At 39.3% G+C, this 144,179-nt stretch overlaps 1 protein-coding gene, 1 non-coding gene and 2 pseudogenes across 6 annotated transcripts; 2 read left to right on the top strand and 2 right to left on the bottom strand.

Moving 5' to 3' along the window:
• Window positions 1-28,399: 28,399 nt before the first annotated feature.
• Window positions 28,400-65,563, bottom strand: LOC114515380 (annotated as a pseudogene).
• Window positions 65,564-65,843: 280 nt separating this feature from the next.
• Window positions 65,844-68,159, top strand: LOC114515379 (annotated as a pseudogene).
• A 1,605-nt stretch (window positions 68,160-69,764) lies between these two features.
• ZNF624 (zinc finger protein 624) lies at window positions 69,765-124,255 on the bottom strand. 5 transcript variants are annotated; one of them, XM_036032917.1, is made up of 7 exons: window positions 124,172-124,255; window positions 121,058-121,059; window positions 112,137-112,223; window positions 107,218-107,283; window positions 83,678-83,804; window positions 82,861-82,956; window positions 69,765-74,432 (listed from the first exon to the last, which is right to left on the bottom strand). In XM_036032917.1, exons 3-7 carry the CDS (start codon window positions 112,167-112,169, stop codon window positions 72,235-72,237), a joined length of 2,520 nt encoding a protein of 839 aa, XP_035888810.1. In that variant the 5' UTR covers window positions 112,170-112,223; window positions 121,058-121,059; window positions 124,172-124,255; the 3' UTR covers window positions 69,765-72,234. The 5 variants fall into 5 exon arrangements, with proteins under 5 accessions (XP_035888810.1, XP_035888811.1, XP_035888812.1 ...); XM_036032918.1 differs by lacking the exon at window positions 107,218-107,283; XM_036032919.1 differs by lacking the exons at window positions 107,218-107,283; window positions 121,058-121,059 and adding an exon at window positions 114,835-114,836.
• LOC114515429 lies at window positions 92,743-92,868 on the top strand. Its single transcript, XR_003686180.1, has one exon. It is a non-coding gene; the product is annotated as a small nucleolar RNA SNORD22 (small nucleolar RNA).
• Window positions 124,256-144,179: the final 19,924 nt, after the last annotated feature.

Raw genomic sequence — 144,179 nt, 5'->3', positions numbered from 1 at the left:
CCTACAGAGTTTCAGGGGCTGCCACAGTAGTAAAATTTTAGGGGTCCAGTGGTATGATGCATGTCTGGAATTCCCTCCAGTGAAAAGGATGAGTTATTGTATCTTACATTCCTATTTCTTAAAAAAAGAAGGATGATACCTGGTAGGGCTCCACGGGTTCTGAAAGTGGAATATTTCAACTTGGCAAGCTGATTCAACTCATCTACTACATGCAAGCTGTCAGCTCTGAGTGGAGCAGGAAAAGGTTTGGTAGCCAGTCCAGGCTGCAGTACAAGCAGCCCTGTCTCTTGGACTATATGACCCAGTATCTGGTCTGGAAAAGAGACCATGTGGCCATGATGACAAACCTCACTGTGAGAATCACAGCACAGCTCCCTGGCTCCCTGATGCTGTGGAGCGAGGCCTTGGCATCTTTAGTAGAGAATGATACGTCATTCAAAAACCATCTACCGGCATGACAGTGGGTCTGATCATAGGATATCATATGAAAAGGATATCATGTTCATTATGAGCTATGATCTATCAGACCCTCCAAGTCATAAGTTTTGGTGGGCTTAGGAGTAATCCATAAAAAGGGTGGAAGTGGTATATCTGAATTTGGCAATGCTTTAACATAGGTAATACTCATAGATCCAAAGAAAATGGGGGTCAGGTCATGGCACTGGGGCTGCATAAATAAGTACCAGTGTTGGTCAGGAGATAGAAAGAGAGGGGGAAACTGCAAGAGCCTTGATTGTGGTTTCTATGGGAAGGAACAGGAGAGGCAGGGCAAGTGGGTTTAGGAATGGGTACTTTGAATAATTTAGGCACACTGTCTTGAATAGAAGCTGTACCTAGTTGTCTGGTGCCTGGCCCAGGGTGGTTAAGACAGGTGGATAATGGCGTGGAGAGATAAAGAAGGAGGTTGGGGGCATGGGCTCTGGACTGGTTGGTTTTCTTTTGAAAAGCATATTGTTTACTATTTCTAGAAATTGTTTACTATCTCTAGGAATTAGCTAATTTTGAGAATGACAGTCTCTCTAGAGTCAGAAAGGTCCCAGAAGTCAAAGCAACAGAATACAGAAAATGAAAGATATGGTTGATACAGGGCATGAATACTACCAAAGGATACAAGTAAGCTGGGCAGACAGGTGACCCAGACCTTCATGTTGTCCAACAATGATGCACCAACACCCTCTCTCAGTGCATGTCTATGATCCATACTGTGGTGGTGCATTTATTACCAGGTAGTGAAGGAAGAAAAAGCCCAACTGGGCTCATGGAAGAGTTGGCTTGAGATGTGGGTGCTGACTGAACATAGACTGTTCCTGCATTATGCTGTGAATAGGGGTGGCCTTGAAGGACACTGATGAAAAGACACTGCTCCAGTGGGCAGAGCTTCTGGTGGCACACCTTGTCCTCCATTTTATGTGGAGAGAGAAGGGGACAGAGGTAAGGATATACTTGGACTCATGGGCAATAATGACTGGCTTGGATGGTTACTCAAGAGCTAGAAGATTGGAAGATTGGAGATGAGGAGGTGTGGGGATGGGGAGAGGCAAGCAGATCAAACCATAAAAAGGGTTATGTAATGTGATAACCTTTGTACCACATGTTAATGTTCACCAGAAAGAATCCACTATAGAAGAAGCACTAAGTCACCAAGTAGACAGAAAGACTTGTCCAGTTGTGATCAGCAAATCTTTTTTGTTAGCCACCCCAGTGCTGTCACAATGCACTCATGAACAGAGTACCCATGGAAAGAGGAATGGAGGCTATGCATGAGTATATCTCCATAAGCTCCCATTCACCAAGGATGATTACATTAATGCTGCTTCAAACATTCAGCCTACCAGCAAGAGATAACAGTGTTGAACACCTGCCATAGCACCATCCTATGAGGAGCCCACCAAACCACTTGGTTGCAAGCTAATTACATAGGGTGCTTTCCAATCTGGAAGGGTCAGAGATGGATCCTGACTGGAATCTCTATACTAGAAAATATCAGTATAATAAATCACAAAGAGAAATCATGAAAACATTCCAGATTGAAGGAAGGTAAAGATGCTTTGTAATTAAATGGCTAACTGACTGTAGACTACATCCCATAATTGAAGGGCAGAAAGGACACTTGAGTCATTTGAAAAGTTACACAAGGGACGGTAGACTAGATTAAAGTATTATATTAACTTTAAAGTTGCAGAAGTTGATACCAGTACTGTGGTTGTGTGAGAGAGTATCTTCATTCTTAAGAAAAATCTTTGGAAGTATTTAAGAGTAAATGGTCATAACACATGTAACCTAACCTCACACAATTCAGAAAAAAATATTATCTGTTTATAAATGTGTGTTTGTGTGCATCTGCATTTGGAGAAAGAAGTTAAGCAGGCACAGATAATAAAGAAAATGGAGAAAAATGTAAAAAATAGGTGAATCTGGGTAAAGATTATATGAGTATTCTTTGTACTATCCTTATTTTTGCAAACTTTTCATTGCATAATATCTTGTTAATGCATTTCTGGATGCTTCAATATTCTTTTGTTTCTTTACCTTTTCCTGGGAATGAAATTTCAATCTGAAAAAAATGTTATAGAATGAAAACAAAAATAGGAATCTAGAAGCACATGAATAAGGTACTGTATAGGGAACTGATCAGCATGGCAGTGGTGAATGTAGCCCAGCACCAAACTGGAAAACTGATCTGGTGTGAGGTAGCACACAGGACCCATGCATGCAGACTGGCTTTCCCATGGGGAACCAGGCTGGCATGGTACTTAGGCTGCTTTAAGGTTTGCTTTTGCTAAAACTCCCTCATGCTGAGTTAAGACTGCAGATATGTAATGTATATCTCTGAAGCACTCCCTAAAGTTTGTGCTAAGCCATGCCAAGGACAGAATGTGACCAGATCAATCATTGTTATCATTCCCTTGCATTTGCAACATTTTTTCTTTGTTATCTGTAAGAAGTAATCACTTAAAGTAAACCTAAGTATAATGAACGAGAACCTTCTTTGATGTAATGCTGCTGGAAAGCAATAAAAGCCTGTCCAGGCAAGGGTCAAGGTGCTCTCTTTCTCAGAGAGTGGCCATGCTGTCCCTTTTTCTCCACAGGACTTCTGCAGTCCATGTGAATTTGTTCATTGCATCCCCAACACTGTGGATCCCACTGGCCGGAGTCTGCATCAATGCTGTATATGCAAACACTTTATGGAGAAAGTGAGAAAACATTTTTGAGAAATATTAAGGATTGTAGGAGACTGTTGTGTGTGGCGTGGGCCTAGCTCCCACTCGGAGATGCACAGGACCCACGCCCACGGCTAAGTATCCTGTGGGGAATCAGGCCTGCAATGGGCCTAGGCCTCTTTGAATCTTGCTCTTCCTAAAAAACTCCCTCACCCTGAATTGAGGACATTTATTGCAAAGTAACTTCCTAAAATCCATGCTAAACCTTGCAAGGATGAGTGTAAGCGGTTCAACCACTTTTGCTTTTTCATTTGCAAATATCCCTCTTCTGTGATGTGATTAGCAGCATTGGCTCCTTTGTTTTCTGTAAAAGGGAACCACCTAAAGTGAACCTGTGCATAATAAATGAGGACTATCATATAATGTGCCAAGAAATCCAATAAAGGCTGATCACAGCAAGGGCCAAGGCTTTTGCTCTCCTTGAAAGAAAAGCCATGCTGTCCCTTTTCTTCCTCCAGGCTCAGTAGTCTGTGTGAATGTCTCATTTCATCCATAATGATGTGGACACTGGGGTCCAGTGTCTGAACCAAAGAATAATCTAAATAATGGAGAGTAAACGTATAGGGTAAAAATTTCCCCCTAAATATACCCATTTTACTTTTAAGTATATTTTATTGATTATACTATTATGGTTTTCCCAGTTTTTCCCCCTTTGCCTCCTTCTACACAGTACCCCATTACCACCAGCAATTCCCCCCTCTTAGTTCATGTCCATGGGTCATGCATAGATTCTTTGGCTTCTCCATTTCCTATACTATTCTTAACATCCTCCTGTCTATTTTGTACCTACCAATTTATTCTTGTTAATCCCAGCACCTTTTCCCACATTCTCCCTCTTCTCCCTCCCAGCTGATGACCCTCCAAATGATCTCCCTATCTATGATTCTGTTCCTATTCTGGTTGTTTGCTTAGTTTGCTTTTTAGATTCAGCTTTTGAATCTGTGAATTTATTGCCATTTTAATGTCCATAGTTTTGATCTTCTTTTTCTTAAATAATTCCCTTTAACATTTTGTGTAATAATGACTTGGTGATGATGAGCTCCTTTAACTTTACCTTGTCTGGTAAGTGCTTTATCTGCCCTTAGATTATAAATGATAGCTTTTCTGGATAGAGTAATTTAGGTTGTAGGTCCTTGCTTTTCATCACTTTGAATACTTCTTGCCAGTCTCTTCTAGCCTGCAAGGTTTATTTTGAGAAATCAGCTGACAATCTTATGAGAACTCCTTTGTAGGTAATTCTCCACTTTTCTCTGGCTGCTTTTAAGATTCTCTCTTTATCTTTAATGTTTGGCATTTTAATTATGGCACTTTAATTATGATGTGTCTTGTGTGGTCCTCTTTGGGTCCAACTTGTTTGGGACCCTTTTTGCTTCCTGGACTTGTATATCTATTTCCTTCTCCAAATTAGAAAAGTTTTCTTTCATTATTTTTTCAAATAAGTTCAATTCCTAGCTCTTCCTCTTCTCCTTCTGGCATCCCTATGATTCTGATGTTAATATGTTTGGAGATGTCCCAGAGGCTTCTTATACTATCCTCGCTTTTAAAACATTTTTTCTTCTTACTGTTCTGGTTCAATGTTTATTTCTTCCTTATGTTCCAAATTGTTTATTTGAATCTAAGCTTCATCCCCTCCACTGTTGGTTCTCTGTAGATTTTTCTTGATTTCACTTAATGTAACCTTCATTTCTGTCTGTGTCTTTTTTCTTATGCTGTTGTTATACTCAGTGAGTTCTTTGAACATCCTGATAACCAGTATTTTGAACTCTGCATCTGATAGGTTGGTTATCTCCATTTTGTTTAGTTCTGCTTCCGGAGTTTTGTTGTGTTATTTCATTTTGGCCTTATTTCTTTGGCTACTCAATTTGACAGCCTCCTTGTGTCTGTTTCTGTGTATTAGGTAGAGCTGCTTTGACACCCTGTCATAATAGTGTGCCTATTGTAGAAAATGTACCTGTAAATTGTATGGGGCAGAGCCTTAGGTAATTGCCAGGGCTGGGCAACCTGCACCATTGCTTTGTGGCTGTGTGTGTGGGAGGGCTTGGAGAGGCGACAATGCTGCTTCCTGGCTTCTGGAGGTTTGCATGGCACTTGTCCTGTTTCTAGTCACTTCACTTTCTCTCCATACACAACTGGTGCCCTTCCACCTATTGTTCTGGTAGTGAATCTCAGAGGGAGTGGGTCTGCATAAGTTCTAAGTCTGTGTGGGCCCTTTAAGAGGAGTCTCCTGAAAGTCTGGCAGTTTCTTCTACTTTCCTACCCCCCACTGGTTTTTACAGAAGAAGTTGTAGGTATTTATCTTCCTGGTGCTGGAACTCTGGGCTGTGTGGTCTGGCCTGAGTCTGGGATCCCTCGCTCCTGAGGTATCTCTCCCAATTTTTATCCACCACACATGACTGTGGGACCACCCGTTCCACTACCTTTCTTTGCCACACTGCATCTTCTCACCTTCCTACCCATCTCTATGTCTCTGCCCCTCCTACTCTTCTGGATGAATGTGGCTTCTTTAAATCCTTGGTTGTTGGACTTCCAAACAGCTTGATTTTCTGACAGGTGGGTGTTATTTATTTTGAGGTCTAGTAACTTTTTCTATAGTTGTGGGAGGAGGAGAAGCGTGTTTACCTATGCCTTCATCTTGAATGGAAGTCCCAATTTTTTTCTTTATTTTTATTGTTGAAGCTATTACAGATGTTCCAATTCCCCAACCCTTTGTCTGGCCTCCACCCAGTCCCCTTCCTCTGGCCATCACCACATTGTTGTCTGTGTCTATGGGTTATGCATATATGTTCTTTGGCTGATACCTTAACCTTCTTTCATCCGGTTTCTTGCTCCCCCACCCCCCTGACAGTTGTCAGTCTGTTCTAGGTGTCCATACCTCTGTTTCTATTTGGTGTGTACATTTATTTTGTTCATTAGATTCCATATATAAGTGAGATCATATGGCATTAGTCTTTCTCTGACTGGCTTCTTTCACTTAGCATAATACTCTCCAGGTCCATCCATGTTGTTGCAAATGGTAATATTTCCTCCTTTTTTTTTTACTGCTGTGTAGTATTCCATTGTGTAAATGTACCACAGCTTTTTTATTATTCACCTACTGATGGGTACTTGGGCTGTTTCCAGATATTGGCTATTGTAAACAATGCTGCAGTGAACCTGAGGGCTTATATATTATTTTGAATTGGTGTTTTGATACTCTTAGGATATAGTCCCAGAAGTGAGATGGCAGGGTCAAAAGGCATTTCAATTTTTTGTTTTTTGAGGTGACTCCATACTATTTTCCACTGTGGCTGCACCAGTCTGCATTCCCATCAATTGCACTAGGATTGCCTTTTCTTCACATACTCACTAGCACCGGTTGTTTGTGGTTTATTGATGGTAGCCATTTTGATAGGTGTGAGTTGGTCTCATTGTGGTTTTAATTTGCATCTCCTTGATTATTAGTGATGTTGAGCATTTTTTTCATATGTTTATCTGTCATCTGTATAACCTCTTTGGAGAAGTGTCCTTCGTCCAATTTTTCATTGGATTTTTATTTTGGTGTTGAGTTTGAAAAGTTCTTTATAAGTTTTGGATATTAAACTCTTATGAGATGTATCAGCAAATATGTTCTCCCATTCAGTGGGTTGTGTTTTCAATATGTTGTAGGTTCCTTTGCTGTGCAAAAATTTTTAGTTTGATGTATTCCCATTTGTTTATTATTTCTTTCATTTCCCTTGTCCAAGGAGATATATCAGAAAAAACGTTGCTATGAGAAATGTCCAAGATTTTACTGCATATGTTTTCTTCTACAATTTTTATGGTTTCTTTGTTTAATTTTTAATGTATTTTCTTGATTATGCTATTACAACTGTCCCATTTTTTTCCACTTTATTCCCCTCTGCCCTACACCCTCTGCCACCAGCATTCCCCAACCTCAGTTCATGTCCATGGGTCATACATATAAGTTCTTTGGCTTCTCCATTTCCCACGCTATATTTCACATCCCCCTGTCTATTTTGTACCTATGTATTATGCTTCTTATTCCCTGTACCTTTTCCCCCACTTGCCCGCCCCACTCCACTCCACTGATAACCCTCCATGTAATCTTCATTTCTGTGGTTCTGTTCCTGTTCTAGTTGTTTGCTTAGTTTTTTTTTTTGTTTGTTTTAGGTGTGGTTGCTAATAACTGTGGGTATGTTTGTTGTAATTTTACTGTTTATAGTTTTGATCATCTTTTTCTTAGATAAGCTGCTTTAACATTTCATATAATAAGGGCTTGGTGATGATGAACTCCTTTAACTTGACCTTAGCTGGGAAGCACTTTTTCTGCCCTTCCATTCTAAATGATAGCTGTGCTGGATAGGGTAATCTTGGATGTAGGTCCTTGCCTTTCATGACTTTGAATACTTCTTTCCAGCCTCTCCTTGCCTGCAAGATCTCTTTTGAGAAATCAGCTGACAGTCTGATGGGAACTCCTTTGTAGATAACTCTCTCCTTTCCTCTTGCTGCTCTCAAGATTCTCTCCTTACCTTTAATCTTGGCTAATGCAATTATGATGTACCTTGGTGTGTTCCTCTTTGGGTCCAATTTCTTTGGGACTCTCTGAGCTTCCTGGACTTCCTGGAAGTCTATTTCCTTTGCCAGATCGGGCAAGTTCTCCTTCATTATTTGTTCAAATAAGGTTTCAATTTCTTTCTCTTCCTCCTCTCCTTCTGGCGCCCCAATGATTAGGATGTTGGAATGTTTGAAGATGTCCTGGAGGTTCCTAAGCCTTTCCTCACTTTTTTGAATTTTTGTTTCTTCATTCTGTTCTGGTTGAATGTTTCTTTCTTCCTTCTGCCCCAAACCATTGATTTGAGTCCCGGTTTTCCTGCCCTTCACTGTTGGTTCCCTGTACATTTTCCTTTATTTCACTTTTGATAGCCATCACTTTTTCTTCTATTTTGTAGCCACATTCAACCAATTCTGTGAGCATCCAGATTACCAGTGTTTTGAACTGTGCATCTGATATGTTGGCTATCTCTTCATCACTTAGTTGTATTTTTTTCTGGAACTTTGATCTGTTCTTTCATTTGGACCATTTCTTTTCTTTTTTTTTTCCTCAGTGTACCTGTTACATAGTAAAGGGAGGAGACTTAGGTGTTCACTAGGGCAGGGCAACCCACAATGCTGTGTTGGAACCCTGTATATGGGGGAGGGGTAAGAGAGAGAACAATGCCTCTTGCTCTGCTCTCTGCGGGTTTTCAGTCACTTCCCTGGCTACCCACAATCAAATTGGGTGCTTCTGGTGCTGGTTCCCAAGTGGGTGGGTTTGTATATGTTCTAGGGCCCCGTGGTCTCTCCAACAAACTCTTCTGTGAGTCTGGGAGCTTCTCCTGCTGCCACCTCGAGCCCCACTGGTGTTTTCAGTCAGAGGCTTTGAAGCTTTATTTGCCTGCACTGTAACCCTGGTTTGCTCAGTCTATCTCACTCCCCAGTTGTTTCTCCTGGTTAATCCGCACACGAATGTGGGACCACCTGCTCTGCCAGCCATCACCTCACCCACCCTGGTTCATCAGCTGCTGCCTTGCCATGAGTCCTCTCTGTCCAGCTGCCCATCTCTGCACCTCCTACTGGTCAGGATGAATGTGTCTTCTTTTTTTTTTTTTTTTTTAAAGATTTTATTTATTTATTTTTTAGGGAGGGGAGGGAGGGAGATAGAGATAGAGACAGAGAGAGAGATAGAGAGAAACATCAATGTGCGGTTGCTGGGGGTTATGGCCTGCAACCCAGGAATGCATTCTGGCTGGGAATCGAACCTGGGACACTTTGGTTCCCAGTCCGCGCTCAATCCACTGAGCTACGCCAGCCAGGGCGAATGTGTCTTCTTTAACTCCTTAGTTGTCATACTTTCATACAGTTTGATTTTCTGTCAGTTCTGGTTGTTTTTTGTTTTTAAATTTGTTGTTGTCCTTCTTTTGGGTGTGTGAGGAGGCACAGTGTGTCTACCTATGCCTCCTTGTTGGCCAGAAGTCCTCCTGAATTTCTTGGAATGGCTTAGGAAGGAGAGGTGTTAGGTCTCTGAATGCTTACTAAATTCACCTGTGAAGACATCTGATCCAGGGCTTTTGCTTGTTGTTGGTAGGTTTTCTTTTTGTTACTGCTTCAATTTCACTAGTTCTAATCTGTCTATTCAGATTCTCTGATTCTTCTTGACTGAGTTCTGGAAGATTGTATGTTTCTACAGATTTATCCATCCCCACCCCCCCAGACTGTCCAGTTTGTTGGCATGTAGTTCATAATATTTTCTTATAATCCTTTGTATTTCTTTGGTGTCAGTTGTTACTTCTCCCTTTTCATTTCTGATTTTATTTATTTGGGTTCTCTTTTCTTGATGAGTTTAATTACAGGTTATCATTATTGTTTATTGTTCAATGAACCAGCTCTTGGATTCACTGATCTTTTGTATTGTTTTTTTCAAGAATCTATTTCATTTATATATACTCTGATCTTTATTATTTCCTTCCTTCTACTCACTTTGGGTTTTGTTTGTTTTTCTTTTTCAAGTTCCTTTAAGTGTAAGTTAGATTGTGTATATTAGCTTTTTCTTGCTTCCTGAGATAGGCCTCTAATGCTATGAATTTCTTGTTTAGGACTGCATTCCCAGTGTCCCACAGATTTTGGGTTGTATTCTCACTTTCATTTGTTTCAAAGCATCTTTTAATGTCTTCCTTGATCTCAGTGTTAACCCATTCACTATTTAGAAACATGTTATTTAACTTGTGTTTTTCAGTTTTCTTTTTGTGATTGATTTCTAATTTCATAGTATTATGGTTAGAGATGATGCTTGATAGGATTTCATCTTAAATTTATTGAGACTTGTTTTGTGTCCTAACATGTGGCCTACTCTAGAAAACGTTCCATGTGCACTTGATAAGAATGTATATTTTTGCTGCTTTGGGGTGAAATGCTCTGCTTTCGGTTAGATTCCAATACTGAAATGATTATTGAATCACATTTAACCTCTTCTGTCATCCTGTTGTAAGACAGGTATGGGGGTGAAATAGGGATTTGTGCCATGAGAAGCCCCCAGAACTGAGATTATTTATGGGGGACTGTTTTATTAACTTCTGACCTTCACCTGGATGGTCAAAAATTTGTTTGCAGCAGACATTTTTGCTTTCAAAATGAACAGTTTTCTTCTTGTGAACAATAAATAGGATTATGAAAAGTTTCATTAAGAAAAAATACTGTGAATATATCTAGATGAAATGGAAAATTCTTTTCCAGTGATTCAACAGGTAGCCAGCAGGGGGCATAAGGCCACCAGAGTGAGCACAAAACTCTCTGCACTGCTCCAGTGGGTTACAAAAGGAAGCTTGAATCACTCTTTCTGATTTGGGTAGAGCACGTTAGAAGACCAGCAGATTTGGGTTGGGCAGGTTCCCTGGGGGAAAAAACACTCGTATCTGAGGCCCATGGGCTGAGCGAGATTTGTCCCCGGCTTCTTTAGAGATGTTTTTCTTAAACAGCTAACACTGCAGCAACAGCTGCTTCCATTTTCTGAAATGTTCGTGTGTTTATTTTTTACCTTCTCATGTAATATTTTATCAAGACTTATTTTACAATAGCTATTCATTGAGGCATTTGAACATAGTGTTCATAATGTGAGGAACTATTTTGCAAAATTCAGAGAAAGAAGAAACACAGGCAGTGGTGAGACGAATGGGCAAAATACGGGTTCCTTCCCATCTGTTATGAGCCTGAAGTGAAAGGGGAAAGGAGTGCTCCCAGAGTATGCTTTCATTAAATATTTTAAGGTTTCGTTTTCCCTGTAACTTCAAAGTACTTGAAAACAGACTGAAAAATTGCAAAGTAGGAGTGTTAAAAATTCTTTCTTTTTAGAACTGGGCTATTATTATTACTATTTTAGAGAGAGGGAGGGAAACAGATTTGTTGTTCCACCCATTACGCATTCATTGGTTGATTCTCGTATGTGACCTGACTGGGGACCAAACCCACAACCTTGTAGTATCCAAAGGATGCTCTAACCAACTGAGCTATCCAGCAGGGCCTAAAAAATCTTTTTTTTTTTTTTAAATTTAATGTATAACAAAAAATGTATTATATTGTACATTTACTCTCTTGGCTTTAATGGTAGCAAACTTATCAATAATATTTTTAAAATATAATTATTTCATTTCGCTTGAACCAAGTGACATGTTATATAATTTCTCATGGCCCAGTGACAGTCTTAAATAATTGTTCATTAATTCAGCTTTCTCTCTTGCAGGTCTCCATTTGTAACTGGTGGTGTGAAAAATTATATACCAAGTCTGCTTCCTTATGTGGAAAAGAGCTCAGCAAAATTTGTAATCAGTGTTTGGAGACTGAAACATTATCTTTTACATTGCAATACCAACAATTGTACTATCTAAGGAACTGAGGTTTAAACTGAGACTGAACATTGAAACTATGGGGTGGGAGTATTTTGTGGGTGTTGGTGTGGAAATTAATGGTTTATAATAGAAATAACAGCAATGCTTGACTGTATTTGTGTAGTTTGAGAGGTTGGTTAAAGATTAATTACTGGATATCTAGTAGAGCTATTGTTTAAGACTGGAGACAAGAAGAAAAGTAATTTTTATTTGAGGAGGAAGTTCTGGGCTTCAATTTGAGATATATAAATTTTGGCAGAGGTTACACCTGCTTGAGTGTGGTTGCTAGGGTAATATGGATGTAATAATTTATGGTTTTAATTTGAACATTTCACTTAAATGTCATATGGTGTGCTTGAGTGTGATATTGTTATGTTACAGAATGACATGCTTATGATTTTGTTACAAAATATTTTGTAATAAAAAAGTGGTATTATTTGTGCCAGACCCTGTATTTTGTTTTAACTTCCTGTAGCACTTGCAAATAGAATGAGTTTTAATTTCTATTTATTAAAAAAATTATAGTTGAGATTCAACATTAGTTTCAGGTGTACAACATAGTGATTCAACCTTTATATTTCTTATGAAGTGGTCACCACAATAAGTAGACATGAGTCTTCAGGCATTTTCACCACAGAGATAGCAATGAAAAAAAACTGAAGCAATTGAAGAAATGCATCAGATTTCCAAGATAGTGTATAGTCAAAGGAGAGCACAGGGGCTAGAACTGAGCCATGGGATATTTCATCTAGTGCTTTTGAGGAGAACCTTGCAAAGGACACTGGCAAAAAGTATGTATAGTAGTTTGAAGACAGTCAGGAGCCTGAGATGTCAGAAGACCCTTGGAAAAATAGTCTCAAAAGGAGGTCATGGTCCAATTAGCCTTTGTCCCCAAGTAAATGAAGACCAATGAGACCCAAGACAATGAGTATGTGGAAGCTGTGTTAACCTTCTCGTGGGACCAAAGTGGGATTACAATTAAATTATAGAAAAATCATCTTAAATAGCCAACTGAACAGACAGAAGAAACCAGATCACCACAACGTGACTGGTAGGGAGTGCAGAGGAGGCATGAGGGCTGACTGGGCTCCCACGGGTGGCCACTGAAGTTCCAGAGGGATATTTCAGTTGCTGCTGGTGGTGGAGGTGTTCCTCCTGAGAAGTGTGGGTTCTAAACCCCAAGCTGGACTCCCCAGCCTACAGCACCAGAACTGGGAAAGGAACCCAAGTAACATTGCTGTGAAAAGTAGCAGAGTTTCTGCCCACCAGGGAGAGAGAGAGACTCTTAAAGGGCCAATGTGCAAGTAAATGAAGACAAGCACTCACAGGATATATTCATGGAATGATCGAGGTTATCACGGAAAGATTTGCATATAAGGAGATGGTCAGTGATACTAGAAAGTCAGAGGCTGGAAATGTGAGGAAATGGAACTGAACATTCAGTTTCTTTATGAAGGGGAAGAAAGAGGGAGCTGTAGAAAGACCTGCAGAGGAATTTTTTTTTTTCAAGATCAAAGATACTTAGTGAGTTTAAGACGGGAAAGCAAGTGGGGCAGTGATGGAGAGGTTGCTGATAACAGATTTATTTTATAACCAATGACATGAAGTTTTTAGGAATTTAGGCATAAATTTGAAAAATTGAACTGAGCTAGGAGCAGACATAACTTCAGTTTTAATGAGAAAATGAACAAACAGCTATGTTGTAGGAAAATCTGTAGATTTTATGGCAATAACTGAGATATTTTGTCAAATTATTTCATCTGTGTAGTGAAAAAGTTGAGTGGGGGAGAGATGAGAATACATGAAACTGAAAATGCTCAGAGCATGTTGGAGATATTTGTGGAGCCCATTGGTGGAGCTCAGTGGAGCTCACCTGGTGTGCTTGAAAGACACAGAGATTTGTGACTCACTGTGTAGAGCAGGGTGATGAGCCCAGCTGTGAGTATGTCAGAGGCAACAACGAAATAGGCAGGCAGTTGGGATCACTGGGATTGGGTTGTGATCAGCAGATGGGGTGAAAAGTAGGAGGGACATGAGAATTGTTGGTCTTGGTGTGCACAGTAGTCTCCCCACCTAAGGTTTCACTTTCCACAGTTTCAGTTACCTACAATCAATGGCAGTCTGAAACTATATAATGGAAAATTCCAGGAATAAACAATTCATAAAATTTAAATTGTCCACTGCTCTGGGTAATGTGACGAATGTCTCACTGTCCCATGGGGATGTGAATCACCCATCCCTTTGTCCAGCCCACCCATGCTATCTGTATATGATACCTGCCCATGGTCGCTTAGTAACCATCTCTGTTATCAGATGACAGTCATGGTATCACAGTGCTTGTGTTTGGATCACCCTTATTTTACTTAATAATCACCCCAAAGAACAAGAATAGTGATACTGGCAATTCAAATCTGCCAAAGAGAAGCTGTAAAGTGCTTTTTTTAAAAAAAGAAAAGGTGACTAAAGTACAGCAAGATATTTTGAGAGAGACCACATTCACATAAATTTAATTACAGTACATTATTATAACTCATCTATTTTATTATAAGATGTTAATTTCTTACTGTACTTAATATATAAGTTAAACTTTATCATAGTTATGATGCATAGGAAAAATATGGTATAAATAGGGTTTGATACTATCCTAGGTTTCAGGCATCCCTTGGTGGTGTTGGTATGTATTCCCTGCAGAAAAAGGGGAATGACTGTGTATTAAAACTAGGAACTGGGAATTCACCTGAGGTCTCATACAAGAGAAGTGGATTTAGTACTCTGAGTTCCCATGTGCTAAGAGAACCAGACATGGAGAGTGATTGTGTGAATACGCTGGAAGGAGGTTATAATAAGAGGGTGGGATCCAAGATAATTGATTTGAGAGGCAATAATCCAGGTACTATAATTTAGTTTGTTGTGTATCCCCAAAGACAAATATGTTTAGGAATTTGAACTTCAAAAGAAAACAGAGTGAGGTTCTAATTCTAGCCATGTTCTAGTTCAGCCATAGAATTCTATTATATTGTGAATCCTTTCTGAATCATAGTTTTCATTTGTAAGTGGGTGGGTGGCTAATCCCTATGCAGCAGGTTTACTTTGAGGACTAGATGAGCAAATGTATATACAACCTTCATGAATATAGTCTGAATAAATAAAATATTTTTAAGAGTTTTTCTCCTGTTTTGTATTTGAGGTTCAAAGGGTTGACTGAGTTAATCCTGCTTCTTATTATGGAACTTAACCACACTGGCCAAACAAAATTGCTGTTAAAACTTTGCTAATTGATTTTTCTTTTTTAAAAATATATTTTATTGATTATGCTATTACAGTTGTCCCATTTTTTTCTCCCCTTTATTTCCCTCTGCCCTGCACACCCCCTCCTACCAGCATACGCTCCTCCTTCTTAGTTCATGTCCATGGGTCATACATATAAGTTCCTTGGCTTCTCCATTTCCTATACTATTCTTAACCTCCCCCCTGTCTATTTTTTGTACCTAGCATTTATGCTTCTTATTCCCTGTATCTTTTCCTCTATTCTCCCTTGTGCCCCTCCACACTGATAACCCTCTATGTTATTCCATTTCTGTGGTTCTGTTCCTGTTCTAGTTGTTTGCTTTTTTTTTTTTTAGGTTCAGTTGTCAGTAGTTGTGAGTTTGTTGTCATTTTACTATTTATAGTTTTGGTCATCTTCTTTTTCTTAGATAAGCTGCTTTAACATTTCATATAATAAGGGCTTGGTGATGATGAACTCCTTTAACTTGACCTTATCTGGGAAACACTTTTTCTGCCCTTCCATTCTAAAGCTTTGAATGATAGCTGTGCTGGATAGGGTAATCTTGGATGTAGGTCCTTGCCTTTCATGACTTTGAATACTTCTTTCCAGCCTCTCCTTGCCTGCAAGGTCTCTTTTGAGAAGTCTGCTGACAGTCTGATGGGAACTCCTTTGTAGATAACTCTCTCCTTTTATCTTGCTGCTCTTGAGATTCTCTCCTTACCTTTAATCTTGGCTAATGCAATTATGATGTGCCTTGGTGTGTTCCTCCTTGGGTCCAACTTCTCTGGGACTTTCTGAGCTTCCTGGACTTCCTGGAAGTCTATTTCCTTCACCAGATTGGACAAGTTCTCCTTCATTATTTGTTCAAATAAGGTTTCAATTTCTTGCTCTTCCTCCTCTCCTTCTGGTACCCCAATCATTAGGATGTTGGAATGTTTAAAGTTGTCCCAGAGGTTCCTAAACCTCTCCTCATTTTTCTGAACTTTTGTTTCATCATTCTGTTCTGTTTGAATGTTTATTTCTTCCTTCTGTTCCAAATTGTTGATTTCAGTCCCAGTTTCCTTCCCTTCCCTGTTGGTTCCCTGTACATTTTCCTTTATTTCACTTTGCATAGCCTTCACTTCTTCCTCTATTTTGCAACCATACTCAACCATTTCTGTGAACATCCTGATTACCAGTGTTTTGAACTCTGCATCTGACTGGTTGGTTTTCTCTTTATCACTTCGTTTTATTTTTGGAACTTTGATCTGTTCTTTCATTTGGGCCATATTTTTTTGTCTTGTTGTGCCTGTTACATTGTAAAGGATGGAGCCTTAGGTATTCCCAGAGCAGGGCAACCCACTTTGCTGTTGTGGTCCTGCATGTGGGGAGGGGTCTGAGAGGGAACAATGCTGTTTGCTTGGCTCTTGGTGGCTCTCAGTCACTTCCCCTGCTACTCATAAGCAAATTGGCCCCTTCTGGTGCCGATTCCCATGTGGGTGGCTTTGTGTATGTTCTAGGACCCTATGGGTCTCCAACCAACTCTCTTATGAGGCTGGGAATTTCTCTTGCTGCTGCAACCTCCACAGATTTTTACAGCCAGAGGTTTTGAGGCTTTATTTCCCCACAGTGTAATCCTGGGTTGCGTGGTATGTCTCAGTCCCCAGTTGCTCCTCCAGGTTTACCCACATTTAAATATGGGACTGCCTGGTGTGCCAGCTGCCCCCGTGCTACTAAGCGATTTTTCAATTGTACCATAATTGTTGCAGAATTACCTCCCAAAACTCAGGTTCATGTACCTGATGTGCTAGTAGGTCAAAACATTAAGACACCAATGCTTGGAGGTAGAGAAATATTTATTGGATTGAGCTAAAACAAGAGGACAGGAAAGCAAAATCTCTCAACCCCCCCTTCCAAACAAAAGTAGGAAATTTTTATGCAGCTAGGGAGTAAGGGGAGGGGAGCTCCTAGGAACTGAGAGAGAAGGCTGTGTTTTTTTAGTCACAGATAATGCTTTTTCCAATCAGACCCCTGGGTGTCAGCAGCTGGTCATTATTACCTTGAAGACATTTTTTTCTTGCAAAATAAAATTATAAATTGTTCTTGTGATCCTGGAGTTATCGCTTCCTATTTGATGAAGAAACAGTCCATTAGCAGCATAAATTCTACTGTGAGAACAAGGGGTGCTGGGTTGAAAAAACTAAATTCTGAAAATAATTGTGTGTCTGCAACACAGCCTAATTGTGTGTTATGAATTATTTTTAAAGCAGAAACTAGACATCTGATGATACACCTATTGTTTGAACTACCATTGTTTTGTGCTTAAGTAGCTATATTTTTTGTTTCTTTTTTTTTCTATTTTTCTTTTTGAGCAGAGTACTTTTAGACATTTCTCCTGGAACTTGCTTTACAAGTAAGCCTTTAAAACATGACTAACATACTTTCTTAATCTTTGACTATAAGCTATGTGACAACCAAAGCAATTGAAACCTATTTAATTAACACCTATAACTATATCTTAATTAAGAATTAAATTATTTCATTCTAGCTGGCAAAAAAACTCGGAGAATTAAAATCCCAAGGGTTTGACTACACAATGAAGCTGGTGGTGGGGGTGGGTGGGTGGGGGACAAAAAAAATAGATAAAAACCTTTGTTAAATGTATCGTTAATGTAGTCTGTGTTAAGATGTCACAAAATAATGTTTCAAATTAACCATCTGTCAATAGATGAATATCAAGGTGTTTTTCCACAAGGGACTTGTCCCTTTGGCTGGCCCCGCGTGTCCTGCACATGATCCGCACAGATGAAGGCGATGACTGAACCGGCCTCTCCGGGCTGTATCAGCCTCTCCTGTGTAGGCTTCCTGAAGCCCCTTCTCCCCACACTAGCTGGTCTCCTGGGAAAAGAGGGTGCTGGCTGCGAGGGGCAGAATCAGGCAGCGCGCCACAGGGTCGCAGGCTCTGCTAGGACGCCCTCTCAAACCCTGTTTTCTCCACCAGGACCTCGTCTGCCTTCCGGCCGATCCCCCCAAGGTTTAAGGAGGCCTGAGGCCCCAAGGCTGCTGCCAGTGCGGCCCAGGGCAGCCGGGGGAGGGAGCCGTCAGAGGTTTGCTCGCAGCCACCCGCGCGCTTCCCATATCCTTTCCAGCGCAGGCCGCTGCTCCCTGAGCTGTGCCCGCCCCCCAGCACCACTGCCACCCAGCTTCTGTGCCAACTTCCAGGGCAGCTTTGTCATCACCGTCCTCAAGGACCAGAGTCCTGACCCCGGTTGTCCTGCCCTTCAGCGGGACCCTGGGTGCGTCCCCGTGACAAGATGGGGGTGGGGGAGGTGCGGGGTGGGTAAAGAGCGCGCATTGTCTCTGCAGGCGGGAGTCGCTCGGGCTGGGAGGGGTTATCATGTGTGAGGACTTTGAGGACTTTCTTAAGGCCGAAGGGAAGCGTGTAGCCCCTGGAAGGGGGAGGGGCTGCCTCGGGCCGAGCCCCACCACCGGACACAAGGGGCAAGTCAGCCGCAGGGAAGGCATCCGTTGGCTTAGGGTCCACCCCGCCCGGGACAGGGCCCAAGGGGTGGGGTAGGTCCCTCTCCCACCCTGCGGGCCTCGCAGGACTCGTCTGGGAAGGTCCGATCCCCTGAGAAGATTCTGGTTCAAAAACCCGATGCGTGGAAGTGCGAGGCAGCTGCCCAGGGTCCCTGAGGCCCGTAAGTCTGTGGCCGGGTCTGCAGGGGCCTGGCTGGGCCAGTCCGGCTGACGCAGAGGCGACTGCGCAGAGGCTGTGCCCTCGGGCAAAGGCCGAGGGAACCTCGATGCTCACGCGCAGAGGTCTGGACCGCGCCCTCCGTGTGGGCGGGAGGCACCCCACAAGCTTGTGTCCTCCGAAGGGCGGGAGCTCCAGGCTGGGAGGCGAAGGGAGGGGTCGCTGGGCTGTGTCCTCTGCCGGAGCTCTGCCGGGGAGTGCTGATTCGACAGAGGGCAAAGCGGGCGACGGAAGACGATGGACGAGGCACGACCCTGGCAGAGCCAACTAGGAGGGCCTGTCAGGCGTGCACCTTTGGGGAATCCACTCCTGGCACGTCCGCTGCAGCCCTTCCCTTCTTTCGCTGAAGTGCAGCACGGTGTTTAAGTGGAAGTTTCTCCTAAGACTCTAAGACAACGGGCATCAAATACCTAAACTGAGTTGTGAGGCAGGCCACCATACAGAATTGGCCAAGGGAAAAAACTGGAGCGGCTGAGAAACTATTAGTGAATGTTAAGCCTTTCACCCATATTGAAAGTATCATAGAGATTGAAGAGGATTCTAAACCTTTGGAAAGAGCTCCAAGACGAAAGGCGGGTGAGGTGGTTGTTTGCCCCATAGTTCAAACCCAGTAAGAGAGGCTTCAACAGGCCATCTGGGGAGCTTGATATGTGTCCCCTGGAGTTTAAGGACTCAGTTGCCTGATGTATAGTTTTGCTGAATAAACCTAAGGGGCAAGAGGTGGCCTGACAGCTGTCCCTGGTTAAGTTGAAAGAAGGTGTATGCATACCTTTGGAGCACAAATTTGGGGGCAAAAGATGCATGAATTCTTCCCATGGTCAAGACATGATCTGTATGCTTGGGGTACTCTTAGATGCTATCCACAGGGCTGCCTGAAGGGCTAATCAGATGTCCTAGAAGATAATCCTAAATGTTGACTAAGTGAAAACCAGCTGAAATAAACTATCTACCAGGGCTAAGCCAAATTTAGGAGAGGATCCCCAGCACTCAGTGAGTCTTTCAAAATTCCACCCAGTTCCTAGAGAGCAGGGTCCTTGCTGGCAGCACTCCTGAGACGTAGGCCCTCCCCTGCCTTTGGTTTACCTGCTCTCCCTTGCTCTGCCTCAGAAGGGGTCAGAGGCACAGTTAGCAAGCTGTGAGGGGAAAGGTAGAAGTGGAAGACCAGAGGAGAAGGAGCCCCAATTTTATTTTCAGAGACTTGACTATGACACAGGAGAAATGTAATCATAGCCTGAGGAGCATTTCTTACCACAAAGTGACCAAGAAAGTCTTGTCATTGACCCTTACACTCTTTACCTCTCTTACCTCCTTCATCCATTAGAAGGCAAATTAGCAAACTGAATATATTTTTAAGGGATGATAGGAAGCAAAGTCACTTTATGATCCCACCCCACAGTTGTTTAATTATAGAAAAATCAACCTGAATAATCAACTGAAGTTTAGCTGAACTGAAATGTAATAACAAAGGATTTACATAAAAAGTCACATAAGCAACTAATAAGAAGGGTGGAGGGGTGGAAAGGGTTGGCCCCTGCACCTACATGTGGCAGCTGAGAAGCTGAAGGGATATCTCACCTGCAAAACACCCTCCCCCCAGTAGTGTGGGGTCTCAACCCCATGCAGGTATCTCAAACCCAGAGCAACAGAGATGGGAAGAGGAGCCTGCATAACATCTGGTGGTGAAAGTCAGTGGGGATTCAGTCCACCTGGGAAAGAGGAATGTCTGTTAGAGATCCAGATACCACCTTCCCAGGTGAGACCTTCCCCTCCTATTGTTACAGCACCAGCCAGGGGAGTGCACTGCTTGACCATCACCTACTGGTGCCACTGCTCTGCTGTGCTTGGGTCCTGCAGAGGGGTCTGCTGGTGGCACCCTTTGGGGATATTTGGGGTGCTCTTTTTCTGGAGAAGTTCTTGGTGGAGACTCAGACAGTGATTGAACTGTGTAACTTTGGAAAGGGGACCATTCTTCACCACTCTGAGCACATAGTACCCGCCCTGCCCCTCCCTTCCCATATCTGTTGAATCACTTGGCCTATGGTTCTACTACCTGTGACCCTACCCTGCTGAACTCAGTCCTGTGGTAGGATCAGAGTGCCATGCAGAGACAGGACTTTCAGAGTGCTGTCTCTCAGTGAGGCTTTTGCCCAGGAGTCAGATGGGTGGGTGTTGGGTGGCATCATAGAGGGGGGCACTCCTGTCTCCCCTGCAAACTCAGTCTGTGCTCTTCCCCCAATGGAGCACTCATTTGACCTGCTTTTTTGACAGCCGGGGCCCCACCCTGCTGGGCTTAGTCCCATGGGGGGATCAGAGAAGTGCTTTAAGCTGGGAACTTTGGTGCTTGTCTCCCTCAGAGGATTTTGCCTGGGAATGTTGGCCACAACCTGCTGAGTTCAGCTCCGTGGGAGGAAGGGAGCACTTCTTGGAGCTGAGACCTTCAGAGTGTCTCCCTTGGAGGCTATTGTTCGAGACCACGACAAAGTGCTTGGCCCTCTCCAACAAACTTGGCCTCCACTACTCCCAGTGGGAGACTATTTTGATCTGTTTCCCAAGCTCCTAGTGGCTCTTCCCTGCTGAACTTGCTCCTGCAGAGGGGCTGGCTGGCTGCACCCAACCTGAACCTGCTTCGGGGAGCTAGAGTTGGAGACTGTCATAGAAACTGAGTGGTATGGCTCTGGAGTAGGGGCCACTTGCCCCTTAGTGATTACCTGAATACATGGCACCCAAATAGGGGACACACTATCCCCATCCTTATGACCTTGGTTGTGCTGCCCTACCGAGCTTGCAACCTATGGATGGGTCTGTGAGTCTTGGCCAGCCTGGGCCCACTTTAGATTCCTTTTTTGAGAAGGCTCTGGAGGAAGACCAGGCAATCTTAGAGGGAGGCAGAGTGGCTGACAGGTGGAGGTAGACCTCAGGGAGCCTTGGACATTTTATGGCTCTGTCCCCAGCTCTAAGTTGGAGAAAGCTGACCCTTGTGCACAGATTGACCTCTCCCACACACATCCCACATAGATGCAGCCACAAACAGTAAATAGCATGGTAGCTCCAGATGAGCCACCCAAGGCCAGGTACGCACAACGTCTGACATAGACCTGTATCTGAGGCCCAGCCAAGAGGACCCAGAACCAATACAACCAGTGGTGGATTTTAGAACACACCAGGACTCCACCCAACTAGCCATACAAGTGGCACACCAAAAGGGGGATTCCAGCAAGCACAAAAACCTACTGGGTACAAATCTAACTCGAACTGCACCCCTGAACAGTGACTCATAAATGGTGATCAAGGTTTATCCTTAAAATCAACCATCCTGAAGAGTTAACTTCACCCATGAAAAGGCCAAGAGTATTCAAGGCTCAACGACAAAAGGAAGGTGCATATGACCCACAAAAACAATTCCAAAGCACTGAGCTCAAATGATCAGGAAGACTGTGTTACTGAGCCCAACAAGATACCTGCATCATAAAGCCCTCATAACAAGTTTGGGAGTCATAGAAGATCAACCTAGTACACAGAAATAAAATGGGGAGACAAACAAATATGCCCCGAATGAAAGAACAAGAAAAAGCACCAGAAAAAGTTTGAAATAAAATGGAAGCACCTAAGATGCTAGATGCAGAGTTTAAAACACTGCTTATAAGGATGCTCAAAAAAGTTTTGGGGAAGAATGGATGACGTCAGTGAAAACTTAAACAAAGAGGTGGTAAGCATTAAAAAGGTCATAGAAACCATAAGAAAGAACTAGTCAAAAATGAAGAATACAATATCTGAAATGAAGAATACACAAAAAGAATCAACAGCAGATTAGATGAAGTACAGGATCAAATCAGTGAATTAGAGGACAAGAACAGTAAGCACCCAAGCATAGCATCAAAAAGAGAGAATTTTAAAAAATGAGGAAAGTCTAAGGAACCTCTGGGACAGCATCAAGCATAACAACATCTTCATTACAGGGGTACCAGAAGGAGAGGAGAATGAGCCAGAAAAAGAAGAGAAGAGACTTCCAAAGGAATCGAAAACCTGTTTGAAGAAATAATGACTGAAAATTTCCCAACCCTGGTGATGGAAAAAGTCACACAAGTTCAGGAAGTGCAGGGAGTCGCAATCAAGATAAACCCAAAGAAGCTCACAAGAAAACACATCATAATTAACAAGGCAAAGGTTAAAGACAGAGAGACTCTTAAAAGCAGCAAGAGAGACAGTTAGTTACCTACAAGGAAGGTCCCATAAGGCCATCAGCTGATTTCTGAACAGAAACACTTCGAGTTACAAGGGAGTGGCACAGGGTTTTCAAAGTGATGAAAAAGCAAAGACTTACAACTGAGTCTACTCTATTCAGCAAAGCTATCATTTAAAATTGAAGACAAAATAAAGAGCTTCCCAGACAAAAAGATGCTACAGGAGTTTATTATCATGAACCAGTAATGCAAGAAATGTTTCTGGGCCTGTTTTAAGAAGGAGGAGGAGAAGAAGAAATATATAGAGAGAAGAACACAGGCATAAAGAATCAAATGGCAATAAGTAAGTACCTGTAAATAATAACCATAAATGTAAATGCATTAAATTCGCCAATAAAAAGACATAGGGTAGCTTAATGGATAAGAAAACAAGACCCATATTATAGGAGACCATTCTGCTTGGCGTGGGCCCAGCTCCCACTCAGAAAGGCCTGTGGAAAATGAAGTCCAGCATACAGGAACCACGCCTACGGATGGGTTTTCGCACGGGGAATCAGGCCTGCATTGTACCTGGGCCACTTTGAGACTTGCTTTTTGCTAAAACTCCCTCACCCTGAATTGAGGCAGCAAACTTTTACTGCATATCTTTAAAGTGACTTCCTAATATCTATGCTAAGCCTTCTAAGGACGAGTGTAACCAGTTCAACCACTTTTCCCTTTCATTTGCAAATATCCTTCTTCTGTGATGTGATTAGCGGCATCTTCTCCTTTGTTTTCTGTAAAAGGTAACCACCTAAAGCGAAACTGTGCATAGTAAAAGAGGACCATCCTCAATGTGATGTGCCCAGAAAAACAATAAAAGCTTGTCAAGGCAAGGGTCAGCATGCTCTCCCCTTGAAAGAGTGGCCATGCCATCCCTTTTCCTTCACAGGACTTGGTAGCCGATGTGCATTTGTCTCATCTCATCCATAATGCTGTGGACCCCATGAGCTGGGGTCCACATCACCATATGACCCATACATATGCTGTCTACAAGAGAAGCACTTCAGAACAAAAGATACAAACAAAAAGTGAAGGAATGGAAAAAATATTCCATTCAAATGGAAACAACAAAAAAAGCTGGGGTAGAAATACTTATATCGGACAAAATAGACTTCAAAACAAAAGCCACAACAGGAGACAGAAAAGGTCACTACATAATACTAAGGGAAGCAATCCAACAAGAGATATAATCTTTGTTAACACATATGCACTCAACATAGGAGCACCTAAATATATAAAGAAAATCTTGGTGAACATTAAGGGAGAGATCAACATCAATACACTCATAGTAGGGAATTTTTAACACCTCGTTCTCATTAATGGGCAGATCTTCCAGACAAAAAAAATCAACATAGGAACAGTGTCCTTAAACACCACACTGGGTTGGATGGATTTAATTGATGTTTACAGATCACTTCATCCCAAAGCATCAGGAAATACATTCTTCTCAAGTGCACATGAAACATTCTCAAAGACCACATGTTAGAACACAAAATAAGTTATATTAAGTTCAAAAAGATTAAAATGATACCAAGCATTTTCTCTGACCACAATTGTATAAAACTAAATATCAATTACAATAAAAAACTGGAAAACATTTGAACATGTAGAAGCTAAATAAAATGTTATTAAATAATGAATGGGTTAACAATGAGATCAGGGAAGAAGTCAAAAGTTACCTAAAGATCAGAAAAAATGAATAGAGAAGAACACAAAATCCATGAGACACAGTGAAGCAGGTCTGAAACAGAGCTCATAACATTACAGACCTACCTCAAGGAGCAAGCAAAATCTCAAATAATCTAACTTTACACCTAAAACTACTAGAAAAAGAAAAACAAAAAAAAGCCCAGAATAAGTAGAAGGAAGGAAATAATAAATATTACAGCCAAAATAAATAACAGAGAATAAAAAAGTAATACAAAAGATCAATGAAGCCATGAGCTGTTTCTTACAAAAGATAAACAAGATTGATAAACCTTTAATTAGACTCATCAAGAAAAAAAGAGAGGACCCAAATAAATAACATTGGAAATAAAAGAGAAGTAGTAACTGACACCACTAAAATATAAAACATTATAAGAGAATACTATGAACAACTATATGCCAAGAAATTGGACAACCTGGATGAAATGAATAAGTTCCTAGAAACATAATCTTCCAAAAATGAATCAGGAAGTACCAGAAAATCTGAATAGACCAATTACAATGAGTGAACTTGAAGCAGTAATAAAAAAACTCTCAGAAAACAAAAATTCTGGACCAGGGATGTCTTTGCAGGTGAATTTTACCAAGCATTCAAAGAAGAAATACCTCTCCTTCTCAAACTATTCCAAAAAATTCAAGAGGAGGAAAAACTCCCAATCTCATTTTATGCATTATTCTATTATTCTACTCAGCATTATTCTATTTCCAAAACCAGATAAAGACCCTTCAATAAAAAAAGAAATTAGAGGTCAATATCCCTGATGAACATACATGCTAAAATACTCAACAAAATAATACCAAACCAGATCCAGTAATACATTAAAAAGATCATACACCATGATCAAGTGGGATTTATCTGGAGATGCAGGCATGGTACAGTATACACAAATCAATAAATGTGATACACCACATAAATGAAATGAAGGATAAAAACCACATATCATATCAATAGATGCAGAAAAGGCATTTGATAAAATCCAGCACCCATTTATGATAAAAAATTCTCAGCAAGGTGGGAATAGAGAGATAATACCTCAACATAATAAAGTCCATATATGTCAAACCCACAGCCAACATCATATCCAATGGGCAAAAACTACAAGCATTTCCTTTAAGATCAGGAACAAGACAGGAATGTCTACTTTCACCACTATTATTCAAAATAGTACTGGAAATCCTAGCCACAGCTATCAGAGAAGAAGAAATAAAAGGCATCCAAATTGTAAAGAAGGAAATAAAACTTATTATTCACAGATGACAAGATATTGTATATAGAAAACCCTAAAGAGTCCATCAAAAAACTACTAGATGTAATAATGAACATGGCAAAGTAGCAATATACAGAATTAATATTTAGAAATAATTTACATTTTTATATACCAAAAATAAACTTTCAGAAAGGGAAACTAAGAAAACAATCCCATTTACTATTGCAACAACAACAACAACAACAACAATGACAATAACAAAATAATGTACCTAGGAATAAATTTAACTAAGGATGTGAAAGGTCTGCATTTGAAAAACTTTAAGATACTGGAGAAAGAAACTGAGGAAGATACAGTTAAGTGGAAGCAGATACTGTATTCATGGATAGGAAACATTAACATAATTAAAATGTCCATATGACCTAAAGCAATCTACAGATTCCAAGCAATTCTTATTAAACAAATAACCCATGGTATATCTAACAGATCTAGAACAACTATTCCAAAAATTTATGCAGAACCAACCATAAAAGATCCCAGATAGCCTCAGCAGTCTTGAGAAAAAAATAACACGGTTGGAATGATCACAATACCTGATATCAAACTATACTACAAGGCCATAATAATAAAAACAACATGGCATTGGCACAAGGACAGGAATGTAGATCAAAGGAACAGAACAGAGCCCAGAAATCAACCCATGCTTTTATGGTCAAGTTATATTTGACAAAGGAGATAAGAACATGCAGTGGAATAAAGACAGTCTCTTCAATAAGTGGTGTTGGGAAAATTGAACAGATACATGCAAAAAAATAAAAGTAGACCACCAACTTACACTATACATAAGAATAAAGTTGAAATGGATTAGATACTTAAATATAAGTTGTGAAACTACAGAAATCCTAGAAGAAAACACAGGTAATAATATTTCAGACATTTCTCATAGCAATATTTTTTGCCAATATATCTCCTTCAGCAAGGGAAAGAAAGGAAAAAATAAACAGATGGACCTACATGAAACTAAAAAGCTTTTACACAGCAAAAGAAACCATTCACAAAATGATAAAGGAACCCATTGTATGGAAGAACATATTTGCCAATAATACATCTGATATGAGGCAATTTCCAAGATATATAAAGAACATATACTACTCCATACCAAGATGACAAACAACCCAATGAAAAAATGGGCAAAGGACCAGATTAAACAATTCTCCAAAGAGGACACACGGATGGCTAACAGACACATGAAAAAAATGTTCAATGCCCCTAATCATCAGAGAGGTGCCAATTAAACTTAATTTTTTTTCTAATCCTCACTTGAGGACAGAGGAAGGGGGTGGGGGGAGAGGGAAATACTGATGTGAGAGAGAAACAAGGATTGCTTGACTCCCATACATGCCCTGACCAGGGATTGAACCATGACCTAGGTATGTGCCCTGACTGGAAATCAATCTTTTCCAATGGAGCCACCTCGCTAGGGCAGAGAGATGCAAATTAAATGCAAAATGAGATACCACAACACATATGTCGGAATGGCTATCATCAATATATCAACCAACAATAAGTGCTGGTGAGGATGCATGGAAAAGGAAACCCTAGCGCACTGTTGATGGGACTGCAGGTTGGAGCAGCTACTGTGGAAAACAATATGGAGTTACCTCAAAAACTTAAAAAATGGACCTGTCTTTTGACCCAGCAAAGCCACTTCTGGGAATATATCTCAAGAATCTTGAAAAGCTGATGAAAGCAATATATGCACCCCAATATTCACTGCAGCATTATTTACAATAGCTAAGATCTGGAAACAACCCAAGTGCCCATTATCAAATGAGTGGACAAAAAAGCTATGGTACTTTTACATAACGGAGTACTACTCAGTGGTAAAAAAGAGAAGGAAATCTTACCTTTGTGACAGCCTGGATGGAGCTGGAGATTAGTATGCTAAGTTAAATAAGCCTGTTAGAAAAAGGCAAATACCATATGAACTGACAAATATGTGGAATCTAATGAACAAAACAAACTGATGAACACAATAGAAACAGAGGTCTAAATACAAGGAACAGACTGACAACTGTCAGAGGGGAAGGGGAAATATATATATATTTCACATGGACACAAACAACAGGGTGGTGATAGCTAGAGAGAAAGGAGGGTGGGAGTAAGTGACAGTTAGGAAAGGGGTGACAAAGGAAGACAATAAGAGATTTTGCTTGGGGTGATGGGTGCATGATGCAGTGTGCAGATGATGTTTTAGTGAGTTGTACACTTGAAACCTGTATGGTTTTGTGAACCAAGGTCACCCCAATAAATTCAATAAAAATGTCTTAGTAAAACCAACCAAAAACAATTGGTGCATTAACTAAAGAGAAAGTACATACACATCTATATTTGACTATGTGCAAAAACTGAATAAAATATAGAGGAAATGAAGGTTACTATTTTTCAAACTTTCTGCAATGTAATATTAGTAATCAAGTAAAAATCCTTACCTGGAAAATAAAAACAACTTGAGCAATTTTTGATACTGAAGCACATTTCTGAATATTAAATACCACACAAATGAAAACAGTATCCTCTGAACATTTAAATCTGGTTTACAGTTGAGGCAGAAGACAAAGGTCTGCGAAGAAGTTTGCCCATCTTACCTGTATTCTTTCATACCTTCTGAAGTGTAAGCTTCAGGAGAAATGATCAATCCCCCCAGAAGAGTTTTTCCTTCCATCCATGAAATAGTGCTTAGGAGCATCCATTTTTGTCCGCAAAAGAATGTACAGAATAGTTTTATGTGATATTCAAATAGTATTGTCCAGTTGGTAATGCTGGATGTAAATCACGTTTCTTCTCTGTAAGACATACCTTACAAAAAGTAGGTAAAGCTGCAATATGCACCCAGGCAATAAAATCCCCATTTATGAACTCATTATTATATCTTGGTCAGAATCCAAAGTGTATCCTGGCTAAAGCCAGTTTACTGGCTTGTTGTACCTTTGAATCTTTCTTTTAGGTGGGCTTCTCCATTTCTGAATGTCATATTTTTATCTGTCTACTAAGCAATATTTTTCTTTTTCAGAGAAATAGACGTCAAATAAAATTCATTGTCAACCAGAAACAACTCTCATGTCTCGTTAAATATACTGTTGGCAATCATTCCATAAGAAACAATTGATTTGTCCTCATGTCTGTGATAAGGCTCTTATTCCTTACTGGGATCGAGTAAAGCATTAGAATCTCCATTTAGTTGACTATCATCTCGAGATTTCACATAACAATGATGGTTTTGATAGAATTTCAGAATCACATTGCCCTCAAATGACTGTTCAGTGAGGTTAACAATGAAAATATATTCTCTTTTTTTAAGATTTTATTTATTTATTTTGAGAGAGAGAGAGAGAGAGAGGGAGAGGGAGAGAGAAAGGGAGAGAGAGAGAGAGAAACATCAATGTGCGGTTGCTGGGGGTTATGGCCTGCAACCCAGGAATGTACCCTGGCTGGGAATCGAACCTGGGACACTTTAGTTCCCAGCCCACGCTCAATCCACTGAGCTACGCCAGCCAGGACAAAAATATATTCTTTTATTTTAATTACTTCTGTTCCTGGACTTACATCCCAGCCTGTTCTTCACAGCTTTAAGGCTGTGAATAATGCAGTTTAATATAATATTTATGATTAAAGGTTAATCAGTCTCACAGGGTAAAAATTGCTCATTGAAGTTTACTTTTAATTTGCGTTTCTCTTATTATGAAGGTTCCTTCCTCCCTCCCTCCGCTTTGGTAGTGAAATAGTGAATGGGAGGGTCGCAGTGTAAGCTCATCCCTCTGACTTCTTGTAAGGACAGTGAATCCTGAACGCTATTGCAAGGACGAAATTAGAACAGAGGATCAACCTAGTTTTTTGGTTTACTGGTACCAGAAAAATGGACACCCGTGACCCCGACGTGACTTGAACACGCAACCTTCTGATCTGAAGTCAGATGTGCTACCATTACGCTACGAGGTCATAGAAATGAGAAGACTAGGATCTCATAACTCTCTCTTCTCCAGCACATCTACACCGCTTCCCCACGTAGCTCGCTGGCTTTCTGTTTGACCTTCAGGTCCAACAGAATAAGTGAAGTGGAGGCGCGGAGAAAAGGACTCGACTGCAGAGACTGAGGAGCGCCCTGCTCGGAGCCCGAGGCTCGGGCGCCCTCCACCGACAGCCGTGGCGATCGCCGACCCCGGGGAGGGAATCGGGCTCCGAGCCGGGAGGCGCAGCGTCGGAGGTTCAGGGAGGGCGGGTCTCTGCGGTCCGGAACGCCCAGACAGCTGTCTCCAAGGGCCACCAGAGTTGGGCTCAAGTAGAGGCCACACCGCTGACGAGGACGTGGCTGCGAAAATCCGCACCCCGTATCTGCGCGCAGAGGGGAGGACGCCCCCGCCCCCCCCCCCCCCCGGAGTGTCTGTCCCACGGAAATAATTACAGGGGAAAAAACACCACTGCGGTCACGCGAAGTGACTTGAAAAAAGCATAAGAATGGCATGATCGTGAGTTGTTGTCCCCCTGCCCCTTTCAGTTGTAAATCTAAAACTCATTTTTGGAAATGTGGACATTGTACAGCCATGTAATATCGATACAAATTAAAGTGAAGCATTTTGATGGATTTCTTTCCAGACTGTCTTCCCCCTAATTATACCCAAGTGCTCACTACGTCTGTTGTAGCCTTTTTTTTTTTTTTTTATTGTGAAGCACAGCACGGAAACTAACAGATTTTATTTTTTTTTCCATTTTAAAGATATTTGTCTTCCACCTGCCTTAGTTTTTAGTCAATAAGATAATGTGCCTTTCTGATTTTTATTTTTAGCAGTTTGCCCATGATATGCTAATGATACTGATCTTTGTATTTAGTTTTTCAGGGATAGCTGAACTTGCTGAATTTGTGGATTGAAAGTTTTCAACAAATTTGGAAGTTCTCAATATTAGTTTTGCAAATATTGCACCTGCCCATCCTGTCTCTTCCTGTTTTTCTTGGATAGCAATTAACAATAAATTAGATTTTTTGACCGTGCCCCATAGTCGTCCATTTCCTCCTCCTCCTCCTTCTTCTCCTTCTCCTTCTTTTGTTCTTGCCATTCTTATTTCTCTCTGCTATTTAGCTTGGATCTTTTTTTTCTTTTCTTAATGCCTGCACTGTCTTTCATCCACCTGCACCCTACCCCGTTCCTTGTTTTTATGCCTCTGTTTCTATTTTGTTCGTCAGTTTATTTTGCTCATAAGATTCTGCATGCAAGTGATCATATGGTATTTGTCTTTCTATGACTGGCTTATTTCCCTTAGCATAAAAATCTCCAGATCTATCCATGCTGTCACAAAAGGTAAGATTTCCTTCTTCTTCTTCTTTTTTTTTTACAACAGAGTAGTATTCTATTATGTAAATGTACTACAGCTTCCTTGTCCACTCATCTACTGATGGGCACTTTGACTGTTTCAAGATCTTGTTATTGTAAATTACACTGCAATGCACACAAGGGTGCATATATTCTTTGGAATTAGTGTTTCAGGTTTCTTTGGACATATTCTCAGAAGTGGAATCACTGGGTCACAGGGAAGTTTCATTTTTAATGAAGATTTTATTTATTTATTTTTAGAGAAAGGGGAAGGTAGGGAGAAAGAGAAGGAGAGAAACATCCATAGGTTACCTCTCTTATGCCCACTGACCTGGGACTGAACCCACAACCCAGGCAGTTGCCCTGACTGGGAATCAAACTGGTGATCTTTTCTTTTGTGGAATGATGCTCTATCAACTGAGCAACACCAGTTAGGGTCATTTTTAATTTTTTGAGGACACTCCATATTGTTTTCCAAAGTAGGCTGTATCAGTCTGCATTCCCATCAATAGTGCACAAGGATTCTGTTTTCTCCACGTCCTTGCCAGTACTTCTTGTTTGTTGATTAATTGATGATAGCCATTCTGACAGGTGTGAGGTGATAATTCATTGTGGTTTTAATTTGCATCTTTCTAGAGAGACTTCCGGCCAAGATGGAGGCATAGGTAGACACACTGTGCCTCCTCGCACAACCAAGATAGGGACAATGATAATTTAGAAACAGATTAACAACCAGAACTGACAGAAAATTGAACAGTATGGAAGTCAGACAACCAAGAAGTTAAAATAGACCCGTTCATCCAGATTGGTAGGAGGGGCGGAGTTGGGCAGCTGGGCATGGTGCAGGTGGTGGGGCATAGAGCAGAGAGCTTTGGGACTGGGCGTGTAAGGCATCTGGGGTGCACAAGAGTGCAGCAGGTGGACCCTGAGCACACAAGCGGCAGCTGGCAGAACCCAGCCAAGGGGTGGCAAACGACAGACCCATCGAGGTGGCAATTGTGAAGCAAGGCACTGGGAAATAGAGCCTTGGGACACTGATTGAAAACACCTGTGGGGGTTGAGGCACAGGGAGAGGCTCCCAGCCATACAGAAGAGGTCATTGGAAAGTCCCATGGCATGCACAAGCCCACCCACACTGGAATTGGCACCAGAGGGGCTCAGTTTGCTTGGGGGAACCAGCAGAAGGGACTGAGGTCCAACGGAGAGTGGAGGAAGCGCCATTGCTGCCTCTCGGACTCCATCCCCACATACAGCATCACAACCCAGCGACTGGGGTGTTCCGCCCTGGTGAACACCTAAGGCTCCGCCCCTCATATGTAACAGGTGTGACCAGACCAAAGGAAAAAAAAAGATGGCTCAAACAAAAGAAGATATGAAAGCCTCACAATCAGTACTTTTAAGCAACTAAGAGATAGCCAACCTATCAGATGCATAGTTCAAAGCACTGGTGATCAGGATGCTCACAGAATTGGTTGATTTTTGTCCCAAATTAGATGAAAAATGAAGGCTACAATAAGTGAAATGAAGAAAAATGCACGGGGAACCAACAGTGATGGAATGAAAGCTGGGTCTCACATTAATGGAGTGTACCAGAAGGAAGAAAACATCATACAATCAGAAAAGAATGAAGAAATAAGAATTCAAAAAAAATGAGGAGAAGCTTAGGAACCTCCAGGACATCTTTAAATGTTCCAACATCTGAATCATAGGGGTGCCAGAAGGAAAAGAGGAAGAGCAACAAGTGGAAAAGTTATTTGAATAAATAATAAAGGAGAACTTCCCCAATCTGGCAAAGGAAATAGACTTCCAGGAAGTCCAGGAAGCTCAGAGAGTCCCAAAGAAGTGGGACCCAAGGAGGAACACACCAAGGCACATCATAATTACATTAGCCAAGATTAAAATGAGGAGAGAATCCTAGAAGCAGCAAGAGAAAAGAAGACAGTTACCTACAAAGGAGTTCCCATAAGACAATCAGCTGATTTCTCAGAAGAGATCTTACAGGCAAGAAGGGTCTAGAAAGTATTCCAAGTCATGAAAGGCAAGGACCTACATCCAAGATTGCTCTATCCAGCAAAGCTTTCATTTAGAATGGAAGGGCAGATAACGTGCTTCTCAGATAAGGTCAAGTTAAAGGAGTTCATCATCACCAAGCCCTTATTATATGAAATTTTAAAGGGACTTATGTAAGAAAAAGAGGATAAAAAACATGTACAGTAAAATGACAGCAAACTCACAATTATTAACAACCACACCTAAAACAAAAACAAAAGCAAACTAAGCAAACAACTAGAACAGGAACAGAAACACAGAAATGGAGATTACATGGAGGGTTAGCAACAGGGGAGTGGGAGGAGTAAAGAAGGGGAAAAGGTATAGAGAATAAGTAGCATAGATGGTAGGTAGAAAATAGACAGGGGAGGGCAAGAATAGTATGGGAAATGTAGAAACTAAAGAACTTATGACACATAGACATGAACTAAAGGGAATGTGGGAGGAAGAGAGTGTGCAGGGTAGAGGGGAGTGAAGGGGGGTAATGGGACAACTGTAATAGCATAATCAATAAAATATATTAAAAAATAAAAATAAAAATTGCATCTTTCTGAAGATAAGTAACATTAAGCATTTTTTCTTAATTTTATTTGTCATCTCTATGTCCACTTTGGAGAATTGTCTATTCAGGTCCTTTGCCCATTTTTAATTGGGTTGTTTGTCTCCTTGGTGTTGAGTACTATAAGTTTTAAAAATGTATTTTGGATAAATGTACCACAGTTTTTTTATCCACTCATTTACTGATGGGCACTTTGGTTGCTTCCAGCACTTGGCTATTGTAAATTGTGCTGCTATGAACATTGGGGTGCATAGGTCCTTTTGGATTGGTTTTTCAGGATTCTTAGGGTATAATCCAGGCAGCAGAATTGCTGGGTCAAAAGGCACTTCCATTTTTAGTTTTCTGAGGAAGTTCCATACTGCTTTCCACAGTGGCTTTATCAGTCTGCATTCTCACCAATAGTGCAGTAGGGTTCCCTTTTCTTCACAACCTTGCCAGCACTTGTTTGTTGATTTGTTTATGATGGCCATTCTGACAGGTGTGAAGTGGTATCTCACTGTGGTTTTAATTTGCATATCTCTGATGGCTAGTTACACAATGTAATACTATGCAGCAGAAAGAAAGAAGGAGTTCCTACTTGGTGACATCATAGATGGAACTGGAAAGCATTATGCTATGTGAAATAAGGCAGACAGTGAAAGAGAAATACCATGTGATCTCACCTATAAGAGGAACCTAATCAACAAAACAAATGAGCAAGCAATATACAACCAGAGACACTGAAATAAAGAACAAACTGACAGTAACCAGCGAGGAGTGGAGAGAGGGATAATAGGGGATAATAGGGGAAAGGCCTTTAAGGAATATGTATAAAGGACACATGGACAAAGTTAAAGAGGTAGGGGTGGGGGGGTCTGGAGGGGTGACTGTATTTGAACAACAATAAAAATATATGTATTTTGGATATTAAACCCTTATCAAATGTGTCATTGACAAATATGTTATCTCATTCAGTAGGGTTCCATTTTCATTTTGTTAATGGTTTCTTTTGTTGAAGAAAAGCTTTTTTGTCTGATGTAGTCTCAAATGTTTATTTTTTCCTTTTTTTTCAGCCAAAATACTGCTATGAAAAATGTCTGAAATTTTACTGCCTATGTTTTCTTCTAGGATTTTTATGATTTCGCAACTTAGATTAAAATTTTTAATTAATTTTGAGTTTATTTTTGTGTACGGTGTAAGTTGGTGGTCTAGTTTCATTTTGTGTGTGTGTGTATCTGTCCAATTCCCCAACACCACTTAGTGAAGTGACTGTCTTTACCTCATTGTATAGTCTTGTCTCTTTTGTCAAATATTACTTGACCATAAGGGCATGAGTTTATTTCTGGGCTCTCTATTTCGTTGATCTATATGCCTGTTTTTATGCCAATACCATGGTGTTTTTTAAATTAATTAATTAATTATTATTATTGTTATTATTATTATATTTTAGAGAGAGTGAAAAGGAGGGAGAAAGAGGGAGAGAAACATCGAAGTGTGAGAGAAACATTGATTGATTGCCTCTCATATGTCCCCAACCAGGGATGGAACCCTTGCGTGTGCCCTGACCGGGAATTGAAAAGGTGACCTTTTGGTCAGTGGGATGATACCCAACCCACTGAGCCACAGCAGCCAATACCATGCTGTTTTTACTACTATGGCCTTGTAGTATAATTTGATATCAGGTAGTGTGATACCTGTATATATATTTTTTCCTCTGGATTGCTGTGGCTAGTCAGGGCCTTTTTGGTTTCAAAAAATTTGTGGAATATATGTGTTATATCTGTGAGATATGCCACTGGTATTTTAATAGGAATTGTGTTGAATCTGTAGATTGCTTTGGATAGTATTGACATTTTAATGGTAATTTTTTCAATCCATGAACATGGTATATGTTTCCACTTATTTGTGTCTTCTTCAATTTCTTTCTTCAGTGCCTTATAATTTTCCAAGTACTGGTGTTTAACATCCTTGGTTAAATTTATTCCTAGGTAAAAAATTTTTGATGCCATTCTAAATGGAATTCTTTTCTTAGTTTTCCTTTCTCAGAGTTCATTATTAGTGTATAAAAATGCAACTGCTTTCTGGATATTTATTTTGTATCTTATTACTTTATTGAATTTATTTGCCAGTTCCAGTAGTTTTTTGGTGGAATCTTTAGGGTTCTCTATATACAGTATCATGTCATCTGCAAATAATGACAGTTTTACTTCTTCCTTTCCAATTTGGATTTCTTTTACTTTTCTTCTTGTCTGATTGCTGTGGCCAGGACTTCCAGTACTACATTCAATAAGACTGATGAAAGCAGATACACTTTCTGCTTTGTGTCTTGTTACTGACTTAGACAGAATGCTTTTAGTTTTCCACACTGAGTATGATGTTGGCTGTGGGTTTATCATATATGGCCTCTATCATGTTGAGGTATGTTCCCTGTATTCCCATTTTACTGAATGTTTTCATCATAAATGGGCATTAGCTTTAATCAAATGCATTCTATGCATCTATTGATATGATCATGTGGTTTTTATCCTTCATTTGTTGATGTGGTGTATTACATTTATTGATTTGCAGATATTGTACCAACTTTGCATTCCTGGGTTAAATCTTACTCGATCATGTTGTATAAACTTTTTGATGTGTTGTTGCACTTGCTTTGCTAATAGTTTGTTGAGGATTTCAGCATGTATATTTATCAGAGATATTGGCATATAATTTTCTTTCTTTGTAGTGTCTTTATGTGGTTTTGAAATTAGGATAATAGTGGCCTGAAAAAATGAGCTTGGGAGTCATCCTGCCTCCTGAATTTTTGGGAATAGTTTGAGAAGAGAGGTCTTAGATCTCTGAATGTTTGTTAAAATTCACCTCTGTAGTCATCTGGTTCAGGACTTTTGTTTATTAGGAGTTTTTTGATTAATGCTTCAATGTTATTAGTTGTAATATATCTATTCAGAGTCTCTGATTCTTTCTGACTGAGTTTTGGAAGATTGCATGTTTCTCAGAATTTATCCATTCATCCATAGTGTCCAATTTATTGGATATAGTTGTTCATAATATTTTCTTACAATACTTTGCACTTCTTTGGTGTCAGTTACTAATATTCCTCTTTCATTTCTGATTTTATTTATTTGGGTTTTCTCTCTGTTTTTCTTGATGAGTCTGGTTAAAGGATTGTCAAACTTGAATATCTTTCCAAAGAATCAGTTCTTAGTGTCACTTATCTTTTGGGGTTTTTTTTGACTCAATTTTATTTATTTCCTCTCTGAGCTTTATTATTTTTTCCTTCTAGTCTTTTTGGGCTTTGTTTGTTGTTCTTCTTTAAGCTCCTAAATGTAAAGCTAGATTGTTTATTTAAGCTTTTTCTTGTTTCTTAAGATAGGCTTGTAGTATATGAATTTCCCTCTTAGGACTGCTTTGTTTGTGTCTCACAGATTTGGGGTTGTTTTGTTCTCTTTTTCATTTGTTTCAATTTATCTTTTGATTTGTTTTTTGATCTCATTGTTTACCCATTCATTGTATTTGTTGTTTTTTTTCTATTATATTTTATTGATTGTGCTATTACAGTAGTCCCAATTTTTTTCCTGATTTGCTCCCTTCCACCTAGCAACCCTGCTCCTTCAGGCAATCCCCACACCATTGTTCAGGTCTATAGGTCATGCATAGGATTCTTTGGCTACTCTATTTCCTATATTGTACTTTACATCCCCATGGCTATTCTGTAACTACCCATTTGTACTTTTTAATCTTATCTCTTCACCCATTCTGCCACCCTCTCCACCAATCTGGCAACCATCAAAATGCTCTCCATATCCATGATTCCATCTGTGTTCTTGTTTGCTTAGTATTTTTTTTCAGATTCAATTGTTGATAGATAAGTATTTATTTGCTATTTTATTGTTCATAGCTTTGTTGATCTTCTTTTTCATTTATTGAAGAGACTGTCTTTATTCCATTGTATGCTATTGCCCCCTTTGTCAAATATTAATTGACCATAAAGATATGGGTTTATTATTGGGCTCTCTATTCTGTTCTACTGATCAATGTGTCTCTTCTTATGCCAGTACCAGACTGTTTCAATTTCAGTGGCTTTGTAGTATAGTTTGATATCAGGTATTGTGGTCCCTCCAACTATGTTCTTCTTTCTCAGAATTGCTGAGGCTTTCGGGGGTCTTTCTTGGCCCCATACAAATTTTTGGAATATTTTTTCTAGTTCTATGAAATATATCATTGGTATCTTGATAGGAATTGCCTTGAATCTATAGATTGCTTTGGGTAATATGGACATTTTAATGATGCTAATTCTTCCAATCCATGAATATGGTATATATTTTCACTTATTTGTATCTTCCTTAATTTCTTTCTTCAGTGTCCTAAAGTTTTCCAAGTGCAGGTCTTTTAATTCCTTGGTTAAATTTATTCTTAGTTACTGTACTTTACTTGTTGCAATATCAAATTGGGTTGTTTTCTTAGTTTCTCTTTCTGATAATTCATTATTGGTGTGTAAAAATGCCATCAGTTTCTGAATATTGACTTTGTACCCTGCTACTTTGCCAAATTCATTTATTAGGTAGAGTAGGTTTTTGGTGGAGCCTATAGGGTTTTCTATGAACAATATCATGACATCTGAGCATAATTACAGTTTTACTTCCTTCTTTCCAATTTGGATGGCTTTTATTTCTTCTTCTTGTCTGATGACTGTGGCTAGGACTTTCAGTACCATGTTGAATAAGAGTGGTGGAAGTGGACATCCCTGTCTTTTTCCTGATCCTAGAGGAAACACTTTTAGTTTTTGCCCATTGAGTATGATATTGGCTGTAGGTTTTTCATATATGGCTTTTATTATGTTGAGATATGTTCCCTCTATTCCCACTTTGCTGTTTTTTTTTTTTATCATAAATGGGTTTGGGTTATGGATTTTATCAAATGCTTTTTAGGCATCTGTTGACATGATCATGTGATTTTTGTTTTTCATTCTGTTTATATGATGCATCACATTTATTGATTTGCACCCCACTTGATTATGGTGAATAATCTTTTTGATGTATTGCTGAATCTGGTTTGCTAATATTTTGAGGATTTTATTGTGTTGGCCAAAAAGTTCATTTAGTTTTTTCTGTGTGATGGCTCTAGTAGTGCTTAGTTGTCTTTAACTTCATTTGAAACAATTTTGTTAGATTGTATTGTGATAGCTGTGATATCAGCATACATTTAAAAACATCAAAATTGATGAATTTTTTGCAGCCATTTTAATATTGAAGATGGACAAAGATATGCAAAATGTTGGTGTATTATGCTTTATTATTTCAAGAAAGGTAAAAATGCAACTGCAATACAAAAAAATATGCAGTGTATGGAAAAGGTGCTGTGACTGATCAAATGTGTCAAAAGCGGGTTGTGAAGTTTCTTGATACCATTGACATTTTGGCCAAATAATTCTTTGCTGTGAGTCTGTCTTATGCATTGGAAGATGGTTATCAGCACACCTGGCCTCTACCCACTAGAAGCCAATAGCAGGAGATAATAACATACTCAAAATATCTAAATCAATAAAGTTATTGGTGAAAATGAAAAATGTGTCTTTTATTTTACAGAAAAAGCTAAACAGACTTTTTGGCCAACCCAATAGTATCTATGTTCATCAAAGATAGTGGCTTGTACTCTTCTTTCTTTGTCATATCTTTAGCTGGTTTTGGAATTAGAATAATACTGGCTACATAAAAAGAGTTTGGAAGTCTTTCCTCTTCTTGAATTTTTTGGAATAGTTTGAGAAGGATAGGTGTTAGTTCTTCTTTGAATGATTGGTCAAATTTGTCTATGAAGCTGTCTAGTCCAGGGCTTTTTGTGTCAGGAGTTTTTTTTATTACTGTTTCAATTTCACTAGTTGTTATCAGTCTGTTCAGGTTTTCTGCTTCTTTCTGATTCAGTTTTGGAAGATTGTATGTTTCTAGATATTTGTCCACTTAGCCCAGGTTTTCCAATTTCTTGGCATATAGTTGTTCATAGTAATTTTTTTGTAATCATTTGTATTTATGTGGTATCAGTAGTTACTTCTCTCCTTTCATTTATGACTTCATTTATTTGAGTCCTCTCTCTTTTTTTTTTCTTGATGAGTTTGGTTAAAGGTGTGTCAATTTTGTTTATCTTTTCAAAGAACTATCTCCTGGATTCACTGATCTATAGATTGTTTTTTAGTCTCTATGTTATTTATTTCTGCTCTGTTCTTGATTATTTCCTTCATTCTAATTGCTCTGGGCTTTGTTTATTGTTGTTTTTCTAGTTTTTTAGGTATAGGGTTAGGTTGTTTATTTGACATTTTTCTATCTTCTTTAGGTAGGACTGTAATGCTATGAACTTCCCTCTCAGGACTGCTTTTACTGTGTTCTTTGGGTTTTGAATTGTTGTGTGTTCATTTTCATTTGTTTCCAGGTGCTTTTCAATTTCTTCCTTGATCTCATTGTTAACCCATTATTTAATAACATGTTATTTAGCCTCCATGTGTTTGAATGTTTTTTTTTTTTTCTTGAGGTTGATTTCTACTTTCAGACCATTGTGATCTGAGAACATGCTTGATATAATTTTAATTTTCTTGAGTTTATTAAGGCTTATTTTGTGTCATACTATTTAGTCTATCTTTGAGAATGATTCATGTGCATTTGAGAAGAAGGTATATTTTGCTTCTTTGGGGTGAAATGTTCTGTAGATATCAATTAAATCCATTTGCTCTAGTGTGTTGTTTAATGCCACTATAATCCTTGTTGATTTTTTTGTCTGGAAATCTGTCCATTGTTGACAGGGGAGTGTTAAGTTTCCCTATTGTGGCTATATTGCTGTCAATCTCTTTTTAAAGTTCTCCAAATTTTTTAAAAATATATTTTATTGATTATGCTATTACAGTTGTCCCATTTCCCCCTTCTCTCCCCTCCACCCTGTACTCCCTCTCCCACCCACATTCCTCTCCCCTTTAGTTCATGTCCATGTGTCATACTTATGAGTTCTTTAGCTTCTACATTTCCTGTACTATTCTTGCCCTCCCCCTATCTATTTTCAACCTATATTCTATGCTACTTATTCTCTATACCTTTTCCCCCTCTCTCCTCCTCCCACCCCCCCTGTTGCTAACCCTCCATGTGACCTCCATTTCTGTGGTTCTGTTCCTGTTCTAGTTGTTTGCTTAGTTTCTTTTGGTTTTGCTTTAGGTGTGGGTGTTAATAATTGTGAGTTTGCTGTCATTTTACTATACATGTCTTTTCTTTATCTTCTTTTCTTAGATATTTAGCATTTCATAAAATAAGGGCTTGGTGATGATGAACTCCTTTAACTTGACCTTATCTGAGAAGCACTTTACCTGCCCTTCCATTCTAAATGAAAGCTTTGCTGGATAGAGCAATCTGGGATGTAGGTCCTTGTCTTTCATGAGTTGGAATACTTCTTTCCAGCCCCTTCTTGCCTATAAGGTCTCTTTTGAGAAATCAGCTGACAGTCTGATGGGAACTCCTTTGTAGGTTACTGTCCCCTTATCTCTTGCTGCTTCTAGGATTCTCTCCTTCATTTTTACCTTGGCTAATGTAATTATGATGTGCCTTGGTGTGTTTCTTCTTGGGTCCAACTTCTTTGGGGCTCTCTGAGCTTCCTGGATTTGTTGGAAGACTATTTATTCTGCCAGATTGGGGAAGTTCTCCTTTATTATTTGTTCAAATATGTCCTCAATTTGTTGCTTTTCCCCTTCCCCTTCTGGTACCCCTATAAATCAGATGTTGGAACGTTTAAAGATGTCCTGGATGCTCTTAAGCTTCTCCTCGTTTTTTAAATTCTTATTTCATCATGCTTTCCTACTTGGTTGATTCTATCTTCCTTCTGGTCCACTGTATTGTTTTGAGACCCAGTTTCCTTCGCATCACTATTGGCTCTCCTCCGTGTATCTTCCTGCATCTCTTTTATGGTAACCTGCATCTTTTCATCTAATTAGTGTCCAAAATCAACCAATTCTGTGAGCTTTCTGATCACCAGTGTTTTGAACTGTGCATCTGATAGGTTAGCTATTTCTTGGTCGCTCAAAAGGATGAGTGCTGGGGCTCTGATTTGTTCTTCTATTTGAGCCATCGCTCTCTCGCTCTCTCTTTTTATTTATTTTTTTGTCTGGTCGCTCTTGTTACGGTGAGGGGCAGAGCCTTAGGTGTTCGCTGGGGCAGGGCACCCCAGTCGCTAGATTGTGACGTTATATGTGGGGGTGGGGGCGGGGGTGGGGACAGGAGGAAACAGTGGTGGTAGTTCCGTTCTCCTGGGCTCTCAGTGCCTTCTTTGGGATCCTGGGCTGCAAGCTCTGCCCTGGTCCACAATCGCTGCCTCACTGGGTCTGCCAGCCACAGCTTGCATACTCAGGGACCACTGCTGCGTTCTTGCGTGCCGGATGGCTTTTGCACCGATTTTGTGTCAAGTTTTTCCCAACCTCCGCACGCTGCTGACCCGCGCCCCCCTGGCTCGCCCTCTCCTACCAGTCTGGATGTACAGGTCTAGTTCAACTTCTTGGCTGTCCGACTTCCATTCAGATAAATCCTCTGTCAGTTCTGAGTGTTATTCTGGCTGTAAATTGTTGTTGTTCTAATCTTGGTTGTGCAAGGAGATATGGTACATCCACCTATTCCTCCATCTTGCCGGAAGTCTAGCAGTTCTCCAAAATTTTGAAAAAAGGTTTTATTTATTTATTTATTTAGAGAGAAGAAGGGAGGGAGAAAGAGAGAGAAATATCAATGTGTGGTTGCCTCTTGTGCAACCCCCACTGGGGACCTGGCCTGCCCACCATTGGGAACCTGGCCCACAACATAGGCATGTGCCCTAAATTGAGAACTGAACCAGTGACTTTTTGCTTCTCAGGCAAGCACTCAATACACTGAGCCACACCATCCAGGGCCAAGATTTTCTTTTTATATTCAGGTGCTCCTATATTGGGTGCATAAGGCTTATAAACTCTTGTTGGACTCAACCCTTAAGTGTTATGTAGTGACCTTCTTTGTCTCTTATTATGGCTTTTGTTCTAAAGTCTCTTTTGACAGACAGAAGTATGGACACCCCAGCTTTTTTTGTCCCCATTTGCGTGGATATATTTTTTTCATCCCTTCTCTTTCAGCCTGTATAAACCTTTTGTTTTGAGGTGAGTCTCTAGTAGACAGCATATTTGTGGGTCATGTTGTCTTATCCATTTGGCTACCCTCTATCTTTGCATGAGAGCATTTAATCCACTGGACAATAGTCATTTTTCTGAAGAAGACAAACAGATGGCCCATAGGCATGAGAAAAAGTGCTCAGTGTCACTCAGTGCCATGGAAATGAAGATCAGAGTCACAGGAGCTATCACTTCACACTCGTTAGGACAGCTATTATGGATACTCTCAAAAAAAAAAAAAAAGCAGAAAGCAAGTGTTGCTGAGGATGTGGAGAAATTGGAACCCTTGTGCACTGTTCGTGGGAATGCAGAGTGGTGCAGCCATTGTGATAATGGTGTGGAATTTCCTCAAAAGATGAAAACTAGAACTACAGTATGACCCAGTGATTCCACTTCTGGGTATATCCCCCAGAGAACTCAAATAGATAATTATATGCTATCATTCATAGTATCATTATTTATAATAGCAAAAATGTGAAAGCAACCCAAGTATTGCTCTACAGGTGAATGATTTCAAAATGTGCTTTATCTACAGAGTGAAATATTAGTCAGCTTAATTGGAAGGAAATTCTGACACTTGCTAAAACATGGATGAACCTTGAAGACACTATGCTCAGTGAAATAAGCCAGTCACAAAGGACAACCACTTTATGATTCCAGTTGTATGAGGCACAGACTGTTGTCAAATCACAGAGATAGACTTTGGAACTGTGGGTGCCAGGGCCTGGGGGTGGGGCAGGGGGCTAGTGTTTAATGGGGACAGAGTGTCAGTTTAGGAAAATGAGGAGATGGTGGTGATGCCACTGAATTGTGCAGGGAAATATGATTAGGATGGTAAATTTTGTTATGTATATTTAACCACAATAAAATTTTTTTTTTGAGAAAAAATAAATAATGAAAAATAAAAAGTGGCTGCCCATACTTGCATACAAAGATGTTTAGTACCAAGAATTAACTGGTCAGACACAACCTTATTATGAAACATGACCAATAAGATGCAGTTCTATTATATCACTTATATATTTATAGTTCAAGACAGGTCATTTACACCATGTCTATTGTTGTGTTGACTGTTGTCATTTTTTAATTTGACAACCTAATGGAAAAGAGGTCAGTTCCCCTGACTAAATAGACAGGTATTGCATGTTTAAAAAATTCTTGAGGCACACTATAGGGAACCAGTCCTCATGGCAGTGGCAAATGTAGCTCAGCCCTGGTTAAAAAAACCGACAGGTGTGAGGCAGCACAGAGAAGCCAGGCCCACAGATGGCCTTTCCCATTAGGAATTAGGCCTGCATTGTACCTAGGCTGCTTTGAGGTTTGCTTTTGCTATAACTCCCTCATCCCTAATTAAGGCAGCAAATGTTTAATACATATCTTTGAAGTAACTTTCTAAAGTCTGTGCTAAACTTCCATTTTCAACCACGTTCCCCCCTTGCATTTGCAACATCCTTTTCTTTGAAGTAATTAGCAACAACCTTTCCTTTGTTATCTATAAAATGTAATCACCTAAAGCAAACCTGTACATACTAAACGAGGACCATCTTTGATGTAATGTGCCCAGAAAAGCAATAAATGCCTGTCCAGGCAGGGGTCGGGGCACTCTCACTCAGAGAGTGGCCATGCCGTCCTTTTTCTCCACAGGACTTCTGCAGCGTGTGTTAATTTGTTCGTCGCATCCACAACACCACTGGTTGGAGTTCACATCAGCACACCAGTTGAAAACTGCTGACCTAAAGCAATATACAGATTTAATACAATCCCTATCCAAATCCAAATGGCATTTTCCACAGATATAGACCAAAAAAATCTTCCAATTTGTATGGAACCACAAAAGATCTTGAATAGCCAAAGCAATTCTGGGGGAAAAAACAAAACTGGAGGCATCAAATGCTCTGACTTCAAACTGTACTATAAAACTACAATAATGAAAACCATATGGTAGTCATAGAAAAGCAGACACATAAACCAATGGAACAGAACTGAGAGCTCAGAAATAAACCCACACATATGTGGGCAACTAATTTTCAACAAAGAAGCCAAAATCATAGAGTGCAGAAAGGTAAGTCTCTTCAACAAATGGTGGTGTAAAAATGATGCAGACACTGGCCCGCAGTGTCTGAGTCATTATGGATGAAATGAAACATTCACATAGACTACCAAGTCCAGTGGAGGAAAAGGGACAGCATGGTTTTTCTCTCAAGGGGAGCAAAAGCCTCGGCCTCCGCCATGACAGGCCTTTATTTCTCTTCTATGCACATTACAGATAGTCCTCATTTATTATGCACAGGTTCACTTTAGGTGGCTCCCTTTTACAGAAAACAAAGGAGCCAATGCTGCTAATCACATCACAGAAGAGGGATATTTGCAAATGAAAAGGCAAAAGTGGTTGAACTGTTTACACTCATCCTTGCAAGGTTTAACATGGATTTTAGGAAGTTACTTTGCAGTAAATGTCCTCAATTCAGGGTGAGGGAGTTTTTTAGCAAGAGCAAGACTCGTAGCAGCCTAGGCACATTGCAGGCCTGATTCCCCATGGGAGAACCTATCCATGGGCATGGGTCCTGTGCATCTCCGAGTGGGAGCTGGGCCCATGCCATGCAGAATGGTCTCCTACAAGGAAACTGGAAAGTCATAGACAAAAGAATAAAAGGAGACTGCTATTTGACACCATACGTGAATATTAACTCAAAATGAATTAAGAACTTGAGTATAAGATATGAAATGACAACATACATAAATGAAAACTTTGTCACCAAAGTTATGCACCTTTGTCTCAGAGGAGTTTTTGTGAACTTGACTTTAAAGGCAAGAGAAATAAAAGCAAAAATAAATTAAAACCAAAAAGCTTTGCATGGCAAAAGAAACCCCATCAAGATAAAAAGGCAACCAACCAAACTGGAGAAGATATTTGCAAACAATACCTCCAATAAGGAGCTAATATCCAAAACATATGAAAAAGTCATAGAGCTTGACAACAACAAAAAGAAAAACAACTTGATTTTAAAAAATGGGCAGAGGACCTCAATAAACATTTTTACAAGGAAGATATACAGATATCTGAAAAGATCAATATCATTAGTAATGAGGGAAATGCAAATCATAAAACTGCAATGAGATATCACTGCATAACTGTTAGAATGGCTATTATGAATAAGCCAAGAAATAATAAGTATTGAAGAAGATGTAGAGAAATGAGAACCCTCACACACAGCCATTGAGAATGTAAGTTATTGCAGCCACTGTGGAAAACAGCCTTGAGGTTCCACAAAAATTTAAGAATAGTGCTACCATATGACTCGGCAAATACTTCTTTTGGGTATCTACCCAAGAAATTTGAAAACACTTAATCGTCAAGATTATATATATCCTTATGTTCACTGTAGCATTATTCAGAATAGCCAAGACATGAAAACCACCTAAGTGTTCCATGATGAATGATTGCATAAAGAACATGTGGTACATATATAAGATGGAATACTACTCAGCCATAAAAAAGAAATATTGCCATTTGCGACAACATGGATGGATCTTGACAGTATTACGCCAAGTGAAAAAAGTTAGATGGAAAAGGACAAGAACCATTTGATCTTACTTGTATGTGAGATACAAAACAAAAATCAACAATGGAATAAAGAAAAAACCTCATTGGTAGAGGCAACAGAATGGTTGTTACCAGAGGGGCATGGTAAAGAAGGTAAATGAGATCAAATACCTAGGGATGGGAGACGACTTTGGGTGGGGAGCATACAATAGAGTATATAGATGTCATATTCTAAATTTATACACCTGAAATTTATATAATGTTGTTAATCAATGTTACCCCAATAAATTTAATTTTAAAAAGCACCAGAAAATAAAAGGCCATATTTTAAAAATAAAAAAGAAATTAATCTATGTAAACCAAATATAACATGCCTGGAACATGGCATGTTACATACACATTAGCTATTATTATTACTACCACCATCACTGATATTTGTGAAGTTATTTAGAAAAAATGGTACATGGTTTTTAAGAGATTCAACTGGTGGGTTGTCTAGGACTTGTCTCCTACTTCCTCAGGGTCAGGGACACCCTACCTCCAGGTGATGCAGAGATATACCCTGACTAACCTGGGCTAATCATAGAAGTACCCTCTTCCTCTGTTGGACCTGTTCAGAGTGTTCTTGTGAGCTAGCTCTGCCCATGTGACCTTTGTGAAGATTCTGTGACACTTGTGGGGAAAGGTTTCCTATGTGATTAAGTAAATTATTTATTGGACTGTTGTGTGAAAGAAGGATTATTGTGGTTTCTTTATATGTAAACACTAATAGAGTCTATCTTTCTAAACTCTTTTCTCCATAATTTTTATATTTTGATGTTTTCAAATTTATGGAAAAGCTACTAAAATGACGATACCCTTCACACTGAATTCCCCAAAGTTTTATCATTTCACTACATTCACTTTCACTTTCACTTTCTCTTTCTCTCATGTAGATGGATGGGTTTGTGGATGGGTAACTGGTTGTAGATTCATGATTTTACTGAAGTGTTGAAGAGTAAGTGTAGTACGATGTCTTTCTAAGCCTAAAGGCATCTGTGCATACCTTCTAAAAACAAGGATTTCTCTTATATAACTTCAGTATATTTATCAAAATCAGGAAATTACTATTAGTAAATTTCTCTTATATAATTATCATTTGGTAAAAGAAGATTTAAGTTCATGTATTACATTCTGTTGCCATATGTATTTAGTCACCCTTAATCTTGGACAGCTCCTCAACCTTTGCATTCCACAATATTGGCATATTTGAAGAGTTTGGTGTGTATATGATGTTGAATGCCCTTTGGTTTGGTTTGCTTGGATGTTTCCTCATGATTAGGTCTAGGTCATGCACCTTTAGCACTGATACCACGGAAGTATGAAAGTAATGCTGAGTTCTCAGTATGTCACAGCAGGAGGTACGTGCTGTCACCTATTCCCAGGACTGGTGATGTTTGCTAAGTTTCTCCATGAAGTCACCTTTTTTAACCTTTTATAATAATTCATATATTGTGAGAAGATACTTTCAAGCTATAAATATCATTTGAGGTGACAATTTCTATTTATTTATTTATTTATTTATAAATAAAAATTTGAGTCGATCCTAAAGTTTTCACCCACCAGTTTTGCCATTTATTTATGCTTCTAGCCCAAATCAACTTTACTATGGATACAAAATAGTGATTTTTAAAAATTTCCATCATCCCTTCTAACTTTATTTGTTGATTTTCTGTGTTCAGAAAAGGTTTTTGTTTCTCCTTGTCGTAGTCTGCTCAGGCTGCCATAATAGAATCCCACAGACTGGGTGGCTTAAATGACAGCCATTTCTTGCTGTTCTAGAGTCTAGAAGCCACAGATCAAGGTGCAATAAGAGTTGTTTTCCAATGAATCTACTCTTCCTTGTTTTCATATGAAAATACCATTTGTTGGAACCAAAGTCCAGAGACTGGTAAGATAGGTCCACCAGGCAGTGAGAAAGGAATGAAACTGGAAAAGACTGGCACTTGGGCTGCCTGTCTCTACCAAACCCAATAAGCAATGATAGTGATCGAATCTTTATGGGTGCTTTTTTCAGATGGCTGGCGATCTGAGAAGATGGTAGGTTCATACACTAACAGACCATCTTGTCTTTTCTTTCCAGGCCAAGGTTTTTTTTTTTAACAAATAATATCTTTTTTTAATTTAAGATTTTATTTCTTTACTTTCAGAGAAAGGGTAAGGGAGAGAGAAAGAGAAGTAGAGAAACATCAATGTGTGGTTGCCTCTCACACACCCACTACTGGGGAGGTGGCTGGCAACCCAGGAATGTGCCCTGACTGGGAGTCAAACCAGCAACTTTTGGTTTGCAGGCCTGCGCTCAATCCACTGAGCTATACCAGCCAGGGCTCCATGGCAATGTTTTTATAGCATGGAATAAACAAGATGCAGTGAGGGCTTTGAGATTCAGGGAGGATTAGGTGATAGAAGCTACAACATTCCTGTCCTGGGCAGTTAGCTGTTCCCAGGGGTGGGTGGTCATCTGTCTCTCCCTGGAACACAAAGTCCCAGATGCCTCCAACTTGTTCCTAGGTGGTAATCTTTAGCAGTGCTCCAGGAGGTCGGCTATTTCCCCAGGAACCAGGATGGGCCTTGTCTGTAGTTTCTGAAACAAAAGCTTTAACATATACATTATTTGCTAGGCTTATAACTTTTTACCGTAAGCTAAAATTTTCCAACTCTTGAGTCCCCTATCAAAAGGTGACACATTATTTCATCCCACTGTGCTTTCATTGATGCTTCTGTCTTTGCCTGGGGTTTTCCCACTCCACCCTATGGAGGACACCTGTCCGTCATTAAGCATTCATTTCAAATGAAAAGTCCTTTAAAACGTATAGTACTTCTACAGGGTAAAATGCTGTGTTTAAGTCACTGATTGTAGGGCATACAAACACTTTGTTAAATGTGAGTTCTGTGTTAGTCAAAGCTTGAAACCAGAGATACAATATGAAGATATGGAAAAGGGTATCTACTTTTTCAAAACAATGGTTCTGCTTTCAACTGACTGCAGCCCCTACCCCACAGCCTGTTAGAGGGAGGAGCTGTGTGGTGGTTTGTGCTTTCTCTGCCCCATAGGATGGTTTGAGGTGAGGGATCTGCTCTCAGTAGTGCCTCTGCCGACCCAATTTCTAATAAGTGAGGGAAGACAAATTTTAGGGTCTTTTGTCCTTGTGGATAGCCCAGTACTCATTTCTATTTGCTTTGATTTGAATAAAAGCATCACCATGTAGAAAAATATGTAACAATTAGCTTCATTTCTTCCCTTTTAAAGGAAAATAGAATGAAAATACTGAAAGTGCCCTGTGTACTCATGAAACTTCCCATGTGAGCCTCTAGCACTGACTGGCAAGCCCTCTCCAGGGCTGCAGCTTCCTTTGAAGAACAGGCACCCAGCTGATTTACTTGTATCATTTCAGATGCGACCTGGGTTTCTTTGGCTTCCTCCTGTTTTCTTCACCAAGTCTAACATGTTCACTTTCTTCTTCCTTATACTTTTACTACCAATAGTTTAAAGTCATTTTTTAAAAATATTTTATTGACTATGCTATTACAGTTGTCCCATTACCCCCCTTCATTCCCCTCCACCCTGCATACCCTCTCCCACCCACACTCCACTCCTCTAGTTCATGTCCATGTGTTATAAGTTCTTTAGTTTCTACATTTGCCATACTATTCTTGCCCTCCCCCTGTCTATTTTATACCTACCATCTATGCTACGTATTCTCCATAACTTTTCCCCCTCTCCTCCTCCCACTCCCTGTTGCTAACTGCCCCCGCCGCCCATGTGATCTCCATTTCTGTGGTTCTGTTCCTGTTCTAGTAGTTTCCTTAGTTTGTTTTTGGTTTTATTTTAGGTGTGGTTGTTAATAACTGTGAGTTTGCTGTCATTTTACTGTTCATACTTTTTATCTTCTTTTTCTTAGATAAATCCCTTTAACATTTCATTTAATAAGGGCTTGGTGATGATGAACTCCTTTAACTTGACCTTATCTGAGAAGCACTTTATCTGCCTTCCATTCTAAATGAAAGCTTTGCTGGATAGAGCAATCTTGGATGTAGGTCCCTGTGTTTCATGATTTGGAATACTTCTTTCCACCCCCTTCTTGCCTATAAGGTCTGTTTTGAGAAATCAGCTGACAATCTTATGGGAACTTCTTTGTAGGTAACTGTCTTCTTTTCTCTTGCTGCTTTTAAGATTCCTTTATTTTTTAAGATTTTATTTATTTATTTTTAGATAGGGAAGGGAGGGAGAAATAGAGAGACAGAGAAACATCAGTGTGTGGTTGCTGGGGGTCATGGCCTGCAACCCAGGCATGTACCCTGATGGGACTTGAACCTGTGACACTTTGGTTTGCAGACCGTGCTAAATCCACTGAGCTATGCCAGCCAGGGCAAGATTCCTTATTTTTAATCTTGGGTAGTGTAATTATGATGTGCCTTGGCGTGTTTCTCTTTGGGTCCAACTTCTTTGGGGCTCTCTGAGTTTCCTGGACTTCCTGGAAGTCTATTTCCTTCACCAGATTGGACAAGTTCTCCTTCATTATTTGTTCAAATAAGGTTTCAATTTCTTGCTCTTCCTCCTCTCCTTCTGGCACCCCAATGATTAGGATGTTGGAATGTTTGAAGATGTCCTGGAGGTTCCTAAGCCTCTCCTCATTTTTTTGAATTCTTGTTTCTTCATTCTCTTCTGACTGGATGTTTCTTTCTTCCTTCTGGTCCACACCATTGATTAGTCTCAGTTTCCTTCCCATCACTATTGGTTCCCTGTACATTTTCCTTTATTTCACTTAGCATTGCCTTTATTTTTTCATCTAATTTGTGACCAAATTCAAGCAATCCTGTGAGCATCCAGATTACCAGTGTTTTGAACTGTGTATCTGGTAGGTTGGCTATCTCTTTGTCGCCTAGTTGCATTTTTTCTGGATCTTTGATCTGTTCTTTCATTTGGGCCATTTTTTGCTTTGTCTCAGTGTGCCTGCTGTGCATGAGGAGCAGAGCCTTAGGTGTTCACCAGGGTGGGACAACCCACTTCTTTGCATTGTGAAGCTATATGTGGGGAAGGGGTCCGAGAGGAAACAGTGGTGCTTGCTCTGCTCTCTGCTGGATTTCAGTCACTTCTCTGGCTACCCACGAGCAAAGTGGTCCCTTCTAGTGCTTATTCCTGGGTGGGTGGGAGGCTTGTGTACATTCTAGGACCCTGTGTGTCTCTCCAACAAACTGTCCTGTGAGGTTGGGAGTTTGTCCTGCTGCCGCCTCAACCCCCACAGGTATTTTCAGTTGGTGGTTTGAGGCTTTATTTGGGACCCAGGGTTGCGAGGTCTGTCTCCCTCCCCAGGTGGTCGGTCCTCCTAATTTATCCGCAAGTGAATGTGGGATCACCCCCTCCACCAGCTGCTGCCTTGCCCACCCTGGTCCTATAGCCACCACTTTGCCGAGAGTCCTCTCTGCCCAGCTGCCCATCTCCACCCCTCCTACTGGTCTGGATGGATGTTTCATCTTTAACTTCTTGGCTGTCAAACTTCCATACAGTTCAATTTTCTGTCAGTTTGGGTTGTTTTTTGTTTTGAAATTGTTGTCACTCTTTTGGTTGTGCAAGGAGGCACAGTGTGTCTGCCTATGCCTCCATCTTGATCGAAAGTCCTGTTTTTGGTTTTTTGAGGTGACAGAAATGTTAGTTCTGAAGGCTAGGATGTCCAAATCAAGGCACCGGCAGATTCAGTGTCTGGTGAAGGCCTGCTTCCTGGCTCCCAGATGGCTGTCTTCTTGCTGTGTCCTCTCATGGTGGAAGGGCCTGTTCTGTGTTTTTTGATGAATTCCAGTCATGATGGTTTTTCTTTTTCTAGGTTCATTAGCCTCTCTCTTGTTTGATAGTTGCATTCTGATCACATCTCCAAAACTATGGTTGTAAAAAAGTATTTACATCTGGATTCTCTCCAGTGTGGCCATGTCATTTTTAATATGCAGGGCTGTGTAGGCCTAGGAATAATGTACTCTCCTCCTTGTGCAGTGATGTTCCCGCTAAGCCACTATAATAAAAGATGCAACTGAAATGGGAAGTCTGACAGAGAGTAGACAGGGAACTCACTGATCCAGAAATCCCTTGTCCCACTCCACTAGCTAGAAGCTACCCTGAAGCCAGGGGAGAAAGAGAGATCTAAGGATACAGTGTGGGGAGAGATGCACTGGAAGAAGAAAAGGCAACCACAGAGATCAGCGTCCTTGTTCCGATGCTTAAGTTGGAACAAGGAAATGCTTAACTTGTCCATCTCCTGACTTCTCCAGGCTTCCTTCTGGCCCAACACCAGTATCCTTTCTGACTCACTGTCTTTCTCACTCTAAGCTGACAATGCCTTTGGTCAAAGGTGATTCAGAAATTAGAAATCTCAGAATATAAGTTGTACAATAGAACTTAGTGATAGGAAGAGGGCAAACTGGGGAAATTGTTGGAATGCCAGAAATTTCATATTCTTTCTTGGCTCTTAAACCTCTTAACATGTGTATAGAGAACCCTAAAGATTCCACCAAAAACTACTAGGACTGATAAATGAATTCAGTAAAGTAGCAGGATACAAAATTAATATTCAGGCATCAGGTGCATTTTATACTCCAATAATGAATTATCAGAAAGTGAAATTAAGAAAACAATCTCATTTCCAAATGCTTCAAAAAGAATACAGTACCTAGGAATAAATTTAACCAAGAATATAAAAGACCTGTACTGGGAAAATTAGTAGACACTAATGAAAGAAATTGAAGATACAAATAAATACAAGCACATACCTTGTTCATGGATAGGAAGAATTAACATCATTAAAATGCCCATACTACCCAAAGCAATATACAGATTCAACACAAGTCCTTTTAAGATACCAGTGGCATATTTCACAGAACAAATATTCCAAACATCTACATGGAACCACAAAAGACCCTGAATAGCAACAGCTATCTTGAGAAAGAAAAACAAATTTGGAGGAATCATGCTGCCTAATTCCAAACTATGCTAAAAGGCCATAGTATTTAATACAGCATAGTGCTGGCAGAAAAATAGGCACATAGACCAATGGAACAAAATAGAGAGCCCAGTAATAAACCCATGCCATTATAGTCAATATTTGACAAAGGAAGTAAAAAATACAATGGGTTAAGGATAGTTTATTCAATAAATAGTGTTGGGAAAACCAGCCAGATATGTGCAAAAGAATGAAACTAGACCACCTTGTTATCACACATACAACAATAAAGTCAAAATGGATCAAAAACTTAAGTGTTAGACTCAATACCATAAAAACGCTAGAAGAAAACAGGCAGTAGAATGTTGGACATTTCTCATAGCAACATTTTTTCTGATATATCTCTTTGGGCCAAGGAACAAGAGAAAAAATAAACAAATGGGAGTACACTGAACTAGAAAATTTTTGCACAGCAAAGGAAACCATCAACAAAATGAAAAGACAACCCCCTGAATGGGAGAACATATTCACTGATACATTTGATAAGGGTTTACTATCCAAAATTTATAAAGAACTTTTAAAAGTCAACACCAAAGAACCCCCCAAATAACCCAATGGAAAAATGGGCAAAGGACCAGAATAGACATTTCTCCAAAGAAGACAATAGACATGAAAAGAAGCTCAGTGTCACTGATTGGAACATTTAAGCCATTTACATTTAAAGTGATTATTGATAGATATGCACTTACTGCCATTTTATTTTTAAAGTATATTTCTCCTTCTCTTCTTTTTCTTTCTTCTTTTTAAAGAAGTCCCTTTAACATTTCTTGTAATGCTGGTTTGGTGGTGATGAACAAACTCCTTTAGATTTTTCTTGTCTGGGAAGCTCTTTATGTCTCCTTAAATTTGGTATGATAGCCTTGCTGTGTAAAGCAGTCTTGGTTGTAAGTCTTTGCTTTTTGTCACTTTGAATATTTCATGCCAGTCCCTTCTGGCCTGAATTGAATCTGTTGAGAAACCAGTTGATGGTCTTATGGGAGCTCCCTTGTAGACAATTACCCGCTTTTCTCTTGCTGCTTTTAAGATTCTCTCTTTGCCTTTAACTTTTGCCATTTTTATTATAATGTGTCTCGGTGTGGGCCTGTTTGGGTTCCTCTTGTTTGGGACTCTGCACTTCCTAGATTTATGTGTCTTTTTCCTTTAGTAGGTTAGGGAAATATCAGTCATTATTTCTTTAAATAGGTTTTGGATCTGCTACTCTCTCTCTTCTGCTACCCGTATGATGTCAACGTTGTTACACTTCCTGTCGTGCCAAAGATCCCTTAAACTATCCTCATTTTAAAAAGTCCACTTTCTTTTTGCTGCTCTGATTGGGTGTTTTCCTCTACCTTGTATTCCAAATCACTGATTCTGGACTCTGCTTCATGTGACCTACTGTTTATTTCTTACAGTATATTCTTCATTTCAAAGATATTGTATTCTGTATTTCTGACTGGTCCTTTTTTATGGTTTCTGTGTCATTTTTCATGCTTTTGAGCATCCTTATAAGCATTTCTTTAAACTCTATATCTGAGAAATTGCTTGCCTCCATTTATATAGCTCTTTCTCCTATTTCTCCTGTTCTCTCATTGAGAGCCTGTTTCTTTGTCCTTCCTTTTGGCTGTCTCTTTGTGTTTGTTTTTATGTATTAGATAGATCTGCTCTGACTGCCAATCTTGGTGGGGGTGGCTTTATGTATTAGGTGTCCAGTGGGGTCCAGTGGTACAATCACCTTGATCACCTGAGCTGGGTGCTATAGGAATGTCCCTTGTGTGGGTTATGTGTGTCCTTCTATTGTGATTGAGTCTCCATTGCTATTGATCTGTCTGTGCATGGGATCAACCCTCAGTCTGCCTGACTGGGGAGCTCAACCCCAACCATTGTGTGTGACTGTTGTGTGCATGCTGACCACTCAGAGATGAATTTTCCTCAGCAGGATTTGGTGCTTGCTGAGATCTTCTTTTGGATATGCTGTTTGTGAAGCTTATTGGATACTGCTCTGATGTTGTCTAAAAATGGCTACTGGGTGTGTTGGTTCTGGGCCTCTTGAAAGGGACTTTGGTATGGTCCAATGTAAGACACTACCTGTGACTGGCCTTAGGTAACCTGTTTGGAGGTAGAAGTGATCCAAATTTGTGGTGCCTCTGCTGGGCAAGGCTGGCTTTTACCAGCACTGGGCCCAGGGGAAGGCCAGCAAATATCCAAAGGCATCCTAAGATTGTTTCCACCTGCTTTTGCTTGGCAGCTACCTGTTAGGCTCAGTCACTGAACGAGCCTCTGGTTGTATTCTAGCTGCACGAGATAGTTTCACAGTGAATCACCAAGTATGGGCCAGGGGTGTTCTCCAGATCAGTACAGCTTCAACCTGGGTGCCAGTGCTGGGTTAGAGGCCACTCAGCAAATGTCCACAGATATACCAAATCTACCTGTCACCCTCTGGGCGAATGCACCCCTTTGTGTTTGGTGGGGTATCAGGGATGCATGAGGGTGAGGCCGGCAGAGTTTATTAGGACAAAAGAGACCAAGATTTAGCCATGTGAAGGGAAGGCTCTGCTCTTGTTGTGTATATGGCAGGGATTGGGGGTGGAAATCTCTACTCCTTTTCAAGATATTTCAAGATATTTTTTCTGCTGTGCAAAGTGTGCAGCTAAAGTCATTTAATGAGACTTCTGGCCAAGATGGAGGCATATCCCTGCACAACCAAAAGAAGGATAACAAAAAATTTTTAAACAAAAAATAACTAGAACTACCAGAACATCAAACTGTATGCAAGTCTGACAACGAAGGAGTTAAAGAAGAAACATTCATTCAGACCAGTAGGAGGGGTGGAAACAGGCAACTGGGACCAAGAGGACTCATGGCAAAGTGGTGGCTGGAGGACTGGGGCAGGTGAGGCAGTGGCTTATGGGAAATCAGCTGATTTCTCAAAAGAAAACTTGCAGGCAAGAAGGAGCTAGAAAGAAGTATTCAAGGTCATGAAAGGCAAGGATCTATATCCAAGATTACTGTATCTAGCAAAGCTTTAACTTAGAATGAAAGGGCAGATAAAGTGCTTTCCAGATAAGGTTCAGTTAAAGGAGTTCGTCATAACCAAGCCCTTGTTAAATTAAATTTTAAAGGGACCTATCTATGAAAAAGAAGATCAAAAATAAAAATGGTAAAATGACAACAAACTCACAATTATTAACAGCGAAACCTAAGAAAACAAAGAGAAACTAAGCAACTAGAACAGGAACAGAGTCACAGAAATAGAGATCACATGGAAGGTTATCAGCAGAGAGGAGAATGGGGGAGAATGAGGAAAAAGGTACAGAGAATAAGAAGCATAAATGGTAGGTACAAAATAGATGGGCAAGGTTAAGAATAGTATAGGAAATGGAAACGCCAAAGAACTTATATGTACAACCCATGGACATGAACTAAGGTGGGGGAATGCGAGTGGGAGGGGGGTGCAGGGTGGAGGGGAATAAAGGGGAGAAAAAAATGGAGCAATGTGATAGCATAATCAATAAAATATATTACAAAAATAAAGCCATTCAAAGAGATTCAAATATAGTACTTTGCAGTTCTATAATCCCTACTGAATTTTGTTGTGTGTTTTAATTATTTCTAAATACTCTATCCATTTTTTTAAAAGATTTTATTTATTTATTTTTAAACAGGAAAGGAGGGACAAAGAGGGAGAGAAACATCAGTGTGGTTGTCTCTTGATTGCCCCCTACTGGGAGCCTGGCCTGCAACCTAGGCATGTACTCTGACTGGGAATTGAGCCAGTGACCCTTTGGTTCTCAGGCTGGCATTCAAACCTCTGAACAGCAGCAGCCATGGCTCTATCCATCTTTTTCTCAATTGTCACCCTCTTCAACTTTTAAAAACATATGAGTCATAGCAATTTTGAAGTGTGTGGTTGTTAATATCTGGATCATTTCTGGTTTGTTTTTATTGGCTGTTCTCTGCCATTCATTATCAGTCACCTATTTGTCCGTTTGTGCATGTCAACTTTATTTTATTTCTGAGCAATGTGGATGACAAATATAAATTTTAGAAGCTATTTTTGTCTAAAGACTGTTGAGTCTTATTTTGGCAGCCAATTCAATTACCATTGCATCACCTAAATCTGGCCAAAGATTGGTTTTAGGTTTTATTAAGGTGTGTCTGTTGCAGTTTTGTCTTTATCCTTTGGGCACAGCTGTTGTTACTGTAGAATGGTCCTTACTCCTGTGATGTGGGCTGTCTGGTGTCTTAATGCCCAGGGTGCTCAGGAAGGTCTATTCATTCCAGCTGGGTCGAAATTGCATCATGTTTCATCATTGTGTGTTCTCCAGCATCTCTGCACACTTCACAGACTCCCAACAACTGCTTTCAGTCAGGCCTCCTGGAGTCTCTAGTTCATTAGATGCAGCCCAGCAGTTAGTTGGCCATGCACATAGTTAGTTTTCTATGCACATTTCCAAAGGCCCTTCTCTGTAGCTCCCCCTTCTCTGTCACCATGCTCCTTAAATCCAAATCACAGCTCCTGAACTTGGATCTCTCTCCAGTGAGATTCTGTTCCCTTTTGGGCTCCAACTCCCTCACTGGTTCAGAAGGTGTTACCAAGTTGAAAGCCTATAAAAATATGGGGTTCAACATATGTGTTTTCTTTCTACCAAGGATGGCAGTATAAAGCGGTTGCCAGGGGCTGGTTGGAGAGGGGTGGGGAAAATAGGGAGAGGTTGGTAAAAACGTACAAACTTTCAGTTGTAAGATGAATAAGGTCTGAGGATCTACTGTATAACATGGTGACTATAACTGATAACAGTGTATTGTATAATTGCAACTTGCTAAAAGAGTAAAACTGAAATGTTCTCCCCCCCACAAGTTAAACATGTGAAGTGACAGATGTGTTAATTAAGTTGATGGGGGGTCCTTTTACAATGCATATGCAAATCAAGTCATTGTATAAATTTTAAATATTTTACAACTTTATTTGTCAGTTACACCTCAGAAAGCTGGGGGTGGGAGGGAGGATCACAGCCCTGAATTAATTGTTCAGGGCCTTCAATCAGTGCTTTTCTTATTATATTTTGTCCAGGTGTTACAGTGGATATCAGCTACTCCATTGTGGCTAGCAGCAGAAATCCCTCATTATAGTTTCCAACATCTTATGAAAAATTTCTAACATACATCTAAGTTGAAAGATGTACGGTAGACTCATATATGTAGCAGCTAAATTCTACTTTTAACATTTTATCACTTAATTTTATCACAATTTTATCTGTTCCTAACAACAGAAATATACCCACACTTGGTGATCATGTCATTTTCAACAAAGACACCAAAGTAATCTAATGGGAAAAGGAAAGTCTAGAGTAAAAAATATTGAAATAAATGGAATATTCATGTGGATCTTGATTAGAACTCACACTGTACTAAAAATTAATTAATTTGACATGTATATATTTAAACATAAAAGCTAAAACATAGGAAACCGTCTTCATAACTTCAGCATAGACAGTTTTTTTAGGTTACAGAAAACAATAGGTATAGAGAAAAAAATCCATCAGTTAACCCCCCATCAAAAGTATAATCTGCACATTCAAAAGGCATAAATAGGCAAACTACAGACTTGGGGAAAATATTTATTAAATATGTATTTGACAAAGATCCAGTATCCTGGATATATAAGGAACTTCTATAGATTGACAAAAAAATTCAATAAAAAATGGGCAGAAACATAAAACAGACCTTTCACAAATGAAGATATATGAATGACCAATGAGCATATAAAAAAGTGGTAATATCAAGAAAATAAATATTGAAAGCACAAGCTCATTAGAATAGACTGACAATTAAAAAGAGTGACAATACCAAATAGTGGGGATGTGGTGCAAGAACTCTCAAACATACACTATTGTAGAATGTAAAAATGCAATTTCTTTTATACTAAGCATACACCCACCCATACAGCAGCAATGCTGCTCTTAAGTATTTCTCTATGATAATGTCCACAAAATAGTTGTCCACAAATAATCATGTAAATTTAATTATTAATGACTTCTAAACTCAAACAGGCTGGATGTCCACATACACTTTTACTCAAGTTGTTTTTCTTATTTTGACTATTAAAATAATTATAGTAGTTGCATCTGGTTTCTTATAAATAGGAATCAGTTATATTTACCCAATAAATAAAATGTTTAAAAGAGATACTGAACTCACATGGGCTTTATGTATACCCTAGGAGAGCGTAGCAGAGTGGAACACAGTCTGGGCCTGAGGAGATTTGGTGGAGGAAAAATGTAGGACTAAGCTCAGGCCATGACGGGGGACAAGGGCAGTTCTTTCTGAGGCTGCTGTGGTAACACTGTCCCACCATCCCACCCACCCCATTCTGAGGCCTGTGCCTTGCCGAACATGAATGAAGCCCACTTTGACCCCAGGCCATTTTGCCATTTGCCACCCACTGTGTGTGGAGCTGTGGAGTGGCCACTCTGGTGCTGGTAGAAAAGCAAGGGCCAGGAGATTGATACTTGTCCTTAGAGAGGTAACCTAGTTGAGCACAGGGTCTGATTAAAAATGCAGTTCCAGGGAGCTTAGCATCTTGTATCCAGTTCATTCTGAATGTGTAAATGGAGAGTCTCAAGTGAACATAACTTATGTACAATGGGGAGTCACTTTGTTCCTTTTGTTCCAACTCATGAAGTCCTAATGCCTTTATAAGATAACCCTAATCACCACCTTGAACTTAGAAACATTTCTGCTTGTAAGGTTTTATATAATTAGAGAAAAAAAGAGAAATTGCAAAATTATGAGAATGTGGTTATAGCATTGGTTAAGGGGGAGTGGAATTGATGAGAGGACATAAGTTATATATGGAGTCATAAAATCTTTATAACTCTGAGGTTGGATCTAGGACATTATCCAGTTTCCATGAAGCAGGGAAGATCATGTGGCCAGCTACACCTTCTGAGGTCCTGCTGGTGAATGCCTCCCATGTGCTTATTTATCACCATGCTGTATTAGTACAGAGAAACTACTGGGGTTGTCTTGGGAATGACTTGCTGTTTCTAGTCTTGTGACTTCAACAGGAAGAACATGCTAGCCAATGCTGACCTTATTGTACAAGTCAATCCTACCTAGAGGTGTCCTAGGTGGTGGCTCAAGAAGGAAATCTGAGAGGTTTAAATAAATTTTCTCTTTGCTCCAGTATATCTCACATCAAAAATTCCTGTGTCTGAAATCCTGCCATTTGATCAGATTCCTTTGACTCATGAAGATGTTTTTCTTCTCCAAAAGGCTCTGTAACCAGAAAAGACACCAGTGTTCATGCTGCCTGTCACTACCAAACCCTTATAACTTTTAACCTTGTATCTTATAAGTTATAAGCTATAACATAACTTTTTACCTTAAGCTAAAAAATTCCAAGTCTTGAGTTCTCTATCAGCTCCTGTTAATATGAAAGTGGTGATCTCACTGCCACTGTTCACTTTAGAGAAGGAGCTTCAGTACAATGGTAATTTCAGGAATGTTCCGGGGGATTTTTCAGTTGCAAGCTCTTATAGAATTGAAGAACATGGGCTACAGACATGTCATTTTCTTATTGCTTTTACCATAACTACCCTGGCTTCATTGGTCACTCATCCCCACCAGACAGAGAACTCCCAGAGAATAAGAGAGGAATTATAGGAGCACAAGTCTGTGGCTCATTTCAGCTTTCACCTGATTACACTCTAACTTCCTTCCCTTCCATCTTGTAAAGCCATAGCCCACAGAAAAGTCACTGTGAGAGAGGCAAGAGCTTTTCATTGCCTCAGAAAACAAGAGTCAGAATCTGCCTAGGAATTTCTCAATTAAGGAAAAGCAATGATCGTGTCACACCAATACTCTTCTCACATTTCTAGATATATCTGGTTTTCTCTAAGAGACCTACTGCCTGGTTGTGGAACATCAGGATATTCCACAGCAATATCACCACCTTAAGTAACAGTGTGGTGTTCTCCTGTGAAGAGAAACTCCCGATGCAGAAGGGATGGCAGGAGGTGAAAGTTTTCTCTCAAACATTAGAATCTTGCCTTAACCTCAATTATTTTGCCATTCTCAAAAGCTCATTTAGAGATTTTACATGGAAAGAATAAGGCTCCTTTTCCAATTTCTATGGGATGCAGAGGTTCTCAAACTCGGAGAAGAAAATGTCAAAATAGCAATTATTAAAAAGAACGTCATTGCCCATTGCCAACAGATGTGGGGGCAGGAGGCACATTCATATACAATCAGTGAGAGTCCAAAGCTTTTGGAAGGCATATAGCATGTGTATATTAAGAGTGTTATAAGTATGTGTGCTTTGCCTCAGATATTTCATTTTGATTATCCCATGGAAACAATTAAGGACATTTGCAAAGGCTTTACTGTAGAGTTATCAAAATTGTATCTACAATAGTGGAAAATTAGAAGCAATCTTAGCTACTCTAATCCTAGATTTTGAAGACATGAGAGGCAGGAAAGGAGACTCTCTCAGGTTGAGTTTCTCAGGAAGCCAACTCTGAGATGGACATTAGCCTGGAGGCCTTTGGGATCACACTGTGGAGAGAGAAGTTGGGCTGCTATGCAGTCTCAGTAAAGGCATCAGCTGACCCCACAAAGAGCTGCAGAGCTGAGATTGTCCTTCCAAATTGCCACAGTGTGGAATGGAAGGGCCAGATCTTTGCTTTGATGTTAACCAGTCATTGGATGTGGGCTGTCCCAGAAATGGATGTGCTTTTGGGTAAGGTGACTCTCTTAAGCTGAGGAAAGCCTGCCAGCAACACTTCTAGCAAGTGGAGAATACATGCTTCAATTCTGAAAGGGGGGGCTGGGTGGCATAGGCAGCATCCATTATAGTCCATAACTTTTACCACCTACATTCACTTCTTATCAGCTTTGCAAGAAGCAACTCCAGGATTCTCATGGGCCTCTTTCCTGGAAGAAATTTATAAGAGGGATGACTCCTCTATTATGCAACTGGCTTTAGGCTTACAAATTAAATTCATTTCACTCCTGTAATACTCATTCTAGGTGTTCCTCAACCTAAGTTAGCACCTCTGCTGGTCTTGGTAGCTTTCTAGGTAGTGTGACTCAGACACTTATCTTTGAGGCCTTGATCAATATGGGCTACTCAGGCTATGACCGCTGCACTTATCTATTACCACCCAAATGAAGTAAGATAGTACCAAGAGGTACTCTAGTATTATAGTGAATTACCTAGGTGTCCCACATCTCCCTCTCATCTCCTATAGTGTAACAAGAGCCCTGCCTTCTCAAGTACACCAGGATCAAGTATCCCTGTCATGATGGTGACTCTTCTTCTTGCTGGCTGGTTCCTTGGCAGCAACTGTAGTGCATGGCTTAAAAGGCATACTGATGTGTTTCCTGAATTAACTGTTTTACCTTGGGAATCAAGCCCTTTAAAGTAGAGCACCCAGGTTTATCAGATAGAGAAGTACATATTCCTCAACTGAGTCACTGGGAATGATGGTAAGCAAAGTCTCTGCTGCTTTCATGTCTTGGTCCACCAGGAACATAACCACATAAAGGCTGTTGACTTAAAAGGAATGAAGTGCTAATACACACATGAAATGATCTCAAAATTTATGCTGAGTGAAAGAAGGTAGACACAAAGCAGTATATTCTATGTAATTCCATCTACATGAAAGTATAGAAAAGATCATTCTAATGCATAGTAATAGAAAGGAGATAAATGGGTTTCTTGGAGATAGAAGTGTGGAGAATTGTCTGGGAAAAGTATAGGAACTTTTCTGGGTGATGAAAATGTTCTATATCTTGATTTTGGTGGCAGTTATATAGGTGTGTAAATTTGCTAAAACATTAAAATATAAAGTTAAATTTGATGCAGTTTATGAGCCCTGGCTGGTGTAGCTCAGTGGATTGAGCGCGGGCTGCGAACCAAAGTGTAGCAGGTTCGATTCCCAGTCAGGGCACATGCCTGGGTTGCAGGCCATGGCCCCCAGCAACCACACATTGATGTTTCTCTCTCTCTCTCCCTCCCTTCCCTCTCTAAAAATAAATAAATAAAATCTTTAAAAAATTTGATGCAGTTTACTATATGTGAATTATGTCTCAATAAAGGTGACAAAAACCTCCACTGGATAAAGCTAAATAGGTATTTATAGACAAATTTAGAATGTTAAATACAAATAATAGTAAAAAAAGAAAGGTTGAAAGTCCGTTATCTAAGATTTCATTTCAAGAAGCTAGAATAAAGAACAATGAATCAAATCCAAATAAATACAAGAAAATAAAGGAGCATGAGTCAATGAAAAATACTTGAGCTGTATAATACTTGAGGTTGTTTTTTGAAAAGATTGCCTATTCAAGAAAACAAAAGAGTATGCAAATACCAATAGTAAGACTGAAAAGGGAATATCACATTAGATCCTACAGACATTAAAAATTTAATGAGCTGATATTAGAATTTAAGCCAATAATTAGATATTTCAATAAAATGATATGGACAAATGTTTAAAAAACTTACCAAAACTGACATGAGATAGGAAATCTCAATAATCCTATATGTCTACCAAAGTAATTGAATCTATAATTTAAAACTTTCCTAGAAAGAAGGGGAAGGACCATCAAGGAACATGTATAAAGGACCCATGGACAAAGACGACAGTGTTGGGGGAGAACTGAATGTGGGAGGTGGGGGTGGGTAGGGTAGAAGACAGGAATGTGAGGGAAATGGGGGCAACTGTAACTGAACAACAATAAAAAAAACCCAAACCTTTCCTAAAGAGAAAACTCCTAGTTCAAATGGCTTCATTGGTGATTTTTACAGAAAACATTTATGGGGAAAAATAATACTAATACCAATTACACCAATCTTATACAAACCCTTCCAGAACACTGAAAAGGAAGTAATTCTCAATTCATTTTATGAGTCCCACATTATCCTAATGCTAAAGCTTAACAAAGCTATTATAAGAAAGGAAATATACAAAACAATATGGACATAAGCATAAAAGAAAAGTTTGAAAATTTAGTTCAATATATTTAAAAGGTACTATAATGACTAAATGGAATCTATTCCATAAATGCAAGATTGCTTTAACATTTAAAAAAAATCAATCCAGACAGATGAATTTTGGAGACATTATGGTAAGTGAAATAATCCAGTCCCAAAGAATAAATACTTATATGAGGTCCCTAAAGTAGTCAAAGTCACAGAGATATGAAGTAGAATGATAGCTTCCTGGGAATAAGGAGAGGGGGAAGGAGAGTCTCTGTTTAATGGGTATTCAGTTTGGACTTAGAAAGATGAAAAGAATTTTGAATATGGATGCTGGTGATGGTTGTATAACAACTGTACACTTAAAATGTTAAGATGGTAAATTTTTATGTTATGTGCAATTTTTAAAATAAAAAAAATTGATCCACATAAGAAAATCAACCACATTAAGAGAATAAGAAAAATCATATGATTATCTCAATAGTTGCAAAAATATGTATTCGATGAAATTCAACACTTGTCCATGACAGCAGACTATGCTTTGAGGCAGATTTCATTGATTTGATGGAGATTATCTATAAAAAAAACCCCTTGTACCTTATGTCATACCTAATGGTAGAATGTTTAGGGTTTTTCTTTAGATTCTGGGAAAAAGGCAAAGGATGTCCATAATCACTACTTATGCAGCTCCTAGCCAGCACAATAATGTAAAAAAAAAAAAAAAAAAAATACAAAGATTGGAAGCAATGAAGTAAAAACAGATTTTACTTTACACACATGACATTTTGTACATAAAAAGTTCAAAAGAATGAAATTATTATAGTTACTAAGTGAATTTAACAAGGTCATTGGATATATGTTCAATTTAAATCTACTATATGCAATATCTTGCAACATAATACATATAAATTTAATATGCTATTATAGTGTTGGGAGGTGCTGGGAGGGGAGGCAGTCAGCTTGCAGCGGGGCCCCGACCGGAGGGCGCTTGTGTGCCCAGGCGGACACGGCCCAGCTGGTGGCTCCGGCGGTGGCCAGACTTGCTGGGGCAGGGGGCAGGGGGCGGGGGAAGAGGGCGGATCTCAGATAGAAGTACTGCGTGTACTGCCTAGCTGTGGGCCGAGGTGAGCTCAGGGCGCTTCTGCAGCACCGACTGCCGGGACATCGAGCTATGCCCCGAGTGCTTCTCGACTGGCACCGAGATCAGCCACCACCGCTGCTACCAGCTGGTGAATGGCGGGCTTTCCATGCTGTGGGGGCCCTAAGCCGAGGGCACCTGGACCAGCCGCGAGGAGTGGCTGCTGTTGGATGCTGCAGAGCAGTTAGGCTTTGGAAACTAGGTCCCAGTATTGCCTTTGTTCCTTTGCCTTCAGCTCCATCCTCAGCACCCGGGCGCCTGGTGGGAGAGGGCCTGCAGGGTCCAGCGTGCCCCGCCAGAGCCCTAGATGAAGGGTCTGGTAACTGCATCACGAATACGTTCCTCCCCTCTGTTCCCGTTTTGTCATAGCCCTGCCTGCATAGACTGGCTGGTTTCAGGGGTTCCTGTTTGGCTTTTTGGGGCGCTCTTGCAGAGGAAGACATGGCTGCTCCTGTGGAGCTTCCCTGGACTCCCCAGGAAGTGATGGAGCATTATGTAAGCATGTACATCCTCGACAACCTGCGAAAGGCCTGCATCCCGCGCATCATCCCCAAGCGGGTGACAGACCACACCCGCCCCAGTGGAAGGCCCCTCTCTCCCGGCCTCACCATTCCCTAGCTTTTCCTAGACATCTCGTGGCTGAGCAAGCAGCAGCAGCTGGGCTACTTGCCGCTGCGGGAGGACTACGAGGTTGAGTACAACTAGGACACCGAGACAATCAGTGGGCTCTTGGTCACTAAGACAACAATGAGGTGGAGGTTGAGCTCAAATGTGCCCACGTGAACATGTACATGCAGAAGCTCAGGGAGAAGCAACGGTGCAAGAACACTGCCTGCGACTACAATCTGGTACCAGCCTTCCTGGGGAAGGACAGGGAGATGGCAGCCAAGTGCAAGATCACAGAGGAGCAAGAGCTGCGGCTGAAGCTGAGGCTGTGGCTGCTCTACCAGTTCATGTCCTGCAAGGAGTTTGATGACCTGTTTGAGAACTTGCCCAAGGAGAAGATACTGTGTGCCAAGATCTGGGAGCTGCAGCGCTACAGATGGAACCGGATCACCAAGATGGAGGAGTCGGCCAAGTACGCACAAGATGGCCTGGCACTAGCGAGAGAAGCGGAAGGAGGACTGGGGCTCAGGACGCCAAGGATGGTGAGTTCGACGCCATCGAGCACCTGGTAGGCTTTGAGTTGCTGTCCCACTACGAGAAGGCACTGTGCAGCTCCCTCAGCCTGAGCCCCCTGCACTACCCCAAGACCATCATCATCAAAGACCACCTCCAGAAGCAAAGATTCCCTTCAGGAGTCGCCTGCCAAGTTACTTGGACAAGGTCCTAAAGAAAAGGATTTTGAATTTCTTCATGGAGGGAGGCTGGGTATCCAGGGATGCTTCCTGAGGCCAGTGCCCGGAAAGCTGCAGCCACTGACACGCTCGTGAGCCAAAATGACTATGAGGCAAGGGCAGGAACAGCTCCTTTGCTCCCCTTATTTTTTTCAGCAGTTTCATTCTTTTAGGATACAAATTCTTTTCATGATCCTCTGAAAGGAGCAATAGTAATCTTAGATCATGGGGGAAACAAGCACATGTATATTGTACCTTAGTCCTAAAAGTAATGCATGAAAAGGACCATCTTGCCTTTCTGTGTTGGGTTTGGAGATCTGACCGTTGCCTTCTGTGAGCCCTTCCCTTTGGTACACCATGTGTGCTGGCTCCCTGGCTGTTGGCCTCACCCAGTGACTCAGGCCCTGGCCTGGCCCTGGCCCATGGCACATTAGATGGGGGACAGCAGGGCAGGCAGGGAGGCCAGAGGAGGTTGGGATGAGGTGTCCTTGGAATTTCAGGAAGAGGTCGGTGGTGTACACATTGATCAAATGAACTTCCCCTTACCTGTTGGCAACGGCTGAGTTTTGAGCCTGCAGTTCCCAAACCCTGAAGGCACCCCTGGCCTGGCCCCTGCTGGCTCAGTTTGGGAATGGACAGGGCTATTGGCAGTGCTCCCTAGTTCAGAGAGGAAGCTGTGGGGAAGCCTGGCAGCAGGAGGACAGACACCACTGCCAAGGCTCTGAGCCCTTTTTGGGGGCAGCTGCAGGCTGCTCTTGTACTCGCAGGACCTTCTTTCAGAAAATTCATGGCTGAGAGTACTCAGTTACAGTGTAGCATCCTTCAGGACTTCTGTCACAGTTGCAAGTGCCCTCTTCACTGAAACCCTGACCAAGCTAGCCTGGCAAAGCATCTGAACTTTGGATGGCCCTAGGTGCTCTGCAGACCAGCCAGGCAAGATGGGGCAGCCCATGTGGCCAGTCTGGGCCTAATGTGCTGCTTCTCTGGGTCACTGTGTTGAACCAGACTCAGAGGTGGCTCTGCCTGGCCTTATTTCGTTTTTCAGGTGCCCTTTTTCAGGTTACCTTCCTTTGGAACTTGGGTTAGCCACTTGTCTTCTGGGCTTCTCAGGGCTCTCATGTTCAAGACCCTGCTTTAGAGTTGGTGGAGTGACCACAGACCCAGCAGGGCCAGTGCTCCCTCCTGGAACTTGGCCTGCCTCTCCACCAGCAGTTACTTGAAAACTGTTTACCACCCAGAATGTTTGAGCTTGAAGTTACTTTAAAGTGAAGTCATTTGAAAGAAAAGACATTCTCATAATTTCCAAGGACAACTTAATTATGGTGCCTTTTCCTTTCTTTTTACATCTTTCTGTCCCCTAGGGTCAAGTTTTCAGCATTAAATCATTTCAAATGTAAAAAAAAAATGCTACTATATACACTTTACTATAATAGTGTATCATTTATATGTTTAATAGACAGGGATGGGTAGTACAGTTCAGAAGTTGGGAGTATACACAAAACACAGTTTATTCTTATATTATTATTTGTTAATTATGGTGTTATTTTCCAAATGACTGTAAATCTACTTTTCCCACCCCTCTATATGATTAAAAATAAAAAAGAAATTAAAATAATATTTATAATACCTAAATATCAAATACACATGACTAATTCAACAAAAATGTTCAAAACTTCTACATTGGAAAAATACAAAAATTACTGAAATGATAAAATGTATATAATTGAAAAGGTATAGTATGCTCATAGTCTGTATGCCTTAATATTGTTAAGGTGCCCTTTCCTCCAAAATTAACCTATATATTTAACAATATCCATGAATATCCCAACTTTCTCATGTGGAGTAATTTTTAAAAATCATTAAAAAATGAGTATGAAAATGCCAAGGACCTAAAATTGCAGTGAAAATTTTAAACAAGAACAAAATTAGAAGATATATTCCACTATATACCAAGACTTACTCTAAATCTGTTTTCACTAAGAACCTTTGGTATTTAATAATGCAACAGAATAGATGATCTAGAAATAGATCCTCACATAATATGATCATCTGATTTATCCTAAGTATACCACTTTAACCCAAGGAGGAGGGGAGATGGTCTTTTAATTAAATGTTAAATAAATTATATATTTTAATGGAAAATATTATTTTTTGACCTCTATCCTATCCCATAAAAATTAATTTCAGATTTTAGATATAAAAGTAAAAACAGCAGATATGCATAATAAAATACAGGAAAATACCTTTATGACATTGGATTAGAAAAAGATTTCTTAAACTCAGCATGAAAGCACTAATCATAAAAAAAAGTTTGATGAATTACTCCATCAAAATTAAAGACATCTTTTCATCAAAGGACATCATTTAGAGAGAGAAAAGGCAAGTGGTAGATGAACAGATATTTGTAATGTTACAAATATCTAAGACCTTATATACAGAATTTTAAAGAAAACTATAAATGAACAAAAAGAGCTCCCAATGAAAATATGAGCAAAACTCTTGAACATACACTTCTCAAAAGAAGATATTAAAAAAACAATAAACACCTAAAAGGGGACTCAACATTATTAGCCAGCAAGGAAATGGAAATTATACCTATAATGAGATACCATTACCCACTAGAACCAGGCTTTGGAGTCTTACCACCCCACTGAAACTGCTCTAGTAAAGATGCCCTGTGTCATCTCCATTCTCTAACCCAATGGACACTTTTCAGTTCTTATGCCATTTGAATCTGCTAACTATGCTCCTCTTCTTGAAATGCTTGGCTCTAAAGCAGGGATAGGAGGCAGGGTTTGGGTGTATATGTTAGGAGGTAGAAATCGGCAGCCAATAATAGAGTCAGCATCATCATCATGTCAACTGTTTGACAGCAGAGTGTTTTAAAAATATTTATTTTTCAATTATAGTTGACATTCAATATTATACTAGTTTCAGGTGCCATGCACAGTGGTTAGATATTTACTTAACTTATGAGGTGATCCTGCCAATAATTCTAGTTACCTGACACCAAACAGTTATTACCATATTATTGACCATATTTCCCATACTGTGCTGTACATGCCTGTGATTATTCTGTAATGATAGCAGGGTTTTTTGAGTGGTATTTCAAGGTCTAATCCTCAAACTTTCTGATCAGAAACTGGTACATTATATCCAAAGAAGGTAAGTCTTGGTAATAGTTAATAAATCTCACTATTAAAATTCAATCAGAAATGGTCATTTTAACCACAATGTCAAATATTCATTTATAATGGGAGATAGCACATATCACTTATTCAATATTCCCTCCACAATATTAAATAGACACTTATGTATAGTATACATCATTAAGAGAAACATTTGATTTTCTTTCCTTCAGTCTCCACTCAAGCATAGCTCATCATGTCTTGTCTTGTTCTTTTTGGGTATCAGGTTCATGGTCTGTTAGAGCCTTCTGGTATCAGATCCTTGGCTTCTGGATTCCCACTTTGACTTCAGGTCTCTCGTAGTATTCCCAGCCTTCATTTGTGGACTTGGGAGTCCTTGGCTATTCCCACTCTCTGTACTCCAATGTTCTGTGAGGCTATACCCAGAACTTTTTACCACTGTGGCCTTTACTTGGCACAATGTTGAAAGTGGAACTTCTGAGGCTTGGAGTCTTCTTTTCTACAACCTGAATATGTCTAGATATTCTTGGATGTTTTCCATCTATATACAACTTATATTACCTTCTCTAAATGAAACACATGGGGTGGGGAGGTGAGGTGCTGGGTAACTTTGGAATTTAGGCAGCCATCAAAACCAATTCCTGTGTTCTTAAATCCATGACCATCCTCCCCCACCAATGTATATTTAGCACCCAGGATGATTTCTGGCATAATGTGTCTAAAATATTAGCTTCACAAGAAAAATAGGTTTTTCATGCTCACTGTAAAGAAAAACTTAAAAATATAGCAAAGTGCAGAAAAGTCAAACAAAAAACAGCTGATACTCCACCAACTGTGAAACAACCATCATTAAGTTTTGGAGACCATCCCTTCACTTATGGCTCCCAAAGTTCACAGAAATAGTTTTACAGTTTTATACCATACATGCTGCTCTTAAAATTTCTCTTTTTTCCCATCTTTTCCCTTACTTACCCTCCTACTTCTTTTCTCCTCCAAGTTAACCAATGTTAATTGTCTGGTGTATATTCTTTCATACCTGTTTCCATGTTCATCTAATCACATACACACATAAACATATAAATTTGTGTTTAACAAAAATGAAATAGTATACATACACATATCTGTATTAAAGCAGTGATTTATCAAAAATTGTGGGGAAAATGAGGTCAGCTTGTAGATATAACTCATTTTAAAAATTACTCTCATGCTATTACATGTATCAGGGTACATCACAATTCATCCAACCATTCCCGTTAGTGGCCTTTCATTTTGTCTCCAGTTGGGTTTCTTCTTTGCTTCCAAAACTATACTTAAACAAATATCCTTATTTGTGTGCTCTTATTCACTGATGCTCTTATCTCTGTGGGACAGACTTCTGAGTCAAAGCATTTTTTTATTTCTCAAATATTAAATATTTTAAAATTGGATTGCTGGTGAAAATAGAAATTGGTATAACCTTTTAGTGAGAGTACATGATTTCCTAAACCTCACTAGTAAAAGATCTCTTAATTTGGCTAACTCCATGAAGGGAAAGTGATGATATCATTGGATGTTTTAATTTGCATTTCCCTGAGTACTACTGTTTAGGCTCATAATATTTCATAGGTTAATGGCCATTTGGAGTTGCTCTTCTATCAATAGCACTCAAGTCCAGATGGGTTAAAGACTTCAATGTAAAAAATAAAATGATCAAAATCTTAGAAATAAATTTAGGACACTATGTATAACCTAGGAATTAAGAAGACCCTTTTAACTAAAATAGTAAATTAAGAAAAAAGACAGAAAAAAATGTGGTAAATTTTTTTACTATATAAAAAATTATAAAGACAAATGCTAGATTAAGAAAAACATCTGCAAAACACATGACAAAGGAATTAATATCTAACATATATAAAGAGCAACTCCAAATTTATTTGACAAACAATAGAAAAATAGGCAAATATATATAGGCAATCCATTGAAAATAATCTGTTAAATGAATAAAGTGTGAAATCTGGGTGAAGGCTTTCATTCGTCTATTACTGTACTCTATTGTGAATTTTTTTACAACTTCTAAGATTTAATATGATTAAGTGCTTTTCCACATTGATATGTTTGTAGAGTATCTTTTCTGTGTGTATTTCCTGGCAAATTGATTCTGAAAGTCACACATTCATTAAACACATAGATTATGATTATTCTTGAGTAGACATCTGGATGAATGATCTATTATTTATATTAGCTGAGTTTCTCTCTGATGTATTCTCTGATGTACAGTAAGGCTTGAGCTACTCCTAAAAGTTTTTCCACATTCATTACATTTATAGGGTTTTTCTCCAGTATGCATCCTCAAATGTACAGTAAAATCTGAGTTAGTTCTGAAGGCTTTTCCACATTCTTCACATTTATAGGGCCTCTCCCCAGTATGAATTCTCTGATGTAGAGTTAGCTGTGATAGAGTAATACAACCTTTCCCACATTCTTTGCATGTATAGGGTTTTTCTCCAGTATGTGTTCTCCAATGCACTGTAAGGTATGAACCCCTCCTGAAGGCTTTTCCACATACATCACATTTATAGGGTTTCTCCCCACTATGGATTTTCTGATGTTCTGTGACATGTACCATCTGGCTAAATGCTTTCCCACAGTCGTTACATTTAAATGGTTTCTCTCCAGTATGTGTCCTCTGATGGGTATTAAATCCTGAGTTACTTGTAAAAACCTTCCCACATTCATTACATTTATAGGGTTTTTCTCCAGTATGCCTTCTTTGATGCACAGTAAGCTGTGATGTATTAGTAAAAGCTTTCTCACATTCATTACATTTATATGGTTTTTCTCCAGTATGGGTCCTTTGATGTACAATAAGGTATGACTTCGTCCTGAAGGATTTTCCACAGTCACAGCATTTATAGGGTTTCACTCCAGTATGAATTTTCTGATGCTCCTTGAGATTCACCATTTTGGTGAATGCCTTCTCACAGTCAGTACACTTATATGGTTTCTCTCCAGTATGAATCCTCTGATGTACAGTTAAATGTGATTTTATTCTGAAAGATTCCCCACATTCATTACATAGATAAGGTTTCTCTTCAGTATGAATTCGCTGATGTATTATTAGAGATGAAGAACGCATGAAGGCCTTTCCACATTCACTACACTTATAAGGTTTCTCTCCTGTATGCATTCTATAGTGTACTGTAAGGCATGAATAATTAATGAATGCTTTCCCACACTCATTACATTTATAAGGTTTTTCTCCTGTATGAATTCTCTGATGTTCTGTGAAATTTGCTATACGATTGAATGCTTTCCCACATTCATTACATTCATAGGGTTTTTCTCCAGTATGAGTTCTTATATGTACAATAAGGCTTGAATTACTTCTATAGGCTTTTCCACATTCATTACATCTAAAGGGTTTCTCTCCAGTATGAATTCTCTGATGAACATTAAAAATTGTGGTATTCTTAAAGGATTTCCCACACTCATTGCATTTATATGGTTTCTCTTCAGTATGGGTCTTCTGATGTACACTAAGATATGCCTTATTCCTAAAGGCTTTCCCACAATCATTACATTTGTAGGGTTTCTCTCCATTGTGAGTTTCTTGATGTCGTGCAAGTTTTGATTTATCACTAAAAGCTTTCCCACATTCACTACATTTATAGGGCTTCTCTCCAGTTTGAATTCTCTGGTGCTGATTAAGGCGTGCACACTGGCTAAAAGATTTTCCACAGACATTACATTGATAAGGTTTCTCCTTAGTATGAGTTCGCTGATGTACCATAAGTGATGAAGAAGCAATAAAGGCCTTTCCACATTCATTACACTTATACGGTTTTTCTCCAGTGTGAATTTTTTTATGTTGACTAAGATAAGAAGGCTGGCTAAACATTTTCCCACATTCATTACACTCATAAGGTTTTTCTTTAGTGTGAGTTCTCTGATGTTGAGTGAGTAACGACCTATAACGAAAGGCCTTTTCACATATACTACATTTATAGGGTTTTTCTTTATCATTGAGTTTTTTCCCTAAAGTAAGTTCTGAAGTAGGCCTTATTTCTTTGTGGCCTTCTGTATCCTTGCAATTTTTCTTCCCCAATTTATCTTTATTCAAATCTAAATTTCCTGTGAAATTTCCCTCATGTGTTTGGCATTTGCTGCGGAGCTCTTCTGGACAAAAAATAGACCCAAATCTAACACCTCTCTGACCAGTGGGAATTTTCTTATGTGTAACTATTCTTTGGCTCTGACTCTCCTGACTATTTTGCAGTCTCAATATCCTGTCATTCCATTTCCACAATCCTCTCATTCTGGAGTCCCATAGGCCGTTTTCTGTGAGTTTCTCCATTATTGTCTCCTGTGATAAATCTTCAGAGTTATCTTCTGTTAGTATAGCATTCTTGGTTGCTAGTTTGGTCTCCAACTCTGGGGAGGGGGAAAAGGAAAATCAAATGACTCCATTTCTTAAGTTAGGGAGAACTCACTAAACTGAATAATAAAAGGAAAACTTGGGCTGACAATGAATATGTGGTTTTTAACTGACTGAAAATTGGCCTTTTCCTCTTTTTGAAGAAGTAGATAAAATTAAGTCAGTCTGATTCAGCAAAGAGCCAAAGTAGTAAATTCAAGGAATTTTTCCTGTATTAAAAAAATTCATTCACTTCACTCTTAAAGGACCCATAGACAAAGACAGTGTGGGGCAGGATTGAAAGTGGAAGGTGGGGAGTAGGTAGGGCAGGGGACAGTAATGGGGGGGGGAATGGGGACAACTGTAATCGAACAACAATAAAATTATTTTTAAATAAAAAAATTCATTCACAGCAACACTCAAAAGAATCTAAGTCTCTCAAATATTTCTTTTCTCATTCTTTTTAGAGCCAACTTCTTTAGAGAGCATTCTTTATAAGTTGTGACTAATTCCTTGCTTCTCATTTACTCCACAAACCAGGTATTTGATTCCAACCATACTTTCTATTTGTTCTCATTCTTTATTGACTAACTATTTCTTAATTTTGTGAGAGCTTTCTCAAATTTCCCTGTCATAGTAGCCTATTCAAGTCTTTGTACATACTTTTTAATAAAATTCTTATGGAAAAAGACTGGTTTTCCAGTCTTTTTGAGCTAGCCAGATGAGCTAACTACTCAAAATTAATGTTTATGATGATTGATATTTCACATAGTGAAAACTATTATCAAGAATAGTTTTATAACCTTTTTATGGGTCTTAAGAACATTTCTGATAGTTTGTCAGAATTCCTTTTTTAAAAAAATTATTCTGTGTGGTGGCAGTCGTAACAACCTGTTTGTATACGCAAGTTAATGTGTTACTTTCTAAAATCACTTTTATACTTCTTATTCATTTTAGGATAATCATACCTAAATTTAAACATTTAGGTAAATAATTTTAAATAAACAAACTGCATGTAAATCTTTCGTGGTCACTAGAATGGTTTTATGACTTTAAAACTCAAGGTAAGTAGAACTTTCCATGGGTACACATGGCTGGACAAAGATCTGAATTCAGAGCCAACAAAGAAGAAAGCCCTATAACTCAAGGACTAAAACCCAGCTCATTTAAATGTCTAATTAAAGCAAGATGACTGAGGATTGTTACAGGCCTGTATCCTAGCAGCCTTCCAAGAGTAAACAATCCTCTATGAAAAAATTACATAGTCCAGAACCTCAAAGTATTATTACATGTTTTCATATTCAATGCCTGACAATGAATAATAATAGGCATATAAGAACATAAAAATCATGAGACAAATCAAGAAAAAACAGATAATACAAACCAACATAAAAGGGATCCAAATAATTGAGATCTCAGATATGAACTTTCAAATTAATTAGGATTAGTTTATTCAAGAAAATAAGACAAGATTAATAATTTCAACAAATAACTGAAAAGTATAAAATAAGAACCAAGTGCTAATTCTAGAATTGGAAAATAAACAAATCAAGAACTCAAAGGATAGGCTGAAAGTAGATATGGCACATGTGAGTGTAAGGAAAATTGGTCAGCAGAAAATATCCATATTGAAGCACAGAATAATGAAAAACCTGAAAACATTATTTTAAAAAGCATATGATGTACTACAATGACAGAATGGAGCAGTTACTACAGGGACACTACAGTCCCACAAAGTCTAAAATATCTACTGTCTTGCCTTTTACACAAAATGTTCACTGACTCTTGAATTAGACAGATGGTTGACTTCTCAACAGATTCTATGTTAAGAGAAAACAATGGAATGATACCATTAACAGCTAAAAGAATATAAATGCCAACCTAAAATTTGAAGCTTATCAAAAATTTTATTAAAAATGAAGGTTAAATAGCCCATAGTCAACACATTTATAATCTTATTTCTGTTTTTGACAACAACCACAGGTGTTACGGAGATGTTAATTCTCACTTTATTATTCATAAAGTGAAGTTCAACATGGTTAACTAAAGCTGGCAAATGACAGATACAGGTTTGAGTCCAGGTGTTCAAAGTGAGAACTCTATTCTCTATTCTCTTTACAATAATCCTTTCTACTCCACAATTGAGTATCACCATGATTCCAAATACCTATGCTCACAAGGCCTCTTACTTCATTAGTTCTTGTGGCTAGAATCCAGTTTCTTCCTAGCTTCTAGCCTTCTTTACTTAAGTTCCTAGGTCCTGAAGGTTCTTATTCAGTTTCCCTATCTCTTTTCCTCTTAGAGACAGGCCTTTTGCTCCAAACATAGCCCAATAGTTTGAAGTATACCACTTATTCAGACATCTTGCCTTGTAGGATCTCACTGTTAAGTCAGACACTCAGGGGTAGACTTTTTGTTCTTCCTGGACTTTCTTGAAGCCTGTGCCCTTGGGATCACCCCTTCTTCAACCTATTTCCAAGCTTTGGTCTCATCTCCTTTTCTCTGAAGCATAGTGACAAGAACATAGATTTAGTTACACATATTAATTTTCAAACACCAGTTCTGACAATAACTGGATGTATCTAACTTCTTTGATCTTTAGTTTTTTTGTTGTTAAGCACATACATATTTACTATGCAGGGCTATTTTAACGGTTACACCCAATGAAATTATATAAGTAAATTTCCCAACAGAATGCCAGTAATGAAGTAGATGTCTAATAAATTTTGACTGTTATTGTCATTGTTATAATGTATTTTTCTTCATGTATGGACCTAAGTTACTCAGGGGAAAAATGTGTCTCCTGACCAATGTATTTGGCATGACTCCTTGAGATGTAAGAAATAGAAGCATATGAAAAATATTCTTTGGTAAATTTACTTTAAAATTATATACTAATATCCCTACATAACACAGCATAAACTTTGGGAAGCCTTGCCCTTAGAGAAGTCATTCACTATCTTCCATTTGATCTCTTGAGTAAGGAAGCCATGTCACAGGCATCAATATTCCATTAATTCAGAGTAGCACTAGAAGTTACCATTAACCAAACACCATCGTCAAACTAGTAAGACATGTTTGTTCAAAGTCAAGAAAACTGACTAATAATGAATACCTAAAGCAAATATATTTTGATAAAAATTATTTCAATTTTAGAACATGACAAGGTAAAAACAAAGTTAAAGACTTTAGGCAAAAAGAAAAATGGAAAGAATATGACATCAGCAGATCTCAATAAAACATTAAAGGGTATTTTTTAAGCAGAAGAAAAATAACCCTAGGTAGAAGCCCAGAAATAAAGAAAAAAATGAAGAGAAAGGTAAGGTAAAAATATAGGTAAATCTTAATGAATACTGACTGCACATAACAATAATGTCTTATGAGATTTGACACATATATAGAATTAAAATATACACTTCAATAACATGTAAATGAAATGAGATTAAATGGAATAAGCTGCTCTAAAATCCATGTATTATTTGGAAAGAGGGGAAAAAAATCTGTTGAGTTGGCCAAGATGTTTGTTCTGATTTTCTCATAAGACAGTTCTAGCTTAGCTGTTTTTAACTTTATTTGAAACAATTTTGTTAGACTGTATTGTGACAGCTGTCATATCAGTGTGTACTTAAAAAACATGAATTTTTGTGTAGCCATTTCAATATTGAAGATGAAAGAAAATATGCAACATTTTGGCATATTATGTTTTATTATTCCAAGAAAGGTAAAATGCAACTAAAAAGCAAAAAATATTTGTGCAGTGTATGGAGAAGGCTCTGTGACTGATCAAATGTGTCAAAAGTGTTTTACCAAGTTTTGTGCTGGAGGTTTTTTGGTGGATGATGCTCCACAGTTGGGTAGACCAGGTAAACTTGACAGTGATAAAATCAAGACATTAACTGAGAAACATCAATATTCTACCACTCGGGAGATAGCTGGCATACTCAATATCCAAATTAATGAAGTTATTGGTTAAATAAAAAATGTGTCTTTTATTTTATGGAAAAAAACATATGGACTTTTTGGCCAACTCAATACATTTGACTGCTAAATTAAGAATGTATGGTTTAATTTCAAAGTTAACCACTTAACAAATAATTTAAAATTTATAATTACCAAGTGATTAGAGGGGGAAAGAGAAAAATAAATGATAAATCTAAAGAGCTAAATGGGAAAAAGAATACAAAACAGATAAGACACTTGCAGTTAGATGATAAATTTAAACTTGATGTAATTGTATTATGCACAAATAAACTAAATATTCCCAAATACACAAATGTCAGATTAGTTAAAACAAATGTGCTATTTACAAGAGAAACATAAAATAAAAGTATTACAGTGAGCAGATGAAAAGTGATGTACCACATAAACATTAACTAAAAGAATGATGCTATAGTTATATTAATTATCAGACAAAATAGACACTAAGGCAAAAACCATTAATAGAGATAAAGAAGACACTTCATAATGATAAAAGTTCCAATTTTCCAAATAGATATAAAAGTTCTAACTTTGTATTTATCTAATAATGCAAATTCAAAATACATAAAGAAAAAATTAAAGAACCTAAAGCAAGAAATAAATCTACATTCACACTGGGAGACTTTAAAAAATCTTCCTAAATAACTAATAGAATAAGTTGACAATTAGTAAGTACATAGATTTTAGCAACATAATTAACAAATAACATATCTAAAACTGCACTGGATACCTATCCATTGCACATTTTTCCAAGTGCACACGAAATGTTTACAAAAATTGGCTATGTGGTAAAGCAAGTTTTAAGAAATTTGCAAAGACTGCAATCATACAGACCATTTCCTCTGACCACAGTAGCATTTAAAGTAAGATTACTAGAAAATATCCATATGGTACAAAATTAAGAAAAATACTTCTCAGTAGCCTGAAGGCCAATGACATAACACTGGAAATTACCAAATACTTTGAACTCAGTAATTATGAAGGTACTACATAAAAAAAGTATGATTCAGTCTTGTTTATTTTTATTTTAATCATTGTTCAAGTACAGTTTTCTCCCTTTTACTCCCATTCCAGCCCACCCACCCAACCCTCCCCACTTCCCTCCCATTACCACCCTCCCCCTAGTTTTTGTCCATGTGTCCTTTGAATTTGTCCCTGTAAACCCTTCCCATTCTCCCCTGAAATTCCCTCTTCTCTCCCCTCTGGTGTGATGCAGTCTTGATTGCCTTAAATACATTAGAAAAAAATGGCTGAGAATCAATGATATATGTATCCAATGCACAAGGTTAGAAAAGATCAGCAAATTAAACACTTTTTAAGGAACAAAAAGTGAAAGAAGGGAATAAAACAAGTCAAACACACAATAGAAATGATAAAAGTTCTTTTTTAAAAGCTAAATAAGATTGATAAACCCTAGCAAGACTGATAAGATAAAAGAGAGAAAACAAAAGAATTAATCTCGGAAATGAAGGAGGAGACATCACTTCAAATCCACATAGAGAGTTAAAAGGTTCAACAGCCCTGGTGGTGTGGCTCAGTGGAATAAGTGCTGGACTGGGAAATAAAGGGTCACTGGTTGTATTCCCAGTCAGGGCACATGTCTGTTTTTTCAGGCCAGGTACCCAGGAAGGGGCATGCAAGAAGCAACCACAGATTGATGTTTCTCTCCCTCTTTTCTCCTTCTCTTCCCCCTCTCTAAAAATAAGTAAATAAAATCTTTAAAAAGAAAAATAAAACAATAAAACATTAAACAGAATAGTATGCCAAAAATTTTAAATTTTAGATTAAACAGATCAATTCCTAGATAAACCTAATTTACTAAACTGAAATAAAATTTTTTTAAAAGCCCCAGCTGGTGTGGCTCAGTGGACTGAGAGGTCACCGGTTCAATTCCCAGGCAGGCACATGCCTGGTTTGCCGGCCAGGCCTCCAACTGGGAGCATGAGAGAAGCAACCAATTGTTTCTCTCACACATCACACGTGTCTATCCCTCTCTCCTTCCTTTCCTCTCTCTCTAAAAATAAATAAATAAAATCTTTAAAAAAAGAAAGAAATAGGAAATAGTTCTATAACTACAAAAGAAATAGAAGCTATAATTAAACACCTTGCACAATAAAAGCTTCAGGTCAACATGACCTCACTGGTGAATTCCATGTACCATAAAATATATAACTTTCCCTCTCTCACCACTCTGTATTGTCATCACAATAAGCTGATGGCCTCACTTTATACTTTATTGAGAATCCAGATGCTACCATAAGATGTGTCCATTGTCCTACTACCAGTTGACCTATATCTGTACCATCTTCTCCAGGTGGCCTCCGTATCTGTCAAAGGTAAATTCCTCCTTTTCCATTCTAGATTTCCATTCCCTTTCACCTTTCCAGACACTTTAGTTCTTCAGTGATCCCATCTTTGTCTCGCAACATCAATTTCTCCCTTTCCATTGGGGCATCATTCTGATCTACACTAGAGCAAGCCATAAAAATTCCCGTCTCAAACACAGTTTTTTCTCAGTTCCATACTTTTCTCTAGTTACTACTGCATTTCTTTTTCCTTCTTCATGGTGGGGAGGGAATCCTTTTCTAAAGATTCATCTAAAACTATCTCCAATGTCTACTTTTCATTTACTCTCTTTAAAATATATATAATAATTGACATATGAAAACAATATAAGTAACGCATACACAGTTATGGATGGCATCATAATAAAATGAATGCTCAAATGAACTAGAATTCACTTCTTTCCTTTTCCACTACTATATCATACTAGTACATTTTATTATAATCTCTTGCCTAGACCATTTTTAACAACCTCTTCACTGATTATTTGCTTTATGCCTTTAAATTCAATTTCCATAAACAGGGTTATTTCCTAAAAATCCTTGATTAAAATCTTTCAATACCTGCAAACTCACTTTGATCAAAATCCAAACCCCTTACCATCATCTACAAATTCCTGAACAGGCAGTCACCTGTCTCAATAATGTTATTCTATACCAGCCTCCCTCTCATTTATGTTTCAATCACAGCAGCTTCCTTTAATTTCTAGAATACATTATGTTGTTTTCTGTATCAGGTTATTTGCCTGTTATGCTCCTCTTTTCCTCTTCCTATGACTGGCTTCTTCTCATCCTTCAAGTTTCAGCTTAAAGTCATATCCTCAGAAGCCTTCCTTGACCATACTGTGTGAAGCAGGCAGCCTCATTCCCCATCCCAGTCACTCCTTCATATCCTCCACTTTATCTTATAGCTAGAAATTATCCCAATCACTACTTAGCTTGTTTTTGTTTATTTACATGTTAATTATCTATTTCTCAAAAATTAATCTTCATGAGGGCAGGGACCTGGTCCATCTTACTGCTGAAGACCTTCCATCTAACTGTGTGGGCGTGTATATAACTGTGTATACATAACTTATTCCATTTTAACACTAATCCTCCTGAACCCTTAACCCCTTCCCATTTCCCCTGGGGTGGACTATGAATGTGTATAGAGACTCTAGATTAATCATGAACCATCATTAATCCTTTGTCTACCATTAGTCTTCCTTCTGTGCAAAGTGCCCTCAATGTTATCTTGCCCTGGCACCAGAGACCCAGTATCTGGTCCCTTGGTTCCCCTTGATCACCATGCATTCCTTTCAGAGTACTTAGGTCCACTTCTTAGGGGGAATACAAAACCAGTGGTCTGCCAATAAATGAGGAAAGGATCCATTTTGTCCTGCTTCCTGCTTTCAGCTGCCCAGTACTATGTTTCTGTAAGTTCCCTATTAACACTCTTTAAACTGACAAGCTAGATTTGCCTGCCTCATTCTTGAGCCTCTTGAATCCATTGGCATTTGGAGGCTACTTTTGCATACACGGCCTTTTAATGAAACACTAACCCAGTTCACAGTATACAGATATTTAATAAACATTGATTAAAGAAATACTGTATTTTGATTCTGAACTGATTTCTTGCTTGTATCCTCAATTAGTCAAGAACCCCCAAAGTTTTAGCAGGTTTATAGATAAAGTTAGATAGTGACCAGTTAAGTTTAGCTTAAAAGGAATCAAGCTGATTCTCAAGAAAGCATTTTCAGAAAAATTAATGACGGAAAAAGATATCAGAAAATGGCTAAAGAAAAAAACGTAAATTTCACTGCAGACAGTAGAACTGAAAGGGATATTTTATGCATGCTTAAATGAAGAAAGAATAAAGGAACAACAATTAAAATCATGAATCCAAGAAAGCAAAGTGGGATGGGACAGGAATCAAAAGTAGAGGACAGAGAGAGGGGGGGAGAGGGGAAAAAGGGAGGGAAAGAGAAGGAAGCAATGAGAGATGGAGGTAAATATAGGGAGAGAAGAAGAGGGAGAATCTTTTCCTCTGACAGCTTTGAGAAAAAGAGACTCTCTAAAATATTTCAGGTATTCTGATTCGGCCATGGAATAAATCCCATCTTCCTGGTTCTTATTAACTCACCTGGATAGGGGCTTGTTGAAATTTCTCTCACTACTACCCATAGTCCTTTTCCATCCTCCAAATGAGATATCATATCTGGTTTGGAAACTGCAAGCCCTGTTCAAAGGAAAATGAATAGGGTTTGACTATGTCTATGGACAAGAACTATTGCCAATTTTAGTCTATTCTTGATCTCTTGTGCAGAGTTGCTATTATAGGAAGTTCTAGAGGTGTGCTGTCCAATACACTTGCCAATGGCCACAGGGAGATGTTTAAATTTGAATGTAAATTAGTTAAAATTATATGAAGTTTAAAATTTAGTTTTTTAATTGGACTAGCCACATTTCAAGTGTTCAAGAGCCACAAGTGCCTAGTGTTTGCCATATGGGACAGCACTGATGTAGACCATTCCTATTACAGAAAAACCTTCTACTGTACAATGGATGCCATGGAGAACTACAAGTGTATCTCAAAGAATCTCAATGCTATGATCCCAAGTTTGCTGGGATAATAGATCATGAGCATAATCAAACAAATATATTTGTTCCTTTTATTTCTGAAGGCACTGATAATTCATTTATAGAAGTGACTAGAAAAAACTTTAGTCCTAAATCTGAGGGACTGTCAACAATTTTCAAGACTCCAATGAAATATGTATTTCATATTCTACAGTGGGTAGACTAGTTAGTTAAGAGTAAGGAACAGCATAACTCCCAATAATATTCTCCTATGATTATGAGATTTTAATGCCAAAATTCATATAAGTACTTTAGAGGCTCTATATCCTCAGCAAGTCTGGTCCAGTGGGTAGATACATGAACACAGAAGCTATCCTTACCCAGGGATACAAGATTCCTGTAATTCTCTAGCATCACATCCTTGTGCAGGTCCCTCTGTGTAGGGTCCATCAACCTCCATTCTTCCAATGTGAAGTCTATAGCCACATCTTTAAATGTCACTGAATCCTAAAATAAATACACTGTAATCACCCAGGGACCAAACATTAAGACCTGTTAGGCAGAATAATTTATACAAAACTGGGGAAGAACTAGAAATCAGAATCACCAAATGACTAAAGAAGTCAGTCTGTTCAACCCTTAAAGGATGTGTGAGTCTCCCCAGGGACAAGAACTTAAAACCACAAGAGGAAGCCCATTCTATTTTTAGTTTTACCTAATAGCAGGATTTTTCCCAGACTAATTAAGATCTGGCTTTCTCTAACTTCTAAATATTGGTCCTACTTTATTACCTAAAATCAAGCAGCATGGTCTCCTCCCTCCCTAGAAAGTCCTTAAAATATTTGGTAACAGCTAGTAGTTTCCATGCAAACCATCTTTTCTTCATCAAAACCCTTCCTTATGTATAATATCAACTGTTTTTCAGCTCCAATATATAAAATATAGCTTATCAAAAGGTAGTTTATAATTCAGATAACAAATTAAGAAATTAATTAAAGGGGGGAATGTGGGTGGGAGGGGGTGTGCAGGGTGGAAGGGAGTAAGGAGGGGAAAATGGGACAAGTGTAATAGCATAATCAATAAAATAAAAAATAAAAATAAAGCTAAAAATTTTTAAAAAGTCAGCTGTATACTTAACATTTAAAAATAATCTGTTATAGATTATATAATGAAATGTTTATAGATAAAATTGTATAATGTCTTTTATTTGTCTCAAAATATTTAGTGAGGGAGTGTACAGTTACAGACAAAATATGGCTGTCCATGTGTTGAAACCTGTTGAAGATGGGTTCAACAAGATTCATCAGACTACTCTTTCTACTTCTGTACGAGTCTAGTACATTTTACTTGTCAGGTACTGGTCTAAGGACTTTTTATGTAATGACTGAATCCTCATAATAGGAAGGTGCTATCTACAGATAAGGAAAGTGAGGCTTAGAGAATTTAGGTGCTTTGGCTAGGTTCACAAAAGAGGCAAAGTCTAGATTCAAATTCAGGCAGTTTGGCTCTAGAATTCAAGCTTGTAATTATTATACTTAATGATCTATTAAATTAAGAGCCCTTATTAGCTGACTAATCAGGCAAAGGTCTCAATTTGCGTAATATTTGGCTAAGGTCTGCTCTATATCACAAGATACATTTCCAGTCCTGGCTGGTGTGGCTCAGTGGATTGAGCGCTGGACTGCCAACCAAAGGATTGCCAGTTCGATTTCCAGTTAGGGCACATGCCTGGGCTGTAAGTCAGGTGTCCCTAGTAGGGGGTGCATGAGAGGCAACCATACATTGATGTTTTTCTCCCTTCCCTCCCCTCTCTAAAAATAAACAAGTAAAAAAATAAAGAAAAAGTTTAAAAAAAGAAGATATATTTCCTCAGCAGTATTTTCCTGTTGGTTGCCTTGGGGCAGGAAAAGAAACTGCTTTCTGTAACACTTGCAAGTTTTGTCGGGACAAAAGCTGAGTAAAAGTTATTTTTAGGTAAGGAGCCGGCTAGCGGGGTTGCTAGGTAACGATATCTCAAGGTCACTAACCTTGCCCCTGCTTCTGAATGCTTGCTTTCAGCAGCTGGTCCCCCTCCCTTTCTGCCTGTGTAACTGGTATATAAAAAGGACCCCTAACCCAGCCTTTTCGGCTTAGGATTTGGGAATTGACTCCCTTGAGCCCCGAGAGCATAATAACATTTGTGCTTCATTATCTCCCCGAGTGTGGGTGGATTTTCCACAACATTTTGGTGCATTGGCCGGGAAATCCCTCACGCGAGCAGGGATTTAGAGAATTTAGATGCTTTGCCTAGGTTCACAAAAGAGGCAAAGTCTAGATTCAAATTCAGGCAGTTTGGCTCTAGAATTCAAGCTTGTAATTATTATACTTAATGATCTATTAAATTAAGAGCCCTTATTAGCTGACTAATCAGGCAAAGGTCTCAATTTGCGTAATATTTGGTTGGCTAAGGTCTGCTCTATATCGGCGACCGGGGGAGTTGGCGGGGGAGCCCTGCCGCAGGGGAGGAGCACGTGCCCTGGTGATTCCAGGCTTCCAGGGGCAGAGACTCCCGCCGTGTCCCCGACCGCTCTAACACCCGGGCGGAGGGAAGAGACAAACCACAGGCTGTTGGGGGTGCCAATCAGGTATCGGGGAGCCCTAGGGACTTGGACCCAAGAATCAGGGAGGGGCTGATCACTCCTCAACCGGAAAATTCAGGGGTCTGGGCCAAGACCCAGACCATCGGACTCCTTCTCGGGGGAGAACTGTGTGACTGACTGTGTGTGAATGTGTTTGTGACTCTATGGGCCGGCCAGGCTTACAGAGTCTGACTGGGCCCCCCCCACCTGAGGCGGGCATGTGAAAGATCCCCTTTTCCTTTGTTTGTCTGCATCAGTTGGGAGAATTCATCATGGGTTGGGGGGTTTTTTCTGCCACAGTACTATATTGCATGTATGTGGGTGCGCCACCATTTTGGATAAAATGGAGGACAAGCCACGTGAGTGGCCCCCCCCTCACGTGGAGGTGCATGGTTGTTGTCATCTTGGATGATGGGTCACGTGAGAGCCCCTCCATCTTGGAACTGGGCCAGGTGCCAGGCTAAGGGCTCTCTCGAGACTGTATCCATCTGGTTCTCTGTGTAACTGGTTCTGATAAGAATGGCTCTGAAGGACATGTACTGAAGTTTAAGGAAAACATCTGGCCTGTAGGGTGTTTGCAGGGTCTGAGCTTCAGAAAACTGCAGAATGTCCCTGCAAATCTAGGAAATTTTAGTGGAAGGTACCTGCAGTGTCAGGGACTTTCAGCTGTCCTTCCCAGAGTGGGAAAGGAACCAGGATTAAAAAGAATAATGGTTAAATCTGAATGAGTAAAACTATGTATAAAGAATGTAAAGTTTTAAACCTGGAGTAAAGGAAACCTCAACTATTTGTTTTCTGGTTTTGTGGGAAAAGAGCAGTGTTGTTTCTGATCAAAAACCCTCTGTACTTAAAATCTGTTTAAGGTTGCCTATAACCGGTTGGGGAGGATGCCTTTGCCACTCAGGACCCAGGAAGGGTCATTTGGGGCTGGTAAGTGCTTCAGCCAGAGGCAAAGCAGCATGTCTCTGCCAAAAGACCGGGCCTGAAGGAGCATGTCTCTGTGTGAGAGAATGCCCCTACCTGTGTACTGTTCTGGAAACTCTGTGTTTTGGGTTTTGCTCTGCATCTGCTCTGAAAAGGAAATGAAGGATTCCAGGCAAGGTTAAAACTTCACACTCTGTAGAAAAGTAAATAATTTATATATATATATGAAAAGGTCTGTGGGAAACTGTAAAGATAAATGGAAAAGTAAGAGTTTTGGAATTATGTGATGTTAGTTAATAATAAAAGATGTAAGGCATGGAAATACACTCTTGGTGGATATCAGAAAATGTATGAAAAAAATAAAAGGGTTGTAAATGTTGCATAAGGCTGTAGCAGTAAAGGTTTTAAGAAGCCCGGTAAATATCAGAAGGGAAAAGATTTTCCTTCAGGCTTTGTATTTTTCTCCCTACCCCATCCCTCCAGAATTTGGCATTCTGAAGGAGTAAGTGAAAACATAAGGTTTCTTTGCATAAGACCAATAAGACCAGTCGTTAATAGTGGTTTTGTAAACCAAGACTTTGACTGGAACGTCACGTCTAAAGGAGGCATGTATGGGTTCTGGTCATCACCAGAAAGCCCTGAGGAACTGGGATTGACTTGTGAAGCTAGCGTAAGCCCACGAGAAAAGCCTGGTAACTTTGGTTGATTGTGCAGTTCATGGCAGTCTTTCCAGGGAAGGAATGAAGGTTGCTTTAATGAAAGATGGCCAAAAAGAAACCTGTAAGCACAATGAAAACCTCAAGGATGTGAGTCAAACAACTGGTACAGGTGAAGCTGGGTGGCGGATGTGTGGCTCTGCTTCTGTGCCCTGAGGGGTGGACTGAGGATTCAATCTGAAGGTTCCCTGTGTGAGTTCCAGCAAAGCAGAATCAAGAATCATAAGTAATCCAGGCTGCTTTTGGTGTGTTTATGCAAACAAACAGTCAAAATGAAAAAACAGAACTCAAAGTAGTCCCTTTAATAACAGTGAGGGTGATCTTAAGGAGAAAAATTATGGTTCAAGGAAAATCACTGTGCTCAGTATTAAACATCAGAATAACGCAGCTAACTGTCTTAAAAGTTTGTTTTCATTTGAAGGTTAAAACTGGTTTTGTAAGATCATCAAGATGTACTATTTACAGGTATGAAGGACCTGTCAAATTGCCATTTCTGAATGTCATTGCAAAAAGGAACTTGCAACTGAATGCCTTCCCAAAAGACAGCCTCACAGGCACAGAGACTGGTTTGGGGACTATTGTGTGAATTAACCTGTGTGTTCTTCTGTTTTCATAGGATGTATGCCTATGACTTCATTGCCTGATTGATCGGTTGCAATATAGGCCTCACTTAAGGAGCCCATTTTCCATCATCACTCCCTGGAGCTCAATGGTTTGGCTAAACTAAGTGGTTGGGTTAGTAAGCAGTTTGGGCGACCTGTGGGCTTCACTTTAAAACTTATTTTCCCTTTTCTGTCTTAGTGGCTTGACCAGGAAAGGTTTAGATATCTGAAAGGAGGGAAATCCTAATATATTCCTTTCAACCTGAGTAAAGTATAATGGACCACAAAAGCTTTGGATAAGTGTAGCATGCCTTGTACACCTTCCTCCAGATAAGCCATGCCTAAGCCCCTGCCTTTGTTATTTAATGGTTATGATTTAATTGTGCTTTCTAACTCTTTCCAAATCTGTCACCTCCAGAATATAACCAGGATGCCAACGGTCCAGTAATGCCAGCCTTTGGACACCGAGCCTGCAACTTCCTGGTAATAGCCAACTGACCAGGATTCTATAAGGTCCTTCCCCTTACAGGAAGGACTCCCTCCGTGCTGCACCCCCTTTCAGGGCACCCTAGACCCACGGGTAGGTAAAACAACGTCCATTTCCAGCTGGAAGCAGTTACAAGAAGTTGAGACCTTTGTCCATTGTCCTTTAAAAGAATTTAAAGTGGGTGTATATCTAAAATGAAAAATTGTTACAAGGTGCAGCTAAGGGGGGGGGGGACCCCAAATGGGCATTTGGGACGGGGTCCAGAACTCAAGATGTCCAGGAAATTTTAGGATGTCTCCACCCCTTCCCCACAGGTGTAAGTTGGGGGAGGGACACACAGAGCAAAACATGTGGGACTGTTTTGTACAGCACCAGTTTTGCAGTTGACCCATGGCATGGTCATTTAACATGCCTATAGCCTTCGGCTGGTCACTTGGATATGCTAAATGGCTGTGGCCATGCTCTGGGCCAGGGAGATAAAGAAAGACTCCCCTGCCCAGGATGTGACTGAGAGGCAGGTCGCCCAAGTGGGAGCTTAAAGAAAATTGGCTCCATAACATGAGGCCACACCTGCCTAGACCCATGATAACAGCCAGATGGGAGCGGGTACTGGCCTGTCCAGGATCTGTGGGCTGTCTACGAAGCAGCCAACAGCTGCCACCCTGTGGACCCGAACCTGTGCACCCTCCCGAGCCAGCTTCCCCCAACAGCAACGTGGTTTACCTGCCTTAATCTGAAGGATGCCTTCTCCTGCATTCCTGTGGCACCTTCCAGCCAACCCATTTTCCGTACACAGCGGTCAAAACTCAGTTGACCTGGGCTAGACTGCCCCAGGGGTTTAAGAACTCCCCAACCCTATTTGGGGAAGCCCTAGCAGGAAACCCCTCGCTAAGGGGGCACGGACCTGACGATTCTGCAGTACATGGATGAGCTCCTCCTGGTGGCCCCATCCCAGGAACGGTGCTGGGAGAGCATGCGCTGTGTATCTGAAGTGCCCCTACAGCCATCTGCGCAGTCCTCTGTCAAGGCCCTTCATGTTGCTCCATCAGGTTTGCCTGCCCCAGTAGCCTGCAAGCTCCCGCGGGGCTCCGGCGATGTCGCCAGGTGCAGAGCTCAGCAACCAGGCTTGCTGGAAGTACTCACGGTGTGATCAGGGGTGAGGGCAGAAAATGGCAGAGTTGCCAACGCCCTCCAGAACCTTGTCTGATTTCTGAGAAAAATGCTTGTTCTCCTGAGGAAAAGCCAGCCTGTACCCTGCGGCTGTGGAACTCGGCCCTACTACCAGGCTTTGAAGGGTCCGGACATTAAGAAAAGGCCTTTCAAAATATTAAGAGGTGCCTCAGTAATGTTCCTGCCCTTGGACTGTCAAAGCCGGGGTGGCCTTTTAATCTGTACACCCACAAGAGAGACAAGGTAGCCCTTGGGTCCTGACCCAGCCTGTCGGACCATGGCAACATCCGGTGGCTCACCTGTCTAAGCAGTTGGACCATGACGCCACTGGCTGGCCACCTCGTCTGAGGGCAGTCACTGCTGCCATAACCCTCTTGCAAGGGGCATAAGTGGCTGTTGAACCCCAGACTGACTCAATACCAGGGCACCCTCCAAGGAAACCTGAGGGTGCATGTTAAGACCATGAAACAAGTCAATCCAGTCACCTACTTACCAGCAGAACTTGGAGAGCTGGACCATGACTGTCTTAGAGTAACTAAAGAGGTCCACGCCAGCCAGCCAGACATCCAGGACCAGCCCCTGGCCCAACCTGATGTTGATGTCACCCACTACATGGATGAAAGCAGCTATATGGTTAAGGGCAGAAAAGTCACCGAGTATGCAGACCAGAAAACTGGACTGCCCTGGACAAACTTACTGCTGCAGGAGTCACCCCTTGGATCTACTACAGCCAGGCCAAGAAAGCAGCAGATCCCAAAACCTGAGGACTGGGCCTGTGCCAAAAAACCCACGCTAAGACACTGGAGGACGCCAACCAGTAAAAAAAAAAAGACACCAAGGAATAGACCGTTGTTCTGCAGGGTACCTGACTTTAATTGGCACCTTTGCAGGAGCATTGACAATTGGACTAGTGACTGTGGCCCCTAAGGAATGAAATCCCTGCAAAGCGGGTCACCCTAGAAATAGTTTGTCTCTGTTTGATCTCTGTATTTGAATTTATTGTATGCTTTGCTTAACAAATGCAGCCCCTGTCTCAGCCCCAGCCTGCAAATGTAATACCCCCAGGTATAGGATTAAGCTCAGCGGTAAAGTGGTCTCTTACTATCTCCCAGGGTCAGCTTTCAGCTCCTCCACTGACATGCCATTGGGTTGTGTTCAGTCACAGCAATCCCTCTGCACTTGGGGAGGGAAGGTATACTGGACTAAAGTAACATCCAGGACCATGAAGTACCAGACCCAGAGGTGTCAGGCATATAGGACCCTGTATCCTCCGGACCTTAGTCCCACACCTAGGGCTACAGTGACTCATAGGGAAGCCGCCACAGTGCTAGCCCTCCAGTGGTACCGACACCAGTATCAGCAGTTGTAACCTTCCCAAGGACCTCAGCCTTATAGCCAGATATTAGTGATGCTAAAAGGGATAAAACACCTTATAGCATCAAAGTGGGGAATGTGGCAGGAAAAGAAACTGCTCTCTGTAACACTTGCAAGTTTTGTCGGGACAAAAGCTGAGTAAAAGTTATTTTTAAGTAAGGAGACGGCTAGCAGGGTTGCTAGGTAACGATATCTCAAGGTCACTAACCTTGCCCCTGCTTCTGAATGCTTGCTTTCAGCAGCTTGTCCCCCTCCCTTTCTGCCTGTGTAACTGGTATATAAAAAGGACCCCTAACCCAGCCTTTTCAGCTCAGGATTTGGGAATTGACTCCCTTGAGCCCCACGCGTGTAATAAAGTTTGTGCTTCGTTATCTCCCCGTGTGTGGGTGGATTTTCCACAATAGCCTATCAAATTGTTTAAAGCTTTCATTGGGACCTCAAAATTTGTTAAGCATGTTTTATACAATCCCACTAATAATAAAACATGGGTAATGTGGGAAATAATAACAGTTTATAAACTTTATTGCTAATCACTTCACACATAAATTATAATAAATTTACTGGGTTTGTTTTCTTTTCCCACCAAGAGCTAAGCCTCAGGAAAAATCCAAAAAGGCCCTTAACTCTCATCTCTGGCTTACCTTGAGGTTCTCTACAAGCAGGAAGTAAAGGAAGGATAAGGCAAAATTGTAAACTGCCTACCTAAGAATAGAAGGTATGTCCAAAACAAAAGCTTTTTGGCAAATGCTGGAAAACTTACTGGCTTAAGATTTAAGGAAATCTATGTGTATTCATTAATCACTACATTAACCATATATTAACAGTAGCCATATGTGATAAAGAATACAAACTTTACTGAGTTAGTCCAGGAAAGTCACTAAATAAACAAAATAGCAGCAGTAATAACAAAAACAACAAACTGCAACAACAAACCCTGTGGAAGGGAGAATCTGATTTCTAGAGTTGCCACATTGTATTATTTAAAATACCATGTTTTCAACAAAAACTACAAGACACACAAAAAACAGAAAAGCATGGACCATAAATAGAAAAGTAAAATTCAATGGAAACTGTCCTTGAGGAAGGCAAGAAGTAAATCACCCATTATAAATATGTTCAAAAACCTACAGAAAATCAGGTCTAAAGAATTAAAAGAAATTATGAGAATGTTATGTCATTAAATAGAAATTCTGGAGTTGAAAAATAACTGAAATAAAAATTCAATAGAAATGTTCAGTGGAAGAAAATAGCAAATTTGAACAGTATTATGGTCTGAATGTTTGTGGTCCCTAAAATTGATATAGTGAAATCTTATTGCTTATTGTAATAGGATTAAGAGGTGATACACCTTTGGGAGGTACTTAAATCATGGGGGCAGGATGGTCATGAATAAGACTAGAGTCTTACAAAAAGAGAGCCTCCAAAGAGAAGTCTTAATCCTTCCACTATGTGAGGATAAGATGAGAAGTTTGTGACCTAGAAGAGACCTCTCATCTGACCTTGCTGACACTGATTTTGAACTTCAGTCTCCAGAACTGTGAGAAATAAATTTATTCCCATTGAGGGAACCTTCACATGTCTTTCCTCCTGTCTTAGTCCCAGAGCCTGTAGAGAGGGGCCCAATGGGGCTGGCTGAGGTGGAAGAGGAAAATTTGTTCCAGAAGGAACTACCTGAGGGATCATAAGAATTTTTAAACATGGAAAAGGGAGGAATAAATCACTTGTTGAAAAAGGATTCTATAGTTTTCCAAGTCTAATGAAAGAACAAAGCATGCATAATGTAATCCAACAACTGGAGGATATCAAAAAGGGAATTTTCAAGTCATTTCTTTTACAAAATCGCAGTTCAAATTAGCATACAACAGTTTCGGCCTTTCTGTCAGTAAATAAATGTTATTTTTTTAACCTTCAAAAATGTTTTGTTGTTTACAGGCCATCCGGTCTGCTGTGTTTTGATAAAGAAACCTAACAGACTAAGCAGGAAGAAAAAAATTGGTGACCTTGAAGACAAGTCATTTAGGTAATCCAGACTCTAGAACAGAAGCAAAAAAGAATGAAAAAAAAAAAAAGACGAACAGAGATTCAGAGATCTGTGGTTAAACAAGAATTCCAATATATGCATATGGAGAATCCAAGAAAAAGAGGAAAGATAGAGGCAGAAAGAATATTTGAAGAAATAATGGCTCCAAACTTCCTTAATTTGATGAAAAACATTAATCTTCACATAAGAGAATCCCAATGAACACCAAGTATGATAAAAATCAAAGAGATCTATGCCTAGCTACATCATAGTCAACTGGTAGAAGACAAAGAGAGAATCTTCAAAACAGCAAGAGAGAAGGGATTCCTGATATACAAGGGATCCTAAGTAAGACTGTCAGCTAATTTCTCATTAGAAACCGCTGAGGCTAGGACACAGTAATATAACATCCAGAATGCAGAAAGTATTGTAAAAAATGTCAACAAGGAATTCTGCATGCAGCAAAACTATCCTTCAAAGATAATGATAAACAAAGACTAAGAGACTGCTAGCAGATCTGACCTACAATAAATACTAATGGGTATCCTTCAAGTGAAATGAAAAGACAACTAGACAGTAACAAATCCACATGAAATCCACATGAAGAAATAATACCAATAAACATAGTTAAATAAAATATAAGTATATTTCGTTTGTAGCTCTTTCTTTTCTTATTTAAAAGACAACTGCATAAAGTAATAATTATAAAATTGTGTTGATGGAATTACAATTTACATAAAAGGTGTAATTTGTATGACAATAACAGGAGGGAGAAGGGAATGGAACTATGTTGGAGCAAAGATTTATATACTATTAGAACTAAGTTGGCATTAATCTGAAATGCATTGTTTTATGTCAAGAGATATTCATTACTGGGTTGGCCAAAGCCTGCGTTTTTTTTCCTGTAAGATAAAAGACACATTTTCCATTTTCACCAATAACTTTATTGATTTGGACATTTTAGTACGCCAAGTATCTCAGAAAGAAGATACCAACTAAAAGGGGCTTTGGGTGGCTAACTGGGTTCAAACAAAAAAACCCAACAACAAAAAAGAGCCCAGCCATTTCTACACAGGAGCATCTCACACAAACTGCACCTCACAGAGAAGCCTGCACTGAACTGCCTGCCTGCACTGTGTTTCTGCTACCTGAGTCAGCCCTATGGAGTTCCTGGAATCCTATTTCAACCAAGAAGACTAAGGCTTTCCCCATTAAATTGGAGCTGTGCAGCTCTGACCAATCAGGACAGTGCCTTTTAGAGGACTTGGTGTCCTCATTTGCATGAGGAAGGGCCAATCATGGACCAGGGTTAAGGACTTCTGTCTATATAAGCTAGCTCCCCTCTTGGTTGGGGAGCAAACTTTCCCTTTCCATTGAAGGCTTAAAGACTGTTTCCCAGCTAGAGCAGAACAACTGGAAGAGATATCATTGGAACAGAGCAGACCACACCAGGGCACAATAGAGCCACCTAGCTGGAGAGGGACCTGGCCCCAGGGTTATCTCACAGCAGTGCTGTTTTCACAGCCATGCCACATCACCATTGAGCTGTTTTGCATTGGATAAGTTTTTCTTCACTGCACCCCAAACCAGGGATTCCTGTTGGGTGTTGAACTGGCACCAACAATGATGGGTTAAAAATTTAAAAAGACTAAAATCATACAAAGTATCATTTATAATCACAATGGAATGAAACTATAAACCAATAAAAAAGAAAACTAGAAAATTCACATATATGCAGAACTTAAACCACAGACTTTTAAACAAGTGGGACAAAGAAGAAATCACAAGATAATTTAGAAAAAACTCTGAGACAAATTAGAATGAACAGTATATACCAAAACTTGTGAAATACAGTGACAGAAGAGCTCAGAGGGAAATACATAGCTCTAAAATACCTACATTAAAAAAGAAGATATCAAACCAATAACCTAAATTTATAGCTTAAAGAACTAGGAAAGGGTGAACTATACTTTTTTAAAAAGCAGAAGAAAATCAGCATCAGAATGAAGATAAAATAGAGAACAGAAAGGCATGAGAAAATCAACAAAAGCAAAATTTGGTTCTTTGAAAAGATTACAAAAATGACAAACTCTTAGATTGACCAAGAAAGAAAAGAACTCAAGTTACTGATATCAGATATGAAAAAGGAGACACTTCTACTGATCTTACAGAAATAAAATGATTATAAAGGACTAAAATTTAAACAACTGTATGCCAATGAATTAGATAACCTAGATGAAACAGACAGGTTCCTAGTAAGACACAAACTACCAAAACTGACTCAAGGCAAAGAAAATCTGAATAGATATATAAGCAACTTGCCACAAATAAAAGTCCAGGTTCAAATGGCTTCATTAGTGAGTTCCCTCATTTTCAGAAAATTTACACCAATTCTTTATCAACTCTTCCAAAAAACAGAAGGAAACAATGTCCAACTCAATGATGCCAGTATTAGCAAAATGGACAAAGACATCACACGAACACAACAGACCAGTATCTCTTATGACTATATATACAAAATTCTCAATGAAATATTCACAAACTGAATCCAGCAACAAACAGTACTATATACCACAGACAAATTGGATTTATCCAAGAATACAAAATTGATTAACTATCTGAAAATCAATCAGGGTAATATATCACATAAATAGAATAAGCAACAAAAGCCACTCCATCATCCTAACAGGCTGGGAAAAGTATTTGACAAAATCCAACAAACTAGAAATAGAAGCAAACTTTTTCCAACATGACTAAGACCATTTATGAAAACCCAAATCTAACATCATACTTTATGGTGAACAACCACATACAGTCAGTCCCCTTGAGACTCAAAAACAAGGATGTCCTCCCCCTTCACTTCTGTTCAACACTGTATTGTAAGTTTTAGCAAGGGAAATTAAATAAGAAAAAAGATAAGATGTACCCAGATTGGAAAGGAAGAAGCAAATTTCTATTTGCAAATGACATAGTCTTCACTTACAGATGCCATTATCTTGCATATAGAAAACCCTGAAGAATCCCAGAAATACACATGCAAAAAAACCCTATCAGAACTAAAACTAGTTCAGCAAGGTTCAGGTACAAGATCCATATACTTAAAAGACAATTATTTCTACACACTTAGCAATGCAAATCCCAGAAAGAAATAGAAAAGAAACCTATTTAAAGTAGCAATGCCCACTCCCACCCTCCCCAAAAAACCCAGGAACAAAAGATGTGCAAAACTTATACACTGAAAACTACAATACATCACTGAAAGAAACTAAAGAATACATAAATAAGAAGACACCCCATATTCTTTCTACTGGAAAAGTTAATATTGTTAAGATATTTCCCAGACAGATCAACAGATTCAACACAAGCCCTATGAAAATACCATCTGCCTTTTTTATTTGGCAGAAATAGACATGCTAAAATATATCAAAATATTGGTTCTACTCAAATTAAAATTAAAGCTGAGTTCAGTACTTATAAGCAGGATGCAGAATAACAGGAAAAGCCAGGAGAATTTATCTTCTGCCAGGGATTCCCTATGTCAAAAGAACAAAAATAAACCATATGATATATTCATCATGTCAAAAATTATGGTATTTTCCTAATATTCATAGTTCAAAGTCTGAAATTACACATATTTTATATTAAAGACTAAATTGCCATATGTTAAAGAACACTTTAAGAATCATCAGTCCAGTAATACATTTCATAAAAATTAATTTTAAGACAATCTCAAACGGTGTTTTCTCACAAAAACAAAAACATTTTTACACAAAACATTTTTGGAATAAAACCACTTTTCAAGGTATAATTTTAAAAACTTAAAGACATAATTCTAAAAAAGAGAAATGGGCTGAACTTACACATAAAATGTTAAACATTAATTCTTCTAAAAATATAATCAACACATGTATTCAAAGATGCATTAAGTCCTTAATGAGAGAGAAGCAGCCTGACAAGCCAGCTCAGAGCAGATATAAGAATCAGATGTGTAGATGGTAGAAAAGATGCTAAAAGCAATACTGCAAAATTAGAGACCTGGTAAATGTCCTACAAAACAATGATAACTTTTGGGATTATTTTTTCTCCTAGGCAGAAATAATTAGAAACTTTTCAATATTCTGTAAGTTAACATCCAACTTTCACGGTCTGAGTATTAATCAGTAATAAATACTAAGTCAAACAATAAAACTTTCCCTGCTATATCAGATGACCATCAGACAGGCTGGTTAGATAGTGGTCTAAAGCAAAATTGCAACGGCATATATTCTTCCGGCTAAGATGGAGGCACATTGTGCCTCCTCACACAATCAAAAGAAGGACAACAGTAAATTAAAACAAAACAAAACAAAACAAAACCCAGAACTGACAGAAAATTGAACTGTATGGAAGTGCTACAACCAAGGAGAAGACACATTCATCCAGACAGGTAGGAGGGGCAGGGATGGGCAACTGAGCAGAGAGGACTCATGGCAAGGCAGTGGCTAGAGGACTGGGGCAGGTAAGGGGGCAGCTGGCAGAGTGGTCGGTCCCACATCTGAGTGCAGATAAACTGGGAGGAACAACTGGGGAGTAAGACAGATCACACAACCCAGGGTTCCAGCATGGGGAAATAAAGCCTCAAAACCTCTGACTGAAAAAACCCATGACGGTTGAGGTGGGAGAAATTCCCAGTCTCACAGGAGTGTTCATTGGAGAGACCTACAGGGTCCTAGAATGTACAAAAAACCACCCACCTGGGAATCAGCACCAGAAGGGCCCAATTTGATTGTGGGCAGCAGCAGGAGGAACTGAAAACCAGCAGGGAGCTAAGCAAGTGGCATTGTTCCCTCTTGGACCCCTCCCCCACATACAGAGTCACAACACAACAATGTGAGTTGCCCCACTCTGGTGAATACCTAAGGCTCTGCCCCTTGCTAACTAACAGGTACACCAAAACAAAACAAAATGTCCCAAATGAATGAACAGATCAAAGCTCTAGAAAAAAATACAACTAAACGACAGGGATAGTCAACCTATCAGATGCATAGTTCAAAACACTGATAATCAGGATGCTCATAGAATTGGTTGAGTACGGTTGCAAAAATAGAGGAAAAAATGAAGGTTATGAAAAGTGAAATAAAGGAAAATGTACAGGGAACCAACAGTGACAGGAAGGAAACCAGGACTCAAATCAATGGTTTGGACCAGAAGGAAGAAATAAACAGTCAACCAGAACAGAATGAAGAAATGAGAATTCAAAAATATGAATGAGGAGAGGCTTAGGAACCTCCAGGACATCTTTAAATGTTCAAACATCCAAATCATAGGAGTGCCAGAAGGAGAAAAAGAGCAAGAAATTGAAAACTTATTTGAGTAAATAATGAAGGAGAACTTGCCCAATCTGGCAAAGGAAATAGACTTCCAGGAAGTCCAGGAAGCTCAGAGAGTCCCAAAGAAGTTGGACCCAAGGAGGAACACACCAAGGCACACCATAATTACAGTACCCTAGATTAAAGATAAGGAGAGAATCTTGAGAGCAGCAAGATAAAAGGAGAGAGTTACCTACAAAGGAGTTCCCATCAGACTGTCTGCTGATTTCTCAAAAGAGACCTTGCAGGCAAGAAGGGGCTAGAAAGAAGTAGTCCAAGTCATGAAAGGCAAAGACCTATATCCAAGATTACTCTGTCTAGCCAAGCCATCAGTTAGAATGGAAGGGCAGATAAAGTACTTCTCAGATAAGGTCAAGTTAAAGGAGTTTATCATCATCCAACCCTTATTATATAAAATGTTAAAGGGACTTATCTAAGAAAAAGATCATGAACAGAATATGAACAATAAAATAACAAAAAAACTCACAACTGAACCTAAAACAAAAACAAAAGCAAACTAAGCAAACAACTAGAACGGGAACAGAATCACAGAAATGGAGAGCACATGCAGGGTTATCAGTGGGGGAGTGGGAGGGGAAGAGAAGGGGAAAAAGGTAGAGGGAATAAGTAGCATAAATGGTAGGTAGAGAATGACAGAGGGAGGTTAGGGATAGTATAGGAAATGGAGAAGTCAAAGAACTTGCATTTACAACCCAGGGACATAAACTAAAGGGCGGGGATGTAGATGAGAGGCAGTGTACTGGGTGGAGGGGAATAAAAAAGGGAAAATGGGACAAGTGTAATAGCATAATCAATAAAATATATTAAAAAGAAAAGAAAGGCATATCTTTCTATTTCTAAATTTTAGATAATTTTTAACACTATTAATTTCTGATTTTGATATTTTTCTGTAAACTTAATATAATGAAATACAAATATCTAAACAAATTAAATTTGTTTTATTATCTAAACAAATTAAAGTCATGTTAAGAATGGAAATATTATATATATTTTAGAGAGAGAGGAAGAGGAGGGGAGAGAGAGATATCAATTGGTTGCTTCTTGTATGCACCCAGACCAGGGATCAAAACCACAACTTACCTATAGATTTGTGCCCTGATGAGGGATTGAATCCAAATCTTTCGGTGCATGGATGACATGCCAAGAAACTGAGTCACCCAGCCAAGGCAAGAATAAAAATATTCTTTTCCTTTTTTTAAATTTTATTTTAATTATTGTTTGAGTATAATCTTCTATCTTTTACTCCCATCCCAGCCCACCCACCCAACCCTCCCCACTTCCCTCCCATTTTCAGTCACCCCTAGTTTTTGTCCATGTGTCCTTTATACTTGTTCCTGTAAACCCTCCCCCTTTTCCCCTGAAATTCCCCCGCCTCTGAACACTGTCAGCCTGTGCTCCATTTCAGTGTCTTTGGTTATATTTTGCTTGTTTCTTTTGTTTGTTGATTAGGTTCCTGTTAAAGGTGAGATCATATGGTATTTGTCTTTCACTTCTTGGCTTATTTCATTTAGCACAATGCTTCCCAGTTCCATCCATGCTGTTTCAAAGGGTAGGAGCTCCTTCTTTCTCTCTGCTGCATAGAATTCCATTGTGTAAATGTACCATTGTTTTTTGATGCATTCATTTACTGATGGGCACCTAGTTTGCTTCCAACACTTGGCTATTATACATTGTGCTGCTATGAACATTGGGGTGCATAGGTTCTTTTGGATTGCTGTTTCAGGGTTCTTAGGATATAGTCCTAGCAGTGGAATTGCTGGGTCAAAAGGCAGATCCACTTTTAGTTTTTTGAGAAAACTCCATACTTTTTCCATAGTGGTTGTACCAGTCTCCATTCCCACCAACAGTGCACTAGGGTCCCCTTTTCTCCACAACCTCTCCAACACTTGTTGTTTGTTGCTTTGTTTATGATGGCCATTCTGACTGGTGTAAAGTGGTGTCTCATTGTGGTTTTAATTGGCATTTCTCTGATAGCTAGCGATATTGAGCATCTTTTCATGTGTCTCTGGATCCTCTGTATGTCCTCCTTGGAGAAATATCTGTTCAAGTCCCTTGCCCATTTATTAATTGGGTTGCTTGTCTTCTTAGAGTGGAATCATGTAAATTCTTTGTGTATTTTGGAAATTAAACTCTTGTCTGAGGTATTATTGGCAAATATATTTTCCCATACAGTTGGTTCTCTTTTTATTTTAATACTGTTTTCTTTAGCCACGCAGAAGCTTTTTATTTTGATGAGATCCCATTTATTTATTCTGTCCTTTATGTCCCTTGCTCTAGCAGACATATCAGTAAAAATGTCACTGCATGAAATATCGAAGATTTTCCTGCCTATGTTCTCCTCTAGGACTTTAATAGTGTCGTGGCTTATATTTAAATCTTTTATCCACCTTGAATTTATTTTTGTGTATGGTGTAAGTTGGTGCTTGAGTTTCTTTCTTTCTTTTTTTCATGTAGCTGTCCAGTTCTCCCAACACCATTTGTTGAAGAGGCTATTGTTACTCCATTTTATGTTGCTGCCCCCTTTGTCAAATATTAATTGACCATAGAGACTTGGGTTATTTCTGGGCTCTCTGTTCTGTTCCATTGGTCCATGTACCTGTTTTTATGCCAATACCAGGCTGTTTTGATTACAGTGGCTTTGTAATCCAGTTTGGTATCAGGTGTTGTGATCCCTCCTACTTTGCTCTTCTTTCTCAAAATTGCAGCGGCTATTTGGGACCATTTATGGTTCCATATAAATTTTTGAAGTGTTTGTTCTATGTCTGTGAAATAAGCCATTGGTACTTTAATAGGTATTGCACTGAATCTGTAAATTGCTTTGGGCAGTATGGACATTTTGATTATGTTAATTCTTCTGATCCATGAACACTGTGTATGTTTCCATTTGTTTGTGTCTTCCTTGATTTCTTTCTTCAGTGTTGTGTAGTTTTCTGCATACAGGTCTTTTACCTCCTTGGTTAGGTTTATTTGTAGGTATTTTATTTTTCTTTTTGCTATATCAAATAGCAAAAATAGTGGGATTTTTTTCTTAATTTCTGCTTCTGCTGTTTCATTGTTGGTTTACAAAAATGCCTTTGATTTCTGGATATTGACTTTGTTTCCCGCTGTTTTTCCAAATTCATTTATTAAGCCAAGCAGTTTTCTGGATGGAGTCTAGGCTTTTCTATGTACACTATCATGTCATCTGCAAAAAATGACAGTTGTTTCCCCCTTTCCAATTTGGATGCCTTTTATTTCCTTTTCTTGTCTGATCGCTGTGGCTAAAACTTCCAATACTCTGTTGAATAGAAGTGGTGAAAGTGGACAACCTTGTCTTGTTCCTGATCTTAGTGGAAAAGATTTTAGTATTTGCCCATTGAGTATGATGTTGGCTGTAGGTCTCTCATATATGGCCTTTATTATGTTGAAGAATGCTCCCTCTATTCCCACTTTGCTGAGTGTTTTTGTCATAAATGGGTGCTAATCCTTATCAAATGTTTTTTTCTGAATCTATTGATATGATCATGTGATTTTTGTCTTTGCTTTTGTTTATGTGATGTATTACATTTACTGATTTGCGAATATTGAACCATCCTTGCATCCCTGGGATGAATCCCACTTGGTCATGGTGTAGGATCTTTTTAATGTATTGTTGGATGCAGTTTGCCAATATTTTGTTGAGGATTTTAGTGTCTATGTTCATCAGTGACATTGGCCTGAAGTTTTATTTCTTTCTTGTGTCTTTTTTTAAAGATTTTATTTATTTATTTTTAGAGAGGGAAGGGAGGGAGAAAGAGAGAGAAAGAGAAACATCAATGTATGGTTGCTGGGGGCCATGGCCTACAACCTAGGCATGTGCCCTCACTGGCAGTCGAATCTGCAATACTTTGGTTCACAGCCCGCACTCAATCCACTGAGCTATGCCAGCCAAGGCTTCTTTCTTGTGTCTTTATCTGGTTTTGGGATTAGAATGATGTTGGCTTCATAGAAAGAGTTTGGGAGTCTTCCATCATTTTGGATTTTTTTGGAATAGTCTGTGACTGATGGGGGATAGCTCTTCCTTAAATGCTTTGTAGAATTATTCTGTGAAACCATCTAGACCAGGGCTTTTGTGTGTCAGGAGCTTTTTCGATACTGCTTCAATTTCATTTGCTGTTATTGGTTTTTTTAGGCCTTCTGCTTCTTCTTCATTGAGTTTTGGAAGATTATATTTTTCTAGAAATTTGTCCATTTCACCTAGATTTTCAAATTTCTTGGCATACAATTCTTCATAGTAGTCTCTTACAATCCTTTGTATTTCTGTGGTATCAGTTGTGATCTCTCCTCTTTCATTTCCGATTGTGTTTATTTGGGTCTTCTCTCTTTTTTTCTTGATAAGCCTGCTTAAAGGCTTGTCAATTCTGTTTATCTTTTCGAAGAACCAGATTCATTGGATTCATGGATTCACTGATCCTTAAAGTTGTGCTTTTAGTATCTATGTCACTTAATTCTTCTCTGATCTTGGTTATTTCCTTCCTTCTACTTGCTCTGGGCTGTCTTTGTTGTTGTTCCTTGAGTTCTTGTAGATGTAGGGTTAGGTTGTTTGTTTGAAATGTTTCTATCTTTTTTAGGTAAGCTTGTATTGCTATGAACTTCCCTCTCAGGACTGCCTTGGCTGTGTCCCATAAGTTTTGGGTTGTTGTGAGTTCATTTTCATTTGTTCCCAGAAACTTTTTGATTTCTTCCCTAATTTCAATCTTGACCCATTCATTGTTTAATAGCATGCTATTTATTCTCCATGATTTTGAGTGTTTTGGGTTTTTTCCTTGGGGTTGGTTTCTAGTTTTAGTCCCTTGTGGTCTGAGAAAATGCTTGGTATGATTTCAATTTTCTTGAATTTGTTGAGGCTTGTTTTGTGTCTTATCATGTGGTCTATCTTTGAAAATGTTCCATGTGCATTTGAAAAAAAATGCGTATTTAGCTTCTTTGGGACAGAGGGCTCCATATATATCGGTTAAGTCCATTTCATCTAGGGCATTGTTCAATGCCACAGTATCTTTGTTGATATTTTGTTTTGAAGATCTGTCCATTTTTGACAGTGGGATGTTAAAATCCCCCACTATAATTGTGTTGCTGTCAATATCTTTCTTGAAGTCCTCTAAGATTTTCTTTATGTATTTGGGTGCTCCTATGTTGGGTGCATATAGATTTACAATGTTTATGTCTTCTTGGTGGATTCTTCCCTTGAGTATTATGAAGTGATCTTCTGGGTCTCTCTTTATAGCCCTTTTTTGGAGGTCTATTTTGTCTGATATGAGTACTGCTACCCTGACTTTTTTTTTCCTGTCCATTTGCTTGGAAGATTTGTTTCCAGCCCTTCACTTTCAGCCTGCGTAGGTCTTTTATCCTGAGGTAGGTCTCTTGTAGGCAGCATATGTGTGGGTCATGCTTTCTTATCCATTCAGCTATTCTATATCTTTTGATTGGAGCATTTAATGCATTTGCATTTAAGATTATTATTGATAGGTACTTATTCATTGCCATTTATGTACCTGTGTTCCCCACCTCTCTATTTACTTCCTTTCCTTAGAGAAATCCCTTTAGCTTCTCTTGCAGGGCTGGTTTGGTCGAGGTGTATTCTTTTAGACTTCTTTTGTCTAGGAAGCTTCTTATTTTGCCTTCTATCTTGAGAGCCTTGCAGGGTAAAGTAGCCTTGGTTGCAGCCCTCTGGTTCTCATTACTTTGAATATTTCTTGACATTATCTTCTGGTTTGGAGCATCTCCATTGAGAAGTCAGCTGCTAGTATTATTGGGGCTCCCTTGTATGTTACTTCCTGTTTCTCCCTTGCTGCCTTTAAGATTCTCTCTTTGTCTTGAGATTTTGCCATTTTAATTATGATGTGTCTTGAGGTGGGCCTCTTTAGGTTCCTCTTGATTGGGACTCTCTGTGTTTCCTGGATTTGTGTGACTTTTTCTCTCATCGAATTAGGGAAGTTTTCCATGATTAATTTTCCATTATTAATTAGTTGAGTTGCGTCTATTTCATTTAGCATTCTTTCTGAGGCCTCCTCCTTTCCCTTCATTTGGGGATTGTTTGTCTTCCCATTGTTCGTGAGACTCTTCTTGTTAGCCTCTGCTTCTTAAGTTGACTTGTTCTGGCTCCCTGGGTTTATGGTGTGAACTTCTGTGGTAGAATACCTGTGAGATTCAGTGGTCCAGTCTCCTTCCAGTCTCCTGGTGTTCACAGCTTCCACCTACTCTTTTTTGTGATCAGTTGCAGGGGTAAGGCAAAATGGTTTAAGACAACAAGAGAGTGTTCTATGATATTTACAGTAGCAGCCAGTAGAGAAGATATAGGAGATCCTTTGGCTTTGTATAGTGTTAACCATGATCTTCCACCCAACTAGCCACTATGTAGAAAGGATGGAAAGAAGATAAGACTCTTGTTAGGGAGGGAAAGATTGTGAGTTGGATCTAGAAAGCAGTGAGGTTGTGGGAGGTCAGATTTTGAGGTAGGGTGGGAGTAAAGAATAGTAAATAGGTGTAGTATATGAGAGAATAGAGTTAACCACTACAGTAATAGAGTTTAGGAAACTGTGAAGTGAGCTAAGATTCAGGAGGAGTGTTGTGAAGTATTTGCAATTGTATAAAACAGCTATTATTTACAATAATATTAGAGCAACAATCCTATGACAGAATCTATGTGATCTGGATAACCAGAATAGGCAGTATAGGACCTTAAGCAGTGTGCTAAAGGAACACAAGTGACGTGAAGGACAGTAAATTTGCAATACACTATGTCAGAGAGAACAGGGGAAACGTGTCAATTGATACAATATTTCCAGCCAAGTAACGAAGATTATACAGAAAGAAGAGGAGTACAAAAATACTATTAAAATAAAAGATGTAGGAATGATGAAAAAATAATAATAATACAAATATGCAATAACTTGCAGGTTCTCCGTAATAGCAAAGTGAATTTTGTCCCACTGTCTCAACTGTTGGGTTGCCCCCTCTTTGGGTCCAACTCTAGTCTTTTCAGAGTTCCAGTTATTTTATTCTTTTTTGTCTCATTTGTGGGTATTAAAAGTAGAAGTGAGGAAGAAGAGATAAAATTGGAAAGAAAGGAAGAAGGAAAGAGAGGAAGAAGGTATTGAAAGATAAAACAATAATAAAAATTAAAAAAAGATTTCCAAAAAGAAAATAGAAAACAGAAAAAACAACAACAAAAAAACCCTTCTGTTGGTTTCAAACTGGCCAAACTGCAAACTGGTTTTTCGGGTGTTGCTGGCTGAGGGGCGATTGGTATGGCTTTTCTCCGTTCCCCTTCTGCACTCAGCCAGTCTTGCGTCACTCTCCCCAGAGCTAGTCTGACACCTGTCCCCAGAGCCTTGGATGTCAGATTCCAGTCTTCCTGAGACTGCTCTTTCTCCCCGGAGTTACTGCTGTGGACTGGAGTGCAGTGTGTGCTCCCTCGCTCCCTCGATCAGGCTGTCTCAGTGCTGCAGTCTTGGGCGCCCACCCTTCCTAATGGCATGGAGGTGCGCAGGGCCTTATGTGCAAACTTCCCCACCACCTGGGGATTGCTGCCCTGCTGGTTGGGGAGGAGGCCAAATGGCTGATGCTGGAGTATTCCCCAAACAGTTTTTCTTTTTGGGAAATTACTCCTACTCAAGCTTGCGGTTCTGTACAGCCCAATTCTCCAGCCAGACCAGTGATTATCTGAGGCAGTGCTCCTCACTGCTCGACTCTCAACTCTCCCAAGCCGGCATTCACAGACTCCGCGGGTGATCCCTTCTCTGCCACTTCAAGCAACCAGGTCTCTCCCAGTGCCATTTAAACCTTGATTTGGCAGGGAGGAAGGGGGGCAGTTGACCTGGCTCTCTCCGAAGGACTCTGCAGCAGGCTCAGTGGTGGATGCTGGGCCTGGGGCTGCAGCCACCCTGGTTCCTGAGCTGCTCTCTGGGACCTTATTGGCCTGAAGTACTCTCCTTACTGTCTGGTTTTTCAGTGTCCGCTACAATTTTCGGTCTCTTATTTTCATATGCTAGAGTACTGTTTGCTGTTTGTTCTGTTCCTCGGTAGATCAGCTAGGTTTTTCTCCTGTGTGTAGGAGGAAGTAGAATCTGCTCCCTCCTATCCTGTTGCCATCTTCCTCCTCCTTTTTTTCTTTTTAAGATTTTATTTACTTATTTTTAGAGAGAGGGAAGGGAGTGTGAAAGAGAGGGAGAGAAACATCAACATGTGGTTGCCTCTTGAGTGTACCTTACTAGGGACCTTGATTGCAACTCAGGCATGTGCCCTGACTGGGAATCGAACCTGCAACCCTTTGGTTCACAGGCCAGCACTCAATCCACTGAGCCACACCAGCCAGGGCTGGAAATATTTTTAAGGTATAGGAACTGATGTTAATGTATTCTTGGTAATTTTAATGGTACCAGGTCTTACAATGTGAAGCAAGAATCAGCCTATGTGATAATAAGATACTTCATAATTAGCACTTATGACTATCTGCCAAATTAGGGCTGCCACTACTGAGAGAAAAGGAATTTGTCAAATTGATACTAACAGCCCCAGCATTACCACAGATATCACCTTCAATGAACTGGAAACATTAAGAATTAGGGGCAGTGAAAGAGGAGCATTCTCTTTATTTCCCTTGCATGCAATGATAAGCATTACCTTTACCAATTCTGGTTCTTCTACTTGACAAAGAAGCTCTTCACCTGGCTGGGAAACTTCAGGATGCTGAAGAATACAGGATAAGATCACTCAATGATAGGTTGCCTATGACATATAACAGAGACTCAAAAAGAACCAGGTCCAGAAAGAGACCCAAGCTAAGACACATCATAAGTAAAATGGCAAAGGTTAAAGACAAAAAGAGAATCTTAAAGGCAGCAAAAGAGAGGTAGTTAGTTATCTAAAAGGAGTTCCCATAAAGCTGTTAGCTGATTTCTCATCAGAAACATTACAGGCTAGAATGGAATAGCATGAAGTATTCAAAGGATTCAAAGAAGGAAAAGCAAGGATCTGAATCCAAGATACTCTATCCAACAAGGCCATTATTTAAAATTGAAGGGGAAATAAAGAGCATCCCAGAAAAACAAAAAGACTAAAGGAGTTCATTACAACCAAACCTGCATTGCCAGAAATGTTAAAGGCACTGCTGTAAGAAGAAACAGAGAGAGAAACACAGGCATAAAGTATAAAAATAGAAATATATAAGTACCTATTAATAAAACCCTTAAAGGTAAGTAAATTGATTAACTGCTCCCATCAAAAGACATAGGGTATCTGAGTGTATAACAAAACATAACCAATATATATGCTGCCTACAAGAGACCCACCTCAGAACAAAAGATTCACACAGGCTCAAATGAAGTGATGAAAAAAATATTCCATGCAAATGGAAACAGACAAAAAAATCCCTGGGGTAGCAATACTCGTATCTGACAAAACAGACTTCAAAACAAAGGCCATAACAAGACACAAAAAGGGTCACTACATAATACTAAAGGGATTGATCCAACAGGAGGATATAACCCTGATAAACATATGAGGTCTGTCCAGAAATATCTAGCTACTGTTAATATAACCAGAATGATTTGCACAACATTGATGTAACCTGGCAGCCAAGGACAGTGGACTGGAATGCACAAGTGTGAACAATGACAAATTCACTGTACCAGTCAGTGGGGACAGTTGATGCCATTGAGTGGGCATGTGGCCATTGCATTCAAAATGAGCAAGTAGAGCAACAAATCTGCATCAAATTTTGTGTTAAGCTTGAATATTACTCCATGGAAACTATTTGGATGACTCAGAAGGATGCAGCTATGGGCAACTGGTGATTGGCAGCTTCATCACAACAATGCGCCCTCTCATCCATCGTGTCTTGTGCAGAGGTTTTTGGTGAAATATCAATCGCCCAGGTGACTCAGCCCCTCTACAGCCCAGATTTGGCACCCTGCAACTAGCTTTTCCCAAAGTTAAAATCACATTTGAAAGGGAAGAGATTTCAGACCATCACAGAGATTCAGGAAAATAAGATGGGGCAGCTGATGACCATTGGGAGAACTGTGTGAGGTCCCAAGGTGCTTACTTTGAAGGAGATTGAGGTGTCACTATCTTATGTACAAGGTTTCTTTTATCTTGTATCTTCTTCAATAAATGTCTCTATTTTTCATATTACATGGCTGGATACCTTCTGGACAGACCTCATATATTCACCCAATATTGGAGTACCTAAATATATTAAAAAAACAACTCTTGGTGGATTTTGGAAAAGAGATTGACAGCAATAAAATCATAGTAGGCACTTTAACACCCCACTGGCATCAACAGATAGATCTTCCAGACCAAAAAAGTGAACAAGAAAGCAGCGATCTTACATGACACACTAGATTAGATGAATTTAATTGATACTTACAAAACATTTTATCCCAAAGCAGCAGAACATACATTCTTCTCAAGTGCACATGGAACATTTTCAAAGACAGACCATGCATTAGGACACAAAATAAGTCTTAACAAATTCAAGAAGACTGAAATAATATTAATCATCTTCTTGGATCACAATGGCATGAAAGTAGAAATAAAAAAAACCCTCAAAAACATTCAAACACACGGAGGCTAGTAAACACATGTTATTAAACAATGAATGGGTTACTAATGAGATCAAGGAAGAAGTAAAAAAAACTACTTGGAAACAGATGAAAATGAACACACAACAACCCAACAGTGAAAAGCAGTCCTGAGAGGGAAGTTCACGGCATTATAGGCCTACTTCAAGAAGCAAGAAAAATTGCAAATAAACAATTTAACCCTATACCTAAAAGTATTTGGAAAAACAGAAAGGAAAGCACAATTTAGGTAGAAGGAAGAAAATAAAAAATATCACAATAGAAATAAATGATATAGAGGCTAAAAAGCAATACAAAAGAGCAAAGAAACCAAGACATGGTTCTTTGGAAAGATAAACAATTGATGAACCTTTAGTCAGACTCACCAAGAAACAAAAAGATAGGACCCAAATAAATATAATCAAATTTAAAGAAGTGAAGTAACACTGGACATCACAGAAATACAAAGGATTGTAAGAAAATACTATGAACAACTAATTATATGCCAACAAATTAGACTACCTGGGTAAAATAGACAGTTTCCTAGAAACATACAATCTTCCAAAACGCAATCAGGAAGAATCAGAAAACCTGAATAGATTGATAACAACAAATGAAATTGAAACAGTAATCCAGAAACTGCCAGGAAACAAATATCCTGGTGAATTTTACCATTCAGAAAAGAACTGATACCTATTCTCCTCACATTATTCCAAAAAAATTCATGAAGAGGTAAGACTTCCAAGCTCTTTTTCACGAGTCCAGCATTATCCTAATTCCAAAACCAGATAAAGACACTACAAAGACAGAAAATTATAGGTCAATATCCCTGATGAACATACATGCTTAGATCCTCAACAAAACATTAGCAAATCAGACCCAGAAATACATTAAAAAGACTATACATCATGACCAAGTGGGATTTATTCTGGGGGTGCAAGGTTGGTATAATATTTGCAAATTAATAAATGTGACACATCACATAAACAAATTAAAGGATAGAAATCACATGTTCATATCAATAGATGCAGAAAAAGCATTCGATAAAATCCAGCACCCATTTATGATATAAAACTCTCAACACATTAAAGGTCATATATGAGAAACCCACAGCCAACATTTTACTCAATGGGCAAAAATTACAAGCATTTCCCTTAAGATCAGGAACAAGAAAGGGATGTCCACTCTTATTCAACATAGTACTGAAAGTCTTAGTCACAGTGACTAGACAAGAAGATGAAATAAAAGACATCCAAATTGGAAATGAGGAAGTAAAACTATCATGATTCTCAGATGATATGATAATGTACACAGAAAATCCTAAAGATTCCACCAAAAAACTACCAGATTTAATAGATGAATTCAGCAAAGTAGCAGGATACAAAATTAATATACAGAAATTGGTGGCACTTTTATATACCAATAATGAAGTTCTAGAAAGAGAAACTAAGAAAACAATTCCATTTACCATTGCAATAAAAAAAAGTACCTAGGAATACATTTAATCAAGAAGGTGAAAGATCTAAACTTGGGAAATTATGGAACATTAAAGAAAGAAACAGAAGAAGACACAAAAAAGTGGAAGTGTGTTATTGTTCATGGATTGGAAGAATTAACATCATTAAAATGTCCATGCTACTATAGGGGACCAGTCCACGTGGGAATGGTGAATGTAGCTCAGCCCTGGTTTGGGAAACTGACAGGTGTGAAGCAGCACAGAGGAGCCAGGCCCACAGACTGTCTTTCCCATCAGGAATCATGCCTGCATTTTATCTAGACTGCTTTGAGGCTTGCTTTTGCTAAAACTCCCTTACCCTGAGTTAAGGCAGTGAATATTTAATGCATATCTCTGAAGTAACTTCCTAAAGTCTGTGCTAAACCTCCCAAGGACAGAGTGTAACCAGTTCAACCACTTTTTCCCTTACATTTGCAACATCCTTTTCTTTGTTATCTGTAAAAGGTAATCACCTAAAGCAAACCTATGCATAACGAATGAGGACCTTCCCTGATGTAATGCTCCCAGAAAAGCAATAAAAGCCTGTCCAGGCAAGGGTTGGGGCACTCTCTAACTCAGAGAGTGGCCATGCCATCCCTTTTTCTCCACAGTACTTCTGCAGTCCGTGTGAATTTGTTCGTCGCATCCACAACACTGCAGATGCTGCTGGTTGGAGTCCGCATCATACTACCCAAAGCAATCTATAGGTTCAACACAATTACTATTAAATGGCATATTTCACATACAGGGTCCAGTAGAATTAACTCACCTTATTTAGGAGCATTTATTATTTTTATTACAAAATCATAAGCATGCAGTTCTGTAACAACATTTGTACATAGAACAAATACTCTAAAAATGTATATGGAACCAGTAAAGATTTGGAATAGCCTCAGTAATCTTGAGAAGGAAGAACAAAGTTGGAGGGATCACAATACCTGATATCAAACTATACTACAAGGCCACTGTAATCAAAATAGTCTGGTACTGGCATCAGACAGGGAAATAGATCAATGTCATCTATTAAGCTTGATCACTTCTGAATGGGTAAGAAAGGAAATTACTGAGAGTGATTTCTGCAGAAAGGGAATAATCCCTATGAATAAAGAGTGTGAGTGTGTATACACATATATTTTTCTCAAAATTTCCTAAGTGAAATTTTCCAATTGAAAAATATACTACTTTACTACCCTATAAATAACTGAAATTTCCTGGGAACAATATAAATGTAACATTATAAGTAAATTTCCTAGATTGCCTATCATATCTAAAGGTAGCCCTGATATTTTTGAAAGATCTTGAAATTTGGTTCAACATATATAGTGAATCTTCCTATAGATTATAGCCTTTACTCACAAATCAAACAATTTGATTCAGTTTCCAGAAGGGGTGTGGGTAAGGTAGAGAAGTCACAAGACTTCAGGAAAAGATATGTCTTCAAACCAACACAGCAGATCAGAAACAAAGGAATTCAAACTTACCAGAGGTCCAACTGAAGAAAGCACAGCAGCCATTATATTCTCCTCTTTGTTCCCCTCCCTAGGAGGAGTGGAGTTCTACCAAGACATCTGAGAAAGAGAAATAAGCCATGAAAACCAATCCTGCCTTGGTAATCTCAGACTCACCAAGTTGGAATCCCAACATGCAAGTAAGCATAACTTCCAAAGAATACAAGAGTGACCCCCAAAATCAGGGAGAAAAAAAGATTCTTGCTCCTGGAAATCTTGAGATTTTTAATACGATTAATTATATTAACAGCCAGAAGGCCAGACATTGTAAATGCAGCTTTAAAAATACTTTCTTATTTGATCCTCACATCAACCCCATGGGAATTACATAAATAGATGAGGAAGCTGAGGCTTAGAAAAATTAATCTATTTATCCAATACCACCATGACTCCAACTCAGTCTAATTCCAATGCCTACACCTTGTCCACTAAATCAGCTTGTTGTGAAATGAAAAGTTAATGTGCAGAGCCCTTTTTAAAAGTGAGACAGAGCAGCCATTCCAAAAAGCTACCTTGGCACCTCTTGCTCCTTGAACCTTCAGAATATTTGCGCTGGGTAAAATAACCTTCAGACTGGGCCACAGCAACATTTACAAACAATTGTTTGAAAAACCAACAGGAAAAGCAGACATCCTTACCACAAAGACTGATGATTATGGAGTCTCTTTCTAAAGACAGAATCTGTAACCAGCAATGCGGAGCTGAAGAGCAACTCAGCAGTTCCATGGTCCTCAGATGGAGACTTTGCTATGCTTAATTAACATACTGAATCTGCTCCTGCCCTGAATGGGCACCTTACTTCCCATAAGATACAGTATAGAGATTTTGCTCAATAAACATAGCAGATTTTAGTCTAATTTTACAGTTTGTGTCAATCATCAGCTCATCTGAAATGATACTATTTACTATCTTCTGAAAACAAGAGTTACAATAAATGAAGCAAGGCTATTATAAATTTGAAGAACATCAGTGATACAGAATTTAAATAGATATGAGTATATTGAAACTTATACTCAAAAGTTATTTTCAAGCATTCATGGAGCATTAAGTTAATCATTTACCACAGACCAAAGAAAATATCAATAGAAAAGAAGAAATTGAATACACTACATTCTCTGACCATGATGTGGTAGAATTACAAATGTAAATGGAAGTCTGAAGGGCAGGGGGAAAACCTATCACCTGGAATTAAAAAAACCCTCCTGAGTAGCTAGTAAGTCAAAGAGAGGACTTTAAAATATAATTGCCAATAAATTAGAAAATAAGAGTATTATAGATTTAAAAGTCATGGGTTGTTGTCTGGGTTTTAAAGAGAATAAATTTATAACCCTAAATACTTTCAAGTAAAATTTTTAAAAATAATGAAAATATTAAACATTTGACTGAAGAAGAAAAATAATTAACAAGCCATAAGGAAGAAATAATAAAGGAAGAAACTAATGCTAAGAAAACAAACAAACCAAAACAGCTGTCAAAGGCAGTAGCTGATTCCCTAAATAATGAAATACACACAGCAGAGAACAACAAAAAGAAAAAATACCAATAGTTTATAAGATAGAAATAAGAAAGGGGCCATAACAGGTAAAACATCTTAAGACTGTATAGCAAAAAAAAATAAAATTTCCCAAAGAACAATTTTTGTTTAAAATTTTTCCAAAACTGAGTCAAACAGCAGAAAACTCAAGTAAGCCAATGTAGCAGAGACTGCTTGTTGTCTTCCAACCTCTAGTTTTCCCTTCTACTTGACAGAAGTTTGAAGTCTCAGCTGGCCACAGGGTCACCAGCCACAGATATTTCCCAGCCTACTAGCAGGCAGGTGTGCCATGTCACTAAATTTTAGCAAAGGGGATCGGAAATAAAAGAGATGGTATGCAACTTCCAGGTCATATCTTTAAAAGGGAGCTGCTTGCCCTCCAGTTCTCAGTCTCCCTTTTCAGTGGCCTGAAATACACAGTGTAAGAGTGATCTAGCTTTCACCATAGGGAAGACAATACCCCTAAAGTGTGGTACAGTAAAAAGATGGACCAAACTTGGGTTTCTAGATGATCTAATGTACCAGAGCTGCCTACTCCTACCCACCCTCAATGCTACCAGCCACCTACCAACTCAGACTTTTATATGAGAAAGAAATAAATAGCCTTTCTTGTCCAAAGCAGGTGAACTCTGTTAAAGCTGCAAAATTAAATTCCTAACTAATAGAGTGAATGATCATAAAAGAAAAATTTAAAAGTATTAGGTAAGCAGGACAGAGAGAGCAGGGCTAAATTAAATCAAGAAAAAATGTGACTATCTTAAGAATGTAGGCTTCTGGTCAAGATGGAGGAATAGGTAGATACACCTTACCTCATTGCACACACATAAGAAGGAACACAACTAACTTAAAAATGAAAAACACCCAGAACTGCCAGGAAATCACCCAGAAAAATATCCAGAACTGTACAGAAGTCCAACAACCAAGGATTTAAAGCTATATTCATCCAGATGGGTATGGGGTGGACATAGGGAGTTGGGGTGGAGAGGACTTCGTGTGGCAGCAGCAGCCATTGTATCAGGCAGCCCTACAATCATGCCTGGTGGATAAAACAGGAGGATACCTTGTGAGCTAGTGAGCCTACCCCCAGGCTAGAGTGCAGCCCTGGGCTCCAGTGCTGGAAAAATAAAGCTGCATAACTTCTGGCTATAAACCCAGTGGGGTTTGGGGCAGTGGAATAAACTGCTAGTACATATGCAAATCCACCCACCTTGGGAACCACAACCAGGACAGCAGCTGGAGTGGCACCAGTCACATATGGGAAGTGGTTGAAGTGACTGGAAGCAGAGGGAAGGCCAGGCAATCCCCCAGAAGTCAGGCAGCGGAGGCACTGTCCCCTCTTTGACACTTTTCTGATACACGGAGCCATGGTTGCCCATTCCTGGTGAATATCCAACGCTCTGCCCCATATGACTTAACAGGTTTGCTAAAACAGAATCAAAGTGGCTCTACCTAGTACACAAACACAGACAAAGAAAACCAGGCTGCCAAAACCAGGAGACAAAGAAATATGGCCCAAATGAAGGAACAGAACACCAGAAAAAGAACTAAGCAACGTGGAGATAGCCAATCTATCAGATGCACAGTTCAAAACACTGGTGGTCAGAATGCTCAAAAATCTCATCGAATGTGGCAAAAGCAAAAAACAAATAAAGGATGTACTAAGGGAAATAAAAAAAATCCATAGGAAACCAACAGTGAAGGGAAGGATGCCAGGATTCAAATCAATGATTTGGAACATAAGGGAGAAATAGGCATTCAACCGGAACAAAACAAAGAAACAAGGATTCAAAAAAAAATGAGGGTTTAAGAAGACTCTGGGACATCTCCAAAAGGGCCAACATCCAAATCATAGGGATGCCAGAAGGAGAAGAGGAAGAACAAGAAATTGAAACCTTATTTGAAAAAATAATGAAAGACAACTTCCCTAATTTGGCAAAGGAAATAAGATACAAGTCCATGAAGCACAAAGAGTCCCAAACAAATTAGACCCAAAGAGGTCCATACCAAGACATATCATAATTAAAATGCAAAAGGTTAAAGAGAGAATCTTTTTTTTTAAAGATTTTATTTTTATTTATTTTTAGGGAGGGAAGGGAGACAGATACAGAGAGAGAGAGAGAGAGAGAGAAACATCAATGTGCGGTTGCTGGGGGTTATGGCCTGCAACCCAGGAATGTACCCTGGCTGGGAATCGAACATGGGACACTTTGGTTCCTAGCCTGCACTCAATCCACTGAGCTACGCCAGCCAGGGCCTTAAAGAGAGAATCTTAAAAGCAGCAAGAGAAAGGCAGAGAGTCAACTACAAATGAATTTCCATAAGATTATCAGCTGATTTCTCAAAAGAAACTTTGCAGGCAAGATGGGATTGGCAAGAACTATACAAAGTGATGAAAAGCAAGGATTTGCGACCAAGATTACTCTGTCCAGAAAAGCTACCATTTAGAATTGAAGGACAGATAAAGTGCTTCCGCACACATGGTAAAGCTAAAGGAGATCATCATCATTAAGTCCTTATTATATGGAATGTTAAAGGGACTTATCTAAGAAAAAGATCAAAACTATGAACATTAAAATGACAACAAACTCACAACCATCAACAACTGAATCTAAAAAAACAAAACCAAAACCAAACTAAGCAAACAACTAGAACAGAACAGAATGATAGGTATGGAGATCATTTGGAGGGTTATCAGCTGGGAGGGGGAGGGGGAGAATGAGGGAAAAGCTATAGGAATTTAGAAGCATAATTGGGCAGGTGCAGCATAGACAGAGGGATGTTAAGAACAGTACAGGGTGGGGGACGGTGAAGGCTGGTGTCATAGCCAAGGTTGAGTTTTTAACAAAGCTGCACTTGACTGCTTGCATCTGCAAGGTGGATCAAGCCAGCAGCCGGTGACAGCCCGAATCCAGAAGGGTTGAACAGGAGATAGATAACTGCAAGCTTCAGCTGTATGCACTGTAACTTTTGCAGAAGACATATGTATTGGTTAGATAGCCTGGGAATGGAATAATCTGAGTCTACAGTATCTGCCTGGGTTTGCAGAACATCCTTGAGCGTTATCTAACCAACCCCTATAAAATAAACATGAAAACCATGTTCAGGGTTCATTGTCTCTCCATCAAAGGACAATGTCCCACTGGTCCCCACTTTTCCTTAAACTATCTGTGTTGTGTCTTTCTTCATCTCCCATCAACTCCACTTAGGTACCCCCATTCCATGCTGGTCACAGCAGGTGGTGCCCAATGTGGGGCCCTGAGTACAGGAGAATTCAGCAGCCCAGGTAAGGAGATGCTCCTGAGTGTGGCTGCAAGTCTTGAAGTGAGGTGACAGCGATTAGAGTTTTCACCAGGTGTAAAACATGGGGTGTGCAGGATCCGCTGAGAGGTGGCTTTATGTGCAAATGCTTAAACCTATGCTTATAGTAAGGGGAACTAAGGTGCGTAGTACTCCATTAGAGCAATTCTTGGACTTTGTCCAGCAGACTTGCCCTTGGTTTCCAGATAAGGGAACTGTTAATAAAATTACATGGGTAAGGGTAGGTGAAAAATTGTAGAATGGGTATACTGCTGAGGGGCCAGCGCAAATGCTCAGTTTTACTTTCACTTTTGTGGGCTCTCATTCATGATGTGTTCAATCTGTAGAAGGAGGAACTAAAAGTAAAGAAATCAGTAGCAGATACTTTGGCCTCAACAACAGAAGGGCACACCTCCCTCCTGCCAAAACCAACAACGGCTCTGCCAGCACCCCTGGTCGAGTGTGATGATGAGCCTTTTCCACCAGATTATACTAGGGAGCTCAAGGAGGAAGCTCGGAAGATGGAGAAAGATAATTCTGAGGAGGAAAATTATGATTTTCCAGACCCTGAAAATTCCCACATGCAGGGACTGGTGCGCCAACTATCAGTGCTGTGCGTGAAGGACAAGCGCCTCCTTGAGGCTGCTGTCAGGCCACCCCCTATGGGTCTCGGCACCTGACCTAAAAGGCCAAGGAAAAAGACTAGGTCTGAGGTTCCTATTTGGGCTATACCATTTCAGCCTTTAAAAGTTACTCACTGTACTGGTTAATATGAGGTAATGTCTCTGATATTTGAGCTTTGCACCATTTACATCTTGTCAGGGCATTTGTAGCACCAGGTGGTCTAAAGTAAAATTCTAAAGCTAGTGTCTCACTCCCTCCTCTTAGAGGATTTAATTTGAAAATACTGGTTTGCTTGAATTTTTTTGTCTTTGCTTCAGGTTTTGTTTTTGTTTCTGTTTTAACAGGAACGGCTCAGTCTCAATCTCAACTGTTTTGTTAAACCTCTAGTAAATGGAATGAGATCTCTAATGTTATTATATCAGAGATGTTTAAATTCTCAGAAAGAATTTAAATTGATTGTTTAAAGAGGAAAAAAGATATTGCTCCCCTCTTAGACAGTAAAAACCTCAGAAAGAAAGACAGTGAGAAAATGTGTCTTTTAACCACTGTGAATTCTCCTTCTAGAGGCCCAGAAACTGCTTTGGTCCTGGGAACAAGCCCTGCCAAGCTTAGTGTCTCCCCTCCCTCTTCTCCAGCCTCCCTAAAGTGTCAAGGGCACTAGATAATGAGACAGCTCACTTTTAAGCACACTCAAAGAATGCAGTCATTACCAAGAATAGGGGGAAAAAAATGTAATTGTATATGCCAATAGGAAAAAAACTGTTTCTGAAAGTTATGAAATGTATTCATAAATTTGTCAATCTAAAGCATGCTAATTACTTTTGATTGTCACTAAAAGTTGAGATTAAATTAGGAAAAATATATGATTTTAATAATGATGGGTATAAATTATGGCATTTTATCTTAAAAATAGGATTAAATGTGGGTTATTCTAAAGTTGGTTATGTCTGAATAAGTCAAAAGGGCAAACTAAATAGGGCTAGAAGAGTTGAAAAAGGATTGTGTAAGTCAAAGAGGGTCTGTAAGTCAAGATAGTCTGTGCAAGCTAGAGGAGGATTGTATAAGGGAAAAAGAAAAAAGAAAGAATCAAGAAAGTGATAGAAAAGAAAGAAAGGAGTTAAAAGAAAAAAAATTACTTAAAAAAAAGCCTCCTGCTGGCTTCAAACTGGACAAGTCAGCTCTGCTGGGCTTCCTGGCTGCAGCAGGCTGAGGGGGAATTGGTTTTGCTTTTCTCCCTTCCAGAGATGCAACATTCACAGCTGCCAAGCCTTCAGCCCAGTTCCTCAGTTTGCTGCCAGACCCCAGTGCCCTTCTGCACCCATCCAAGGCCTTCAGTCACGCTGTCCTTGAGGTAAGGGGCCATTCACACACCACCTTCTCGCTCTTTGTTGTCCTAGATGCTAGGGACTCCCCAGTTCCCTTCACGCTAGTTCAGCCCCTCCACTGAGTTAAGTCTTTCTGTGGATTGCTGATTCCGTGAGCCCTGCGGTTCTCCTCTTGGGGTGGCTGGGGGCGGGGCCAGTACGGGGACAGTATGGGACACATCTCTGCCTTCCTCTTAGAGAGCCAGTTGGCCCTGCAGGTCAGAGCTGCCTCTGTGGCGGCTGCTGCGGATGCAGGTATGCATCTCCTCTGCTTCTGGTGCGCTCCATGTGGGGCCTGCGGGTGTGGCGGGATGGGCAGCTGCTGGTCCCGCAGGTTCGCGTGCACGCTCTCCTTGGGGCTTCAGGTGTGAGTGCAGGGCCTTCTGTGCCACATCAGGAGTGCCACACATCTGGGCAGGGTTATGGGCGCAGAGGCTGGTCGGGGACTGCTGCAGAATTCCCCAAACAGCCTCCGACTATCTCTTTTTTCTACTTTTTCCCTTTGAAAAATTCCTCCTGCTCAAGCTTGCCACTCTATACAAGGGCCTGGCCTCTTACACAGGCCAATTCCCCAACCAGACTGGGGACTATCTGGGTCAGGGTCTGTCACTGCCCCACTTTCCCCAGATGGCGTCCACAGTCTCAGTGGGTTCACACAGCCCCTGTGTGTTTACCACTTCGCCCTTATGGCACCGCGCCCCCCCCCCCCCCCCCCCCCCAGCAACTTTAAGCAACCAGATCTCTCCTGGTGCTGCTCAAACCTTGTTTGGCAGGGGAGGGAGCCACTGACTGGGCTCTCTCCCACGAACGGTGCAGCAGACCTGGAGGGCACAGGTCCTGGGGCTGCAGCTGCCCTGGTCCCTGAGCTGGACCCAGGGACCTTATTGTCCTGAAGCACTCAACCTTGGCTATAATGCCAGCCTTCACCGTCCCCCACAGTACAGGAAATGGAGAAGCCAAAAGAACTTACATGCACAACTCATGGACATGAATTAAGGTAGGGGGGCTCCCTGGAGGGAAGGGCGGAACTGGGCAAAGGGGAGAAAAGGGGGGGAAAATGGGACAACTGTAGTAGCATAATCAATAAAATATACTTTATAAAAAAGTATGTAGAGTAGTTTATCCCATGACACTAGGGGGTTTCACTAGACACAATAAAGATTTTGATGGAACAGAAACAATAAGAAGTTGAGGGAGGAAAAAACAGTGTAGTGTGAGGTTAACACATGAATAAAGGAAGAATAATCTGGGAGGATTCCTATATTGAAGCCTCAAGGTTACCAATAAAAGAAGTTTTTCTTTATACCAGTGTTTCTCTACCTTTTTTCAGGTAATGGATTCCTTTACAGATCTAATGAAAATTATGAATCTCCTCCCAGAAAACTCTCACATATAACTAGAAGGGTCTCAAATCTCAGGACTGAAAAGCTCATAAGCCATGATTATTAAAAAGGAAATTATGTGGCTCCATCCAAGACCTAAACCAGGATCTCTACTATAGGTGTGAGGCACAGAAATCTACATTTTCAAACAGTATATTGAGAAATACCATTCTATTGACAACTCTTGAACCCCAGATTAAAGACTTTTTTTACAAACTTGAAAATTCAATGGAAATGTTTTACCAGGAGGGTTCTCGAGTCTAGGCAAAGCTATGGCACTGCATTAGTGCCCTCTGGTGAATTTGTGCTTCATGCTTGGTATTTCTCTAAACACTTTTCATCTCACAGTGCAGAAGCTATACTTGTGCCAAGTTTAAACACAATTTAAAGCAATAATTGAAGCTGTTCTAACACATATTAACAATGACTACATATTAACAACAGTAGATCTTAACTTTGGGGAGATCCATCTGAGATTTTGACCTTGTCCACAGAATAATGCACATGAATGTATGATGCTGCATATTATTTTGAGGAGTCTGACCTTTCCAAACCCATACACTGACCTCAAATTAGGAAGTACAGTTTTACAAGGTTGAAAAGAAAAAAATGGCTAAAGAAAAAATAAGTGAAAACTAATTTTTTCCAAAACGCAAAAGCAGACCTACAAAGAGCGACTTAAGACATTTTCACATCTTTAACACTTAGTAAGACTGGTCTGAGTCATCATTTCTTTTTAAATTTGTAAAGATTAATAAATTCCAGTTTCCGGCAAGATGGAGGAATAGGTGGGCGCACCGTACCTCGCACAACCAAGAACAGAGCAACAATTTACAACAATGATTTGCAGTCATAATATCAGAACTGTCAGAGGATTTATCTAAAAGGAAGACGGACAGCCTAGAAGTTGAAGTAGACCCGCACATCCAGACTGGTAGGGGACTACGAGCCGAGCGAGCAGGTGTGGGGCTGGCGCAGGTCGCAGGCGCGCGGAGGTCGGGGGAAATTTGGCGCAGAATTGGCGCGACAGCAATCCCGGACGCAGGAGCGAGCGCAGCGGTGTAGCGGTGATCCCTGAGTACGCAAGCGGCGGCTGGGGGAATCAGTGGGGCAGCGACTGGGGATCAGGGCAGAGCTCACAGCCCAGAAGCCCAGGGAAGTGTCTGACTCCAGGAGAACGAAGGGTCGCCATTGATCCCTCCTGTCCCCGCTCCCGCCCCTGCCCCCACATATAACGTCACAAGCTAGTGACTGGGGCGCCCAGCACCGGTGAACACCTAAGGCTCCGCCCCCCACCGTGACAAGAGCGACCAGACCGGAGAAAAAATAAATAAATAAGTAAAATAATAGGAGAGACGGGGAAAGACGTAAGATGTGTCCAGCAGAACAGATCAGACCCCCAGGACTCATCCTTTTGAGTGACCAAGAAATAGCCAATCTATCAGATGCACAGTTCAAAACACTGGTGATCAGGAAGCTCACGGAACTGGTGGATTTTGGATCCAAATTACATGAAAAAATGCAGATTACCATAAAAGGGATGCAGGAAGACACACGGAGAAGAGCCAATTGTGAAAGGAAGGAATCTGAATCTCAAAACAACACAGTGGACCAGAAGGAAGATAGAATCAACCAAGCAGGAGAGCATGATGAAATAAGAATTCAAAAAATCGAAGAAAAGCTTAAGACCATCGAGGACACCTTTAAACGTTCCAACATCCGAATTATAGGGGTACCAGAAGGGGAAGACCAGCAAGTGGAAAAGTTATTTGAACAAATAATAAAGGAGAACTTCCCCAAACTGGCAAAGGGAACAGTCTTCCAAGAAATCCAAGGAGCGCAGAGAGCCCCAAAGAAGTTGGACCCAAGAAGAAACACACCAAGGCACATCATAATTACATTAGCCAAGGTAAAAACGAAGGAGAGAATCCTAGAAGCAGCAAGAGATAAGGGGACAGTAACCTACAAAGGAGTTCCCATCAGACTGTCAGCTGATTTCTCAAAAGAGACCTTACAGGCAAGAAGGGGCTGGAAAGAAATATTCCAAGTCATGAAAGACAAGGACCTACATCCCAGATTGCTCTATCCAGCAAAGCTCTCATTTAGAATGGAAGAGAAGATAAAGTGCTTTTCAGATAAGGTCAAATTAAAGGAGTTCATCATCACCAAGCCCTTACTTTATGAAATGCTAAAGGGACTTATCTAAGAAAAGAAGATAAAGAAAAGACATGTATAGTAAAAGGACAGCAAATTCACAATTATTAACAACCACACCTAAAGCAAAACCAAAAGAAACTAAGTAAACAACTAGAATAGGAACAGAACCACAGAAATAGAGGGCACAAGGGGGGGCTAGCAGTAGGGGTGGGAGGAGGAGAGAGGGGGAAAAGGTATAGAGAATAAGTAGCATAGAATGTAGGTTGAAAATAGATCGGGGGAGGGCAAGAATAGTACGGGAAATGTAGAAGCTAAAGAACTTGTAAGTATTACATATGGACATGGACTAAAGGGGGGGAAGGTGGGTGGGAGAGGGGGCACAGGGGGGAGGGGAGTGAAGGGGGAAATGGGACAACTGTAATAGCATAATCAATAAAATATATTAAAAAAAAATTAATAAATTCCTTGGCAATATGCCCTGTAGATAATAGTAGTCTGTTTAACAACCAAACTGTACAATAAACATATTTTTAATTTTATAATCAAAATAAATTAATGCTATTTAAAATTTAATATATTATTTGATCTCAATTGTGTAAAATAATGCACAGAGAAAAAGATGGCAAATCAGTAAGCCAAAACTACTGAGACCTCTGTGTCCTGAGTCAGTGATGTTTACCCTTATTTCTGTTTTTCCATACTCTCCAAGTAGACAATAAGAAGTGCTTATATATACATAGGAATTTTGTATTGGAGTTAAATTCCAGAGTAGCTGTTCACACTTCCAGCTCCTAATGTTAGCTTTACTACTGTGTATAAGCAAGTAATTTAAGCACAATGAATCAAACATTAGCAAATGAGGCTAACCACATTGTATGTTTCTACCTTTGCCTTTGACATTATGCAGAAGATATCCAGAGAGATATCATAATTTCCTAGATATCTTTTTCTGGATGTTGTGACTTTATCCAAGCCCTGTCTTCCCAACCACTGAAGAAGGACCAAACACTTAAGGAGAAACTTCACTTGCTGTGGTTCCTAAGCCAGTGCAGTTATTTAAAAATAATGAGAATGTCAGCGCCAAGGCCCAGACAAACATTTCCCAACCAAAGCAATAATACTATTGTCCTGCCAGGGAGAGAGGAGCGACTTCAAAGCGATTATCTGAAATCCCATAAAATAGGCCGTCAAGGAAAAGCTCTCTGGGCTACCCAAAGACGGGAGAGCGCCCTCTTGTTCGGTCACCAGAAGGGAAACCCAATTCCAGCCCTACGGGAACAGAAGCCCAGACTGGGAACAGTCCCTCCGCCAGCCCCTCTTTCCCTGACTGCCCTCCTCTGCCCACTAGGGGGACTGTAAAGAGCGGGAAGGTCAGACTGAGCCCCCAGCACCAGCTGTGTGCCTGGTTCTCCCTAACCTAGTGTGGCCAAGCCCGCTGCCTAGGACACCAATCGCCTCCCCAAGGAGGCCGAGGGGAGACCGAGGCGAAAACCCAGTCGGCCTGTGGCCTGGCTCCAATCGCCTCTCGGGGTGGGGGGGCTCAGGGACTGCACAGTGGAGGAAACAGCCACGCCCCGGACGCAGGGGGAAGTCACGCGCCCTGGGAGGTGCAGAGGGAAACTGGACCCTGACGCCTGGGGCAACGAGTACCTGGCTGCGGAACTGTGGACAACTGAGGGCACTCGCAGAGCAGGGCGGGAACACATCCAGCAATGGCGCCGGTTCCGTGGGGCCGGTCGCTGGCACGGCAGTGCGCCTGCGCAGCCTGGCGTCGGAACTACAATAACCAGAGACCTCAGCGCCTGAGCTTTTCCTTTTCTTTGCATTTATGAGGGAATTGGCTGTGCTTGTTGTTGACTTGGGTGCCCTGAAAATTTAGATTGAATAAATTTGTCCTGAGAGGCTACAACTATGGGTTAAGCTCTAGCGTCACAAAGAATAATGACACAACCCTTGCCTCGGAACATTTCCCTGTGACTAAAGAAATAAAGCCATTGAGAGGACACGTAGGGCTCCTGTGGCTTAGTTGAAACCCCAGACGCCTGCAGGTGGGTGTCCAGGCCCTTGTCTTTCACTCAAGTTCTTGACTGAAAAAATCGGTAATGCCTTCATTATAGTTTCTGGGTCTTTGAACCAGAGCTTCTTTCTTGGTTCAACTAAATAATTTTAATATACAAAGTAATTAGTTTATTGTATCATACAACTAATAATGCCATTAATATATAATGTTATTGATGATTATGTAGTATATGTATTACATAGGTATTATATGATTATTTTTAAAAGCATGTTTTCCTTTGTTTCAGGCCATATTCTCCACAATCTGCAAGTACTCTAGGGCAGCTTGCTTCCTTCAACAATGAGACTACTTCTCTAATCCATTCCTACTCCATGTGTCCTGGGTTCTTGTGCTGCTTTGATTGTGTGAGGCCCCTTCAGGATGCGCCTCCTCAAGGTGGAGATTTGCAGGGAAAAAGAAAGCTCAGTGAATCTGAATACAGTGTAAAATGGCTCTTGAGATCTCAAAGAGCCAGTGGATAGATGTCACACTTTTGGGAAAGTGTGTCATCACTTTGAACTATCAGAGTGGAAAGAAATGCAAATGGGAAATCAAATTCCTGGAGATAACAAATATGATATACAAAATGAAAAATATACTGGATTGGATTAAGAGCAGATTATTAGACACTGCTAAAGAAAAGGTTAGTGAAGTCAAAGACATACAAATAGAAACTTCCCAAAATAAAACAGCGAGAAAAAAATTGGAGAATGAACAGAACACCAGTGAGTTATGAAAAACTGTGAAATAGCCTATGTGAAATTAGAATTCTGGAAGGAGAATAGAGAGAGAGTGAGGGAGTAGAAAAATACTTGAGGAAATAATAGCCAAATATTTTCAAAATTTGATGAAAATTATAAATCCACAGATCAAAGAAGCTCAATGAAATTTTAAAAAAGACATTGAGAAAACTAAACCAAGGCATGTTATAATCAAACTGCTGCAAAACTAATAAATAGAAATCTTAAAAACAGGAACAAAGATAATGTACAAGGTGGGAAAAATATTTACAGTTGTAATACAAATAAATAATATAATAATAATAATACAAGAATAAACCATTTCACATACAACTGTAAATCTACTTTTTCCCACCCCTGTATATACTGGGAAACAAAGACAATTACTTCTTGTAGAAAAAAAGTAAGAAGATAATAGAACAACAGTTTTAAATTACTGAAAGAAACCCACCAGCCTACAAATTTATACCCATCAAAATATTTTTATGAATGGAGGTGAACTGGTAGTGGAATAAGATGAAGTAAACACACTTCTGCCTAAACTTGCCAAGTACAGCTAACCCCCCTCAATATTATATATAAAGCAAATATAAGAAGACTCTGAAAGAGAAGGCAGTCCAAGTAGCAACCTTGCAACCTGAGAAAAATTACAGTGGTGAATTGCCTAGGTTTTCTTTTTCCTCATATACCCCAGCCTGGCTGCTGGAGAAGCTGACAACCCAAAATGTCAATGGGTGCCAATTTTTTAAAAGCCCCTAGAAAAGCCTGCTCTCTCCAGCCAAGGGGCCAAGAAAAAAGCAGTCTAGCATAACAGAAAACTTGAAACTAATCATTCTACTCCAGGCAAACACTACAGAAAAAAACTGGTCCCACCTCATCATCAGCAAAGGCTGACAGGGGAACTTAGATTTTTACCCTTACCTAATGATCTATCCCTCTGTCACTGTACAAGTGGTGTCAGAGAAGGCTGTGTGGGGAGCTGGGACTTTCATTTATACCTTGTACTGTTAAGCCTCCCTGCCCCACACAATGTCACTGATGGCCATGTAGAAGTAATAGAATGCCTCTCCCCTCCAGACAAAGTGTTGTCAGTGATAGTGGCCTAGTAGGGAGCCTGAAATCCCACTCCTTCCCAGCAGTAACAAGAAAATTCCTTCCCCCAGAGCTGTCAATAGAGGCTGAGAAACTTGAACTTTCATCCCCACCAAACAATAACCAGGTGGTGGTGACTTTCATTCTCTCACCATAGTGGTGTCAGAGAAGGCCTGCTAAAATTTAAGATTTAAATAAAAACCCAGAGTACCATATCATAATACTCAAAGTGCCCTAAATTTGGCATAAGACATAAATCTGCAAATTCAAGAAGTAAAGAAAATGCCAAGCAGAATAAACACAAAGATATCCAGTTTAAGAGAGATAAAACTCTGGAGGATGAAAGAAAGACTCTTGGGAGCAGAAAAGAGGACACTATACCAGTAGTAGAAAAACAATTCAAATGACAATGGGTTTCTTATTAGAAATTGTGGAAACTAGAAGGAAGTGGGACATTTTTTATTTTTCAAGTGTTGAAAGTAACTGTCAACCCAGAATATGAGTTTAATCAGTAACAATGCAGCAAAAATTCTTCCCATCATAGTTCCCCACTTGTGCTGCAGTTTAAAGATATGTTGGAACAAGAAAATACATTGTTTTATATAAACTGTGCTAAAATTTTTCCTAGAGATGAGCCAATAACTATGTGCTAACATTTAATAATTTAAAACAGGAAAACTGGAAGAAAAGAAAGTGATAAAACAAGAAAGCATGGGATAAAATAGATGATCTAGTAAAAGAACAATCCCCAGTATGCAATGTATAGTCAAGCAAGTGCCTTCTGGTTGCAATAGTGACAGATGGGTCTTTATTTGAAGATATACAGAAGCTGAGACAGTGCATGAAGAGGCTTATTGGGCCAGAGCTGGATCAAAATATCTATAATCAAGAAAACCCTGGACGCTCACAGCAGAGATGAGCTGGTTTCCCAGGACTGGTACTAGCTTTTCAGGGTGGAATGTGTCAGGGGATGGGGATGCATTGTCTTTTGGATTCTGCAAAAAAATCTATACTTTTTATGCCAGACAAATCAGTTACATGCACTCAAAAGTCAAAGCCTTCTCCATCCCAGGTTTGTAGTTGATTGAAAACTTCCATACTACCTCAAGAGTAAGTGTTCAAACAATAATGAATTACCAGATTCCATTTTCAGAATATTTGTCAGAGTTGTTGGGTAGTGGTGTCATTACAACCCAAGCATATCTTTAGGGCAGAATATTTCTCACAATGAGAGCTGTAGAAAGGTGACCTTGTCATCATCTTTATGTTCTACCAAAATGGAATCTGTGACCCTTTAAAATAGGTGGTTCTATGATAATATATTTTTCAAATCAAAGGTACATCTTAAAGTGTTACAAGTTTAATACTTTATAATCTTGAAATTGTTTATACCTGATTATTACCAATATTTTAAAAGGTAATCTTATAGAAATTGTCCTTTGCTTTTTATGTTCTAACACAATTCACTGAAAAAAATGACAAGACATTCCTCAGCCCCTGTTATTTACTTTTGTTAATGACATGTATACCATGTCCTGCTTCTTTTTGTGTACTACTGAAATACTTCCAAGTCTTTTGTATAGCACTATGATTCCGGGAGTAAGGTACTAGGAGAAAATTATTTTAAAAGAAAGATCTTTGAGATCTTAGAACTGGGATTGGAATTTAAAAATTATGTTTATATATATATTTATATATAAACATAATTATATATAAACATAATATATATACACACATATATAAACTTTATTTTTGTTGTTGACACTATTACAGATGTCCCAAATCCCCCACTGCCACCCCCTGTTTTCCCACCACCACCCAATCCCTGCCCCATTTCCCTCTGGCCATCACCACACTGCTGTGTGTGTCTATTGTTTATGCATATATGTTCTTTAGCTAATTCCTTCACCTTCTTTCACCAGTTTCCCCCTCCCGCCTGACAGCTGTCAGTCTGTTCCATGTGTCCATGCCTCTCTGTTTTTAATCTGTTCATCATTTTATTTTGTTCATTAGATTCCACATATAAGTGAGATCATATGGTATTTGTCTTTCTCTGACTAGCTTAGTTCACTTAGCATAATACTCTCTGGGTCCATCCATGCTGTCACAAAGGGTAAGATTACCTTCTTTTTTATGGCTACATAGTATTCCATTGTGTAAATGTACCACAGCTTTTTATCTACTCATTTACTGGTGGGCACTTGGGCTGCTTTCAGATCTTGGCTGTTTTTATATTTTTATTTGCAGAATTAAGAAAAATCAGACATTGTTGCCTTTAACAAGACTGTAATAAAAATAGGTTCTAAGGACTCCATATTTTTTGTAGGAAGTAAGAATGAGGTTATTTTAAGTTATATCAGTTCTTGGCCTAATATAACTTGAAATTGCCTTTAGGCATAATTTAACAACAACAAAAAAATCTTGTATGTGCTGGACATTACCATGATGTTGTTATTGATTAAATATGTTCTAAGACCTTAAAGGAAGCAATAGTGAGGCTGATTTTAAGTGAATATGTTTCTTTTTTAAAGAGTACACGTGTTATGAACAATCCATAAGTAGAATAGTTCTCATTGATATTCAAATGTGGCTTTATGCAACTTTTACAAACTTGTATGCATTGAGATTTTGTTTTACATGAAGTACCACTAGGAAAATCTTTTAGTGCTTTGCCTCTTCTTTATTTTCCCCAAGGTGGCCATTATTTCTTATTGAAATAATGACTTATTGAGAACTATTTGAGATGTATACTGCTATTCTAAGTAAGTGGTTCTAACATCCTTTGTTTCTGGCATAAGGTATATAACAGTGTTAAGTGTCTTGATGTATAAATGATAATATGTGGCTTCTTTTAAGATATGTTTTTTAATGATCTCCTATAACCATTAAAATATTGTGAAAAGTAGAGTTTCTTATGCAGCTATAGTACCTGCTGTGAATTGATTTCATTTTAATCCATTGACAATGTTTATTTCCTTGTGTTTTGGAGAAGATCATTTTGAGGGGATAGTTTATTGTGTTAGCAAGACTGAGTACTAAAGAGATTGCTACAGTTTAAAGGGGAAAAGTACACTTTGTGTGAAGAAACACTTCCTGACAAGTACATATCCATTTTACCATTGCTAAACCTATAATTTAAAAAATTTTAGGTGCCTTATGCTTTTGAAGGACAAAGAGTACTTTTTTATATAAAGTGGTGTCTTGTGAGTTTTGAAATGTTATTTTTTGAATTTCATCTTTAGCTGATAAGTTTTCAAAGATCCTGATTTTGAATGTTCAGTACGCTTGAGGTATTTTTGAAAAGGATATTTTTTCCTAGGTAATGACCAAAATGTGAATGTTTACTTTATTGTATAAGGTTATGAATATTTTTATAGGTTTTATTTCTGCTTTTTATTTTTATTTATTTTTTATTCTCACCTGAGGACATTTTTTCATTTCTTCTAGACAGAGAGGAAGGGAGGGAGTGAAAGAGCAAGAGAGAGAGGGGAAATAGAAATAGACTAGAAATAGAAGTAGAAATAGAAAGAGAAAGAGAAAGGAAAAGAGAAAGAGAAACATCAATTGGTTGCCTTCCTATAGGCACCCTGACTGGGCATTGAACCTGACTATGTGCCCTGACTAGGAATTGAATCTGCAACCTTTCGGTCTATGGGGCAATGTTCTGACCAACTGAACCATACCAGCCAGAGCATTTATGCTCTTTATTGAAGAGATTCATTTGCCAAAAGGAAAAAAATTTTAAGAACATTCTTTGACAAAAGGAATACTTAATATTTTAGCTACTTAAGGTTTCTACCTATTAACTAATTTGATTTTTGTAGTAATTGTTCAGTATACATATCATATAGATGTACTGTTTAATCTGTACAAAACTTATTTCAAAAGTACTACATTAAAATACTTTGATGAGTATTTTTTCATAAAATTCTGTATTTAGCACCTTCACATTTTCTAAAATGTATTGGGAATGTTGCTATTCCAAGTGTGTTTTTAATGTGACTTTATATTGTATTCTTTAATTTTTTCCCCTCACTGACGACAATTGTTCATTACATTTAGAGAGGAAGAGAGAGGTGGAAGGAAGAAGTGGGGGGAAGGAGGAGGGGAGAGAGAAAGAGAGAGAGAGAGAGAGAGAAACATTAATTGGTTGCCCCTTTGTATGTTCCCCAACTGGGGATGGAACCCACAACCTGAGTATGTGCCCCGACTGAGAATCAAACCCATGACCTTTCCATCCACAGAACAATGCTCCAACCAACTGAACCACACAGACCAGAGCATATATTGTACTCTTTTAAATATTGTACATACATTGTATCTTTGTTTAATGGTAATAAGTAAAAATGTAACTGTCATATTTTGTATAAAATATATGTGCACAGAATAGAAAAATTTTTATAGAAACAAAAGACTAAGTGACACAATTATTTTTCTTTAGAAGACATCTAAATATCCAAAAATTATAAAGAACTTATAAAACTCAACATAAAAACTAAACAATCCAATTAAAAAATGAGCAAAGTACCTGTGTTAGGTCGAAGTTGCTCAAGAAACTGGACGGACATGCAGCAAGCTAAGGAGAGCAGGGTTTATTAGTGGGGAATAAGGGAAAGTGGAGCTGATGGAGGGAGGTTAAGAGGAAAGTGGGGCCAACCAAGGGAGGTTTAGGAGCCGACCGAGGGAGGTTGAGACTCATTTGGTTGTCCTTAGATCAGGGTTTTTAAACGCAAAAATCTGTGGTTAGGGTATTAGAGTCTGATTGGCTAGAGCTGGTTGCTGGGTGAAAGCTGCATCCTGTTATGCAAGATAAACTGACCCCAGACCCTAATCTTCATGGGTAGGGTCTGTAGGCAGCTTCCCACAATGCCATTTTCTTGCCTAGTGATTTTCATTCCTCCTAGGCCTGCCTAGATCTAACACCTGAATAGATACTTCTTGAAAAAGGACATACAGATGGCCAATAGACATATGAAAAGATGCTCAATGTCACTAATTATCAGAGAAATCCACATTAAAACTACAATGAGATATTACCTCACAATGGTCAGAATAGTATCATCAGTAAACAAGTGCTAGCGGAGAAAAGGGAACCTCCGTGCACTACTGGTGAGAATGCAGGTTGGTGCAGCCACCATGCAAAACAGTACAGAGTTACCTCAGAATATTAAAAATGGACCTGCTTTATGACCCAGTGATTCCATTTCTGAGAATTTATCCAAAGAAACCCAAAACACTGATATGAAAATATATGCACCCTTATGTTCATTGTAGCATTATTTATAATAGCCAAGATCTGGAAACAGCCCAACTGCTTATCAGCTGATGAGTAGATAAAAAAAAGCCATGGTAAATTTACACAACGAATACTACTTTGCCATAAAAAGGGACTCTTACCCTTTGTATCAGCATGGGTGGACCTGGAGAGCACTGTGCTAAGTGAAATAAGCCAGTCAGAAAAGGACAAGTGCTATTTGATTTCACTCATACATGAAATCTATTGAACAAAATGATCTAACAAGCAGCATAGAAACAGACTCATAGAGACAGGCTGACAGCTGTTGGGGGAGGGCAGAGGTTGGGGGCTGGGTGGGATGTGGAGGGATTGAGCAAAAATGAAAAAGGAAAAACTCAAAGACAACAGTGTGGTGATTGTGGGGTGGTGAGGGTTGTGGTGGCAGTTGGAGAAGGGTATAGGTAGGATAAATGTTGATGGAAGGAGACTTGACTTGGGGTGTGAACACACAGTACAGTGTGCACATGATGTGTTGTAGAATTGTGTGCATCTGAAACCTGTATAATTTTGTTAACCAGTGTCACACTGATAAATTCAATAAAAAGGAAAGAAAAAATCTATAATATTGTAGTGAAAGTTTATGTATGTATAATTTTTTTGTTTTGACATTGCATATAATACTTAGTAGACTTGCCATTCAATATGGATAAACTCTTACCTAGTTTTTCAAGTTCTAAAATCAATGTGTTGTATGGACTAAATAAAAAAATGTGAATTTTAAAAATCAAGTAACTGTTGAATAATATATGTTATGTCCTCCTGCTTTCTAGGCAAATATATTTTTGTACCTCATCAGAGTTTTGTGACAGAACATGGTGGTGTAGTGAGACCATATTGTAGCCAACTCAGTTATGTTACCCCCAGCATGGCTCACAACTCAAAAGTTCTGCATTTCCAAACTGAAGCTACTTCCCTTGCCCACTCAAGAAAAGAATATGCTCCTTTACAATGCTTCAGAACTATTGATGTGTATGCTAATAGCAAGTCTCATTTTCATGGGGATACACCCAGGTGCTGGGTACCTAGGGTGTTATCTAGAAAAAGGAAGAATGGGTTCAGGCTCTGGCTGGCATAGCTCAGTGGATTGAGCACGGGCTGGGAACCAAAGTGTCCCAGGTTCGATTCCCAGCCAGGGTACATTCCTGGGTTGCAAGCCATAACCCCCAGCAACTGCACATTGATGTTTCTTTCTCTCTTCTCTCTCTCTCTCTCTCTCTCCCCCTCCCTCCCTCCATCCCTCCCTCCCTTCCCTCTCTAAAAATAAATAAATAAAATCTTTAAAAAAAAAAGAATGGGTTCAGGTTGACATACTCAAATGACCTCATAGACTTCTCAGTACATGGAGACAGTGGCAGATGGAAGAAGGGCAGAATGAGTCCTTGCCAGTCTCAGCTCAGACAGCAGTCCTTCTTGCCAGATGCAAAGGCACTAGTGCCAAGGAGTGGAGAACAGGTTATGATCAAAGTGCAGCACAAATGTCTTCTGGAGTTTTGGTAACATACTATTTTGTGTCCTAGATGGAGTTTTCATGAGTGTTTGTTTTTAAAATATTCAGTACATTTTACATAGTTTTATGTATGAAAACTTTCCATTATGTATTTAAAAATTGGGCTACACTGAGATGCAAATATTCCATTTACATAAACATTTGCTTTTTGTCTCTAGTCCAGAACTAGGTTTTGAGTGGTTTCCTGGGTTCCTTTTGCTCCCTTATGACACACAATTGTCATTATTATACCACTGAAGACATTAGCACAGAATACTAAAAACATCAGCCAATGAGTTTGGATGGAACTGAGTTGTAATTCTTAAGTAATCGAAGCAGAATAGAACAACAGATCCTGAGGGGTGCAGGAAGTACTGTAGGTTTATATGCAACTGTGACACACCCATAACCTAATTAGGTTATGAGTGTGTTATAGTTAACCACTCATAACACACTCATAACCTATCACCTATTCATAGTTAACCTAGTTAACTATGAAACTGGCTATAATCAGGAAAATAAAGCATAGATGGAATAATATGGCAAATTGTGTATATCTAATATATGGGAAGTTATATAAGAGATATAAGAACTACAGATGAAAAAGCATTCTATGCTCCTATATAAAGAGGTTAAATATATAGATATTAAGAGGAGGAAAAAGTGACAACACAAAGGCAAATATAGGCTTATGAAAAAATATTTGTAATAACTGTTATATGGTTATTGTTATAAACATTTAAACAAAATAAGAAAAGTATTAATATTTGAATACAATAAATGGGAAATCATAGGAATAATTGAGAGCAAATGAAAACTCAGGAGCATGTGGGGTTTTCCCCCTGCCTGCAAATTAGTGTAACTAGGACTCCTCAGGTCAGCATTGTGCTCTCAGTGACTAGTTCATGTCTTCACAAAAAGAAATGTGAAAAGTGGAGCCATTTTAAAATAAAGAAAAAGCTGCATTCCAGAGTAACTGCCTTGTACCTTACTACTCCTTGAAGCTTTGAAATTTTTCAACTGGGCAAAAGAACCTTTGGACTGGGCCAAACTAACGTGTCTCGCAAACAACTGTTTGTAAAGCTAATGAGGCAGTGGACATCCTGACCACAAGGACTGATGATTATGAAGTCTCTTTCTGAAGGCAGAATCAGAAGCCAGTCATGTACAGCTAAAGAATAACTAACCTAGCCTGTTTAAAAATATAAATTATTCCATTCATGTAATGATTCTTTTCCTCTTCTCATAAAACCTTTTGCCTTCACCCCATAATTGGGACCTAATTTGGGTTTCTTCCTGAATCTATACCCTCATATTGCAATTCTTTTTTTTATCTTAAATAAACACTATTGGCTGTAATTTTGGCCTTTTATTTTTTGGTTAAAGCAAACAACTTAACCTAAAAAAAACAATGAAAACAAATACTAAGCAAACGACTAGAACAGGAACAGAATCAGAGAAGTGGGCATCACATGGGGGTTTTCAGTGGGGGAGGGGGGGGGGAAGAATGGGGGGAATATACAGGGAATAAGAATCATAATTGGTAGGCATAAAATAGATGGGGAGAGGTTAAGAATGGTATAGGAACCAGAGAAGTCAAAGAACTTATATGTTCAAGCCATGAACATGAACTAAGTGGGGTAGGGGGAATGCTGGAGGGTTGGGAGTGTAAGGCAGAGGGAGGACAGAGGGGAAAATATTGGGAAATGTAATAGCATAATCAATCAGATATACTTAAAAAACAAGTAAACAACTAAATATATCTCCAAAACACGGGTGATAATTTTATATAGTTACCTAAATATTTTTGGGGAAGGGGTTATATCAGACAATGAAATGTCTGAAAAATTGGCTTTAATATCTTTTTCTCCAAAATTTGCCTTTGGAAGCTGCTTTTACATTTTGCTCCCCCCAAATAAAAGAACTTCCCAGCCCCTAAGATTCATCAGGAAAGAGGGCTCTGCTGTCCTCATCCAATACTTTCTCTTCAAAGTTATCTACCTCTATAAGCCATTCAAGAAGGCAGAAGTTCAGTGTCGCAGGTTCGATTCCCAGTCAGGTCACATGCCTGGGTTGCAGGCCACGGACCCTAGCAACCGCACATTGATGTTTCTCTCTCTCTCTCTTTCTCCCTCCCTTACCTCTCTAAAAATAAATAAATAAAATCTTTAAAAAAAAAAAGAAGGCAGAAGTTCGACAACTTACAATAACAACAAAAAAACCCTGGGACATAAATGCCTTCACCTAGTGTTCTCAAACATACTATTGGGGACTCTCAATTCAACTGTCTATGTTACACTTAAAAGAGAAGAGTTACCATTCCAGTAGGATGAGAGGCATTGTAAAATGGCACAGCCATTTTGGGAGGCAGGTTTAAATAAATCATAAAAATCCCATATTTAACACAGTTATTTTAATTTGTGAGGTCTTAAGAAAAGAATTGATAAAAAGTAAAACAACCAAAACATAGCAAGATGTATGTGCACAAAGATATCCATACTGATATTTATTGATATTTAATGAATCCATGATATCCATTACTAGAAAACTAGAAGTAAGCAAACATTGAATACAAGAATATAAGGGATGATATTTTAAATAAGGCATATGTTTTGGATTTCATGAGTTTTGTAAATGTACATTTATTGCATATGCAACATTTTTCCAAGAGAGTAGATTCTAAAAAAATTTTGTGAAGAGTATCTAGAGCAAATTATTAAAATGGAAATATGGGAGAAAATCCCAAGATGAAAGATAATCAAATAATAAAGAAAAGTACCCCCAAAGATGCAAAATTTTAAAATAGGAGGCCAAGAATTAGATAATTTCTAAATTTTTTTGTCCCCATTAAGAGTATAAACTGGTTGAGGGCTGGAGAATATACCAAGACTTTTGAGTCTTTTTGCTGCAGCCTAATTGGCAGTGAAGCTACTGAAGTTCACACAGCCTGACCTCCTCTTAAGAAATCCAGAGGATAAGAAATGAAAAGTCTAATTGCTGATATAGATGAAAGAAGTGGTAGAATGAGTGACTCACTCTTGCAGAGTTCCTTGAGGCAAAGTGTGCATTCCATGACTGTGGATCAAATGAGGGCCACGTGTGAGAGATGAATATGGGGTCATCTTGAATCCTGTCTCTAAGGGCTGCTTGGTCTAGGCACTTTAAGCACACAGGTGGCAAATGCAAAGCCCACGGGCCAAATTTGGCCCTCCACATTGTTTTATCTGGGCCTGGCACCTTGTTTCTACCCCATGGCAGTGCTGAGCTCTCAATTAACTATTAAGGAGTAGTTACATTTATACAGTCCTAAAATTACATTCGACCCTTTAAAGGCAACCACAAGGCTGATGTAGCCCCTGGTGAAAATGAGTTTGACACCCCTACTTTAGCAGAAGCATCTGAAATTTCACCAGTTTCCTAAGAACCCAGTAAGGAATAAGCAATTAGGGTTCAGATGCATTAGATACATTAAAGAATTCCAGAGTGATGGTATGACCAGAAACATCTAAAGTGGGGTCACTAATGTCAAGGAGCTCTAAACTTGAGCCAGGAGGTAATTAGGGAAGTCGGATTTCCCTGCACCCACATCCAGATGAGATTTGAACTTTTGGACTTTCTGCTTGCACATCCTGGAACTTTCTTCCCCCACTGCCATGCCAAACCTATCTTAGAGTTTCACCACCTGGAACAGAACACCTTCTTGAATAGTAATCATATCATGTTAGACAGCCAATAAAAAAAAGTTTCTTTTGTTAATAACATATGGTTTTTGCCTTTATAAACTCTGGTTGTCTTCCTTGGAGTATTTTTCTCTTGAATCTGTGTCTCCCAGGTTCAACTCTCAATAAGACCCCCAAATAAACTTTTATTTTGCAGACTCAGTTCTTTCTTGTTTGACAATGGAAAGATTGTGTAAGAGCCATGTAAGTATTGAATCATCTTTAAATCTCTGCAAAATCTAAAAAACACAATGCCAGCCCACAATAGTACTAGTCAAGGAAGGTCTTTTGCTAACTCTTCCCCCCTCTCTTAGCTCCAAATCTGAAGGAGCTGTAGGCATCTTATATTCAGAGAAGTGGGGGTGAAGTTGATCATGCCCTCCTTTTGCATGGTAGGCTTCCCTGTATGAAACAATGAGCTGGAGAAGAGATTATTTAACTTTAAATCAAATCCAGATTTGATTTGGATCAGATTCTTAGATTCTTAGATTATTACATGGAATTAGGCATTTTAATTTCTAAGTTGTGACTGAATTTCTACAAATGTAATCACAGAAATTCTTTTTCCCAACATGTTATGCAGCTTGCCTAAATTTTCACCCAAAGGAAGGAGCACTAGGCTTTTATGAGATTTAAAATCAAAGTGAAACATAAAGTTGCTTATTCTTTTGTCTCATGGGTTGTGTTTAACATATCACTTACACCACACACAAAACAGGATAAATATATTTATGGTGTAATGTTACATAAAACATCTGTGTAATAAGATTAAAACTACAAATAGGTGTATAAATATAAAGCCCAGAATAAACATGTTATAATGCTTATTTCTGGGTGGTAGGATTTATGTTGTTTACTTCCTTAATATTTATTTAGATTTTTACACATATTATAATAACAATGTTATTTATTCAATAAAAACATGAAGCTATTTTATTTTGTAAAAGATGAAATAAATAAGCAAAAATTATAAATAATAGTTATTAAGGTGGCTGGATTACAGGGGATGTTTTCTCTTTTTCTGTACTTCCTAGTATTTTGTAATGTAATTATGTAGGTTTTATAAAGCAAAATTAATTTTAAAATTTTTGCATATCTTATTTTCTATAAGTGCTAGATTATGTTACTGATTTTACATTTTGTTAACACAATTATTTTTATTTTTTAAGATATTGTTGAGTCAGTGGCTTTTATTTTATTCTGAATTTTGAAGTTGAATACTTACTTCTTCAATTTACTTTCCTACATTTATTGCACTATATGATGCTTTACAAAATTGTTTTCAAAGTATTCAGTGAAAACTAAAGAATAATCAATATGATATCTGAAAAACATCCCATGTTAACTATGGTTAGTCTATTAAGTGTAAATTTTCTGATAAAGCCATAAATGATATATAAGTAATTGATTTCCTATATTTGTTATAGATATAAGTTTTCACCATCCTAATGCATTCTTTGATGAACACTGAGGTACAAATAATTGCTGAAGGTTTTTTCTTGCCACATTAATTAAATATATAAAATTAATTTTGTATGTACCCTCTGGTGTTCTCTGAGAATTGGCATCATACAACATCTTGCATTCTTTGTGTTCATCCTCTTGATGTGTTCTGTGATGTGTAGTAGGCTTGAGCTAACCCTAAAAGCTTTTCACATTTATTATATTTATAAGGTTCTTCTTTAGTATGTACTCTGTGATGTAAATGAGTCAGAATCAGTCTAATTCCCCATCCTTTACATGTATAGGGCTTCTCTGCAGTATGTGTTTGCAAATGCATAATATGGTAAGAAACTCTTCTTCTTGGAATTGATTTTAGAGAGAGAGAGGTAAAGGGAGAGAGAGAAGAATAGAAACAGATAAAGAGAAAAAAAAGAAACACTGATTTATTTTCCCCCTCATTTACACATTCATTGGTTGCTTCTTGTATATGCCCTGACAAGTGATCAAACCTACATAGTTTATACTGGGATGCTCTAACCAACTGAGTTTCCTGGCCAGAGCAGAACCTCTTCTTAAGACTTTTCCACATTCCTCATGTTTTATGGAGTTTCTCCCAAGTATGCATTTTCTGATTTTCTGTAACAATGTATCATCTGGCTGAATGTCTTCCCACAGTCATTACATTTAAATGGTTTCTCCCCTGTACTATTCTTTGAATGGTATTGAGACCTAAATTACTTGTGAAGATTTTACCCCATTTGTTGCATGTGTAAGGTTTCTCACCAGTATAAGTTTGCTTATGCAGAGTAAGCTGTGATGTGTTAGTGAACACCAACCTTCATTACATTTATGTGGTCTTTATCCAGTAGGGTTCTCTGATATACAAAAGGAACAAGTTACTACTGAAAGATTTCTCACAATTTGTACATTACATGGTTCAATCCAGTGTGAACTTTCTTATGTTTTTGTGAGATTTACTATTTGAGTGAATGCTTTCTCACATTCAATACATTTGTATGTTTATCCCCAATATGTAATCTCTGACAATTAGGTTGTGATTTTAGCCTGAATAATTTCTTGCATTCATTGCATGGTAAGGGTCTCTTCTGCATGAATTTGCTGATGAATAATAAGAGATGAGAAATGCAAGGTCTTTTCACACTGCATTTATATGGTTTGTGAGCAATATGAATTCTCTGATATACAGTAAATCAAGCAATTTATTTCTAAGGCTCTACTACATTTTTTACACTTACATAGTTTCTTCCATGTATGAATTCTTTAATGTTCTATGAAATTTACTATATGACTAAATGATTAGTACATTCATTTCACTCATAGGGTTTCTCTCCAGTATGCACTCTAACCTGCAAAACTATGGCTTGAGTTACTTCTGAAAGCTTCCCCACATTCATTACATCTATGGGGTTTCTTTCCAGTATGAATTCTCTGATGTATTGTAAATCTGGGATACTCCTGAATGCTTTCCTACATTCATTGCATTTATATGGCTTTTCTGCAAAATGGATCCTCATTTGCACAGTAAGGTGTGAGTTATTACTAAAAGCTTTCCCACAATTGCTCCATTTGCAGGGCTACTACCTAGTGTAAATTTCCTTCAGTATGAATTCACTAATCTATAATTAACATTGAGGAAGCAATAAAGACTTTCCCCATCTATAAGGTTTTCCTCTACTGTATTTTTTATGTTAATTAAAGTATGCAGATTGACTAAATCCTTTCCCACTTTTGTTATATTCATCTGATTTCACTTTAGTATAACTTCTTGGTGTTGAATAAGTGATTATCTAAACTAAAAGCTTTTCCATAAATAATATATTTATAAGATTTCTCTTTACCATTAATTTTTCTTATCTATTTTAACAGGCCTCATAGCTTTGTTGCCTTTAACAGTCTTCCAAGTTTTCTTGCACATGTAGGTTTCTGATTGAACAATTAGCTCTGAGTCTTCTTTGAAACTTTTTCCATATAGATTATTTTGTGATTACTATCTTTTGTAAGAGTTCTATGTACTTTAAAGAGAACAGATTTCAACAAGAAATCACTTTCCCCAGTGAGAGTTTTTCTCATGAGTAATTATTCTCTTATTCAAATTATCCCAACTAAATTGTCTCTATAACCTGCTATCTGTTCTCCAGTGGTCTCCTAAGTAGAGTCCTGTGGGTCACTTTTTGTGTTCCTTTTATAGTTCCCTGGCATGTTTGTTTTCAGAAATATCTGTTGTAGGAGCAGGTTGATTAGTTTTCAGGTTTGATCCTCAATCTGAAAGAGACTGAAAAAAAAAAAGATTATTTCTAATGAAAGGAGGAAAGTAACTGTTATAGTGTTAACCTGATACTGAAATAAAAAGAGTTAACTTTTATTGAAAATTGGGGGGGGGATATTTTGGCTACAGAGGTCCTCTTGGAGAAGGGAAGTGTCCTAGCACCACACTAGAACACCCAGCCCAGGGCTCCAGAGCAGAAAGAGAAGTCCCCATAACTTCTGACTGTAAAAACCAGTGGGGATTGTGGCTGAGTGAGACAGAAGCTTCTGGAGTCCTAGGAAGTTCCTCTTAAAGGGCCCGCACACAGACTTACCTGGACTCACTCCCTCTGAGCTCCAGCACTGGGGCAGCAGCTTGAAAGGCACCAGGGACATATAGGGAGGAACTGAATTGTCTGGCATCTGAATGAGAGCTGGTAGGGCAGCTTTCTGCTACACAGAATTGCTAGTAGAGGTAGTTGTTCCTTTTCTGACATCCCCCCAGCAAAGAGCCTGGGCAACACACTTGAGGCTTCATCAATCTGGCTCACACTATTGGCCCTACCCTGGGGCCCTCTGAGACCCTGTCTGACCCAACTTGCAAGCCCACCCAAAACCTTTGGCTTTTCCATATGAATGGTTTGTCTTGCTTCATGGGTCTACTTTTCTAAAAAATAAACAAGTAGCATCTGGCCTCTGTGTATCCTGTACCTCTTGCTTAGTGGCCCTAGACCCTACACTAGTGGCAGCTAACTTTGGTTCACGGCTTGGCCTCTCCTGGGCACTTCTAAGCCAAGCACAAGTAGCAGCCATCTGCAGGTCACTCTATAGCCCCGTGGCCCCAGGCAGGGCACAGGTGATGGCTGACTTTGTATATCCCAGGAGGCTACAGAGTTAGTACACTCAGTGGACAGCTTCAGAGCATGACAGATTGAAACTCTACCATTTCCATGAGTGATAAACTCAAGGGGTCAATTCAATTGAGCACCAAAGATTCACTGAAGCAAATCCTGCTCCTTAGGGTTAGCTGCTGCACAGCAGCTCCTCCATTGTACTCACAGCTGATCCTCATAGCAGATTTGTCTGTGGGTCAATCCCTCACAGTGATGCCAATAGCAATCAAAGCTCAACTACAACATGACAGTGCTCATAGCCCACATAGGGGTGCACCTGCAGCACCCAACTCAGGTGACTTGGGAGACTATACCACTGGGCCTATAGGACACCTACAACACAAGGGCACTTTACAAGTCCAAGAGATATAGCAGTTTTACCTAATATATAGAAACAAAAATAGGGAAACAGCAAAAATGCAGAGACAAAGAAACAGGTCCCAAATGAAAGAACAGAAGAAAACTCCAGGAAAAGAACTGAATGAAATGGAGGCAAGCAAACTATCACAGGGTTCAAAATACTGGTTATAAGGATGCTCAAGGAACTTAGTAAGAACTTCAAGGAACTTAGTGAGAACTTCAACAACATGAAAAAGGATGTAGAAACCATAAAAAGAACCTGTCAAAAATGAAAGATACACTAACTGAAATAAAGAATAATTTACAGGCAATCAACAGTAGGGTAGATGAAGCCAAGAATCAAATCAGTGATTTGGAACATAAGGAAGCAAAAAACAACCAAACAGCAAAAAAACAAAACATAGTAAAGAATTTTAAAAATGAAGATAGTGCAAGAAGCCCCTGGGACAACTTCAGGCATTATATTCACATAATGAGGGTCCCAGAATGAGAAGAGAGAGCAAGAAATTGAAAACCTATTTGAAATTTATTCATTAAATGGTTTGGGGAATATTGGGCAGATATGTGTAGAAAAAATGAAACTAGACCACCTTCTTACATCACACACAAAAATAAATTCAAAATGGATTAAAGACTTAAATGTTAGACCTGAAACCATAAAAACTTAAGGCAGTAAAATCTTGAACATTGTTTGTAGCAATATTTTATCTGATATATCTCCTTAGGCAAGAAAAACAAAAGAAAAAATAAACAAATGGGACTACATCAAACTAAAAAGTTTTACTACAACAAAGGAAATCATCCACAAAATAAAAAGACAACCCACAGAATGGGAGAACATATTTGCCAAAATATCTGATAAGGAGTTAATATCCAGACTCAAAACCAAAATAAAAACCCAATTAAAAAATGGGCAAAGGACCTGAAAAGGCCCTTCTTCTTCTTTTTTTTAAAATAATGGTTTTATTTTATTTTATTTTATTTTATTTATTTATTTTTAGAGAGGGAAGAGAGGGAGATAGAGAGATAGAGAGAAACATCAATGTGCAGTTGCTGGGGGTTATGGACTGCAACTGAGGCATGTACCCTGGTTGGGAATCAAAACTGGGACACTTTGGTTCCCAGCCCACGCTCAATCCACTGAGCTATGCCAGCCAGGGCTAAGACCCTTCTTCTAAGAGGACATACAGATAGCCAACAGACACATGAAAAGATGTTCAACATCACTAATCATCAGAGAAATACAAGTTAAAAGCACAATGAGAATTAGATATGGGAAGTTGGCAGTGAGGTAAGTGGGAGTGAAGCCTACTTCCCCCTGCACACAGGTGGAACACTAGCTGATCTTCTGAGGAACAAAGTGAACAGCCAATAGAACACCAGCATATGTTAAGGGTGGAGAACAAAATTGTAGAGGATACTGAAAAACAGATGGTAAAGAGATTGCTTTGGGATGGTAAGGTCCCTGGGACCAGTGTGGGGTCCAGAGCTGCTGCAGCCTCTGGCCCAGCACCTGCTGATACCTGCCACAGGATCCTTGGATGAGAGCCAAATCAACAGCTCCCTTCCCTGCCAAACAGGGAGGATAGAATGGCACCAGGATGGACCTAGATGCTTGAAGTTGCTGGGGCGAATAAAGACGAAGTGGGAGATGCACAGGGGCAGTATTCACCCACTGGGACTATGGACGCTGGCTGGGTCATTACCAGAGAAATCAGGGAGCCAGGTGACACCTGGAGAAGGGAGAAGAGGTGAGCTATGACAGAGCCTGACCTGGATAGCCTCCAGTCTGATTGGAAAGTTGTGCTGTGTGAGAGGCTGGGCATTTGTTAAAACTAGCAGGCTTGAACAGAAGAATTTTATTCAAAACAAGGCTCTTGGTCACTGTTTAGGCAACTCTCCCACAGTGGCTGCCCCTGCTCCCCAGCCATGCTCCTGCTGCCATCACCACCACCACCACCACCACCACCACCACCAAGGCTGTGCCTCTGCTCCTGGCAGGGTACCCACTCCTGCATTGCAGCTGGGCTGACTCCCTAAGAGGAAGAAGGAGGAGCCACCTGCAAAGGAGAGCAGCAGGGCTCAGGGAGTTAGTAGTCTGCAGAAAGACTTAACTCAGTGGGGGAGCTGAACTACCCTGAAGAGACTTTGAGAGTACCTAGCACCTAGGACAGCAAAGAGGCCTAGGTGGTGTGTGAGTTTCTCCTAATTAGTGCACCTGAAAGATGGCACAACCGGTAGATTGAAGGCACCAGCCTGGAGAAGCTGGGCGGTGGAGGCCCAGCAGCACACCAAGGACCTGGAC

Source organism: Phyllostomus discolor, chromosome 8 (genome assembly GCF_004126475.2).
Source record: "Phyllostomus discolor isolate MPI-MPIP mPhyDis1 chromosome 8, mPhyDis1.pri.v3, whole genome shotgun sequence".
In the NCBI taxonomy this organism is placed as follows: Eukaryota; Metazoa; Chordata; class Mammalia; order Chiroptera; family Phyllostomidae; genus Phyllostomus; species Phyllostomus discolor.
This window is presented reverse-complemented; position numbering and strand designations above follow the sequence as displayed.

What these genes read in the sequence shown, in the direction of transcription:
- ZNF624 (XM_036032917.1), bottom strand. Translation starts at nt 112,169, where the DNA reads ATGGCTGCTGTGCTTTCTTCAGTTGGACCTCTG. An exon ending in TTTCTTCAGTTGGACCTCTG is followed by an intron (nt 107,284 to 112,136) that starts GTAAGTTTGAAT and finishes TGTATTCTTCAG; the next exon opens with CATCCTGAAGTTTCCCAGCC. An exon ending in AAGAACCAGAATTGGTAAAG is followed by an intron (nt 83,805 to 107,217) that starts GTAATGCTTATC and finishes TATTTATTTTAG; the next exon opens with GATTCAGTGACATTTAAAGA.